Source organism: Ursus americanus, chromosome 1, assembly GCF_024610735.1.
Source record: "Ursus americanus isolate L20-20 chromosome 1, mUrsAme1.1.p, whole genome shotgun sequence".
In the NCBI taxonomy this organism is placed as follows: domain Eukaryota; kingdom Metazoa; phylum Chordata; class Mammalia; order Carnivora; family Ursidae; genus Ursus; species Ursus americanus.
In genome coordinates, this window is record NC_142127.1 from 106,394,476 (window position 1) to 106,516,371 (window position 121,896).

The 121,896-nt window shown below is 61.1% G+C and overlaps 4 protein-coding genes and 1 long non-coding RNA gene across 7 annotated transcripts in view; 1 reads left to right on the forward strand and 4 right to left on the reverse strand.

Annotated features, from left to right (window-relative positions):
- LOC123790105 (uncharacterized) overlaps positions 1 to 245 on the reverse strand; it is a 9,885-nt gene extending 9,640 nt beyond the window's left edge. For all 3 annotated transcript variants that reach the window (XR_006779009.2, XR_015725868.1, XR_015725867.1), the window contains exon 1: positions 109 to 245. This is a non-coding gene — a long non-coding RNA (uncharacterized LOC123790105). The remainder of the gene's footprint in view (positions 1 to 108) is intronic.
- A 46,625-nt stretch (positions 246 to 46,870) lies between these two features.
- On the forward strand, positions 46,871 to 75,794 carry GPC1 (glypican 1). Its single transcript, XM_045793961.2, has 9 exons — positions 46,871 to 47,294; positions 68,270 to 68,428; positions 70,007 to 70,398; positions 71,154 to 71,319; positions 72,400 to 72,530; positions 72,617 to 72,736; positions 72,830 to 72,963; positions 73,313 to 73,488; positions 73,852 to 75,794. Exons 1-9 carry the CDS (start codon positions 47,129 to 47,131, stop codon positions 74,076 to 74,078), a joined length of 1,671 nt encoding a protein of 556 aa, XP_045649917.1. The 5' UTR covers positions 46,871 to 47,128; the 3' UTR covers positions 74,079 to 75,794.
- Positions 75,795 to 76,394: 600 nt separating this feature from the next.
- Positions 76,395 to 87,090, reverse strand: LOC148110836 (uncharacterized). Its single transcript, XM_087860965.1, has 2 exons — positions 86,832 to 87,090; positions 76,395 to 76,891 (listed from the first exon to the last, which is right to left on the reverse strand). Exons 1-2 carry the CDS (start codon positions 87,088 to 87,090, stop codon positions 76,752 to 76,754), a joined length of 399 nt encoding a protein of 132 aa, XP_087717091.1. The 3' UTR covers positions 76,395 to 76,751.
- Positions 87,091 to 87,517: 427 nt separating this feature from the next.
- On the reverse strand, positions 87,518 to 101,822 carry LOC123790093 (ankyrin repeat and MYND domain-containing protein 1-like). Its single transcript, XM_087861007.1, has 10 exons — positions 101,811 to 101,822; positions 101,197 to 101,330; positions 100,902 to 101,073; positions 99,615 to 99,755; positions 99,061 to 99,201; positions 97,435 to 97,542; positions 95,616 to 95,747; positions 92,657 to 92,770; positions 92,213 to 92,378; positions 87,518 to 87,808 (listed from the first exon to the last, which is right to left on the reverse strand). The coding sequence occupies exons 1-10, from the start codon at positions 101,820 to 101,822 to the stop codon at positions 87,726 to 87,728; spliced, it is 1,203 nt and encodes a 400-aa protein (XP_087717133.1). The 3' UTR covers positions 87,518 to 87,725.
- Positions 101,823 to 102,564: 742 nt separating this feature from the next.
- On the reverse strand, positions 102,565 to 121,243 carry LOC123791248 (ankyrin repeat and MYND domain-containing protein 1). Its single transcript, XM_045795910.2, has 7 exons — positions 121,043 to 121,243; positions 118,397 to 118,580; positions 115,468 to 115,611; positions 110,334 to 110,806; positions 108,386 to 108,602; positions 108,014 to 108,178; positions 102,565 to 104,152 (listed from the first exon to the last, which is right to left on the reverse strand). The coding sequence occupies exons 1-7, from the start codon at positions 121,198 to 121,200 to the stop codon at positions 103,685 to 103,687; spliced, it is 1,809 nt and encodes a 602-aa protein (XP_045651866.2). The 5' UTR covers positions 121,201 to 121,243; the 3' UTR covers positions 102,565 to 103,684.
- Between the last annotated feature and the right edge of the window lie 653 nt (positions 121,244 to 121,896).

Genomic DNA, 121,896 nt, shown 5'->3' on the forward strand with positions numbered 1-121,896 from the left:
GCTGCTGGCACCGTTGATGGCGTGCTGGCCCGTCTTCCTGTCGGACCATCGTCCTTCTGCGCCCCAGCCAGACCCTCACTGTGCTCCAAAGGACCTCCCACTTCTTACCTTCGGTGCGTTGTTGGCCTGGCTCCTGCCGCCAAGTGCCCTGTCTTCATCATCCCCTGGCCCAGCCGAGAGGCCACGGGGGATACCTCACGGCAAGTGCAGCAGCGGCTCGCGGGCACCTCACAGCACCCCTAGAGGCGGGAACTCACCCGGAGAGACTGAGCAGCTCCGCCGGGTTTGCACAGCCGGTAGTTGGGCGGAGCTCACCCCGGCCCTGGTTTGCCTGCTCCCAGAGGCCTTGCTGGTAAGCTTGGCTGGACTTGAGTCTCCGGCCACCGCCATCCCGGGGCCGCAGCAGCCCAGCCTCAGAACCCCATGCCACCCTAGCACCCCAAGAGTACTCGTCCCCTCTCCTGTGCTCTGTGCTCACGGGGGCCTGGCCGGGGAGCCTGTTGATAGATCCAGAGAATGGGGTGACCTCACACTCCCCAGCTGGCCTGTGCCACGACTTGCAGAGCAAAGCCAGGCTCTCCAGCAAGCCGGCCCGCGGTTGGAACACAATGGTTGGGGCAGCTCTCCCGAGGCTCCGAAGCCCCTCAGCCTGTAATCAGATAGGACGCGGCTCCCCAGTGAGCCTGACGATGAGCACACTACCCCAGGCCCCGGAAGCCAGACTTGGCACACCCCGGGCACCCATTCTTCGCAGGATCAAGGAGACTCCAGGCCCCTCCTTTGCACCCCCACCACCAGAAGTCACCAAGGCCACCTGCCCTCACCGCGCTTGCCTCCATTCTCCTGGGGAACTGGGCAAAGTCTGGAAAATCAGGGAAAGGGGAGCCCAGCCCTCCCGAGAATGGTTGCTGCTCTGCCCCCACCATCTGCACGCAGGGATAAAGGACGGTGCCAGTGAGAGCACGGGTTCAGTCAGGGCCCCCAGCCAGAAGGGACCCTGGGCTCCCCGCTGCATCCCCTCCCTCCTCCACGTGGCTGCGGCTGTCAGGACACACAGCCCCCTGGGCGGCCCCTCCCGCCTCCGTGAGGCGGGCAGATGTCTGGGCTGGCGGGGGCTTTAGGGAGGCCCCAGAGCGCTGGCGTCTCTGGGCCGCGCCTGCAGCACTGGGGTGCAATCCACAACCTCACTGTATTATTTCAAGTCTGCGGATCCGGGTTGGCCCAAGCATAAAGGAGACTTTCTTGGCTGGGCTCTGGCTTCTGCCGGTTTCTCCTCTCCGCCCTGTGGCTTGGACCGGCTTGGGCCGGCACGGCTGCCGCGCAGCCCTGACGAGGCTCCCCCTTGTCACGCCAGGCCCGGGAGAGGGTCGGGGCTGGGGAAGGCCTCGGGCCGTGGCGGTGCCCGGCGTCCCCAGCACTGCAGAGAGCGGCCTTCCCGCCCAGGCCTCGCACTCCTCTGCTGGGCTTTGGGAGACCACGCTGTGCTCCAAGGCGACTTCGGCCTCTGAAAAGCTTATTCAAACGCTAAACGAGGACCAACACAGGAACTCAGGACCCGCTTGTGCAAGAGACCACCCTCCATCCATAGGACCCAGCAGCGCTGACCGCAGGCCCGAGGACGACCGTCAGCTCTGACCACAGCTGTCCTGAGAGCCAAGGCCTTGGACCACCCCACCAGGAGGCCAGAGAACTGCCCCACCCCAATCTGAGCTCATTAGCCCCTGCACTGCCCACGGCTAGCCGGGCCCGGGAACCCTGCTCCCCATGAGCTGGCCCCTCAGCCACACTCTGGACCCTTTACCAGAGAGATCCAGACAGGGGCCAGAGGACAGCCAGGGTGCCCGCAGAGTGCCCTTCCAGGCAAACAGGCCACCTCGGCTGCCGAGGTCCTGGAAGAATGATCCAGGTCCTTCTGCCTGAGCTCGGGGCCTCGTAAGCAGGCCGCAGGAAGTTCCAGCACCCTCACCTCACAGAGCCAGGAACCCTCAGCATTGGACTTCCTGCTTCCAGCCTCTACCCCAGGGCTCATGAAGAGGAACCAAACCCAGACACGACCCCCTCCTCCTCCAGCCTCGCCCTCAGATGGGAGGGAAGTCTGGTGGCCCTGGGGAGAGAGGCATCTGTACCGAGAGATTTTCTTCACGTCCCTGTGGAGGAGGGGCTGCTTCCTCCCCACGCCTCCCCAAGGCCACGGGAGCATCATTCATGGACACCGGATATTCCGTGAGAAGCCTCCACCCGCCTGGCCGCCCCAGCCTGCAGAGCAGACATCCTGGGAGTTGGACCTCTCTTGCCGGGGCTCGGGGGGCTGTGAACAAGGGTGCCCCGAAGCTCAGGCCAGCAAGCTCACACAGCCCCCAGGGGGCTGCACCAGGGGCAGGAAGGGCCTTGGCCCACAGGAAGGAGGCGCAGGAACCAGGCTGAGTGGGGACAGCCGCTTGGTGAGAGCAGACACACCACCTCAGTAGGAAGGGGTGGGGACGTGGACCCCTAGCAGGGTCACTGACGGAGGCACTGGGCAGAACAGAAGACCATCGCTGCTCATGTCCCATGCATGTCCAACTCATAGGAGCTGAGTCTTTCAGAGGGAAGGGGAGGGGCATCTCAGGGCCAGAAACTACCCCCAACACACACAGGCACATGCTCAGGCTTGTACACACACACACAGGCATGACATGCACACGCACACATGGGCATGGACACACACACACAGGCATGCACATGCACACACGGGCACACACACAAGCATGCACACGCACATACGCAGGCACGCACACGCACACAGAGGCATGCACACGCACACACGCAGGCATGCACACACACAAGCATGCACACACACAGGCACGCACACGCACACACATGCATGCACACACACAGGCACGCACACGCAGGCATGCACACGCACACACGCAGGCATGCACATGCACACACGCAGGCACGCACACACACGCAGGCACGCACACGCACACAAGCATGCACACGCACACACGCAGGCACACACACACACAGGCATGCACACGCACACACACAGGCACGCACATGCACACAAGCATGCACACACACACGCAGGCACACACACGCACACACAGGCATGCACACACACCCATGTACACAGAGAAGCATCACACGTGTACATGCATGTAATACACAGAGATGGCGGTATGCACACACATGTACACACGTGTGCATACATGTTCCAAGAAGCAGGGAAATGCCTTGCACGGTGTGGGAGGAAGGAAAACAATGAGTTAGAACTGAAAATAGCACATTAAATTATCTGAATGTTAAATCAAAAAGACCCCAAAGCTCTGCCTATACCCAGGCGGGCTTATAGGCCAGGACGAGGGGCGTTAATAGCAGGGGAGAAGGTCAGGAGGCGCTTCTGTCCCCAGCCCTGACTCAGGCTCCTTAGCGTACCCGGTGCCGATGGGGCAGAGTGGCTCTCACGCTGTGATAACATGAGCTGTGGCCCCAGATGAAGGGCCACTCCCCGGGTTCGCCCCCAGCTTCTCAACTCTGCGTGGAGCACCGTTGACCCCTAATGGGAATCTCAGCCGCAGCCATGCCCTCCTGGGCTCAGGACCGCCCCCTGAGGCGCTGGGGTGTTCATCTCAGCAGAAGATGCCCAGAAGACCACCCCCCGCCCCACCCCAGCAGCCTAGAGGCTGGCGTCTGCTCTTTCCGGAGGGTCCTGTCTGCCTGGGACCTGGGTGCTTGGCTGCCATGGCAGGAGCCCAGAGGGGGCAGGGCGGGCCCAGGAATGCCCACAGGTATGAGGCAGGTGTGCCTGGGACGGTCAGGCTTTGAGGCCTGTCCCCACTGTCTTCCCCAGGGCCATACGCCTCGGTGGGCCCAAGCCAACTGGCTCCTCATTGGCCCCTGTGTGTATAAAGCAGGGCAAAGGAGACTGGACTGGCTTTTCAGAGCAGCAGACCCTCACTGACCCTGACCACCTCCCCCAGGGACAAACAGGGAGTGGGAGAACCTCCAGAACTCCCCCTGTAGAAGGGTGTGAGCCTTGCTCTGGAACATCCTGGGGGGGTGGGCTCAGGGCTCCAGGCAGCAGCTGGCCAGGGATGTGGCCCATGATAGCCTGCCAGCCCCTCCCCTCTGGGGGGCCCAGCACAAGGCCAGCCTCCTCCATGCCAGGCAGCCCACCCCACCTGGGCCAGGACCGGCTGCTCTGGGGCTGGGACAGATGCGTGACAGGAGGGCTACCGTCCACACTCCTGAGCAGACTTCCAGGAGCTTGGGGGGCAGGAGCACCAAGGCCAGGCTCTGGGCTCCCAAAATAGCCCGGGGTGCGGCCAGCGGCCAGGGATGGGCAGCTGACTTCACTCCACAGGCATCCCTGGCAGCCCAGCTGTCTGCACCGACCACACCTGCTGGGCCTCAGAGCCGGAGTTCAGCCCTCAGGAGATGGGCAAGAACAGCCGCTGGGCCACCCACGGCAGAGCAGACCTGCCACCCAGAGCCTAGCCTCTCCCCAGGTCCCAGAAAGGGCCCTCGGTGCCTGGGGGCGGGGGGCACTGGGACCGCACCCTGCCTGCCCTTCATGGCCCTTGGGCTGGGCCTGGGCTACTCCTCTGTAAGCCAGTCTGGCCCCAAAGCCAAGGAGAGGAGGACTGTGCCCCCGAGGAGGGCCCGCCGTCAGGGAGGGAACGTGGCTGCCCCCCGAGACAGAGAGCCACCTTGTTCCCTTCTAGTCGGGGTCTTTGTGGGCTCAGGAGAGACTTACTAAAAGCCTAAATTTAAAAAGCGAAGGATGAGTTTTCATGTCATTTCCAGCTGCGGTCCGTGTTTTCCCCACAAAGTCCTCTGAGCCTCCCAGGGCTGCTCGTTCTGTGCACCGTGTGGGAACCAGCAGCGCTCCAGGACACCAGGGACCCCCGGGCCGCTGCACCCCATACACAGAGCCCTCTCAGCTCTTGGGACACAGCTGCTTCCCGGTGCTATGGCTCCCTTTGGAATGTCCCCGAGCCCACAGCACAAGGCCTGTCACCCGCAGCCCCCCAGCCCAGGCTTAGGGTAGGAGACGGCTCAGCCCTTGCATTGCTCATTGCGCTGAGCAGGGGTGAGGATCAGCTTCTGAACCAGTGTCTCCTAGGACCCACAGCGAGCACAGGGCAAACACCTGCCCTGCCTGGGGTCTACACCAGTCGGGCAACAGACAACAAAGCTCTGGGACTTTGCTAAATGTGGGTGGGGTGTGGCTGAAGGACCAACGTGAGAGCAGAGACAAGGAAGAGGCTAAATGTGTGTGTGTGTGTGTGTGTGTGTGTGTGTGTGTGTGTGTGCGCGCGCGCCAGGGACGGCCTTCCTGACAGATAAGCGGTAGTGCAAAGGCCCTGGGGCAGCACCATGCTTGGAGCATTCAAGGACCGCAAGGAGGTCAGCATGGCCACAGATGAAAAAACCAGGCCAGGAGGGGTGGATGAGAGATGGGGACATGGTAAGGGGACAGATGAGGACTTCGCTTCCTATTCTGATGGTAAAGCTGCTGGGAGGAGCTCCTGAGAAGAGCTCAAGCCCAGGACACATACTGAAGACAACACAGGATGGGGGTGGGGAGGGGCAAGGTCAACCCCAGGCAGGGCTATGTTTCCTGGAATGGGGACCGGTCCTCATGACATCTGTCTGGAGAGCTGGCCTCGGCCCCCACACTGGCCTAGGCCTCCGATCCTGGCTCGGCCTCTGCCTGTCAGCTGTTTCTGGGCTAAGGCTGTCCCCACTTCTCTGGTTCTTTAGCAGGTGGTCTCTATAGAAGCTTCTGGAAACTAGTGCAGCAGCTGCCATTGCAGGAATTAGAAGGGCCTCGCTTCTCTGCCTGTCACTCCCATGAATACGGGCCCAGAGGCAGCCTGAGGTTGTCCCGGGCAGGCCAGGCTCACAGGACCCGAGTGAGGCCAGGAGGTGGTCTGGGCGGTGTTGCTGGGGTCCCCTGGGCTGGCGACCCCGAAGGCTTCCTGTTGACTGCTGTATGCAGGGGGGCAGGAAGGGCCTGGGGCAGGGAAACAAGGAACCTCTGAGCTCAAGGCCCTGGAGGTAGATTGGGAGCCTCCTCAGGCCTTTGAAGTCCTGGGCTGACTCACCCAGAGGTTGGGGTCCAGCCCCGGGGAGGGCAGCAGGCAGGAGACCAGGGGAGCGGAAGAGGGGGCAATGGCCCAGGGAGGGCCGTGGTGGAACAGGAGAGCCGGAGAGGTCCCCACAGAGCTGTCCCCAGCTCTGAACTCCCCCCGGGAACACTGAGGCCTCCTCTGGGATGGGTCCCCCCTGTCCACTTGAACTGGGTCCTCACAGCCAGTGTCAGTCTCCTGCCCACTGAGTCCCAGGGGTCTGCACCCACTGCACCTTCCCAGCCAGGCCTCTGAGTCCACACATCACACACACGCTCTCGTGCTCTCTCACTCTCTCTCTCTCTCTCCCCGTCTCTCCAGGTTCCTCAGCCGAGCCTGCCCAGCCCAGCAGGCATGTGCCCAGGGGCTGCGGGGACCAAGTCCAGCAGACATCAGGGGGCCTGTGACCAGCGCAGGACTGGCATTCAGGGCTGCACCAGCTGGTCACTCCCGTCACAAGCCTCCCTTTGCCTTGGTGACGCCAGTGATCCCTCCCGCCACCCCACAGTCCCTCCATATCCACACTCTGCCCTGCGCTGGCAGACGTCCTGTCTCACTGTGCAGCGGGCACAGGGCACAGAGGCCTGGGGAGGGAGGGCAGAAAGGCACAGGTGGGCCTGAGGGTGTCCCCACCCAGCCCCGGAAGGAGCATCCACGTCCGGCCGGGGCATGGCGAGGTCGTGTATGTCTGGGGCCCGGGAATGCAGGCGCCTTTTTCTCCCCCTGGAAATGTCCGTCCTTGTCCCATTGTGAACCAGATCAGCTAGTCCTCATGTTAAATGTGTGATATGTACAAAAGAACTCAGCATATCTGTACATTTTAACAAAATAATAAACGCCTGTCATATGGCTTGAAAAATACAATAAAATCGATCTTTAAAGCAGGACAATTTAGCTAAAGGAGGTGTGAATAGATTTGTGGAGGTCTTTACACTTGGATGGAGGGAAAATTGCACGTGTGTTTTTGCTAACTTCTCAGGCCCTCCTGAGAAGGGCGATGGCCCAGGGCCCCCTGCCCTCACCCCCACAACGCTCAGCTGTGCACCCCTCACACACACTCACACACACTCCGCCTGGGCTCTCAGCACAGCTGGTGGCATGCCGAGTGCCGATCCCGCTGTCCTGCCGTCCAGTGAGAGCCTCTCTTGGCCTCCACTTCTGAGGCTTTGCGACAAAAGCACCCTGAACCCCAGTGCCTGCCCCAGAAAGCCTCTTGGACTGACCCCAGGCCAGGCGCCCCCACCCCAGGCCCCCTTCTTGGTTCTCACCCCCTGTGGGTCTCTGACCAGGCCAAGTCCAGGCCTCCAGGCTGCAAACACCGTAGCCCCTGGGTCAGGCTTGGTGCAGGCGCCTCCAGGCCCCTCCTCACCCCTGGACCCTGCAGGCCTCTGTGTCCCGGCCAGCCCGTCTATGCTGGCCCTGCCTGCCCTGCCCTGCCCTGGCCCTCCTCACGGTCACGGACGTGACTCTGGGCCTGAGGCTCCTGGCTGACAGCAGAGGTGACCGCAAGGCCATCGCCCCACGCTGTCCAGCAAGCATCTGGAGACAGCCCGGCCCCGAGCGATGTCACGTGGGAGCTGCTCGCCACAGTCCAATAACCCCATGCTCGGGCATCTGTGCGAGAGTGGCGCCCCAGCCCACCCCCAGGGCCAGAGGAGGAGGAGTGGGGAGACGCCTGGCCCAGAGGGTCCTGTGATGCCGGCCCAGCAGCAAGACTGGGGCCAGCACAGGCCGAAGCGCATTCCTGAGGAATGATGCAGAGGCCTGGTTATCGAAGGCTGTCATTGGGGGAGCCCACACTGGCGGCCTCCCAGCCCCGATGCGGGCCTTCATCTGGCAGATTTGCCCTCAGACGCTCACACAGCCCTGCACAGGCCCCCACAGGCTCAGGAGGGGGCCGGGGTCCCAGGACAGGAAGCACGGGGCTCCCGGTCACTGGACACCAAGGAGAGCTGGCAGTGGCCATCACATCAAGACCATCCAGCACCAGGCCTGGCTCAGTGGCCCAGGGAGGCCGCAGCCGGGTCCCTCCTCCTAGCACCCGGACCCAACAATCCCTAGGACCCCTGAGAGCCCCAGCTTTCTGGGTGTGGGCGTTGTCTCCCTGGTGACCCCCGCCCTGCCCTGAGAGAAACCCCCAGAACGGCTTTGTAAGGGAAAATACAATTCCCACTGCTCTAGAGTTGACTGAAGTCAGCTTTATTGTGATATTTACACGTATTTAAATGCACAACTGGATGTTTGCAAACTCAATGCCAGTACGCTCCTGCTCGCAGCGCCGAGGGGAGTGGCTGACGACGCTGTCCGGGAGCTGCCCCCCCCTCCCGCCCCGGCACTGGGTCTTGGAATCTGACGCACCCGTATCCTCAGCTGCCGTGGCACCTTGGCTCAGTTTCCCCAGCACGTCCTGCATCCAGGACGCACTGCTGTGTCCTCAGGGAGGGCGAGGACAGGAAAAGCCAAGGGAGGCCTGCCTTCTCGGCCACCTGGGGCGCATCAGGGCCCAGAGACCCAGACCAATCCCCGCTCCTCTGCACCCCATTCCCACGCCAAGGCACGTCTCCGTTCTCCTGCGGCTGTGTGGGCCGTTTCCAATTCCCGGCGGCGAGGAACGGGGCTGCCAGGGTCGTGTGGCCGTGTATGTCGGTGCCACACACACGGGGTCTCGCTGGGGTCGTGCCGGGAGCGGAGATGAAGATGCCGCGTCAGGGCCTTGCACCTTCCAGGCGACACCAAGAGAAGCCAGCCGCCAAAGCTCACCGGCCCGAGAAGTTCCCACTGCGTCCGCGTGTGGCCCAGCCCACGTCTTCGCCGCCCCGGGGGCGTGTCGCGGGAATTCGCTGGAGCTCAGCCCGCCCCTCCCTGAGCACCGCGGGGCTGGGCACGTGCCCACGTGGCCCAGCGTCCGGCCTCGTTTCCCATCCGGTTGCCGGCTGTCTTGGAACCGCTTCGCAGGAGCTCCTTACATGCTCTGGTTGTAAGTTTTGTCCATGATACAAGTTACAAATATCTCTTTCCAGTCCGTGGCTGGTGCTGTTTGGGCTCTGGGGTTTTCCTTACTGATTCACCGAACAAATCCTTCCCAAACGCGCAGAGCTGGATGCTAACTGGGACAGAACGGGCGCTCCAGCCTCGGATCCGCCAAGTGCAGAGAAGCCAGGGCGGGGTCGAGTCAGCTGCAGCAAAGGAGGCCCCCGGTGGGGGCTTCACCACGGAGCAAGACTTGACACGAGAGGGCGTCAGGCAGTGGGGGGGCCTGGATTTTCTCCCGAGAGCTGGTGGTGGGCAGTGTGCATGGGGAGTCTCGGGGCCGGCGCTCCCACCGGGCACTTGCTTCCAGGAACGAGAAGAGCTGCTTCTCCCCACTGCTGTGTGTCTCTCCAGGCCTCAGGCGTGGAAGGAAGGCCAACGCGGCGAAGGCCCGGAAGCACAAGGTCAGCGTGGGCAGAACCAACCGGACGCTCACCCCGTGAAGTTACCTCGGCTCGCGGCCGGCAACAAACAGTGGCCAGAGTGTCAGGTGCGGACAGCCGGCCATGGGCCTCAGAGCTCTGTGGGCCCCTCCCCAGCAGTGGGAGGAAGTTCTCTCCCCAGAGCAGGGCGAGGGTCCCTGGGCGTGCCCTTCCTCATAGGAGCGCAGTGAGGGACGTGTCTGAGGATCGCGGCCTGCTAATTAATACGCCTGGACAGGGAGTCCCAGGTCACAACGCCACCGCCCAGCAGCCTCTCCCTGCCATGGGCTCAGCTGTCTGGAGAACAAGAACACAAACTCTCCCTCTCTGGAAAGGGAAGACAGGCCGACAACAGGGGCCGAGTCGGGGAGGAGTGACCCTCTGGGGGGCAGACCAGGCGGCCAGAACCCCTGCCCAGGCCCGAGCAGACTGCTCCCGGAAGCCACAGCCTGCGCCAGCCCCACTCGCACACCTGGCCCTACCCAGCCGGGCAGCCCCTTACCGTGCCTTCAGCCCCCCCAGCTGCTCTCCTGCCTGCTGGATGGAGAGAGGACACGGAGGGGCTGCAGGGCTGCGGGCCCAGCAGAGCCTGTGAGGAGCCATCGGGGAGCACGGGCTCTCGGGAACTCAGCCTTTGCCGAGGGCACCAAGCACTTGGACCCCAGTTCCCACCCAGCCCTGGCGCCAGAATTCAGTCCCCAGAGGCCAGGACCAACGCCAGGGCCCTGGGCCCCCATCTCCCTGGTTTGAGGGAGAGAAGGCAGGAAAACAACCAGGCCGGGGCTGTGGAAACACCTCAGAACGCAGGCAGCAGCCCCAGTGACTTTGCATAAGCAGTGACGTGGGGAACTACCTCTTGTTAAAAGCAGGGTGAGGAGAGAGTGACGGGAACAGATTCGAGCGCCGATAGAAAACCGTGCTTCTGCTCCGAAGGTCCAAAAGGCCCGAAGCAGCAGATGGCAATCAGCACACAGAGAGAGCAAACACGGCCCCATCCGCGTCTCGGGGAGGCCGCCTGGCCCTCGAGGGCCCTGCAGCTGAGAGCAGGGGTGCAGCCAGCCTGGGGCAGAGGGGGCGGCTCGGCAGTGCCCGGGGAGGTGAACCCTGTCCGACAGCCCAGCGCCCTCCTCCCCGTGTGTGTCTCCAACAGCCTCGTGTGCTGGAGACGCAGCGGAGGTCTGGGTGGGGAGAGACCCTCGGCCTCGGGGCCTGAGACGAGTCGGCGCGGGGGCTGGGAGGGCTCCAAGGGGTGGCTGACAGGCATGTTTCCACCCAGCAACTACCGTGGATTTAAATAAAACGATTCCTTTGCACTTGAGTTTTGTCCAGAAAAACCCTTTGGCCACACAAAAATATTAAAGATTTCACTCATGAAATCTTTCTAATTGAAAATACTCATGCAAGCATATGAACGTCACGATGTTACGTATTTTTCACCTGCATAATATACTTCGCGCTCCACAACCAGGGACGGCACCCTCTGCTCCGGCACCAGCACGCTTTTCAAAAACGGTCGCGTAGTAGGCCGTCACAAACGTCTGGATCAATCCTATAGTCACTTTCTATAAATGAATCATACTGAACACGTTATTTTGTTTCTTGCTTCTTTTCTCCATGTTGTATTTTTAATTAATAAACTTTATTTTGTGAGCAGTGTCCGGCCACAGCAAAATTGAGGAGAATGTGCAGGGACGTCCCAGAGGCCCCGGCCCCCACGCACCCACAGCCTCCCCCCGCTGCAACCTCCCCTCCAGCGTGGGACATTCGTCACAGTCCACGGATCCACATTAACTCTCACAGCCGCCCGAAATCCATCCTTCACATCAGGGCTCACTCTTGGTGGTGGGCCCTCCGTGGGTCCGTGCAAACGTGCAGACGTGTCCCCATCAGGAGGGCGTCTCACGGAGCAGTCCCGCTGCCCGAGGAATGCACTCGCCTGTGTATCCCTCCTCCATCCCCAGCCCCGAGTAACCACAGACCATTTTACTGTCTCTGTAATTCTGCCTTTTCCAGAAGGTCAGAGCCGGAATCACACCGTGCGTAGCCGTCTCAGATTTACTTCTTTTACTGAGTAATAAGCACTGAAGCTCCCCCACCTCCCACCCCATCTTCTCATGGCTTCTTCTTAGTGCTGAGTAATCGTCCGCAGTCCCAATGAGCCACAGCTCATTTATCTGTTCACCTGCCGCTGGGCGTCCCAGTGGCTTCCCAGCGTGGCCAGCGCTCGGTGAGGCTGCCGCGGACATCTGCGCACGGGGACAACTTAGGTTTTTGTTGTTGTTGTTGTTGTTGTTTAAGATTTTATTTACTTATCTGAGAGAGAGACAGAAAGAGCACAAGCATGGGGAGGGGTGGAGGGAGAAGCAGGCTCCCCGCTGAGCAAGGAGCTCGACTCAGGGTTCGACCCCAGGACCCTGGGATCATGACCTGAGCCTAAGGCAGATGCCCAACGACTGAGTCCCCCGAGGGTCCCAGGGACAACTTAGTTTTCCGAGACTTGAAAAGGAATTCATAAAATGGTAAAGGAACACATGAGGACAACATCCGGCCTCATCAGTTGCCGTGGAAAACACAGTAAAGCCACAACGGTCGCCGGAGTGGCTGGCATGAAAAGAACTGACAAAACAAGCGCTCTCATCGGTGCAGAACAAGGCAAGTTCTCTCGTTTCAGGGGAAGCACCGCTTTAGAGAGCTGTCTGGCACCGTCTCCCTAAGCTGGAAATCGCACATCCTGTGACCCCACAAGCCCACTCCTGGAAATGCGTGCGTGTGGTTACCGAGAACCACGTGCAGGAGCGTCGGACGGGGCTCCTCACCGTGGCCGTGCGCTGGCCACAAGTGCCACTGACCACAGTACAGAGAAACACTTGCAGACCATTACAGTCACACAGCCGAACTCGGCAATAAAAACAGAATGAATTTCCACCAATAATAACCTGGACGAATCCGAGCCCAAGAAACCAGACACAAAGGAGCTGGCCCTGGATGATTTCATTTATGCAAAGTCCGAACCCAGACGGAACACGCTGGTGGTAATGGAAGTCAGGCTCCCTGTGTGCGGGTGGCTGAGAGGAGGCAAGGAGGGGCCGCGGGGCCCTGCTAACGCTCTGTGCCTTCGTCTGGACGGCGGGTTCGTGGGTGCAGTCGCTCTTTTAAACGCAGCAAGCTGTACATATATGATTTGTGAACTCTTCTGTGCAGACATGATTCTTCAGCGAAAGGCTACTGAGGAGAAAAACCCTGCCCATGGAAGGGTGCGTGCAAGCTTCGAAGCTGAGGGATCGCAGGGTCCCCGCAGGCCCCGCGGTGCCCCCATGTCACAGGCGACTTGCAGCCAGGAGGGACGGGCTCGCCCAAGCCGCCCGCGCACCCCACCAGCCTGGGCGCCACTCGGTCACTCCAGCGTTCGTGGGCTTCCCTGGGCCGTTGCTCAGAGATGAGAGTTAAAGTCCTGCAAGATTTCTCACGTGCTTCTCCGGGCTCTTAAAACGCACAGCTTCTACGCCCAGTGCGATATATCCAGTTCCACAGTGAAAGCCAACTTTGCCCTCCAGCGGGGAGCTGGTCTTCGTGCCCCGGTGCTGACCCCCCCCCCCCCCGAGGTGAAGCTGCTCCGAGGCCCGGTCTCCCTGCAGCGCCACCTGCCCCAGGCACCTGCTCACAGCCCAGCCACCAGAAGAGGCGAAGGCCGCGGGCTGAGGCCAGGGCTGGGGAGCAGCCGGGAAGCAGGTGGGCCCAGGGCAGCCAGACATCCTTCCAGGCCCGGGGGTGCCCAAGGCCGAGAAGCAGCAGGTGTCCTTACGTCCAGCCAGGAAGCCGGTGTCTGGGAGGGACTTGGTGGCCAGGAACAGGACTCGCTCAGAAAGTGTAACTCAAGGAGCCTTGAAGGCAAAGACGCCAGGAACACCCACGGTCCCCGGAGAAGGCCCTGGAAATTCGGACAAGTTCCCTCTCCCGCCCCAGCAGGTTGTACTAAACACACTTCTTGTGTGTTCTTTCTTCTCTCGTTTCTCTCTCTCCTGCTAATGATGAGTGCCTGAGGACAGAGCCTGTCTGGTCGCCACTGGAGCCGCTGGACCCCAGCCATGCTCACTGGACAGAGTGAGGGCACAAGTGAGTGGGCACACTGCACGCCCAGCCCTGGTGCTCTTCTGGGTCACACCGGGCTGTGCTGGGCCTCCTCCAGGCCACCCCAGCAGCAGGGAAGTTGGCTGGAGAGCTCCCCTGGAAGAGCCAGCCCTCGGTCTGGCACCCCTGCCCTGCCGCCCCCCCACCCCACCCCAGCAGGCCCTGTTCCAAGCGCTCCGGCCCCAGCATGGAGCCCAGGCCTCCGGGGCTGTGGGCGCCGAGTCCCAGCTGGAAGCAGGCCCAGAGGTCGGTCCCATCAGGGCGGCTACTAATCAAGGTTCCCGACGCCCACCGCACATGGCACCCGTGTGGGGCCAGGCCCCCTCCCTGGGGAGCCATCTGACCCCTTCCACACCACACGACCCACGACACTGGAGGGGTGAGGCAGGCATTGTTCTGGGGGAACACCCGATCTACCCTGATGTTTGGTAAATCAGTGAAATCAGGGGTGTGCTGGGAAATGCTCAACCATCAGTGCTCAGAAGGGCCAGGACTTCACTGTAGTGTTTGCCCGTCTGCACAGCGCTGGTCCAGACCACTATCTGCATTAGGCTACTGAACGTGGTGCTGGCTCCACGCACTGGAGAGATCGTGCTGATCTGGGTGGTTTGTGACCAGCAACATACTATTTGTTGCACATCCCACCCGTGGCCTTGACCCACCCCCTGGCTCCACGACGGGGAGGGGCTGGTCAATTACACACAACACCCAAGTCGTACCTTCCACAGCTGCATGGCCCTGCCGGTCCTCTTCCCTCTAGCCTCACCTCCAACACACGCGTCCCCAAATGTCAAAGCACACCCTGCTTTAGGAGAGGTCCAGGACTTGGACTGAGCTAGGCTGTGTCCTGGGCTGGGCTGGGCTGGACTGCGCTTGGCTGGGATGGGCTGGTCTGGGCTGGGCTGGGCTAGATTGGACCGGGCTGGGCAGGGCTGGACTGGGCTAGGCTGGGCTGGGCTGGGCTGGGCCGGGCTGGGCTGGACTGGGCTAGATTGGACTGGGCAGGGCAGGGTCAGGCTGGGCAGGGCTGGACTAGGCAGGACTGGGCTGGGCTGGGCTGGACTGGGCTAGATTGGACCGGGCTGGGCAGGGCTGGACTGGGCTGGGCTGGGCTGGACTGGGCTAGATTGGACTGGGCAGGGCCGGGCCAGGCTGGGCAGGGCTGGACTAGGCAGGACTGGGCTGGGCTGGGCTGGACTGGGCCAGGCTGTGTCCTGGGCTGAGTTTATGGGCTGTAAGTTTGAAGGACCAAACTGGCCTACAAGAGACCCCCGATTGTGGCCACTCCCTCCTTCTTCTTTCTCTGAAGGCTGGTATGGGATGGAAGGAGACAGCCTTGGGGGATGAGGAGGACGTGAGGACTGCAGGGCCTCAGGGTGCACTGCACAGGTGTGCACGCACAAGCCGCAGGCCAGCATGCCAGGTGAGGTCTGTTCACTGGGGCGCAGTGCTGAGGACAGGAGGGGGTGGCACCACGTTGCTCCCACCAGGGGCTGTGGGCGACAAGGCCACCCAGAGGCCAGGGGAGCAGGAAATAGACACCAGACCTGATGGGAGAGACAGCAGAAGAGCTCTTGGAAGACGGCGGGGGGGAGATTTTTGGAAACGATCTTCTGCGTCTTCCACATGCTCACCGAGAGAAGCCAGACCCGAGGGCCACATGTTGCATGATTGCACTTACGTGAAACGTCCAGAAAGCAGACGGGCGGCTGTGGGGGGCCGGGTGAGGGGCAGGAGTGACTGCTGTCAGCTGGGGGCTCCCTCTGGGGTCACCAAGGCGTTCTGCCGTCACCCCGTGGTGAAGATCGCACAACGCTGTGACTACGCCTGCGAGCCGCCGAGCCGTATGCGCCACGTAGTGACTTGACCTCTTAGCGAAAGCCAGCCACAACCAAGTGCGTCAGACCCTGCCCCAAAGCTGGACGTGGGCCCCTGCTGCCTGCCCTCAGCGGGAGTGCCGTGCTGAGCGCACACGCGCCCCCCAACGGCAGCCGCCGCCTTCCAGGCCCCCTCTGGCCCGCGAGCCGGGATGGACATTCACCTGAAAAGAGAAACGAATGAGTTCGTCCCGGTATTTGCAGCGCGGGACTGTAGTGATGCACCCTCCTGACTCTGACACCAAAAATCCTGGTCCCCAGTCCCCGAACTACCTCCTCTTCTGCCTTCCTCGGCAGCAGAAATAGCAACACTTGCCTGTCCGGGAAGGTTTAAGCCACAACATGTCACCTGTGACAAACCACTCTCCGCTTTCTGAGCGGTTCCGCTTTCCTTAGAATAACCACATACCGTAAGATCGCAGGTAAGTGTAACCTTAGCATTTCAAGCAGACGTTCACATTTCAGCCCTATAGGAAACACAACAGCACGACCGTAACAGAATCACACAGCCTTAATGTCCCCAGCTTGTGCACTTGGAGATCGATGAATCACAGGACCTTAGAGAGATCGAGTCAAGCTATCTCAAATGGCCAAATCGTACGTCTGACAATCCCGGAGTCACCTTCAGCTGCTGAGTCATGGCGTCCCCGATCCCAGAGCCCCAGAGTTGGAAGGGTCCCGGTCTTCTCCACTGGGAAAGCTTGTCCAGAGAAGTCTGACCTGAGGCAACCCCCCCCTTGCTGCTGGCCGTGGCCCATTCACCCAGGAGAGCCCTGAGGGACACCTCCTGACAGATGGTCCCCGGGCTCCTCTGTGTCCGCGGGGCCCCGGGGCACCGTGCCCATTTCCAACACACAAGAGGAGGCTTCACCAGGCTCAGGGGAGTATGGGGGGGGTGGCGTGAGCCCTGGCCGTCCTGTGGCCGATGGGGCGTGGGTCCCTCCCACTGCTGCTGGCTGACCTCACCTTCACGCCCTCACCTAGCCCATTAGCAGGTCCTCCCCAGGTGGGAAGCTGGGTCCAAAGGCAGCCAGACCTGCAGGCCTTCCACAGACCGAGCCCCAGGGTGGCCAGCACCGTCTGCCGGGGACAACACCTCAGGGCCCCGTCAACATACATGCAGGGAAGTGGAGGCTGACGGAGGGAGCTGTGGTGGGGACTTCAGAGCTAGGACTTGGAAGCAAGTGTCCCGCAGGCCAGCTCAGCCCTGACCGAGGCATCCAGAAGGGTGGTCCTAGTGACCTAGCCTCCAACAAGGAATGTGGGTGTTCTTCAAGCCATGGGCAGTGGAAAGGCAAGACCCTTGGGGCCTGAATGGCCCACAGAGCCCCTGACTGGGGGTGGGGGGGTTGTCAGGAGACCAGGCCACGCTGGCCCATGCTATAAAGGGTCAATGCCAGATTCTATCCTGAGAGTGACCCAGGTGCAGGACTGACCACTAGCATTTGGGGACAGCTGTTTGGCTGCAGCATGGAGAGAGCCGGGGGCAGAGACTGCCGGGGGGCTGGGCAGTGGGCAGACAGAGGTGACCAGGCCTCCATAGGTAGGAGCTGGGTCTGGAGGGGAGGAGGGCTCCACTGGGTCTGGGACCTGGAGCAGCATCTGGGGAGGGATCCCAGAAGTCACCAGACATGTGGGCAGGAGTGACACAGGGTCCTTGGCACCAGGCTGTCCTGAAGGCCATGGGGGAGGGGTGGGCCTGTCCAGGAGAGGGGCCCCAAGGGAGCACGCGTGTTGAGGGGCAGGAAGCAGCAGAGGCCTCGGCGTGGCTGGACCGGATGCTTAGGAGTGGGCAGCACCCAGTCCTGGAGGAGCAAAGGGCCCCCACCTCCCCGGTGACTGGACAAGGGAGGAAGGACCCTGCAGGCAGAGGACATCGTGCTCGGGGAGACGACTCAGGGAGGGTGGAACAAGCCTCCCTCCCAGCGTCCTGAACAGGCCCGGGCACCTGGGGGACTTTCTGGAGGCTTCTGTCTGACTGTGGCCATCCCAAGCAGTGCCACAGAGTGCCTGGTTCTTTGCTCGTGGCCTCCCCTGATCAGAGGCCACAGGACCGGGTGGTCAAGACAAACACCCCGGGGCGGAGTCCACATGTGCCACATGGCCTTACACAGCCACGCGCTCTTACACGGCAGAAGCTGACGCCCTGTGAACAGAGCATACTCGATCCTGCCGCTTGGTCTTCAGCGGCTGAACCCATTGAGCATTACACTGGAGTTTCCCGTTTAGTGTAGGGAACTCATGGAGCTCACAAGGACCCCTCATGGGCTGTGTCCTGCACCTGCCATGTCTGTGGGCCACCAGGGCCCGCACTGGATCTGGGATGGACACTGGGACTTCTAGAGTTCCCAGGGTGCCCTAGAACCCACACTGAGGAACCAAGCAGCTGCTAAGACGGAGCTGCACGTCCCCCCCCCCCCCCAACACTGGCTTCCACACCCTCGGTGACTGGGAGCTGCCCACTGAGGGACCCCCACCCGGGTGCAGGGTCTTCTGACGTCAGTACCACCATGGGGACACGTCACAGTGATGGTGCCTTCCATCCCACAAACATGTCACACGGGGTGGTCAAGAGGACCCAGCCGCACCAGCCCCCTGGGCACTTGGGCAGTGGGCATGCGGTGACAGTGGCAGAGAAATTCGTTGTCCGGGTGTCCCAGAGCAGCTGACCCCGAAGCAGCCCCCGACAGCAGGATCCAGGGAGAATCCCGGCAGGGATGCTGCGTGTGAGGCTCAGCCTCCCCTCCAGGACCTGGGGCAGCAGGGCTGTCCTGGGGGAAAGGGAACACACCCTCTGTTTCGACCCCAGGCCCAGGGCTCCCCACAGAGGGCACTGGGGGCTCGGCAGGCAGTGTCTCCCGGCAGGGTGGTCTCCCGGGGAGAAGCCCTTCCCTGGGGGAGGCCACAGCTGCTCTGCTCGCTGCCGCCCCCATCCCCAGCCCCAGCCACCCATCCCCACCCTGGAGGCCACAGAACTGTGGAGGAACCGGGATGCTCCCCACACGCCGCTCCCTCCTCCCCTTCCCTCACCCCTGTACCCTCCCCTCACCCCGGATCTCACCTGGCCCCTTCCCAGCTCTCTCCCTGAATTCCACCACCTTGACCCCATCTGCTCTGCTCTGGGTGGAGCTCACGCCCATCAAGGCGGGATTCCAGGTGAGGACCTGCACCTCGGGCGCCCCCTCGAGCACGTGGGGGCAGGGCTGATGGGCTGTCTGCAGGGAAAGGAGGATTCAAAGGCTGTAACCCAGGGACGGGAGCAGGTGAGGGCAGAGAGCCCAGACCCCAGAGACCAGGACGGGCGACTACTGGGCAGGTTGGGTGCAAAATCCTGCAGATGGCAGGGACGGGACACAAGGTGATCTGGGCCCAGGCATCTGGCGTGGGGGCTGTGAGAGGGACAGTGCCAACACCTCCCTCTGTCTTTCCCGCAGAGTCAAGGGCTCCGTGGCCTCCCTGCACAGGCCCCTTTCATCTGCCTCCCACGCCAGCCACAGTAAGCCTTCCCAGCTGCACAGCGGCTGCGCCTGCTCCCTGCTGGGCCTCTCTGCACTGGTCCTCGCCCCTTTCACCTCGGCCCCTGCCTCTCTGACAGCCTCTCCCTGCTCTAGGCCTCACACCGCGACTCCCACAACCCAGATGCTGACCTCGGGATTCTGGCCAGAGGCCTGTGACTGTCTGCCCCAGGGCAAGTCCTCGCCCAGTGAAGCAGGATTCCAGGTGAGGGTGTGGACTCTGAGCGTCCCTCTCGTGGCCCTGGTACCTTCTCACTGTCCTGGTTCTGCCCCCAACCACCCTGAGGTCACGCAGCTACCAGGGCTTGGGGAGCAGGACCAGGGTTCACCCAGGCAGGCAGTGACAGTAAATCCTCACTCTGGGAGCTGGATTTCTGTCATTCCAGCAAGATCCTTTGTCCTGACCACTACAGAAGCTAGCCCAGCATGGACCAATATGCAAACACAGGGTTGTGCAGGACAGGGCCCCCGCTCAGGCCCACACCCACAGGCAAGGTGGGGGTTCCATTGCCTTAGCAAGGCCTGAGGCCAAATGTGCTGTGATTCCGGACAGTGGGGTTGGGGTGAGTTTTCAGAAGAGAGGAGTTGGAGGAGAAGTTTGGATTTCATCTTGAAGCAACAGAGGGCATGGAGGGGTCCTCAGTGGGGCCAATCAAGCTTGGGGTACTGAAACACTGTCCGAGACAGCTCATAATCACCTTCTGCCCTGGGCGCCAGCCCTGAAGCAGCCAGCCTGGGATCCGGGGTCCTAGAACTGGCTGTCTCTGTCCCCAGGACTGAGGACCCCTGCCCCTGCCCCACCCCAGAGAAATGAGCTGAGCAAACTCCACTCAGCCAAACAGTGGGGGCCTCTCCGGGGGTCCAAAGAGGGGTGCCCCCACCCCACAGGATCAAGAGCGTGGTGGGGCCTCTGGCCTTTGGACACCACCTGCTCTGCCTTGGAGCCCAGAGCCTCACAAGATCTCAGGGGAGAGAGGGGTATGGGTCCCAGCCCCCCAGGCCACGCAGCCTCAGTCCTAGGCAGGCAGACCCCCCCCCCCAACTTCTGCAGCTCTAGAGGCAGGGGCTGCCCCAGGAAGGAGCACACCCAGGGCCCAGCAGGGAGGGAGGTGGGCCAGGGCAATAGTGACACGGCCTGGGCAGGTTCCTGCTCAGGCTGGACCGCCCCTGCCCCCCCCCCCCGCTGTCCCCCACTTCCAGAACAGGTGGCCCCACTCTGCAGGCACCCCCACCCCAATCTGTCCCCTCCAGGGAACACTGAGGAGAGGCAGCCCCCTAGAACTCCCACAGGCCAGGGTCAGGGCCACAAGCATGCGCTGGTGGGCAGATTTCACGAAGATACTGGCTTTTTCTCTTATTTCTCCTTCTGCTCTATCTCCTGTCCGCAGCGAGCAAGCAACCAAGACCTCACTCCCTCGCTAAATCACCTGTGCGCTGCCTTTTCCCATGTTCAGCGGTCAGGTAGGAGAGGGGCGGGGCGGGGAAGGGGCGGGGCCTGTAGTGGGCGGGGCCCTCTCGGGGGCGGGGCCGGGAGAAGCTAGTCAGGGCCCGGGCCAGGGCCTCCAGACCCAGCCTGGGAGAAAGGGCCCCGCCCCCTGCCCAGTGCCCCGCCCGACCCACCCTCCCCAGCGCAGCTCCACTTCCCACAGCGCTTTCCTGCCCAGTCCGTTCCCAGGCCCGGGTCCTACCCTGGAGGGTCCCCACCCTTGGTGACGCAGTCGGCGCGGGGTGCGATGGCGGGCGGAGCCCCACGCAAGGCCCGGGGGGCTGGGCTGCTGCGGGCAGCCCCCTCCCCACCTCTGCATCTGGAAAGATCAGTTACTTAATGGAGGCCTCAGCAGGTATCCCAGAGCCAGGGAACCTTGCCTATGGGCTCAGGGTGGCGCTAGGGAAGGGACAGCCGCTGGGGAGACAGTCAGAAGCCCGGGAGAGTCACCCCCCCACTCAGGCCTCAGGAGGGCACCAGAGAGCTGCCCCCCCAGCAGCCAGGGTGGGGGCTCCCAGCACACGCAGCCCTGCAGGGTGGCCGTGCCCGCTGTAGGGCCCGGGGCCATCCTGGGTGATGAGTGAGGGCTCATCCCTGGCCCTGCCCACTCAGTCCGCAGTGGCCCCACGGGCTCAGCGGCCCTCTGCCCACAGCCTGTGCATTGTTTTCACTTCTTCAAAGCGAGCCCAGGAAATGCCGCCCAGCGTCCCTCCCTAATCCTCGTCTGTGCAGCTTGCACCGCTGGGCAGGTTCCAGCGCCATGGCCTACATTCACTCCCTGAAGCCCCGGCTTCTGGCTTCTGAGGAGCAGCTAAAAATAGGGTGTGACCAGCTGCATGCGGACGGTCCTTGGCGCTGTCCGGCCAGCACTTGGGAAGGAGGCCTGGGAGCTGCAGCTCGTCATCTGTTACCCACAGAAGCAGAATAGAAGGGCCTCGTCGGGGTGAGGACCCGCAGTGGACACCCCCAAACGCCAGCCCCACTGGTGTCAGGCAGCCGGTTTCCTCTTGTCTCCAAATGCCCTGCAGGGTGTCTGAGTCACCTTTGCAGTGGACTGAAGTACAGAGACGTGCACAGAGGCTGGACGCCTGCCAGGCCACCTGCAGTGGCCCAGGGAGCAGTGGGCACGGCGGGTGGACGCCTGGCGTTGCCCGGTGCCCAGGAGAATGGGGGGCTGGGGTGGTGGGCCAGCTCTGCTGAGGGAGACGGACATCGCGGAGCAGGGGCAAGCAAACAGGCTCCAGCCACATCACGGTGCCCCCCGGGACGGCACCATTGGCACCCCGTGAGGCCTGGCACAAGCAGGCAAGGCGGGCACCACCCCTCCTTTGTGTCCAAACATCTCCTGCAGGCCCTCCTGCCCAGGATGGTCACTCTTCATCAGTCCCCGAGGGACTCAGGTGCCATTCCTCCTGCCAACCCCGCCCTGCCTCTGGACGGAGGGAACCGATTCCAGAGGGAAGGGGGTCCTGAGTAGGGTGCAGGAGAAAGACAATGCTAAGGCTGAGGTCCTGAGCACCACCCTCCTTCCCAATGCCCGCCCTGGACTGGACGGGCCGGGCAGCAGGAGGCCGGGGCCGGGGAAGCAGCCTGCCCAAGCCACCCCTCCAAGACTCCAGAGAGGTGGGAGCAGCCGCAGGCTGGGGACTCAGCTGACAGGCCTTCTCCAGAGCCGCGGTCCGCTGTGGGAAGAGGGGCAGGCAGGGGCTGTAGCCAGAGCTAGGTCTGGTGGTGGGCCAGCTGGGGTGATGCCAGCTCCTCACTTCCCAGCTGAGTCACGCAGGGCAACCGCTCAACCTCTCTGAGCCTCATCCGTGGGATGCAGCTGACGCTGCTGGCTTTCAGGACCGCGCAGGGACTAAAGGAGCCACTTTGTGCAAGCCCCACCCCCAGCAACCCCCGGGGCCTCCCCGGCACCCTTCCCAGACAGGCTGCACCCACTCCATCCCTAGGAGATCTGACGGCCTGCTATGCCCAGCGCCGTGAGGGGCGCTGCCCGAGATGACAGCACCAGTGACGGCCCGCTATGCCCAGCGCCGTGAGGGGCGCTGCCCCGGATGACAGCACCAGTGATGGCCCGCTATGCCCAGCGCCGTGAGGGGCACTGCCCCGGATGACAGCACCAGCAGGGCGTGCACTGCTCATGCGCCTCCCTCTCAGGATGGAATCTGATTGGATGGGGCAGCAGTGCGAAAACTTTCTTCCCAGCCTCCCTGCAGCTCAAGGGACCCACAGGATGAAAGCACTAGAGGGCTTCCAGGAGAGCTCCTGAGAGAAGGCCAAGTCAGCTCAGAGCATCCCCACTGCCCTGGGCCTGTCCCCTTCCCCCAACCCGGAATACAGACGTAAATGAGGGAGCCCCAACAACCATTTTTAACCACGAGGCAGACACGAGCACGGAAACTGCCGAGCGTGGTGGAGTAGGACGGCAAGAGGGGCCCAGGTCCCTGAGGAGTTCTTGGAGCTGCCATGTGGCCCCCAAACTTCTGCCAAAGAGAACCAACCCCAGATGTGTTCCAGCCCAGCAGGTCAGAGCTCCATCGGTGGCAAGCACGTGTGATTTCTAATGGATACATCCACTGAGACGCCCTGACTGAAGGCTCGGGCCGCACCGGCTCTTCCCTTGTGCATGGCACCCCATCCCACGACCACCGAGAAGGCGGATCTCACCCACTCCATCCAGTGAGCAGAGTGAAGTCGAAGAGGGTCAGCGACCCACCCGAGAGCCACAGCTGGGAGCAGCACCAGGTAGAACCGGGGTCGGTGGACTCCCGGGCGTCCTCTTGGCCCAGGACCCCCCAAGCACGGGAGAGGCGGCAAGAGCCTTAGACACACAGGCGCCCCGCACGGCGAGGCTGGGGCCAGTCTGAGGAGTGTGTGCATCGTGAATATCGGGGATAATGGTGGGGCTCGCCTCCGGAGAGCTGGCCGGGACTCTGGGGGCCTGAGCCCGCGTGAGAGGCCCAGGCTTTCAACCCCGCGTCAGCACATGTGGCACTGGGACGCAGGCGGTGCTTCCCACGCGCTCCCGGCCCTCGCGGGGCCCAGCTCCAGGCTGCCAGGGGGACAGGGGGACGGGCCTCACCGCAGGTGTGTCACACCTCCTCTATCTGATTATAAATAAAGTACAGGAAGCTCCGTCGGTTCAGCATCCAACTCCTGGTTTCAGCTCAGGTCGTGATTTCAGGGTCCTGGGATCGAGCCCCACAGCGAGCTCCACACTCAGCAGGGGGAGTCTGTTTGAGCTTCTCTCCCTCCCTCTGCCCCTGCCCTGTGCGCTCGTGCTCACGCGCTCTCTCTCTCTCTCAAATAAATAAATCTTTAAAAAAAAAAAAAGAAAATACAGAAAATTTAGAAATTGCAAAAAAATACTAATCACAGAAATCGCCGTCACTACAGTTTGGAATATCTATAATGTTTCTAATTCAAAACAAGCTAGTGGCATTTTCCACCGAGAAGGGTGGGCGTTCTTCCCGGCGTGGTCTCCGCCGTGGCCACTCCCACTGGTGAGGCCAGGGGTGCATCACCCGCTCCTCGGAGGTGAAGACCTGCTGTCATCCCGCGGGCGGCAGCGGGCTCTCCCTTCTGCTGCTGTGCTTTCGGAAATGCGCACCTGGAAGATGGGCAGGTTTTCAAATCGAACGTCTTTGTCTCCAGTCCCATTCCTCACTTTTGTGCCGTGCTTTCCAAGTCCTTCCGGAAGTTCAAAAAGTGCTGTTTTACAAGTGGCCACTAACATGTGTGAAGACGCAGAGGCACAGAGATGGCAGCGGACACAGACCCACGTCCCAAACCCCTGACGCAGGGCACGGTGGGGGCGGAGGGGGACCGGCAGGCTCTCCCCGCGTGTTAGGCTTGCCACCAGGGAAATTGGGCCCACGGGAGAACACGGCAGAGCCCCCACTCCCGCCCTCCGAGGACCCCACTCCAGCAAAGTGGTCACAGTCTCCACGGCCTCCGGCCCCCCCAGGGACCCGGCCGCCACATGGCCACCACAAGGCCACAGGGCACAAACCAACCGCAGGTTTGTAGCGTGCCCTTTCACTGGGCAGTGGCTTCAAGAGCAGTCTCGGTCCCCAGGCGCCAGTCTGGGAGGAGAGAGGTGACCAGACCAGTGGGGGCAGCAGTACTGGTGTTCTCCGGCTGCTCGGGGGCGGCTCTCACCCAGCATGTATTCAGATTGCAATCCTGGACATGAAGCTGCACCCGGGGTCTCTTCTCTCCAGAGCCAGGCACCGGGCTGGGTGGGCAGCACTTCCTGAGATGCCCCGGTCCCTGGTACACGACAGGCTGTGTGGCAACCGGGACGGCTGGCCTCCTGGACCAGGAAAGAAGAGAAGGACTAAGGGAAGGACCAGGGGCTCTGTCCCTTCAGGCGAGGCCAGGAGGGCACCAAACCAGGAGCTAGAGACCCCCGACCCCACGCCCCCTGCCTGCATTCCACACAAGACGTCCCTTCTCTGGCCCCAGTCTCTCCATCCAAGGCCTGAGGGTGGTGGGTGGAGGGGTTCAAGATCAAAGCAGAGAAGTGTGTGAACTGGAAGAGGGGGAGCCTGAGGCCAGGAGGCAGCAGGAGGCCCTGCCCGGGTCCCTTGCAGTGGCTGCACCCACGCCCCTGCCCTGGGGCCCCACAGCGCAGGTGGGGCTGTCATGCCTGCCTAGACAGGGCCCAGCTCGGCCAGGACCTAGGACGCAGACATCAAAGGAGTCGGGCTGGAGCGTGAGGCCTTGCTTCTGTGCAAATATTTGCCTGTTGCCAGACAAAGTCCCTGCCCCCAAAGAGCAGAGCAGGGTGACCCTGCCCCCAGGGCCGGCCCCCAGCACCACACCCTGGTCAAAGCCCCTGCTTGGGAGCGGAGGAAGCACACAGACCCTCTCCTGGGGGTGGGGGGATCTGCCAGCCTGGCTTCAGAATGCACCCTCTCAGGAGCACGCACGGGCCCAAAACTGCACGCTCTGGGGCATGCCCAGGGAGACCGTGCACCAGCCTCAGGGTCCCCGTGTGTGCACACGTGCTGGGGTCACACACACACACACGGACAGCCACAGGTTGTGACGTCTGTGCCCCACAGACTGCAGCTCCCGAGGAACTTTGAGACCCCCTGCCCATGGCCCCTGGCTTTGTAGACAGGACCTGACACTGGGCCGGGGTCTCTGGGTGGATGAGTCCCTTGGCCTTGGGCTGACAGCCCAGGACAGGGCCGTCCCTTGCAATCTGGACATCCTGTGTCGCACCTGGCAGGCAGGCCAGAGGCTCACCCGGGGGCTCTGGAAGAGTTGGGGGGGACACGGTGTGGGGGCACAGAGGCATGGACAGCAGCACAGTCCCAGCCCCAAGCTCCCAGGAGGCCCCAGCCAGGAAGCTGAAGGTACACCTGCCTTTGCCCCAGCCATCTCACTCCAGAGTGTCCCCGCCAGACAGCAGCACACGTGTCTCCCTGCAGGGGCGAGAATGTCCTCGGGGGTGATGCTGGCGACAACCCCTGAGGGCGACAGAATCATGCCCCCGAGACAACCACACCGAACATCCCAGAACCGGCAACACGGGCCCCCTAGTGCAGAGAGGGCCTTTGCAGGTGGGACTAAGTGGAGGATCCCTAGAGGGGCGATCGCCCCGGCTTTTCCGGGGGCCCCGGTGTCATCACATGAGTCTTTGTAAGAGGGAAGCAGAGGGTCAATGACGGAGATGCGTCAGCAGAGCAGAGCGGGCGGGCGTGATGGGGCCACGAGCCACAGGGTGTGGGCCCCTCCCACAGCTGGAAAGGCCAGGAGAGGGCTTCTCCTCCGGAGCCTCTGGAAGGAGCCGGCCCTGCTGACACCTCGACTTCGGATGTCTGACCTCCAGAGCTGGAAGAATAAACTTGTGCTGTTCTAAGCCGTTATCAGCGCGAGCACAGGAAGCTCCCGCGGCCTGAACGAGCTCCAGCAGGTGCCGGAGGAGGAAGAGACACCGAGCACGGTCGTCCACGCAGGGCCAGACATCGTCCTCAGTGAGCCCAGCCCGGACGCCGCTCGCCTCTCTGGGGCCAGCACCCGTGCCCAGAAAGGTGCCCAGTTGTGTCTGGCCTCCGATGTCCCGGCTACACTTCAGAACTCAGTAAAAATGAGAGTGAGCGGCAGGAGGCCAGAGAGGGCCCTGGGTGGGAAGCTGGGGAGAGGGCAGCGGGGTTCCTGACCACACTCTTGAAGTTGGGACACAGCCCAGCCCGCAAGGAGGTGCCGCTGATGGCGGGGCACAGGATCCCAGTCTGCGCCTCCCAGGGATGGCGGGGGTCTCCAGCTCCGCCACAGTCAGGGACCCTGAGGCACACACAAGCCTGTAGGACAGCCCGGACAGGGAGCTGGGACGGGCCCCTGCCCCCTCCCTCCCAGAGGCCATCCTGGGCGCAGGCATTTACCCAAGGCAGGGCAGGGGGCCAGGGTGGGGGTCCCTCAGGCAAGCCCCGTGGTCAGGCAGAGGCTCCACCCGCAGGGGCAGATTCGGCCCCTCCCGGCCCAGGGACCCTCCATGGGACAGGCGGACAGACCAGGGCTGGGGAGGATGGAGTCTCCGCAGATAAGCCCCTTCCCCCGCGGCGTCCCCCAAGAGCAGGCAGAGCCTCCTGGGCTGGCAGACGGTGCCCACCCGCCCCGCCAAAGCCTGCCCCAGGCCCTCTCTGCCCTGACACCAACACCCACAGACTCTGGCCCCAGGGATGGTCTGAGCTGTGTGCCCGCCCCCGCCGTGTCTGCCCAGAGATTCCTGCCTGTCCCCCTCCCCAGGCGGAGTCCAGGGGGCTGGGCTCCGAGTCCCAGTGTGGGCTCCCTTTCTCCTCTCATCAAACTCACGGCAGCCTGGGTCCCACTGTCCACTGCCTGCTATCCTCGCACCCCGGCTCAGGGTCCTGCCCTCTGGCCTCCAGCTGCTGGCAAGCCACCTGCCTCCCTGCCTCTGGTTCTCGGTGATTCCTTTTTGCTCCGTGTCCTCACTGAGCAGGCCCCCACCCCCTGCCCCCGTACTCTGGCCCAAAGGAGCTTGACTCTAGACCCAAGAGCCTTTCTGCAAAGCTGGGGACCCCCTGGCTGGGCCCAGAGCTCCAGCTGCCCACCTGGGTGACGTCTCCAGGAGCACGGACCCCAGACCCCGGACCCTTCAGAGTCCACACTCCCTCATGCCCCACCAACTGTGACCCTCCCCTCTTCTGGAACTCCCCCAGCCGAGGCCTCAGTGTGGCATCCTCACATCCCCCCGAGCCCACCAGAGCCTCTCCTTTATGACCTCTTCTCCTGTCCACCCTGTGGGCTCCTCACAGCCTCCCTGAAGGCCTCTCTACTCACACAACGGCCCCCTGGGTCCACCCACTGTCCTGGGTCCACTCAGGGTCCCAGCCTCCTTTACGGCCACTCCAGTGCCTGGTCCCCGAGGAGATGTGAGTCCTGGACTCTGGCTTGGACGCTGTGCACGTGCCCTGGGGGGAGGAGAGGCCAGGGGCAGAATCCCCCCTGGGGCAGAGCTTGGGGGAGACGGGGACATAGCGCTTGGAGGTGCGAAGCCTGGCTGGGAGTGGATCTGAGCGTTCGGGACAGAACTGTGGCAGATGAGTCCTGCTGTGATTTCCTTTGCTCTGCTGTTAAGTTCTTTCTACGGTATCGTGCCGTCACGCGTGTGGTGCATCCTGGGCCCTCGGGAGCTCTGCTTTGACCTAAAATGACTGCTCCGTGCACCATTTTTCAAGTGAAAGTTTGAAAGTTACGCCCCACACACAAAGTCAAGGAGACCCTGCATAACAGAAGTGAGATGTGGAAACAATCCAACATATTAAAGGCTTGAACCTTCAGGAGCAGATTTACAAAACGTTGCATTAGTCTCTGATGTGATCTTTTACTATGAAAATGCTCTTTTCTATCAGATCCTGTGTTTTATGTCTTCACATGGTAAGCAAGATTCACACTGGCTGTGCACAGTTATTAACGTTTGCTCTTCCAGCCACGACAGGGAGCCACGGGGTCCTGAGCTGGGGAGACAGCCCTGACGGACTGAAATCCAACAGCGTCAGGCCCCCTGGGGACCCAAGACCTGCACAGTGTCCCCTCCCGCACGTAGCAGGCCCATCACAGAAAATGACGGATGTTTTCACACAGTCCTAAGGGCTGAGTGGGGGCTGGGGTGGCAGCATGGAAGGCCAGGAGTCCAGACACAGGGGAGCTTGCTTTCAGGGGCCACGCCTGCCCCAGGCCTGGCTGAATCCTGGGGGCAATGCAGGGGGCTTGGAAGAGCCTCTGTGTGGCTCAGGGCATGCAGCAGCAGGGGTCTGCGGGGACAGGAAGACCAGGGTTAGCCACCCGTGCCCTGAGGCCGCCTGATGCCGGGCAGGTGTCCCTGCGGTGAGGACATGGACCCACCTGCATTTGGGGCACTGAGGATGAGGGCAGGGTTGCTGCCTTGGGGAGTGGGGGTGGGGGTGCCTATAAAGCCTGCACTGAGGACCATTGGCGGGGGAGCAGGAGGCCCAGCATGGCCTGTCTTGTGTCTGGGGTTTAGGGAATAGGATCTAGCCGGCCGAAGGTCAGTTTGGACAAACGCACTGTGGTATGTAACGTGCCCGCCTCGGGGGCGGTGGGGTGAAGGGTCTACGGAAGCTCTCCTGTCCGTCTACAATTACTTCAAAATAAAGAGTTTTTAAGAAACCCAAGAGGTGAGCAGCAGCTTCCACAGCTATTTGCTTCGCCCACCCTCCAGTGCGGGGAAGGGGACGGACACGGCTCTGCGAGCAGACCCCTGCCGCTCCGCCTGACCTCCACCGTAAGAACAGCAGGGACTAAGCGATAACGGCGAGAACACTCACATCTCAGCTCAGACAGACGCTCCGACTGGCACAGAGCCCCTGCGCCCAGGGAAGGCCCGGCGCTCCCACGACGGGGAACACGACAGCCCTGGAGCAGGGAGACCCCCTGCTCCGCTCCCGAGGAAAGAACTGGACGAAATCGCTCGGCAGCCGCCCTGACACGCCACCCGGAGTGACGTGACGTGTCTCCGAGGATGCGGGGAGGCAGGGAGTGTCCGTCAGTGAAAGCCTCCAGGGGATAATTTAGGCCCTAGGCCAAAAGTACCCCCGCCTTGTCAGGAAGGACCCTTAGCTGGACCTCAACGTCTGAGAAATGACTTGAGGACAAGACCGGGAACACCCGCGTGTCCATCAGCACAGGCAGGTCCCAGAGTGCGTGCGCACGTGCAGGACACGCAGGGAGATGCAGGGAAGCGAGAAAAGCACAGGACGTATTAAGTTAAAAACCCATGGGTAGAGCAGTGTGAACAGCGCACCCCCCTGGGATCCCAGAGAGGAGGAGAACAGGACACGTGTGTGCGCACGGGCAAGTGTGCACCTCAGTTACGGAGGTGGTAGCTCGGCCAACACAGGACATCCCCCCAGAGCCTTCCCTGCAAACGCTGGGGGCTGCCTGGGCAGGAAGGAGACTGCTCTGTACACGCTTAGCGTCTCCGAATCCCGACCCAGGGATTTCTTATTCACCCAGAAGCAACAGCTGGTTGGAAACGTTCTGAAATCGTCAGCAGCTGCTGGGGAGGCCAGGGCTCCAGCCCAAGAGTCCTTCAGGGTTCACAGCATGTGGCACAGAGCAGGCGTCATTAATGCGGAGTGGATGAATGAATGAATGAATGAGTGGCCTCACCCTGAAGGTGAGCACCGCAGGGGCCTCTGCAGCCTTGTCCTACCCCCATCCCCAGGGGGTAAGGATAGCTGCCTACAGGCTTTGGTGTTCAGTGCAAACTGAGCCCCAGGACGAGTCCTCTGCGCCAGGGAGAGGTTGTCTGGACACATCCTGGGACTTCCGGCACCTCCACCTGTCCCTTTCCCTCTCTGCTCAGCCCCATCACTGTGTTCTCATCAGGGTGGTTGCCCCCAGGGTCGGGTGGGGCGAGGGTCCCAGTCCGCTCCTGGGCAGAGCCCTGCACAGGCCTGGGGGCAGTGCCCACCAAACCCTCCACCCATCCTGAGGTCCAGGTGAGTAGAGATACCTACAGATGAGTCCCCAGTGCTCTGGAGCCAGGGTGTCCCCAGGGCAGAGGTCAGTGTTATGTGTCCACTCGGCTAGGCCGTAGACCCCAGGGACTCAACCAAACACTAATCTAGGAGACACTTTGTAGATGAGGTGAGCATCCGTAGTCAGCTGACCTCACTAACAGGCATGACCCCCATGGCGGGTGGGCCTCCAAGAATCTCCTAGCGTATGTGTAAATGTCCTCCTGGCTTCACCTCTCTGAGCCCTAAGGGACACAGTGGGATGGAGGGCTGGGGTGTGGGGGCCCCTTCCCTGCACCAGCCCAAGGAGCTTCAGCCTGGTCCATTTTTTAGATCAAGGTGGGGGTCTCTGTAAGTTATTCTTTTAATTAAGCATTTCCTGCTAAAAATAAAGTTTGCAAGCGACCGATGGAGCCAAGCCTCATCAACGCCCAGAAGAGGGTACTGTGGTGGAGGGAGGAGGAGGCCCAGCTGGTCAAGGGCAAAGCCAAGGGAAGCCGGGGCGCTGCTCCAGCCCCCAGCCTCCTGTGTGGCTGCGGCTCAGCCCGTCCCTGTGCTGTCGACCACGTGGGGATGGAGCTGGCCTGTGCCGCAGGCAGGGATGGGACAGAGACTTGGCAGGGAGCCCCCTGCAGCCATGCCTGGCAGCCCGGCTCCTCTCCCTGCAGCCATCCCTGGCACGCAGCCCCAGCTCTGTCATCAATCACCCAGGGTGGATGGAGCCTCACTCCTGGAAGATTCCAGAATGGTCTGCTTCCATGGTTCCCTTTCCTTCTCACAAAGTGGGGGAAGGGGCTGGGGTCAGGGAGCCGGTGGCCTCTTCTTTCTCTGACCTGCAGAGACTTGGGGTGGGGCTCCAGGTCATTTTCCCGAGGCTGAGCCCCCACACTCGGCCCCCGTCGTGCATTCGGGACCCTCAGGGGGGCGGGTTGGCTGTGGTGACCCTGAGGACCTGGGGCATGCTGTCCGCCTGCTGCAAGGTGGCAGAACCAGGCACTCCATGCGGAGCGCTGGAAGACACAGCAACCCCACACCAGAGACCCAGACACCCAGGCCCTCTGGAGCCCCAGCACACATGCCCTGAGGGGTCAGCCCTCACTTCCAGGGAAACCAGTGGAGGGAGGCCCTCAGAACTGGTTTGGGTGACCCGGGGCGAGCCAGGGAATTGCGCGGTCTGGGGGCTGCAGAGGAAGCCAGGCTGGTCTCCGACAGCTCCCCCCACGCCCTGCCAGGCATCCCGGGGCAGGCCTATGCAGTGGTGAACTTGGCCTTGCCCTGACCGAGGTCTGCCCTCAGCTTTGGGAGGTGCTCTCTGAACCCTGGGAACACCCAGCCTGGTAGGAGTGCCTTTGTTCACCTGGGGGCCTCAGGCGCGCCACACAGTGACCATGTACTTTCGGGTGGGGGTCTTTGGGTCATGCGGTGTCAGTTGATTTCAGAAGGGGCTGGAGACTGAGGTCAGCTACTTGCACGACCCGTCCATCGATCAATGATTCGTGCCTGTTCCATGGAGCACTGGGGCCCAAGGACAGACTCGGGACGGGCACCCCGTCGGCATGCTCCTTGTGCACTGACACACGTCAATGCTGGGAGGGCACGCTGTGCCGGGGCCACGCGAGGACAGGGAAGCTTCTTGCGCACAGTGTGTCCTGAGCTCTGCCCCGCGCCTCTCCCCATGGCTGTGCCTTTCCCTGAGCATGAGCTCTGGTGGGTTCTGAGCAGCTTTCTAGTCAATCATAGGACTTGCCAGTGGTCCTAGGGACCACGAACTGGTCACTGGTGTCAGAGTGAGGGCGTCTTGCGTGGACCGTTCCCTGCAACCTGTATCCGGTGAACCCTGGGCCTCGCCCCCTCCGCTGGACCCCCACCTGGGAGAGCGCCAGACGTCTGAGGGGCTGGGGTCATCCACTTGCTCCTCTGAATCCGAGTGACTGTGTTCTCGGGTGGGGGGAGTGGGAGAGGGCGTCTGGGGACATCTGACTGAGCGCTGGCCATCGCCATCCAGGACCGGGTTTCCTTCGCTGGAGAACGGCTCAGGGCAGGCGCTGGGGTGGAGCCCTACCTCGGCCAAGTCCCAGGGCCATGCTGCGGTCACAATGGGGGGCCGGCCCCCGGCTCCACCTCCTCCCCGTGGCCAGGCTCAGCTTCAGGGCCATCTGCGCAGACCTTGAATTTCAAGCAGAATCAAAGTCTTTTTAGAGTTTGGGCAAAAAATCTTGTGATTTTTTTTTTTCAAAGAGTTTGGGCTTGGCAAGTCCCAAGCTGTACTGTGCCAAGCGCTCCTTCCTCCTATAATTTAAAGGAGAAAAAAAACAAAAAACAAAACCACTGTACATTTCAAGGGAAACTCAGTCTGTGGGCCACCGATCCTGCCCCAGTCATCAAACTCTCGGTTTGGGGAAACTGCTCCATGTCGAATGGCCTCCTGGAGCCCCCTCCCAGCTTGGTGATTTCCTGTTTTATTTTATTTTCATCTGTCTCTGAGGTGCTGCCCCTGCAGGGCGTTAGGAGCCAGCCCAGGCCGCAGGTCGCCAGGTGGGGCTTGCCGAGGACCTTGCCCCAGGACCGGTGACCGAGAGCGGTCCACACCCCAACCTGCGTGGGGATCCTGGGCTCTGAGGCCTGCCCCCGCCCCCCACCCTGCCATCCACTGCAGAGCTCAGGAATGCACCAGCCACTTGCCTGAGCCCCCCGGTGTGCCGGGACAGACACAGACTAGCCGACACCACCCACACACCCGAAAGACCCAAGCAGGCTCTGCTCAGTATTTTGGGGACACTTAGGGAGGGGCTGTCTTACTGCTGTGGGGGCTGAGGAGGGAGCATGAAGAAGGCCTTGGGGTCTCGGCCAGTGCTGGACCTGAGTCCTGCCTCATGAGGAGTCCCCCGGAAAATGGGGTGAAGGACGAAGGATGGAGGATGGTCTCCTGCATGAGCAGGCGCCAGGCATCGGGGCTCTGGAGAGGCCAGGACCCCAGGCTGGGCTCTCAGGACAGGCAGGCAGGAGCCCCAAGAGACAGACATCTGGCCAGGAGCTTACGAGGCTCCTCCCTGAGGCCCCACGTCCTGCATTAGTGTGTTTTCTGTGGCCTTCACTGGAAGATGGGACCGGACCTTGCAGGCCCCATGCCGCCTGCAGATGGGCCCACATCCCTGGGTCACGACAAGCCACAAGCCCATTCACAGAGTGAGGAGACAAGCATGCACAACTTTGAGCAGTGGTTCCTGCTCGGATTAAGGGGAGAGCATCCACATACCCTCCACGTAGCCCACTCCGCAGATTACCCAGTGAGCAGAAGCCTGTCGGGCACACCAAGCCCCCAAGAGCTGTGCCCAGAGCGGCCCCCGGGGCCTCATGAGGTGTGGCTACCTCTGTCCTCCAGTCTTCAGGTAGCACTTAGCTGTGCTCCTCCAGGTACTTCCCAGTGACCAGCTGTATAAAGATGGGGGAGAAGGGGCTGCAGGCCCCGAGCAGGAGCCCTTCTCCTGAGCAGGTGGAATCCCTACTGGACACCCCCTGCCCATTTCGGGGTCACCCTGGAAAGGCCAGGACAGCATGCTCCCATGGCAGGACGGTGCTGTCAAGAGCATGCGTGATGCTGACTGAAGCTAAGAGGCCACAGGAAGCCCAGAAGGAGGATGGGAGGCAGCCGGCTCCACAGAGAACTTGCCAGACTTCGGGACATACAGGACCAGCAGCTGGCTACAGTAGGCCAGGCCGACAGGGGCCGTCAGTCACACCCTGGCCGAACAGCAGCCAGGGTGAGACAAGGGACGTTGCCACTGATGCCCACTGGGTCCCTCCCACCCATGGACACAGGGACATGGACACCTGCCCCAAGCCCGGGGGGCCCCCAAGCAGAAGTCAGCCAGACTGTCAGAACTGAAAGGCTTGGAGGCTGACTGTAGCAAACCACAGCCAGGACGCTGTTCAAGATACTTCTGCTCCAGGGCGCCTGGGGGCTCCGTCGGTGAAGCATCTGCCTTGGCTCAGGTCACGATCTCAGGGTCCTGGGATCGAGCCCCGCGTCTGCCCTGCTCAGCAAGAAATCTGCTTCTCCTTCTCCTGCTCCCCCTGCTTGTCGGGTTTAATCCTGGAATGCAGGGATGGTTCAGCATCAGAGACTCTGGAAATACAATTCACGGCAGTGAGAAGAGAGAAGAGAAATGATACGATCATCAAAACAGATGTGGAAAAACTCCATGTCTTCCCTACAAAATTTTAAATACAAACCTCTTAGCAAGGAAAGCACAGAAGGAAACTTCCCTGAGCTGATAAAGATTTCTTCTAGAAACCTTAAGCCAACATCATATGAGTGGTAAAGGTTTAAAAAGAAGTCAAGAGGGAAAAACAAGTGTCCTCATGATTGTCAGTATTTTAAAATATTTCATCATCCACCAATATTTTACTGGAGATCCCAGTCGAGATAATAATTGGTTAAAAAAGAAAGAAAAGACAGAAATATTTGGAAATTAAAAGATCAAGTTCTGGCTAATTGTGGGTGCTACCAATAACTCAGGAGACAGCCAACTGAAATCCTCCTAAAACTAGTCAGTTCATCAGGCCGCTCGGCTGGCCGAGTCCGCGGAGCGAGCACCTCCTGATTTGGGGCCATGAGTTCAAACCCCGTGGTGGGCATGGAGCCGACTTAAAGAAAAGAATTAGTTGGGTGATCCAGTCAGATTGGGAGAGCAGCGTTCAACAGTCACCACCTGTCCTGAACACGGCAATGACTCTTGGAAATACGTTGTCAAAAATACTGCTCCTAGCCGCCAAAAGCATCTAAAAATAAATCCAGAAATTTTAACGTCTAGATGAGGAAAAGCATAAAACCTTACTGAAGAGCAATAAAAAAAGTGAATAAAAAGAGAAATTTGAAGTACATAGAATTCTCAATTTTGAGGGGGAAAAATCAGTTCTCCTAAGCACTTATCTGCAAATTCAGGGCAATTCTCATCTGTTATTTATAGGATTTGATGGGTTGAACCCAAAGTTCTTGTGGAGAAGAACATTTGAATGACTAGGCAAGAAATTTTCAAAGTTAAGGAATATACGTCCCGTAAAACTACCGTGTTCAAGTCAGAGGGGCCTCAGCCCAGACAGAAACATACAGAGAAACCAAGGATGAGAGCCCAGAAATAGATCTGTGTATGTTGGAATCGAATTTACTGGCATCTCATCCGGGGAGGAGGGGAGGGTCTGCAGCACGGATTCCAGGCAAGAGCCCGATCTTTAATCCGTAAAGAGCTCCTCCAAAATCAATACGACAAAGAGCAGCCCTGAAGGTGGGAAACGGTGGCACGCTTGAGCAGACAGGCCTCTGGTGGAAGGAACACACTCCACGTCCCCGTCCTCAGAGCACGTGCGCAGAGCGCCCCCGAGACAGCACCTCTCGCCTCCGGGGGGCAAACAAGCACCTCCATGAACAGGTCCTTCCCCGACCTGGTCGCTTTGGAGGCCAGCGGGGCCATATCTGTTCAGACTATTCCGATGCACAGCCCGGAGCCCAGCAGACACGCTTCAGAGCATCCACCCTGCAGAGATGGGGCGCGTGCTCGCAGAAAGCCACCGGTGCGGCTTTACTGTCACTTTGGGTGAGGCACCAACACTCGGGATCAGAGGCGTGCTTTCACCGAGGGAAAACGCAGCCGTTCTGCAGAAGGTTGGCAACGCATTGCCAATGCCGAGGTCAGTGGGTACAGATGCGGAGAGACCCCCCGGACTTCCGGTGTAGTTAAAAACAAAAACAAAAACAAAAAAACTGCACAACAATACGCCTGATCAACCTGAACAGCTGTGGCCACGTGAGGACCCAGAGAACGTTCTAGAAGGCCATGCCTGCCGTGTTAACAACCTCAATCGCTCTGGATGGAGGGTGGGATTTGAGAGTGTGAACAGGGGCTTTCTTTTTGTTTTTATTATTCATGTACTTCTGAATTTGGAATTTTTTTTTCATAATCACATAGACATGCATTACTAGAGTTTCGGGGTTTGTTGGGTTTTCTTAGGTTTTTAGAAAACTTTAAATTCTGGTTTGTTGGTCACACAAACCACATGTGGCTGAGAGCAGCCGTCTTGGGCCACTTGGGCCTCCTCCTCCCCCAGCGCCTCCACCCTCTCCGACAGGGGCTGCGGCCAGTGCGCCCCGTCCCCAAGGCCCTGCCGGCTGACCCCCTGATGGGGCAGCCCCCCACGGGTTCAGATCAGGCGTGTTGACGTGAAAGCCCCAGGGCGCCAAGCCCTCCTGCCAATCTGCACGTGGGACGTCACTGCAGGCGCCCCGTGTCACTCTGGGTGTTCCTGAGCCCTGGAGGGGGACAGGGCCTGCAGGTGAGGTCTCTATGTGCTGTGTGACCTCAATTAAATCGCAATGCCCAATTCCGGATGGCTCGAGGGTGCAGCTGTAGACTTGGGCATTTTTCGAGAATAGCTCCTTCTGGAAAATCTGCGGGCAGGGTGGGAAGGAGCCCGAGGCCAGAGGAAGTGGGCCCGGGGCTGGGGGTCTTCCTGAGGCAGTGAGAGGGCAGAAAGCTTGCTGGCTGGTGATCCACTTCTCTGTTAGAAGCTGGACACTTCTGTGCTTCCCACTCAAGCCTCATTCTGAACCCGGCCCTGAGGGGTGTGTCTCACCCGCAGAGGAGAGGCTCTGGGGGCCGTAAGCAGTGTTCGTGGTAGGCACAAATCCTGGGGCCGGCTGTCGGCGGGGACCAGGGCACGGGGCAGATATCCAGTACTCCGCTCACGTGCTGAGGTGAAGCTGAGTCCAGCCTGCGCAAAGGTGACTGCCCCCACCGCCCCAGCCCCCACTGGGGTTCCTGAGCTCAGGAGCCAGAGGTGGGGACAGGGAAGGGGCTCAGCAGGGTGCAGCCATACTCCCCGGGGGCCCTGCCTGGGCTGGGCAGCTGGCTTGCAGGGGAGATGAACAGAGTGACCGACGCCTAGGCCAGCTCCTCTCCAGCACTCCTGGCTGTGTGTGGCCGGCGACCTCTCTGTGCTGGTGAGCAACACGGGGAGCCAGCATGGGGAAGCCTCTCTGGCAATTTGACATTGCGAGGGCGTGGCGTACGAGTGTTGCAAAGGTGGCAACTCACGGGTTGCGGATGGGAAACGACAAGCACGACCCTAGAACCCCGGGCCCTCGCCTCCGAGTTCGAGAAGTTCAGCTCTTCCCAGGAACTTCCTCTCCCCCTACCCCAGCCCCTCCCGAGGGACCCTGCAGAGGCACCTGCCATCCCGGCAACCCCAGGCTTCCTGGGACACACTCCGGCGTCGCGGTGACAAGTGCAGTCCCACCGGGACCTGAAGCTACAGTGAGGACCCCCGACAGGCTGCTCTTTCTCCCGTAACTCCGCGTCCCAGGCTGTCTGTGTTCTGGAAGGCACTCCTCAGGACCTCGGCAAGAATATCAGTGCCCCACCGGGCTTTAAGAATTAATCCAGTTTAGGGGCACCTGGGTGGCGCAGTCGTGAAGCGTCTGCCTTCGGCTCAGGCGTGATCCCAGCGTTCTGGGATCGAGCCCCACATCAGGCTCCTCCACTAGGAGCCTGCTTCTTCCTCTCCCACTCCCCCTGCTATGTTCCCTCTCTCGCTAGCTGTCTCTATCTCTGTCAAATAAATAAATAAAATCTTAAAAAAAAAAAAAGAATTAATCCAGTTTGCACCCAAGACAACCCAGTTTTGTTTTGCTTTGTTTTGTTATTAAGGTAAAATCCACATAACATGAAACTAACCATTTTAAAATGTACGAGCCCGCGCATTGAGTGCCTTCTCAGCGCTGTGCAGTCAGCACCCCTGTCCGGTAGTAAAACATTTTCATCCCCGGGGGCGCCAGGGGGCTCCGTCGGTGCAGCAGACGTCTGCCTTCGGCTCAGGTCATGATCTCGGGGTCCTGGGATCCAGCCCCACATGGGGCACCCTGCTCACCTCCCTCTCCTCCCCGCTCGTGCTCTCTCTCTCTCTCTGAAATAAATAAAAAATAAATAAATAATTAAAAAAAACATTTCGCCCCCCAAAAAAGAAAGCCTTTACCCATTCGCGGTTGCTCCTTGCTTCACTGTTGCCCAATCCCAGGCCTCACTCAGCTGCCTCCCTCGTCTGCGGATTGCCCTGCTCCGACCTTTCCCGTAAGCGGCATGACACCACGTGGCTTTTGTGTCTGTCTTCTTCCCTGAGCCTAGCACTTTCAAGGTTCACTCATGCTGCGGCGTGTGTCAGAACTTGGCTCCTTTTTGGGGCTGAATACTACTCCGTTGTGTGGCTGGACCACACTTGGCTCATCTTTTCACTAGTCGAGGGGCGTGCGGTTGTTTCCGGTGTCTGGCGACCATGAGTCATGCCGCCGTGAACATTCGTGCACCAGTTTTTGTCTGAACCTGTGTCCATTTCTGCGGGTATATACGCAGGAGAGGACTAGTTAGATCAAACGATAACTCTATGTTTCACGTCTCAAGGAACCACCAAACTGTCTCCCACCGTGGCTGCCCCATTCCCCGTTCCCACCAGCAGTGCGCGAGGAGGCCAGACCCCCCACATCCCGGCCAGCACGGCTTCCCACCTGATCCTCGCCGTCCTAGCAGGGATCACGTGGCATCTCAACGTGGACTCGAGTTATCCTGGCAGAGCCTCTTTTCATGTGCTGTTGACCAATTACATCTTTTCTTTGGCAAAACATCTGCTCCAGTGCTCTGCGGGTTCTCCGGAGGAACGTTTGCCCTCATGTGGCTGAGCCGTGCGGGCCGCTCCAGGTCCTGAGTACGAGGTCTCAATCGGGGATGTGATCCGCACGCGTTCTCTCCGCGCGGGCTGTCTTTTCACTCTCTCCATGCCCAGCAGGTTTCAATGTTGACAGTCCGATTTCTCTGGTTTTTTCTTGGCTGCCTGTGCTTTGGTGTCGTAGCTGAGAAACTGTGGCCAAGTCCAAGGCCGCGAAGATTCCCCCCAGTGTTTTCTTCTGAGAGTTTTTATAATTTTGGCTCTTCCGTGCAGGTTTCTGATCCATTTCGAGTTCATTTTTGTGTGTGGTGTGAGGTAGGGGCCCAGCATCATCTGTGGAAAGGACTATTCCTTTTCTCGTAGGATGGTCTTGGCACCCTTGTCGAGAATCCGCTGGCCGTAGATATAGCAGGGCTTGTTTCTGACCTGCCGCTCTAGTCCATTGGTCTATAGGTTTAGCTTTAGGCCAGAATCATGCTGTTTTGACTTACTCTGTAGTGACGCAGTAAGTTTTACATTGGGGAGTATAAGCCTCTTGGTTTTACTGGGTTTTTTAATAAGATTATTTGGCTACTCAGGGAACAACCTTGCTTTGTACCCATTTTTCCTATAAGAACATGGAGGCAGAGGCGGCAGGAGACTGCGCGTCGTGCCAGGGTGGCTCAGCCAGGCCCCAGCGGTGCTAGAGGGAATGACAGGCATGGGCCCCAGGGAGGGTAAGAGCACCGCGTCCGTAGGGTCAGGAGCAGCTGGACGCACTGCCCGACCCTGGCTTCACCCTCCCCTGGCTGACACCCGCAGTGTGCCTCCTCAGGAAGCCCTCTACCTGCCAGAGAGCCACCCAGGCTCCCTGCAAGGCCAGCGCCCAAGGCTGAGGGCGCGGGGGGCGGGGGGGCAGCACCCCAGCTCCCTCCTCCAGTTCTGGCCCCTCCCTGGCCAGACCAGGCTCGGCCCTGGGGAGCACTTCGGTCAGGGGCCCCCAAGAAGGGTGAGCTGCCCTGTCTGTCCCCTTCTCTGGAACACCTTTGCCAGGCCCTCACTGAAGGGTGGGCTCTGAGCATCGACACCACTGACTGCTGCTAGGAGGGGCTGCTTGCCTCCACTGCCTACTCCTCCCCAGCGAGGGTGGGCCATGGCCGTATCCTGCTCCCCTAGAGCTGACTGGGGCTGGAGACTTGGGCCGAGCTGACCCAACAGGCCACCTTCCGGCCACAGGCTGTGCTCACAGCCCTTCCCTCAGCATCTCGGCTGTGCCTGTTTCCAGCTCTGTGCCTCCTTCATCCGTGGATATGTCCTGCTGTACTTTGGGGACCCACAGCTCCTGTGAGCAGTGCCAGGGGCCCGAACCTTCCTGAACCTTTGGTTGCACCAACCCGGCCAGACCATCCCCACCCTCTCCCCTGCCTCTGAGACCAGCAGCCTGCTCCTGTCTTGAAAAGACCCTCACATCCTGCAGGCCTCAGGGGTCCCACTTGTCTGCTTCAGTCCTATGTCCCTGGGGTGGGGTTGTTGGGTCAGCATCAGGTGTCCCCTCCCACCAGCAGGATTTTACTGCTGCACAGAGAAACACACAGGCAGACCTGGCATTTTCCATCAACTGGCCATGGGGGCTGGAACCTTCTCTCAGCCCCACCTGCCAAGGGAGCAAGACCCTGCTCCTTGGGCTCTGGCAGGGCCCCTCTTCGAAGAAGGATCTTCCTGGGGAGTCCCCAGATCTCCTCCCCACACCGAGGCCCTGCCCTGCGCCAGCCAGCTTCTTCACATGGTGCAGGCTGTTCTGAGCGTGGTGTGGCCCGAGATAGGCCTGTGTCCTCCTAAGCCAGGTGGGCAGACCCCTGTCCCCGCTCAGGAGCCTCAGGCAAGGCCACGGGAGCCATCTCCTCACCCCCACCCGCCCCTGGGGCTCCCGGCCCCAGATGGGGGGATGGATGTGGGCCTTACTGCTCTCAGCTCCTCTGGGGCTGGTGGACCAGGGCTCCCCACCGTGACTTCCTCGCACTCTCCGGCAGCCTCCCTGGGGAAGACCCTGGGAATGACAGCCCCGCATCCCGGGGCACCTCCATCAGGAGGAGCAAAGATCGGGAAGGGGGGTCTGTTCCTTAAGCACAGTTCGGTGGCCATGTGGCCTTATGGAGTCACCACATCTCTTGTGTTTTGGCACCTTGGCCCGCAAGGTGAGCCCAGGTCCCACACCTGCAGGATCTCAGAAAGCACTTGGGGGTGAGGCATGAGGTCACGTCTGTGGACACCGTGGGGAGCGTGGGGAGCGTGGAGAGACGCTCTCCAGATGCCAAGGCAGAGGATTTCCCAGCAGACCCAGGTGCTGCTGGGAGCCCTGCCAGGCCAGCAGGCAGGGGGTGCGTGGCTGCCTCAGAGACCTGTCCCATGCCCGGCACCTGGGGCAGCATCTAGCCAGACCCAGCTGACCCAGTTTTAAGCAATGGCACGGCTTCGGAAGAGCAAGGTGGTAGCTTGTTTTAGATGCTGATTTGTTCCTTTTTAAAAATGGCAAGCGGAAACCAGGCTCTCTTCCGGCCTCATGGTGGACTTCTGGTTGTCATGGTGTGGGCAGAACGGTGCCCAGAGCCTGGGCCGCCCCTGTCCTCAGTCACCTCACCCAGAGAGCCGTCCTCCACTGGGCTCCCAGAGGGCAACCTGACCTCATCTGTGCCCTGGAAACCGCTCTTTGTCTTGGGGACTGAGCATGCCCTGAGGACAGGCCTGCCCACACCCTGGTAAGGGTGATAAAGGGACAGTGGGTGGCCTCACACAGCAAAGAGTGACTCCCCTCCCCCCTCCACCGAAGTCTCAGGAGCCACATCTGCGGGACACAGAGCCCCTCAGCTCCAAACCTCCAGCCTGGCCCGAGATCAGGAGAAGGTTCAGGGGTAATCCCGAGATGTCTGGGGAATGCTGAAGAGTTTGGTTTGGTTTAATGGACCCGTCAGGTCAGCCGTGAGGCCGGGAGAGGGCCAGGCCCCGACGCAGAGCAGTGAAGAGCTGTCTGGCTTTACTCGGGGCTTTTGATGGAAGCCGGCCTGACCGTGCAGACGGAGAAGCTGCAGAGGCCCGGGACCAGAGGCACAGGGAAGGGAGAGCTCAGCCCAGCAGGAAAGCAGCAAGCTTCCGGAGCTCTGGCGCCCAAGGGGCCGTGCACACGTTTCTGTGCACCAGGCACATGGGTGCTGTGTCCCAACATGTCAGCCTGTGCCTGGGCGCCCCAGGTCCGGGCTTCCCCCTGCCTCCAGGAGACAGGGAGAGGAAGGCAGCCCAGGGAAGACCACACCGGGACCCAGGCCAGAGCTGAGTGTGTGGGCCATGTCCTGCAGCTGGCTGTGTGCTCAGACCTGAGAAACCACCCCCAGCTGCTCCTCCCTGAGGCGCGGTCCCACTGCCGCCGCCCCGTGTGGGTGACCAAGCCTGCACTGCCATGGGCTTCCCCTCCCCTGGCCATGGTGAGAGAGGCATGCCCAGACTTCTGGCGGATCAAAGCGCCTGCTGAGCCCAGCGGGCTGCCAAGGAGCTTCGCCTTGAAATCCACTGCCCCCAGCAGGGATTTGGGGAGAGGCAGGGTTGGGTACAGATAGGACCACCTTTGCAGAATAATGGCACCCAGATTTTCTGTGTCCTGCAAACTCCCCCCGGCCCCTGCCGCAAGGGGCAGCCTGCCAGGCTTGGGGAGCAAGGGTGCTGTGCAGCTAAAACTTAGAGCCTAGCTTCTCTGGAGTGGGCATTGGGCCTAGGCTTGGGGGGCAGGGGGGAGGAGAGGTAGATGGAATGGAACTTCCAGAGTCCCACTGCGCGTCCAGCAGAGCCAGCCCAAGGCTGCCTTTCAGAGACTTCACACTGGAGCAGTCGCTGGGAGTGGTCTTGGGCCCAGGTCCTTCCTAAGGACAAGAGAACAGTTCAATGAACGGATGTGAGACACTCACAGCATTTTCCCCAAGTGTCACCATCCAGAGGCAGGGCAGTGAAGGCCAGAGGGCAGCTCCCCTCCTGTCTCTAAGGTTCTGCAGAGCCTCAGAGAGCTGTTGTCCATTAGAGACTCTGAGAGCCATTGCAGAAAGCCCTGCCTGGCCAGCCTCGCCCAGGCCCAGCGTCACACCCTGTCCATTAGCCATGCCCTGCACTGCCCACTTCCTCCACCAGGCTGCCCCTCTGGGGTCCCCAGTGTCCTGCAGAGCTGCAGGGACCGTGTGTCCTCCACTCTGGCCCAGAGCATCACAGCACCTCCCGGGACCCCCGTGGCTCACCGTGTTACGGCCCAGGCACCCCCGCCCTGTGCCCCCTGACCCCACGCATCTTATTGGCAGCAGGACTCAGCCCTTGTCAGGGACACAGCTGGCAGTGACATTCTGAGCAGGCACACACGGCTGGAAGGGACCTTAACTGTTCGATCTATTTGGAAACTTGCTTTCAGGGTTACCAAAAGTCACCGCGAGGCCCAACAGAAAAAGAACCCTGTCGCCTCCCAGCAGCAGCGTTTCTGTGGGAGAGGTGGGGGCCACCAGGCCCAGCGTCTTAGATCGGCCCTCCTCTGAGCAGTCGGGCCCGCATGCCCGGGCTCCTCCTGGCCAGAGGCAGGAAGCAGAAGTCAGAAGGACCCTGAGCCGTGGCACGTGCCCTGCAGGACTCAAGTCCTGAAGAGGAAATGTGGGGGAGCCCACACGCCCCCCTCTGCGACGACTCTAAATGGCTCCTTTCTTCCCAGCTCCTCACTTGGTGTCAGCAAAAGGGCACAGCCAGTGTCTGTCACACGCCGCTGGCTCAAGGACAGGGCATTTTCCGGTTTTACGAGCATGGCTCACTCGCACCTCCCATCTGTGCGGCCGTGTGTGCGCCCTCACGGCGGAATGGCCAGCACCCAAAGCAGGAAGGGGTGGTCCCATCCCCGTGGCTGGGGCAAGGGGCACACACAGGGAGGGCTCTGTCAGCCCCGCACCCCCACCCCCAGAGTTTCCCCTGCCGAACCCCCCAACTCGCCCTGCGGCTCCTGTCCAGCCGATGGAGGCCGCGGGTGACGGCCTAGGGAGCTGGCGAACAGGGTGAAACAGACCTGGCAGGCTCAGATGGGCCCTCCCCAGTGTGACCCAGCCCTGCTCCCGACGCCCCCAGCTGCTTGTGACAAGCCGTGCCCTGGCCCGGCTGACGTGTCCTGTAGTGTCCTAGACTGGCACGAAATCTGAACGTCCGGGGCCACAGTGGCAGGCAAGGCAGCCGACCAAGGCAGCCTGGGTCTCGGGAACAGCACTTGGGGCTGCTGCCCCGGGGCGTGGGATGGCGCTCTCGCCTTCACAGCACCAGAGCTCATGTCTGTAAAACTGAAGTACGCCCCTTGGGTGGAGGAGCGAGGAATGCGCTGTGGGCCAGACAACCGGAGAGAAAAGATGGCCAGGCATCCTCCTCCCCGTCTGCCCCTGCCACACCCGCCCCCACATCTGGCAGCCTTCAGCGGAGCCAGCAGTGACCACCTAGCCGCCACGCGTCTGCTGCAGCCTTGCGGTGGCCCCCTGCGCGTGGCCTCCCTGCTCCTTGTCATCAAGGCTCTCTGGCAGGTGCAGCCGCATCAGAGCCAGGAGGACCACCCCACCTGCTGCCCACCCTGGCCACGTGTCAACCCCACAGAGAGGCTCTCATCACAGTTCTTCTCCTTGCCCCCCAGGACTACCGCAGTGAATCAGTGACCTCGCAGGGAGAGGGAAGGATTTCTCTGGGGGATGGAGCCATGGTACACCTAGCAGGTGCCCTAGCAGGGCCATCCTGGAAATCTGCCACGTAAGCGTGGCCCATGGACATTCCGGCCACACTGCTGTCTGAAGACCCGGAAATGTACTGGACATCAACCCCTCTCTGAGGAATTTCCCAGTCTGGCTGGATTAAGAGGTGGCAATAGTGATCACCGTAACAACAAGACCCTCAGGCAGGTTTAAGCCCCAGTCCAGGCTCCCGCCTGACCTGGAAGCACGCGGCTGTGGCCGGAGGTGAGCTCCTACAGAGAGGGCCTGGGCCAGTGCTCCTAACCCTCCCAGGGGTGGCCCGAAACAGGCAGGCATGCGGTGGGTGTGGCGGGGGGAGGTGTCCAGACAGCTGTGCCAGGCGGAGGCAAGAAGGAGTAGGCCTGTGTGTGTGTGTGCATGCTGTATGGGGGAAGAGGGGCGGGGGGGTCTGTGAGTCCCCAGCATGATGAGGCAGCAGGTGCGTGGGGAGGGCAGGAGGTCTGTACGCTTGGGTTGGGTCCCCACAGCCTCCCTCCATACAATGACTCAGTGTCTCTGGGTGAAGGGAGCAGCCTTCTCTGGGCAGCAGGGCAGGAGACCCCAGCCCCCTTCTGGGGCTGCTGAGTCAATTGCTCAGGGAGGCAGGGGAGGGATGGAGCTCCCCCCTCCCTTCCCCGGCCACAGGGCTGATGTGCCTGCAGGCAGGGGTTGGGAGGTGTGGGCTGCAGGGGGGGTGCTGCTCCCTGCAGGGAGGTCCCGGCACTCATTGCCACTCGGTGGTCATCTCAGGGGGGCACCACCAAGAAGGCTGACTTACTTGCTTTCCTCCCATTTCTGCCAGTTAGGCATCTGGGTTCATGGCCTCATGGCCTGCTGGTCTTTAAGGCCTTTGCCCACATGGCAGTAGGGAGAGCAAGAGGCTAGGGGAGGGGTGCAGCAGCTGGGGAAGAAAGAAAAGGAGAAGCACTCCAGACACCAGCGCCCTCAGCTTCTTACCTCCCTTGCCACAGACCACTACCCTGCACCCTCTGCTCATCTGGCCTGCACCCTCTGCTCATCCCCGGGGATACCGGACCTGTCATTGGCCCCAGGAGGGTACCTGCCACCGCCCAGCGACCCAAGCCAGTAGAGATGTCCTGCCTCGGTCACATTTGTTTCTCCAGGACCCACGCGGAGGGACCAAAAACAATCTCCAATAACTAAGTCCTCGGATACCTCTCTACATGGCTGAGAAAGGGTGGGGTCTAGTCTCCCAGCTAGTTTCCAGTGCACAGCCCCCCATCCGCCCTCACAAAAATCTCAGGTGTGAGCTGGAGCCGCGGGAGAGGCGACTGAAGTGGACGTAGGGGGCGAGGGGCTGGTAAAGGGGTGCAGGCGAGAAGGGGGACCGGCGCGCAGAGGGGAAGGAGGCGCTGCGGGAGCTGCCGCGCGGGGCGCGCTGCCAGGGTGCAGGGAGGCAGGGCGGGAGCGAGGGAGGTGGAGATGGGAGGGATGCCGATTTCGGCTGGGGGCGGGGAAGCCCCTGATAGGCGCGCGGAAGGCCTGATGTCACGTCCGGCGGGGGAAGCCCTGCCTCAGCACCCCCGCCCCCGCCCCCACAGGTGGTGCCGCCACCCCGGGCGCTGGGCGTGGGGGACCCGCCCTCAGGGACCCCGACACGGCTCGCGCGCTCCCCGGCAGCCCCGCCTCCCTCGGGCTGTCCGCAGCTCTGCGCGAGCCAGTGGGCCCATTCCCGGGGGGAGCCGGAGGAGCGCCCCGCGCCGCGCCCCGGGCCGCGCAGCTCCCCGCCCCTCCCGCTCCGCGCGCCCCGCCCCTGCTCGCCCCGCCCCGCCCCCTCCCCGGCAGCCTAGGGGCCGGGCCGGCGGCAGGGGAGGCGCCGAGCCGGGACTGCGCGCTTGCCAGCCGCGCTCTGTGCCGCCCGACCGAGCGGCAGGACCTCGCGCCCCGCGCGCCCCGCGCCGCCGGCTTTTGTTGTCGCCGCCGCCTGCGGACCGCGAGCCGCACGCGCCGGGACCTCGGCTCTGCCATTAGCGGGCGGGGGCTGCGCGGCCCCGGGCGGGATCCGAGAGAGGCGCGGGCGGGCGGCCGGGGCGCCCCGGCCCCGCCATGGAGCTGCGGGCCCGAGGCTGGTGGCTGCTTTGCGCGGCCGCCGCGCTGGCCGCCTGCGCCCGTGGGGACCCTGCCAGCAAGAGCCGGAGCTGCAGCGAAGTCCGCCAGATCTACGGGGCCAAGGGCTTCAGCCTGAGCGACGTGCCCCAGGCGGAGATCTCGGGTAAGTGAGGGCGCGGCACCGGGGGCCCCGGACCCCGGCGTGCCCGGGTCTCTCCGGCGTTCTCCTGCTCTCCCCTGGTCTGCCCTGCGCCCGTATCGAGCCGCCTGTACCGCCCCCCCTCGTCTGCACCCCCTCGGGCCCTCGCCTCCGAGTGCCGCCCAGGTCTTCTGCGCTCTGTTCGGCCGCCCCCCAGCCCCCGGCACGCACACCGGCCCCTTCCCCGCGGAGCTCTCCCCTTGGGGCTGTGGGCTGGGCCGACCCGGGCGGGGAGCGTCCTCCAGGGCCACAGCTAGAGCTGGGCGTCTTCGGCCATTGGCTCGGCCCAGCGCAGTGGCTGGGCGGGAGTCCGAGCCCCGGGGCGCGCTGCGCTGACTGCGGGGCTGGCTGTCCGGGCGCAGCTGAGGGCGGCGCGGGCTGGGGACTCGCAGCTGGCTGTCCGGGCCTCTCCGGGAGCCGCCCCGTGTCGGGCCTGAGGATTCCTATGGGATCCCCAGCAGCGGCAGCCTAGGTGGGTTCAATTAGAGGCCCCCCGTTCCCGGCGGGAGTGGGGCCCCTGCGAGGTAGGGTTCAAGCTGTGCGACCCCGGGGTGGGGGCGAGGCGCGACCTCTGCCACCTCGAGCGGGAATACCAGTAAGCAAGAATTCCTGCCCAGGGAACTTGTACTCGCTGGCCCGCCGGCCTGGCACTCTGGGCTGCCTCTGGCGGGGAGTCGGAGCTGCAGGTGGTCGGCGCCTTGGATTCCGCCCAGGGGCCGTGTCTTTTCTTTGTAAGAGCATGGACCCTCCCAGGCATCCTCAGGCCTGCAGCTGCCCGCAGTCCTGCCCACCCCCTCCCTGCAAGCCTCTGAGGAGCTTTGGAGCCAGTAAATGTGAGGGTGGGGGGTGGAGTACAGTGTCCTAAGGACCACCCAGACCCCCAGGCTCCTCAGACTGCAAATGTGTGGGGAAGTCTGTGCGAGGTGCCTGGGACGGACGCAGCGGACAGCAGCAGAGCAGACCAGATTCCTCTAGGGAGGGGATTTCTCCCAAACTAGGGGGAGGTGTGTGCGAGTAAGAGCTCTGCTCCAATGGTGACATGGGGGACAGGGAATGACCACGGCCACAGGAATTCTGAATGACAGAGGTGTGGATCAGTATGAGGCCCATGGCCCGGCCTTGCTGGGAGTAGGAGGAAGGCAGCCAGGTTCTGGCCCCCTGGCCCCTGGAAGGTCAGGCACACAGAGGGCTGCCTTGAGAAATCCTTTGACGATACCTGCCCCCCCGCCCCCCCAAGGACCTCAAAGCAGGCCTTCTTGTGTCTCCCTCTGCTCAGAGTTCCTGTCACTGTCAGGACTGCCTGTCCGGTCAGGCTTGATGGGCGTGCCTAGGTGCCTGGGGCCACCTCAGGGCCCTCTGCCCCCCACTGCCCCTCCTCCACACAAACAGAGCAACCTTTGCCTGGGTATCCCTGGCCTTCCCACTGGATCCTGCCCCAGGCCTGGATCTCAGGGTCCACTGAACAGCTGCCTCCACCCAGCCCCAGATCTTGGATAGAAGCCTTCGCCTGTGCCTCTCCTGGTATCCACTCCCACTTGGCCATTGTGTCCTTAGGGACCATCCTAAACTTACTCAAATCCACAGGCCTCTGCTCTGGTTAGGCCAGAGAGACAAAGTGGCAGAGTTTGGGCAGCTGGCAAGGGCCGTGAGAGGGTGGGGCAACGGGATGTGGAGCTGGGGCTGAGCCGGGGGCCGAGTCTTGTTCCCCCTTCAGTTGGGATGCGGTGGATTAGGGACCCAGGACGATCAGAGTGCATCTCAGTCTGTGAGTGTGATGGGTGTCGATGGGGTGCTGTCTGTCTGTCCCGCTGGTGGAGGGTGGCTATCCGGCAGCTGTCCCAGCATCCCGCTGCCCGGGGCTTTAGGTGCCGCCCTCCTCCGGCCTGGATTGCCAGTACTGCGCTCTGGGCAGTCACCACCCTCCCAGCCAGGGCCCCTTGCTCCCGTGCCCCAAGGCTTCTCCAGCCTAGGGCCAAGGGCTTCTTCAGAGGAGCTCCTCCCCCTGACCCCCTGTGGCTAAAGCCCCCATGAGTACTGGAACTCCCGAGGGCCCTACAGGGCCCAGGCACTGAGACGAGTGCCCTCGCCACGTGGAGCAAAGGATACAGAGCGACCTCCCAGGGCAGCAGCAAGCCCAGTGTCCCCTCCTGTTGCGACTGGGCCTGGCGTCTGTGGGCCAGGCGCCCTCTGGTGGCCCTGTGCCGCACGCACCTCTCAGGGATCCCTGGCTTGGGTCTCCTCTCCTAGGGGCTTGGCTGCCAGACTTCTCCGGTGCAGGGCCTTGGGGTCACCGCCTGGTGTGAACGCACCCTGACTCAGCTGGCCCAGGCCACGGCGGGGGGGGGGGGGTTGGGGAGCGGCTGGGAGGCGAGGAGATGGCCCTGGGTCTGCGGGCGGTGTTTACAGCCTCTGTGGGGGGACCAGAAATGACAGCAGGCTTGTGAGAGCGAGGAAAGTTAGGGCCCATAGGGCTCCCATTCCGGCCTTCCTGTGATGTTTTTAGACGGCCGTGCCTGGCACTGGGTGACGGTAGCTGTCGTCATTTTACAGGTGAGGAAGCAGGCCTAGGGGATTTGCAGCCCGGTAAGGCCGCTGGCGAGCCCTCCCTCAGGCCAGAGTGCTTCGGAGAAAGTGGGGGCCACGAGTCCAAGCTCGCCCAGGGTCCCGCTGCTGGGTGCTGGGCAAAGGCAGAGCCCTGTGCTGAATCACACACGCTGCCTGGGGCTGGCGGGGTTCCGCCCCCGCCTGCCAGCTTGCTTCTGGTTCCCGATGTTTCTCAGCACCGCCCCGGTCTCCCAACACTCCAGTGATTTCCCTCGTACACCTCTGACCCTTCCTGGGGTGCTGGGGCCAGGGACCGCCTCTGTGCGTTCCTCTGCTATAGCCGCAGAAGCTGGCCCGGCTCCCGTCGCCAAGGCGGTTCTCAGTCAGCACTGCTGGGGACCCACACGTGTCCTGCGCTCTGCTGAGCCACGCAGGGTGGGCAGGGGGACAAAGGGCTTGGGCAGAGGAGGAGGGGTCTAGAGGTCCAGCACTGGGGCTTGGAGGTCAGAGGGGGCTGTCTGTGCAATGAGAACCGGTTGGCTGAGGCCCAGCTGCCAGCAAGGGTGGGTACCAGCCTGCCATGGAAGTCCCAGCAGGGACGCCCCCAGGCCCATCAGCAGAAACTGTTGCTTCTGTGTGCCGGCTCTGACTGTGTGGGTGGTGAGAGATTCTGGGGCAGGGCCCTCGGAAGCCCTGGCCCTGCCCCCCACACCCCGGAAATGGCCATCCTGGCTGGGCCCAAAAGCACCCACCCAGCATCTGTCCCTGAGCTGTGGTCTGTGGGGCTCTCACAAGCCGCCTGGCTCATGGCCTGTGTACCCTGTGTACCCCGTTCGGAAGACAGAAGCACCTGTGTGTCTGGCCTGGGTCCCCAGGCGGTCCTCAGTCCCCAGTTGTGCCGCCGCTCTGTCCCTCCACCGTTCGAGGACCTATGGTTTCATCATCCCCAGCTTTGAGACGGGGGGAGGCAAATGGAGGGGAGGCCCAAGGGAGCCAGGATTCGGCAGGGCCACCTGCATGATGCAACGGTCTGAGCACCTTGCTGGACACGTTGCCACGCTCCTGTGAGAGGAGGGACGTCCTCCCTGAGCCTTGGTTCAGATGACAGTCCTGCTGCACCAGCTTCCCTCCCCGCGTGGCCTCTCTGTGCCTCTGCTTCTTCACATGCGACGGAGGAATAATCACAAGCCCCCTGAAGGTTCCCAGGAGGGGCGCCAGCACCAGGAACTGCCTGGTGGCCCCAGGGCATGTTCTCCCCCCCTTGCCCGACCCCGAGGTCTCTGCGGGGCCGTGGAGACCCCCTGGGTCAGCGGCATCCAGTGCTTCAGAGCCCTTATGAGGACCCAGATTCGGTGCCCATCTCTTCCCGTTACTGTCTGCTTGACACATCAGATGACGAAGGGTGTTTGTAGACCTGACTTGCAGATGAGTAAACCGAGGCCCAGGGAAGCTATGTAACTTTGCTCAGCGCACATAGGCCACGTGGAGCTCTAGGGACTGCAGCGCAGTCTGTTGGCCCCAAAACGTGTGGCATTCACTGCTGCCCAGTCCTGGGCTCTGAGTTTTCTGGAGGCCTCGAGCCCTTCTAGTCCAGAGGCCTGGATCAGGAATACGAGGTCAGGCCGTGCTGGACACCAGCTGCCTTGTCTGGTTGCCTCCCCAGGCCCTGGCTCCATTTCTCAGGCCAGCTTAGAACTTTTGTTAACCAGAACCCCTCCTGAGCCTTTGATCTGGCCTCCCTGCCTCCGTCGGGACAGGGCGTAGCTGGGCCTTGTCCTCTGCCCGCTCCTCCAGGCCTGTCTGGTGAGGGCCAGCTCTTCAGTGGGCCTTGGGGCCTGCTGCTCCTGCCTTGCTAAACGGGCCGTTCCCAGGCACCAGGGCGTGAATTAGGTGACCCTGGGTGTACGCAGGTTGGCTCGGCGGTGTGATGTTGGCCAGTGCAAGGAGCAGCCAGCGTGTCCCCAGCCCCATGCTGGCCCAGGTCCCCCAGGAGTCACAGACAAATGCCTGATCCAAGGGCGAGTGAGCCTAGGAGACAGGAGATGTCGGTCTAGTTCCATGCCGGCCCTCGTGAGGAACAGTGTAAGCCTGAGCTTGGCGGGCCTTCGGGGCCACAGAGGCCTCCTGGGAGGGGGACTGGGGACACACTGGCCTGACCACAGGCCAGGCTTCAGAGCCAGGAGGAGAGCACAGTTGGCTGGTGTGAGTGTGTCCACGCTCATGCTGGGATATCCACGCCCACAGGCACGGGTGTCCACCTGGCCAGCCCTGGATAGGAGACAGGCCAGGAGAGGGGCTCACCCCAGGCCACCGGGCGTCAGTTCGGGCATGGGACCGGCATCCACCACTCCCGGGCCTGGACATGCCTGGGCAGCGGGAGGCTGGGCACCTCTCTCGTAACCCAGACTGTTCTTCCCAGGACCTGGCTTGGTTCAGTGTGGTTTCACACCAAGACTCCCAACTCGCATCAGGGGCCTGGAGGAACTGGACCCCGCTGCTGAGTTCAGCCCTTGCCCGGCCACTGTCTCCTTGCTGGCGCCATCCCTGATCACGTGTGGCTGTCGGCACAGCCCTGTGGGGTCAGCTCACTGCCCACATCTGGGAGAAGAAACGGGCCCAGGAACGGGGGGGCTCCAGCCCGAGGCCACCCACCCTGGAGCCCGGCTCCTCGATGCCATGGCGGCTGGCTGCCTTTCCTGCCGGTGTTGTCTAGATGCAGGCCCGGGCAGGTGCCCCGAGCTGCCGGAAGTCTCCTGGGGGTGGGGTGGCACAGATAGGGGGATGTTTCCTCCCACCCCAGACCTTACCCCCCCCTTCCCAGGTGGGAACACACAGCAGTCAGGGGAAAGGTGAGGGCGGGCATGGCCTCCCAGCTGTGTCTTATGCACTGTGGGCAGGGCCCAGGCCGCCGGCCTCTTCGACTGTCTTCAGACAGGCTATGGATGCCGGGGAAGCTCTGGGTGGGAGGGGTGTGCATGTGCTCTCCCAGCAGGAATCCTAGAATCCTGGGTGGGTCTAGGAGCCCCCGAGGGGGCTCATCCCATCCCCTCATCTGCCCGTGGCCTTGGGGTCACTTCCCACGAGCTCCTGGCTGGCTTACCTTCCTGGCACACACCCCTCCCCCACCAAGTGTGTCCTCCCCCTGCCCACCCACAGCACATGGCTGGCTCCATCCTCCCTGCAGGGCTTCCCGCTGCCCTGCTTCCCTGGGCATCCCCCAGCCACCCACACTCTGGGGCTCTCCCTGCTCCCCGGGGTGCTCCTCAAGTCTGGGCAGGCCTCCGCAGTAAATGACGGCAGGCACCTCCCGTGGCCAGGCCTGGGCTAGGGGCCGGGGGTCGGGAGTACACCGGCTTCCCAGGGCTGCGGGAAGACGCCACGTACCGGGCTGCTTACACAACGAAAGGCTCTCGTCTGGCAGTTCGGAGGCTGGAAGCTCGGGATCAGGGTGTGGGCAGGCTGGCTCGCCCTGCGACCGAGAGGCAGAGTCTGCGCCAGGCTCTCCCGGCCTCTCTGGCTGCCGGCTGTCCTTGGCGTTCCTCGGCCTGCGGGCCTCTGGTTTCATCTTTGCACGGGTTCTCCTTGCGCGGCCTCCAGATGAGGACAACCGTCCTGTCGGATTAGGGGCCCGCCAACTCCCGTGTGGCTTCATCTCAACCAGTGACCTCACATACGGGCACCTTCCGATAGCCTGCTTAGGACTGCAGCACGTGAATCAGGGGCCATGGTGTGGCCCGTGGCCGCTGGGGACCCGGCACGTCCTCTCCCTGCTCTCAGGTACTTTCTATCTGGCCACCGCGATCCCGGGCCTTGGGTGTTTCATGACCAGGGCCCCTCAGGAGAAGGCCTCGCCCTCCCGTGTCTGCCACGGGCTCAGGGGCCCCGGTGACCGTGGGGAGGAGTCAGGCTTTCTCCCGGCCCACTCCTTACCCCACCCGCCCAAAGCTTCTCGGGGCACATCGCTGGTGTGGGGGGCGCTTAGAGACTGCAGGTCCGGGCCCTGACCACCGCTGGGTCCTTGGCTCGTCTCCAGCCCCTGTGAATCTCAACGTCTCTGTCCCTGTCAGGATGGGAGGGCGGGGCCACGCACTCCGACAACCTTCAGTGCCTGGAACTGCTGAGTCGCCAGCGCATCTCCTTTGTGTCATGACCCAGAACCAGGGTGGGCAAGGAGGGGGGCCAGCCTTACGACCCTCGTGGGCGTGGGGGGCACCTGGCTGACGTCGCTGTTACCCAGTGACACCAGTGTTCCTGGGACAGACTTCCGGGTCCCCACCTGCAAGCAGGAGGGCCCCCAAGCAGGGGACACAGCATTCAGGGCAGGTGCGGAGCCCCCAGGTGGAATTCCGGGGGGAGGGAGTGGGGCTGAGGGGCCAGGAGGTGGTGCAGGGTTCAGAGCCGCAGGGAGGGGACTGACGGCAGCAAGCCCCCCCCCCCGCCCCCCGCCTCCCAGCACACAGCTGGCTCCTGGTGTGGCGGCCCCGCCGAGGAGGCTTGCTGCTCATTTGTGCTAAGTGCTCCCTGGGTTCTGGAGGCTTGGCTGGGTGACAGGGCAGCCCCGAGGGGCTCCATCAATCCTGCTCCCTTGCCATCTGCCCTGACCTCAGCCCCCCAGAGGCCTAGAGCCCTGCCCGCCACCCCTGTTGTGTCTCACAGGGGAGACCAGGCTGTCTGCGGACCCACCAGGTAGGGGCTGAGGGTGGGAGGACAGAAAACCAGATACTAGTGATGTGTGGCGGTGCTGGGTGAGGGCCAGTTAACAGCCACGAGGCGAGCCTCCCTCAGCACACGGCAGGGGGCGGGGGGCTGCGCTGTGAGCCCCCCCCCCAGGGCCCTGCCGGGGGCAGGGGGGGAGGACCCTCAGCACAGGGTGGGGGGCTGCACTGTGAGCTCCCCCTGGGGCCCTGCATTTGACCCTCAGCATGGGGCAGGAGGGGCTGTGCTGTGAGCCCCCCCAGGACCCCGCAGTGGACACTCAGCATGGGGTGGGGGTGGGCTGTGAGCCCCCCTGGGGCCCTGCAGTGGACCTCAGCATGGGGTGGGGGTGGGGGCTACACTGTGAGCTCCCCCGGGGCCCTGTCATGGACCCTCAGCACGGGGGAGGAGGGGCGGGGAGGGGGCTGGCCTGTGAGCTCCCCCCGGGGCCCTGCCGTGGACCTGAGGACCAGAACAGAGGAAGTGGACTGGAGCTGGCCGGTAAGGGGGGCCCTACAGGAGCCTCCGCTCTGGGCTTCTCCTTCCCACCTGCTGAGGTGCCGAGGCCTTGCTTCCTTCAGCCTCGCCCTGGCCTCCTCTGGTCCATTGCTTGACGGTCCTTCCAGGGGTGTCTGCAGGGTGGGCTGGGTACCATCTGATCCAGCCACTTAGTGTGTGGATGAGGAAACCAGGTCCCAGAAAGGAGTCCCCAGTGCTCAGAGTCCTGTCCCTTGAGCGGCGTCTGGTGTGGGTACTGGGTAATGGGTGGGTATCGGAGAGGGGTCCCCTGGAGAGGAACGGCGGGGGGCGGGGTGCAGACCACGCACACCTGCCTCAGTGGGGCACTAGGGGGACACTGTGCAGCCCTGTCCCATAGGCGCTGGGTAGGAGGTCCAGAGTGCAAGGGTGAGGTCAGCCAGAGGACAGAGTGCTGGGGTTCGCTGCCCCAGAGCACCCCCACAGGTGCAAGGAGAGATGGGCCCTGGCAGGTCCCACACAGCTGAGGGCTTTCATGCTAGGGGCAGCTGGGGAAGGCCCAGGAGAGAAAGGGGCCAGGAAACCGCAGGCCCACGTGAGACCCAGTTAAGACTCTCATGACTGCTGGGATTACAGGAGGGCCTCCTAAGGTCAGAGCTGATCGTGCTGGCGGCCACCAAACGCCTGAGCCCCACTGCCCTGCCTCCCTGTGAGGGGTGAGGAAGGCTGCCAGGTGGGGGGCAAGGACCTCCACCCTTCCAGCCATTCATCCAGTGTGTGCTGCCGCTCTGCTGCTTTCTGGAACACAGAGGTGAAGAGCCATGGGCTCTGCTTCCAGAAGATCAAAGTCTAGTGAGACACTCAGTTGGGGCCCTCAGACCATCCCAGACTCAGCAGGCGGGAGCCCGCAGACGCTCTCTCTAAGCCTCGTCTGCACCCCAGCTAGTGCAGGGCTGCCACACCTGGAGGGACAGGCCAGCACGACTCCCTCCCCGGTGGGCAGCCGGGCCCCGGATCGGGTCAGCACCAGAATCTTGGGTCGGTGGCCTGTGCATACCTTCAGGCAACGTCCCTGACACTGAGGACCCACTGCCTGAGCCTGCGCGTCGCCATCCAGGCCCATCCCTGTGTCTGGGCGTGTCCTCCATGCCTGACGTCCCGTGGAGCCACGTGGGCCCCTGTGGTGAGCTATGTGTGACATCTGAGTGTGTCCTCAAGCATCGGGGCCCTGAGTGCCCATCCCTGGCTCTGGGGGCCGAGGGAATACATCCCGCCCACCTGTGACCCCGTTCAGGCCCTGGGGAGAAAGACGACGCCACCCACCGCCGGGGTTGGCTCAGATGAACATTTGTACCCCGGTTGTCATGGTGCGTGGGACACACTGGACCAACAGAGTTCTTTGAAAAAGATGAGGCTCTTCATTCAGGTCCCCCCTCCCTGACCTCCTCCTCTGGCTTGCTGCGGGCGCCCCACGCCACACTCCTGGTGCTCCAGGTGTCTTGGCACCCTCCCTCCGAGGGACCCAGGACTGGCACCTCCCTATCGCTGTGCGGCTGGGGGCTGGGGGACATGGGGCCGCTGCAGGTCAGACACACACCTCTCAAGCCCCAAGCCTAGGGTAACGTGGTGTTTCCAACCAGGAGCAGTTATGGGGGAGGGGGCACTTTTGGTTGTCTCAGAGACTCGGGCGGGGTTGGGGTGGCCAGGGACCCCGAGAAGTGCCGGCCACTCTTGAACAGCTGGGAGAGGTGGCTTTCAGAAATGCCAGCAGCGGCTCACGGGAAACCCTTGAAGCTGAAGCTCTAAGCGAGGCAGAAGGATGGCCCGCGGAGCGCAGGGGCGGGGGCGGCGGTCTTCCCCGGGCCAGGACAGCCCTGGGGCAGGGGGTCGCCTCTAGAAGGAGAGCGAGCTCTGATGGACGGACACAGGTGTAAAGGCAGGTCGTTCGAGGTAAGGGTTCATAATTGGGGTGCACTGAGAGGCCCAGGGAACGAACGCAGGAAGTTTGTGAACTTGGCCACGAAAGAAATCACAGCTCTGTTTGTGCAAACCTCCAACCAAAACACAGCGTCGTCTGTTGCTGTGAACGAGCCGACGATGGTTCTCATTGCTGGGACGTGGTTGCCCGTTGAAGCTGCCCGTGCATTCCCCTCCCTTCTCATTAGCCGCAGGCAGCTTGAAGTACCTTTCCCGTCATCGCGCCCCTTGGAGATTCCAGCTGGTATTAGACGTGCTCTGGGAAAGCCCGCGAGGCGCCCGTCTCACCTTTGTTCCGCATCTTCTGATGGCTGTTGCACTTCGCCTGGCTTCCTTTGTGACCCTCCGCATGATTCTTCACTTCCTAAACCCCCGCGGAGGGGTCCAGGGCGCTGCCGCACACAGGCGCTCGGGCTCAGCGCAGAGAAGACACTGCTCAGGCGGCGTCCGCACCCAGGAGAGCCTGTGGGGGCTGGGGGTGGGGGTGGTGAGGGGCACCTGGGGCAATGGGCACACTCAAACATAGTCTCTCCGCATCCCTCAGCAAGTGCTCCCTGAGCTCCTACTCCTCCCTGCTGAAACGCAGCCACGAACGGCCACAGGCGCGGAGCCCGGACGGGGGTTGGAGGCCTCACGTGAGCTGTGGCCCCGCTGGCCACAATGACACGTGTTATCTTGTAAGTCAGAGGTCAAGAGAAGCAACGAGTGAATTCAGACAGACGTGGGAGGGTTGCAGTCACCCCCGGCCCCGGGCTGTAGAGCAAAGACCCCTCCCCGCCTGGGGCGCCCAAGGCCCCAGCCTCCTGGGCTGCCCTTCCAGGCCCCCTGCCTTGGCTTCTTCCCTGGTCCCACTTTCTCTGATAGTGAGAGTTTGCAGTCAGAGGTCCTGGAGCATTCTGCCCACAGCTAGAGGCGGAGGAGAGGAGCCGGCTCGATGCAGAGAGTCAGCAAGGCCACACGAGAGGGAGGGGCACCGTGACCTGTGGCTCTGGGGGAGACGACGGCCTAACAGGCACGGTCCCAGAGCCGCTGTCCTTGAGTCCAGTGGTCATTCCCAGCGGTGTGTTAGGAAAGAAGCAGGTCTCCTGAGGAAGCCGAAACCTGGTCTGCTGGGGTTCACGTACTGGCTCCAGGTTCACTTACTGTGTGACCTCGAGCCCCTGAACCTCTCTGAGCCTCACAGGGCTCTTCTGTAAAAGGGGAGGTAGCAGTGCCTGCCGCACGGGGCAGTTGGGAGAATCAGTGTTCCCTTGTGCCCAGCCAGAGCCTGTGCTGCGGGAGCCCTGGGGGGACAAGCCTTCTGTCCCCAAGTCCCGCCTTCCAGTGGTGGCAGTGGGGGAGGTGCCCCCAAGTGGGAGGCGGGGGACCCCTGGCTGAGGTCCGAGGATCTAGGCTGGAGGGGAGGATTCTGCCTTTCCTCAGTCACCCACGGCTGCTTCCTTCCTCCACACCCTGTGTGGTGTCTGTGCTCCTGCCCGGCCTGCCCTACTCTCTGGAGTTGAGCACGCAGGAGGGACAGCCGAGCCCGTCCTGCGGGGCGGCCCATGACGAGGGAGCACCCCCCAGCACTGCAGGGAGGGACAGCTGAGCCCATCCTGGGGGGCGACCCGTGACGAGGGACTCTGGGTGGCCTTGGAGGGTGGCAGCTGGTTTTCGGAAGAGAGCCATGGGTGGAGGCGCCAGCCATCAGCACAGGCCCTGTATAGAGGCTGGCGACGGGTAGGAGATGGTGCCGGCACATGGGCCAGTGGCATTAGGCAGCAGGTCTGAAACACTGAGCAAGTCATATAACCTCTCCCAGCCTCAGTCTTCCCATCTCTAACATGGGGATAATCGTATTTTCTTGTTCATTGAGATAGGTCCAGTGTTCTCTGAGGAGGCTAGGGTTGTGGGTCGGAGGACCCCAGCCGGGACATGTGACCGAGCACTGCAGGGTGGGATCCTGTGTGACTTCAGTCAGGCATCTCCCCATAGCCCACGAAGGGCTGCCAGATCTCGCAGATAAAACTGCAGGCTGTCCAGTTAAACGGGGCTCCCGATAGGGAGTAACCTTAGAGTTTAGCTATGTCCTCAATATTTTAATTTGAAGTAAACAAAAAATATTTTTTAGTGAAAGTGTGCCCCACATATTTAGTGTAAGTATGTTGCAGATATGGGGGTGCTTGCTTTTTTGGTGATAAAATAAGCATAAAAAGATTTATCATTTTAGCTGCTTTCGTGTGCAGTTGAGGGTCACTGAGTGCATTCACGCTGTCGTGCAGCCATCACCGGCCTCCATCTCCAGAAATTTCTCATCTTCCCCAACTGGAACTCTGTCCCCATGAAACACTGACGCCCTCCCCCGCCCCTCCCCGCCCCTGGCACCCACCCTTCTGCTCTCTGTCACCGTGAATCTGACCACTGCAGGGACCTCGTGTCCATGGAGTCATACAGGATTCGTTGTTTCGAGTCTGGTGTTTTTCACTCGGCATAACGTTTTCAAGGTCAGGGCTCATCCACATTGTAGCAGGTGTCCCCCTTCGCTCCTTGTCACGGCTCAAGACTGTCCCGTCGTGTGGATGGGACACACGTTCTTACCCATTCCTCCCTCCGTGGACCCTCGGCTTGTTTCCGCCTTTTGGCTGTTAGAAGTAATGCAGCTCTGAACAGGAGTGTGCAAGATTCCGTTCGGGTCCCTGCTTTCAATTCTTTGGGGCCAGATTCTTTTATACTAAAAAGTAATGCAGTTTATCTAAAATTGCCATGGACCTGTGTTCTGCCCTTTATCACCAGCCTCGTTGCTGAGGTGGCAAGGGCAGGGGTGGGCGGTGCCTCCTGGCCGGTAGGCAGCCACCAAGTCAGCCGGGGGAGGAGACTGTGGTCCCCAGGCGGCGGGCTGGCCGCACAGCAGAGCGCGCCTGCTCCTGCCTCCGCCCTCCTGCTGGGGAACCCCCCTGGGACTGGCGTCTGGGGGGGCCTGCAGTGGAAGAGGTGGGGGAGGCCAGCATTGCTCGGCGGCCCCTCCAAGCTGAGTGACCTTGGGCACTTCGGCTCCTGCATCGCCTCTTCCGCAGTAGAGTGAGAAAGAGGGGGCCGACTCTAACGCCCTGCACAGCTGCCCCAAGTCCTCCGCCTCCCGCCGAGGTGGCCGGGGCTCCGTCAGAACAAAGGAGCCCTTGTGGGGGGCAAACTCACCTCGAAAACCCCCTCATGGCACCAGCATGCCGCTGGCTGTCCTGCTGCGTCGGGGGGGGGGGAGTCAGGTCAGGGGGGCCTGAGACCGCTGCGCTGGGGCTGTGTTGGTGGTAAGCCTTGAATGCCAGCACTGGACACAGAGTCTCTGTACGGCTTCTTCATACGTAGTTGTTTATTGACCCAGGTCTGGCCTGGGTGCTGGGCAGGGAGGCAAGAGAAGGGGAGTGGAGGCTCCTGCTGCCAGGGAGGGTGGCCAGCTGGGACTTGGGGAAGGCCCCAGGGTGGGCTGCCTGCTCTGAGCAGGTGCTGTGGCCCCAAGGGACCCGGGAAGGCTTCCCGGAGGAAAAGCTGAGTGGGCATTGAAAGAGGGCCGAGCAAGGGGGAAGGGCGCTGATTTCCAGAGTTAGTGGAAGTGGCAGGTCACAAGCTGGATGGGGTGACAGGCTGGGTGGGGTGACAGGCTGGGATGCCAGGCCGAGGTTGGCCGTGACTTTGGATGTGGCTACCAGGCTTCGTGGGAAGAGGGTGGGTCAGAGGGGATCAGCCAAGCCTTCTGCCCCTTCTTGGTCATCTTTTCAGGCCCCAGTTTTATGGGCCCTGAGCTGAGAGTGCCCCAGGTCACAGTGTGCCCCCATGGGCTCTTTCAGTTGGAGGGTCTGTTTGGGGTTCTGGCCCAGCTGAGGGTCTGTGCCCTCTCCACCTGCTGGGCACTCAGGGGGTGGATGGGTGGGCCTGCGTTGGGTCTTTGCAGGGAACACAGCTGAGCTGCAATGTCCCCTCCTGCTGTTCCAGGTTGTTCCCTGTGGACTTGTCATAGGGCCCCCTCGGCTGCGTCAGGCCCCAGGGGAGGGTAGGCAGAGCCCCACCACTGCCCAGCCCCCGGCAGGAACTGGGATATGCATGTGCCCGTGGGCGTGCTCTCTGCAGCCCGGCTTAGGCCGAGGATGAGAAAGCAGGGCTAACTTTGGCCTGATGGGTGAGGTTCCGGGGAGCACTCAGTCCTGGGCCACAAAGGAGTGTTCCCTGCCCTGCAGCCAAGACCTGGGGTCAAAGGTGGCACAGACCCAGGGTCCCCTTCATCCTGATTTGTTCTGAGGCCATGGCATGAGCTGGGAACCTTGAAGCAATCCTAGGGAGGCTAGTTGGAGGGGGCCCGGCCTCTTGGCCAGAGCTGTGACCACATGGATGAGGCCCAGTGCCTCACCAAGCCTGGTGCCCACTGGCAGGGTGGCCTGCCCAGGAGGTCCCCGAGCAGGAAGCAGGAAGCAGGCAGCAGGCAGCACAGAGAGCAGCCTTGGAAGTTACCTGTGAACACTGCTGCCGGCGTCTGAGGTGCCGAGACCTTGGTGAGGGCACCCGGATTGAGAGCTGCCTGTCAGGCAAGTGTCTCCACCTGCCGGCTGGCCAAGAGGAGCACAGACCCGCTACCCAGAGGAGGGTGGCCTGAGTGGGTGAGAGGGTGCTGTTCTCCAGGGGGGTGGCGGCCAGGGAAAGGCGAGACCTGGGCCAGGGCTCCAGGGAGAGCTAGTCTGGTGTCCTAGGAGGAAGGGAGAGACGCAAGTGTGGGATGGTGCCCAGGGAGGAGGTGGGGGCTGGGTCCGTGGACTGTGTGCCCAGGTCGGGTTTGCTGTTTCCTAGGGGAAGGAGATGAGCAGAGGGGTTGGAGGCCCAGGTCACTGAGGTGAGAGACTGGAAGGCTGGAGGGGGTTAGGTAGGGGATGTGGGGTAACTGTTGGTGGCTTCGAGTACCCAGGCAGCGGTGGGGATCTGGTCGTCCTCAGCAGGAGAGGGGGGCTCCCAGGTCTTCAGCTGCCATGCTCCATCCCCAGGAGAAACCTGACCCTCCCACCCCCTGGGGTGGGCCCTGGCTCCTGAGCAGCGAGCCCCAGGCCCGCACCGGCTGTGCTGCAGGGGCCCTCCCGCCCGGAATTGGGAGCAGCACCCGGGAGGAGCCGGGCCGCAGGGAGCTAGGGGGCCGCCGGCCGCAGGGGGCGCGGGCAGGCGGCCGGCGGGTTCCTGGGAGACGGGGCGGTGCCGAGCGCGGCGGGGCGGGGGCTGCGGGAGGAGGCGCGTCCCCGCGCCAGGAGCCGCCGCCCTCGCCGTGCGCGCCAGTGCGGTGGCGGGGCTGCCGGGGCAGCGGTGGCCGCAGCTCCTCCCCGGCTCCTGTCCGCCGGCGCCGCCTCCGAGCCCTCCGGCCCGGTCCTGCTCCTCCGCCTTCCCCCGGCCGGGTCCCCAGGCCCCCACGCGCCCGCACCGGGAGTCGCGCGCCGCCCGGAGCGTCACCGCCACCGCAGCCTGGAACGCCGCCGCTGGAGCCGCCGCCGCCGCCCCCGCCGCCGCCGCGCAGGGCTCTCGGGCCGCAGAGCGGGTGGCGTCTGCGGGGCTGGGATCCAGGCTGGGTGACCCCGCCTGGGCTCCACCAGCCGTCTGCCCGAAGCCATCTCCATCTCCCCGGCCCCTCACCTGCATCCCCATCCCCAGGCTTGCCACCCCTACCTTCACTCCCTCCACCTGGACATCCTCACCCCCATCCCTGTCCCCCATCACCACGGCCTCGGCCCCATCTTCTGTCCATGCTGCCCCTACCCTCATCCCCACCACAAACCAGCCCATCGTCGCCCTCATCCACGTCCCCATCCGCTTCTCCACATCTTCCCATCAGGATCCCCATCGCCAGTCTCCATGCCCACCCCATCCTCGCCGCACCCCAGCACCACCCCACCTCTCTCCCCTACAGATCCCCACCTGCCCTTCCCCAGGTCCCTCGCTGCCCGCATCCCGGCAGCATCCTAACACCCCTCCCCACCCCCATCCCTTCCTGTGCTTCCCAGTGCCTGCCGCAGCCCCCTTCCTGCAGCAAGCCCCCCTTCCTCTTCCATCAAACCCATCCCCCTCCCCTTCGCTTGCGGCAGCCCCCACGAGTCCCCTTTGCTGCCACCCCTCCCCATGCCTGCCGCGCCCACTGCGGCAAGCCCCTTCCCCGCCAATCGTGTTGTCCTCCTCCCCGCCCCCCCCCCGCCTGCCGCAGCACCCCCCCCCCCGCGTGGCCCCCCTGCTCTCTGCCTCCCCGCCTGCCAGCCGCAGCCCCCGCACCCCCCGGGCGCCCGCCGCGCCCACTGCACCAGCGCCCCGTCCCGCCGGGCCAGGAGCCGCGCCGCACCTCCAGACGGCGCGCTAGCTGTGTCTGGCTCCCGCCTTAGGGCGCGCGGTGCTCCATCCTGGCCCACAGCGACTGGCGAGGGCACCGGCGCCCAGCCTTTGTTCCGAGCCTGCAACTCGGCCCCTCACAGGCCTGGGGGGCGGACCCCTCCCACCCACCGAGGGAGGAGGTGCCCGCAGCGGTGCCACTCGGCTTTGGGTCCCAGTGCACGGTGGAGGCTCTGCGGCGGGCAGTGGCAGAGGGCTCCTTGGTGACGCTGTCATTTGCCTGAAATGGTGGTGGGATCTTTGGGTGGTCGGTGAGGTGTAGGGAAGCAGGTTGGGTCAGAGGCAGGAGGGGTTATGGGTGCTGTGATGTGTTAGTAAGAGAGGGTAGGAGATCGTGGTTGAAATGTTCTCTGTGAGGTGGTTCCGAGGCCGCCCTTCTGGATGATCGAGTGTGACCCTCAGGCAGGGACCAGTCAGGGGCAGACGCTTCCAGAGAAAGGGGTGAGAGAGAAAGGTCTGGAGCTCTGGTGTGGACAGTGCCTGGGGAACCTTCCTCTGTTTGCTCAGTGCCTCCCACCCCCAGCAGGCTGGTGGACATGCCAGGGGGCTCCTGTGGCCACTGGAGCTGGACAGGGAGCAGGAGGGGGCAGGGGGCAGTTGTCCAGAGAAGAGTGTTGCGGGGGGAGAGCCTTCTACACCTGCCCACCCCCGGTCTGCCAGCAAGGCCTGATGGAGGGTCCCGAACTGAATAAAGGGATGAGGTGGGAAAGCGGCCCCCTTTCCTGTTCTTCCAGACCCGGGCCTCTCACTTGGTGCATGTTGGTGCCTGGAGCTGTACGTACGACCGAGTTCCAGCCCCGTGCGAGGGGCCAGCGCAGGCTAAACATCTACAGCGAGTTAGTGTTCTGGGCGTGGCTGGGTCAGTCGGTGCAGAGGCTCCGGGATGTGGCTTTAAAGGCAGGTTGAGCAGACTCTTGTGTGAGCAGCAGAAGCTTCTGGAGAGATGTGCTTGGCGTGGCGCCATCTTCCCTCTGCAGTCTCCTTGGGAGGGCTCTAGCGCCACCAGTCACAGGTGGCTGCCGGTCTGGGCCTGGACACATGAGGTCTGTGTCCAGCTTTGGAAATGGTGACCACTGTTGGGGTGGGGGTCTTGGGCTAAAGCATAGGGGTGACAGTGCTGGCGAGGGTGGCTGCTGGGTGGGGACGCTATTGGGAGGCTGCTAAGACAGGACAGCTGGGAGCAGCGACTCAGCAGGTGGCAGGAGGGTGTGAGCCTTAAAGGTGTCTGAGCCACAGAATGGTAGGGGCTTAGTGAAGAGAAGTCGGGGATCTGGGGTGATCCCAGGAGGTCTGAATCTGGAGGGAAGAAGATGGCCATGTGGTCTGCCACCCAGGAAGAGAAGCAGCTGCTGATGGGGTTAGGGAAGTGGGTGCAGGACTTTAACCTGAGGAGCAGAATTGGGGCATCTGGGAATTTGGGGGCGGGGCCTGGAGGAGCCCTGCCACAGGGACTGGGGTGAGGAATGAACCATCCTCCCCTTCCCCCCAAAAAAACCTAGGGTCATCCGTGGGAGGAAGTGTCCCACAGGTTAAGGGAAGGGAGAGTTCTGGAAGGATGTGGCCAGCTTTTGCAAAAACAGCAAAGCGACAGAGGGGGAAAGGAGAGATGGTCACTGGCCAGGTGGGGGAGGGGTCAGTGGGAAGAGGGGACCCGCCAATACCTCCCAGTGCCAGGGGTGCATTCCCTCCCTCCTGGGCTAGTCTTCATTCCTCCGTGGGTACTGAGCTGAGAGGAGAGGTGGGGCCTTGGGGGCGGAGAGTCTGAAATGACAGAGTACAGAATTCCATCAGCCTGATTTGCACACTGCCAGGGGCAGGGAGCTCATTTTCGCTCCTGGCAGACCCCCACCCTGGCACGAGTTGGCTCTGACCAGGAGACCAGGAGGCGCAAGCTTGCTTTTGGAGGGGGTGCAGGGGATGCCCTGCAGAACCCACCTCCAGCTGGCTGATGTCCAGGGCCATCCGATGATGTGCGGACCCAGGCCAAGCTGGGCCAGGGTGGGCAGGAAGGAAGCACAAAGCCTCTGGGTCCTGACTGCTGCTCTTGGACCGGCCACTGTGTCTGCCCTGCCGCTGGCTCAGGGCCGCCTCGGCCCAGCCCGCCCGGGGCTTCAGGCTGGCGCCCGGGCTCTGGCTCCGTGTCTTCACTCCCGTGTGTCCAAGGAGGGAGGGAGGGACGGGGGCTGTGCTGGGGCAGCCGGAACAGCGCCGGCCACCGGGCGGCTGGACGAGGTGGCCAGGCAGGGCTGGGGAGGCTCTGGGGAGGCTGCTGGGGCAGGAGTGGTAGCCGTGCTGACAGTGCCCAGGGGCCCACTGAGAGCCCGCCACGGGGGAGTTCCCTGTGTCTCCCCAAGTTCCGTCCGCAGCCCCGCCACCCGGCCTCTCTGCTGTCCGCATGAACTGGCAGGTTCGGGGAGGGGGTCTGTTGTACCAGGGGACCGGAGGGTCCGGGAGGGAGGGCTGACACTTTGGCAGCCTGTGCCCTCCCGCTGCTGACTCAGCCAGCCTGGCCTGAGTGCCCGTCACTGCAGAGCCCCGGGTGTCCCCCAGAAGCCCCAGGCTGGCATGCCCCCAGTTCGCCTCCCCACCCCCACCCCCCAGCGCCCTGGGAGCCTGCCCCCTGTTGAGGTGGGAACTCAGCTTTCTCCTGGTTGGGTGCACAGGGACCCCATGGAGAGGACCCTCATCCTGCCCGGGGTCCTGCCTCCTGCTGGCAAGGGTCCAGGGCCACATGTCAGAGTCCGTAAAGGCCCTGAGAGAGAGGGATGGTAGGTGTTCTCAGGCCCAGCCCTTCCTGCCTGGAGGCCCCTGCCCACCCCACCCCCTTACGAGAAGAGGCGCAGGAATGTTGGTGGGTACCTCCTCTCTGTGAGGTCCTGGGGAGCCAGCTCCAACCCTTGACCCCAGCCGGCTCCCGCAAGGCCCTGAAAGTCCTGATTCATCCAGGGAGTGAACCCACAGACCTGAGGCCATTCCAGAGATGGGCCCCAGTGGTCTTGAGCGCCAATCTGTCTACCCTGAGGTCGGCCCTGTCCCAAGGTGGGGGCTACAGCCCCCCTCAGACAGGCATGCTAGCATCGCTTCCAGGCCCTGGGAGAAGGGTGGTGGTCCCCCAGACAAGCATCCCCTGCATGGTGCAGGCTTCTGAGAGCTAAGGGCATCGGAGGCCCTGGGGAGGAGGACGGCTTAGGGCCCATGTGGGAAGGGGAAGAAGGGGCTGGCCTTCTTGCCTCTGCCCCCCTCCCCCCACCTGAGACCTCCCAAACCTTCCCTTACCCGCCGTGTCGGAGTGGGCTCCCCCAGGCACCTCTGACACCCTTCCTCCAGCCCCACCCCAGTGTGCAGTGGCCTGTGGCCTCTCCCACTGCAGCCGCAGCCCCTCGCTGTCACCCGGACGGGCACAGAGCCCACACACAGCTTCTCTGTCCCATTACCTAGCCCGGGGTTGTGCATGTCGGCCCAGGAGATAAAGATGCTCCATCCCAGTCTGACCTGGTGGTTCCGACAGGCTCTTTAGGGCTAATTCAGCCTCAGGCTAACGACGTCTTTGTCACTCCCCACCCCGGGCTTGTACTGGAGGCTGCCTGTGCCCTCCAGGCCTTCTGCTGGGGCTGCTGACCGTCCTCTGCAGGTCAGCTTGGAGGCCCCAGCCCTCGGGACAGCCTCGGGACCCCCAGAGCTCTGCCCAGGCTGCTCCACTCCGCCCCACAACTGTGCACAGGGGGACCCTTTCGTACAGCCCCTGTCCGGGTTAGACCCCTGCCTCCACTCGGGGCGCGGCCTCCTCCACGGCTCGGTGGCAGCAAATATGGCTGGTGCAGTGGGGTAGGGGTGGGGAGGGGAGGGCCGTGAGGTGGCGTTTTGGGTATGGGGGCCTGAAAGCAGGCAGCCTGACTGAGCGGCTTGGCTCCTCCCGGCGTAGCGTAGACTGGACAGGAAACCGAGTCTCCACAAGCCTCAGTTTCCCCATCTGTAAGATGGGGTCACAGCACCCACCTCAAAACCGCAGTTGTAAAACTGGCACGGGCACATTTTTAAAGGCGCTTCCTCTCCGGCCCTCAGCCATCCCTGTGTGGCTCCGCGGTGTGTCTTCAGGGCTGTGTTGACTGAGCACCTCTCGCAGGCCCCAAGATGGAAGCGTGGCTAGTGTGGTGCTGTGCGCCTGAGGGGTGAGGAGGGCTGCATGCAGAGGAAGGGACACAGGCGTGTCCAGGCCCCCCACATGCAGGGCACTCCTCACCAGGCCCCCCCTGGTCCGGAGCCACACCCAAGCCTGCGGTCCTCACTGGGAGCTTGCCTCTCTGGCCTGGTTGGTGGGGAGGAGGCTCTGGTTGTCCTGCCCTGCCCTTTGTGGGGGGGGGGGTCCCTTCCTCTCTCCCCATTCTCAGCCTGGGCCCAGGCAGGGGGCACCCTGCAGGCCTCAAGCTTACCCCGGTGAACCCTGAGTCTGGCAGCCCACCCCTCTGAACAGACACGGGGCCCTGAGGCAGTTCTGTGCTGGGGCACAGATGTCCTGAGCTGCGCGAGGACCCCTGGGATGGCCCTCCTCACCTGCATGGTGGTGGTGGGGGGGGGGGATGGGGCCGAGGAGTTGGGAGGAGCTAGGTGGGGATGCTATCAGACAGCCCTGCCCTGGGACTCAGCCTTCTGCACCCCTGCTTTATGCCCACCCCCGCTGGCTTTGCCCCAGAGTGCCTGGAGGCTGGCCTGCAGAGGCAGCCCTACTCCTGTGTCCTGTGCTGGGGCCTGCACCACCTACCCAGGCTCTCGCCGGAGCCGTGCCCCCTCCCAGGGTCTGCCCAGGGCCCAGGCCCCCCCAAACCTCTGGGCACCTCCTCTCCCTCACGCCAGCCCCTCCCCCACAGGAGAGCACCTGCGGATCTGCCCCCAGGGCTACACCTGCTGTACCAGCGAGATGGAGGAGAAGCTGGCCAACCGCAGCCGGGCCGAGCTGGAGACCGCCCTCCTGGACAGCAGCCGTGCCCTGCAGACCACGCTCGCCGCCCAGCTGCAGAGCTTCGATGGTGAGCGGGCCCCCAGGCTTGGGGCCCCCAGGACACTGACACCAGGGGAGCTGGGCGCGAGGGCACCTCTCCTGGCAAGGCGGGAGCAGAAGGCTGCCTGCACACAGGGCCCAAGCTGGCGGCCGGGAGCCCGGGAGCTGTCTGCAGGCGCCCTTGTCTGCCCTGCGGTGTGCACAGCAGTCCATGCGCACGTTTGGGGAGATCGGGCCCATCCCTCTGTCAGCCTCTCAGAGGGGACCCTCTTGCTCTCAAGGTGCCTCCTTGTCACCGGCAGACAGGGACAGGCCTTGCCCTGGCCAGGGCAGGGGACTGAGGCTGGGGCTGTCCTGCTGTGGGGGCAGGAGGCCTCTGGGGCCCCGGGTGTGGCCTTCGTGTCTTCAGGGCAGCTGCTGGGCATGCCTCTCATTCCCTGACTCTCGCCAGGTCTCACACCAGGGCTGGGCAGAGAGCGAGTGCCCTGGACATCATAGAGCTGGCTGGCACGCTGATGCCCACGGTGGTCACCTTGGGAATGGTGTGGGCGCTGGGGTGGGGCCCCAGGAAGTGACCTGAAGTCTAACTGGAGGGAGAAGGTGCTCTGTCAGAGCTTGAGCTGAGAGAAGAGGGCGAGTGTGTGTCCGCAGCCGACAGGCAGCTCCAAAGGGCCTTGAGGCCCATGATCTCAGCCCCTGGACTGCTGCTCACCATTCCACAGCCTGACCAGGAGTCACCCAGCTTGGGAGCCAGCCTGACAGCCTAAGGCCTTGGCAGAGGGCCAGGGGGCAGGGAGGAGATGTAAGGGAGCCTGAAAACCCCTGGCTGCCCAGGGTCCTGGGGCCTGTGCAGGGAGGGTGGCCATCGCTCTGGGGGACGAGCCTGAGAGGAGGGGCTGTGTAGTTACAGACTGCAATCTCCCTGCCAGAGGGGGTGGGTGCTCTTTGGGGACCCTGTTCTTGGCACATAGGGTGCAGGGGCATTTCCCCAAAACCACGGAGGTCTGCCACACGTGTTCAGGCCCTGCCCCCCTGGAGGGCTTCAACAGGCCTGTCTGGGTCCCTGGGCACATCCCAGAGCCTATAGGAGATCCTCCCCTGGCCCTCAAGCAGGCAGCTTCCGGGGGGCATGATAAGAGCTAAGGCTTCTGGAACCGGAGGGAGGGCATCTAAGAGAAAGAGGAGGACCAGACACGTGGGGGGTAGGGGGCGATGCAGGGAGGAACGGGCAGCAAGGAGGAGGGTCCCAACCCTGCACCCCCGGCTCAGAGGATCTCCCTGCCCACCTTACAGGGGATCCCAGGAGGTCACTGAAGCACCCTGCGTCTGTCCCCAGCCCAGAAATGTCAACTGGAGTCCCAGTTGGAGGCCCTGAGACCCAGGAGGGGTCCCCCACCCAGGCTTTCACACCTAGAGCCATGGCGGGGGGTGGTCTTGAGAGTCCTGGGGACCCAGGGCCCCTCCAGGCTCTGCAGCCTGGCCTCTGATTCTCCCAGAGCCTCAGGGGTCCCGGGCAGAGCCCCATCCTGCTCGGCTGCCACAGTGTGGGGGGTGGGCAGGAGGACCAGAGGCCCCGGGAGGCCTCACACCTACCTCCCCGGCCCAGATCACTTCCAGCACCTGCTGAATGAGTCGGAGCGGGCGCTGCAGGACGCCTTCCCCAGCGCCGTCGGCGAGCTGTACGCGCAGAGCGCCAGCGCCTTCCGGGACCTGTACGCGGAGCTGCGCCTGTACTACCGGGGCGCCAACCTGCACCTGGAGGAGACGCTGGCTGAGTTCTGGGCCCGCCTGCTGGAGCGGCTCTTCAGGCAGCTGCACCCACAGCTGCTGCTCCCCGACGACTACCTGGACTGCCTGGGCAAGCAGGCCGACGCGCTGCGGCCCTTCGGCGAGGCCCCGCGGGAGCTGCGTCTGCGTGCCACCCGCGCCTTCGTGGCGGCGCGCGCCTTTGTGCAGGGCCTGGGCGTGGCTGGTGACGTGGTCCGGAAGGTGGCTCAGGTGCGCACCGTGGCTCGGGCTCGCAGGAACCCCCCCCCCACCTCCCAGCCCTGCCCTCTATGCCCTGGGGCCTTCTGGCCGTCTCCATGACCCTGGGCTGCTGCCCACCCCCAGCCCCGTCGTGCAGACGGCATGTCCCAGGACTGAGCTCTCATGTGGGCAGCCGTCCAGTCCCATCCTCGTCAGGCTGAGTCCCAAGCAGGACAGGAAGGGAAAAGGTCGTGGGGCTAGATGCTGAGCCAGCTGCAGGGGTCGGGTGGACGCAAGCCAAGGGGGTAACATTGCTCCGAGGCCAGAGCAGGCTGGGGCCTGAGGCCTTGGGGGCCAGCAGGGTACCTCCCCCAAGAGGCAGCCGGAGTCAGACCCACACAGCCCCGGGCGTGAGCCACCTCCCCCTCCAGCTGGGGTTCTTAGCAAGTCCTCCTCCCAGCGGAGCCCCGGTCGCGTCATCTGCGTGCAGGGCAGGCGTACTCCCACTTCCCCGTGAGGCTCAGTCACAGCGCTGTTCCAGGGAGTCAGTGCTGTTCCAGGGAGTCGCGTGCTGGGACGGCAGCACCGAGGATGAGTATCTTCCCACTGGGAGCCTGCTTGACCATCTGAGATGAGACAGGGTCCCCAAGAAGGTCTGGGGTCAGGCAAAGTGGGGCAGAACTGCAGCCTCCTAACTTCTGTCCAGAGCCCTCCAGCCCAGGGCTCCTTGGGGGGCTGGGCACACCCAGCTGCAAGGCGGGGCTCAGGCTGCCTTGCCTCCCCAGGTGCCCCTGGGCCCGGAGTGCACGAGGGCCGTCATGAAGCTGGCATACTGCGCACACTGCCTGGGGGTCCCCGGCGCCCGGCCCTGCCCTGACTACTGCCGCAACGTGCTCAAGGGTTGCCTGGCCAATCAGGCCGACCTCGACGCCGAGTGGAGGAACCTTCTGGGTGAGCCGTCACTGCCACTGCACGCCAGAGCAGCCAGGGGCCTGTGGGAGCGGGGACAAAGCCGGGCCCGTCCTCTGGAGGGCCTGGTTGTAGCCCTGGAAGGGGGGTTGTCCCGGGGTCAAGGGCCAGGGAGGGCATTCTGAGCAGAGTGTGACTCAGACTGTTGCCTGGCATGCAGCCCTGTGGGTCATGGCTCCTCCTCCTTACCCCAAAGCAAGTGCCCCACCCGCCCCACAGGCACGTGCCTGTGCCCTAGGGTGGGCCAGCGCGTGCGTGAGCAAACGTGGATGTGGGCCAGCGCACATGCATTGCTAACTTGCTGCGGGCTGGCCAGCGTGTGTGTGTGCTGCGCATAGCAGGCCCACACACATAGGTGCTGACATGTGCTCACGTGTGCGTGTTATGATGTGATCCAAACCCACATGTGTCAACTGGCGTATGCACGTGGTGGGCCAGGTTAGTTCGTGCCAGCACACGTGTACGCTTCCGTGCACGTTTGACATGAACATGCCAGCACATGCGTAAGCTTCCATACATGTGTTTGACACATGCACATGCCAGCCAGCACATGTGTAAGCTTCTGTGCACTTGTTTGATGTGCACATGCCAGCACACGTGTAAGCTTCTATGCACGTGTTCGACACATGCACATGCCAGCACACACGTAAGCTTCCATGCACGTGTTCGACACATGCACATGACAGCACATCTGTAAGCTTCCATGCACGTGTTCGACACATGCACATGACAGCACACTTGTAAGCTTCCGTGCACGTGTTTGACACATGCACATGCCAGCACATGTGTAAGCTTCCGTACACGTGTGACACATGCACATGCCAGCACATGTGTAAGCTTCCGTGCACGTGTGACACATGCACATGCCAGCACATGTGTAAGCTTCCGTGCACGTGTTTGACATGCACATGCCAGCATACGTAAGCGCTAACATGTTCCCAAGCGGACACCTGGGGCCGGCATGCACGTGTGTGAGCACGCGCGTGAGCTAGCATGTTGTTGTCAGGTGGCTAGCATGCGTATTTACAAAACGCCCTGTGTGTGTGTTCACACTTGTGCCAGACTCCATGGTGCTTATCACCGACAAGTTCCGGGGCCCTTCGGGAGCAGAAAGCGTCATCGGCAATGTGCACTTGTGGCTGGCAGAAGCCATCAACGCCCTCCAGGACAACAAGGACATGCTCACGGCCAAGGTACGGGCGAGCAGGTGCATCAGGCATGGAGGGGCATCCCAGATATGGCCTTGTGCCCCTCCAGGACCCCTGTGGTCTTCCCCCAGGTCATCCAGGGCTGTGGAAACCCCAAGGTGAACCCCCAGGGCTCTGGGCCCGAGGAGAAGCGGCACCAGGGCAAGCTGGTGTTACAGGAGAAGCCTTCCACGGGCACGCTGGAGAAGCTGGTGAGCGGCCCTCAGCCCGCCAGGGCCTGGGTGGACGGGGGAGGGGAGGGCAGACCGAGCAGGGCGCCCTGTGGCCTGACTGCTGCCCTGCAGGTCTCAGAGGCCAAGACGCAGCTCCGAGACGCCCAGGACTTCTGGATCAGCCTCCCCAGCATGCTGTGCAGCGAGAGGTTGGCCATGAGCAGCGCCAGTGATGACCGCTGCTGGAACGGCATGGCCAAAGGCAGGTGGGTGCTGCCGGCTGACCACAGACCAGCCGACCTTTGCGGCCTCACCCGGGTCCCTCATCTGGCCTGTGTCACCAAGTGCCATGTGCGCAGGGCCATGCCCAACGCCGGACCCACAGTAGGACACGGGAAGCCCAGACAAGGGTCTGGGCCAGCTTCCAGAGGCACATACCATGCTCAGTGCCTCCACACCCCACCACTGTGGGCTCCTGGTGGTCCCCAACAGGCCACAAGGGGGTCTCAGGCCTGCCAGCACCTGGACCGGAGGAGAGGGGATGGGAGGGCATGCCAGGGAAGCGCCCCTTTCCAGGGAGTAGGCGGTGACTCAGGGCCTGTCCTCGGCCCCCAGGTACCTCCCGGAGGTGATGGGCGATGGCCTGGCCAATCAGATCAACAACCCCGAGGTGGAGGTAGACATCACCAAGCCCGACATGACCGTCCGCCAACAGATCATGCAGCTGAAGGTCATGACCAACCGGCTTCGTGGCGCCTACAGCGGCAATGATGTGGACTTCCAGGATGCCAGTGCGGGCAGGGCCCCAGGGACTGGGAGCCGGCGGGGGGCGGGGGGGGGGTGCAGGGGAAGGTTGCAGAGGAGGGACCCTCCCAGCCCCTGGGTCCACACAGTGGCTCTGGCTGCTGCTGCTGCCCGGTCACGGACACCAAGCGCCCCCCACAGACACACACCCACATCCCCAAACACGGCCGAGCCTGGCCAGGATGTCCATCAGGCCTTGGCAGGCCCGGGCGGGCCGGGAGCTATGCTCAGGGTGGAGCTGGCATTGCCCAGCATGGGAGGTCCCCATGGTGGAGTGCTGGGCTCAGGGTCTCCCTGGTGCTTGGGGTCCACAGTGGGGCGGGCCTGCTGGAGCCTCCTCTTCTCCCCAGGTGACGACAGCAGTGGCTCGGGCAGTGGTGACAGCTGCCCGGACGACCTCTGCGACCGGAGGGTCAGCAAGAAGAGCTCCAGCTCCCGGACGACCCTGACCCACGCCCTCCCCGGCCTGTCAGAGCGGGAGGGCCAGAAGACCTCGGCTGCAAGCTGCCCCCAGCCCTGCGCGTCCCTGCTGCTCCTCCCCCTACTTCTCTCAGCTGCCAGGCCCACATGGCGGTAACTGCCCCAGGCCCCAGGGACCGAGGCCAAGAACTGACTTTGCCAAAACGCAAAACAGATGATATTTAATTCTCCTCAGCCCAGATGCCCCAGCGCAGGACAGGGAGGGACAGTGAGGGACCCCGGCTCTGTGACTGCACTGGGGTGGGGCAAGGGACGCTGGCCCTCCTGGCCTGGCTCCGCCGGCCACCCTGGCTTTTAATTTTGTATGAGGCCCTCAGGTCAGCCAGGAACAATGTCCCCAAAAGCCATGTATTTCAGGAACCTGGGGGATGCCGGTGGCCACCTCCTGCCTGCCCGCCTGCACCTCCCCCCCAGTTCCCTGAGCAGTGTCCCGCTGGAGAGCGCGAGCCCGTGCCTTCCTCTCCCGCCTCCTCCCACGGAGCACTTCCGGGCTCCAGGTGTCAGAAACCAGGCCCACACCTGGGCGCACCCCTGGGAGGGCATCGGGTTTCTGTCATCCAGGGTCTAGCAGGGCCTTCGAGATTATGCATGAACACTTCAGTCTCAGCCAGGCCCCTGTGATGCCGTGGCCTCCCCAGAGACCCTCCGTGTCAGGCTGCATTCTAACTGGGAAGGCACCCTTGCTGACCAGTCTTTCTGGATCTCATTCTCTCCAAGGGCCGGCTGCAAGGGTCCGGGGTGCACAGAAGGGCTGCCGTGGGCACAGCCTCACCTCTGGGTGCTGCTCTTGGCTGACCTTCGTGTGAGGCTGGGGGTGTCGATCCTGGGCGTCCCAGGAGAGCAGGCTGGGCCCTCCGCAGACGTGGGCACGCCCTTCGAACTCGGGCCCGGCGCCTGCACAGGGCCTGTGGCTGTGCGGACGTGCTGCCCACCCACGCATCTGCCTGTCATCCCCGCCAGACCCAGGGCCCCCCACTCGGGGTGACACAGGCGGGGCTGGAGGCGACACCGGGCCACAGGATGGGGGTGGCCAGTGAAACCAGCCCAGCCAGGAGGCCTGGCCCTGCAAGCCAGAGGGCCACCTGGGTCCCTCCTGGCCCCGCCAGCTGCAGGGGGCCTGGAGGGCTTTGATAGTTAAGGGCTTTTCCAAACGTACATACATTCACAGACACTTTCCATCTGTTCACCCAGAGCTGCTTTTCAGCTCCTCCTCCCAGAGCTTGGAAGGGCTGGGACTTCCCGGACCTGGGGGCACCCCTGCTCCCTCGGGCTGTCCAGGCCCTCCCCCAGGCCCGGGACCCTCTCTCCCTCCTTCCCTCCTGGGCCCTAGCTGCTGTGGGCCCTGCCAGAGAGGGGCTCAGGCAAGGGGACCCTTGAGGGTCCATGGGATGCTGAGCCACTGTGGCCAGGGACAGCAGTCCTAACCAGCACCGGGGCCCGACAAGGCCACTTAGCGCTGCTTTGCCTCGCCTCTCACGCTGGTCAGGGCCCCCAGCCCGTGCCCCACTAGGCAGCGCAGTCCCACGGGCACTCCCACCCCATAATAACCCTGCTCGTGCCGGACCGGGGGGCTGGGCCCGGGGCCTCCTTCCCTGTAGGTGAATGCCGGCTGGACTCTCAGGGGCTCTGGGGTAGCGGCTGCCCACGTGCCCGGATGGCAACATTTGGCTGCACGTGGACGTCTCCGCGGGAGCCCGCACCGTAGGTCTCTCTGGAGGGGGCAGCCCCGCACAGCAGGCTGCGTCCTGCTGCAGGTACCAACTGGTGTCACATGCTCTTGAGTCCTTGTATGAATAAAAGGTTGGAGAGCTTGTGTGGCCGCCGTGACCGCATTCTGCACAGCTTGGGTGAGTGCGCACCCCTGGCCCGGCACAGCAGGACGTGACTTGGGGCGCACTGGTGGGGGGGGGAGGGACTTGCGCACGGACTGCGCCCATGGTCTGCATCTCCATGTCCCACCTTGGGCCCATGTAGTGCCTGGGAGAAGGAGGAGGCCACGGCCCACCTGCTGTCCACTCCTTCCCTGCTCCAGACACACATTCTGACATGTGTCTCAGGAAGGTTCCAGTTCCTGCCAAGTAGCCTCAGAGATGCCCAGGAGGCCAGAGCGTGGGGACCAGCGTGGTTCTGAGGCCAGGCCTGTCTGGACATCCCGATGGTCCAAGTCTGTCCCCAGTGCCAAGGAGCCCTGCTACCTCACCAGAGCAGAGGCTCCTGCCCCCGCTGGCCTGCGCTGCTGAGCAGAGTCCCACACAATGCCTGGGGCAAAGCTGCCAGCCCCCACCCTCACCCCCCAGGCGCCCTTCAGCCCCGCCAGCTCCCGGCCTTGTGGGTAGCACACCCACTGCAGGGCCCGGTGACCAGCTCCCCAGCAGAGCCCGGAGGCCAGCCCGGAAGCAAGAGCTGATGCAGGGTCACTTTATTTGGGAATTTCGGCCACACTAGTCTGCCTGGTGAACGTTCAACAAAGCTGCTCTGTCCTCTCAGGCCTGAGTGCTGAGGAGACAGCGGCCAGTTCCCTGCTGCCCCAGCGCAGGGGGGCCGGGCTGCGTGCCCTGGGAGGGAAAATGCGGCTCCTCCAGGGGTCACAGCTTCTTGGGGGCCCCTGGCCCTAGCAACAGCAGAGCAGCGACTGGGGGCTCACCGGCCCGCCCTGGGATGGCGCGGCGGTTGAGCTCCTCCCTGGAGAGGGGCTGGGGGGAAGGCCTCCCTCCGTGGGGGGCTGGCAGGCAGCCTCGGGAGTTCACGGAACAGGTGCGTCGCTAGACACTCATTCCTGGTTGTACGTGGAAGAGGACCTTTTCGGCCGGCCTGGCAGCTCTGGGGTGTCAGGCTTCTGGCTCGCCTTCTTGCCCAGATGCTTTGAGGACTTTCGGAAGTTCTGTGTGAACAGAACTGAATCCATTTTCCCTGTGGGGGAAAGAAGTACACAAGCGAGGTGGGCTTCCGGCACGGGCCGGGGGCAGGCGGGGAGGGGCCACCTTGCCCACAGACCACGCGCTGGTCAGGGAGAGGCCCCTCCCTGGCTCTCAGTCCCAATTCATTCCTCCTGAGATAACCAGGAAGCCGCCGCAGTGCGGACCAGCCCCCACTGGCAGACAGAGAGCAGCCTGCTCCTCAGGGCCTCCTGCGGGCAGGCCAGTGTGGGGCTCTGCTGTGCGCACGCGCAGGAATGCACACTCTCCTCCCCCTCCAGGGGACACCAGCGGTCCTTTACCTGGAGACAAGCCCTCTGTCCAGAAATCACACGTATAATCAAAGTGCTGGCTCTAGTGCGGGGTGGAGAGTGGATTCCCTAGTGAACGTAGAAGGATTGGAACGGGGGCCTGTGCTCCTGCTGGAAACAAGATTGGTGGCAAATCCCGTGTTCGAGCCGTCAAAGGTGGGGGTGAGGCCAGGGCAGGTGGTGGGGCACAGAGGGACCCAATGAAGGGCACCCTTGGTGAAGGGAAACCTCTCCCTCCTTCCTCCACGTGGCCTAAAGATGCGAACAGGAAGGCAGAGAAGCGAGCCAGCCAGGAACCGCTCAGGAATCTCAGACTACACAGCAACGGCCGCGGGCACCAGACAGGCCGCCCGAGCGAGAGCGAACCGTGGGAGAGAACACCGGGAAATGCCTGGTGTTGAAGCTCACGGCAGAGCCCGCCCCTGCGGACGGCTCCGCGCCGGACAAGGCAAGGGACGTCACAGTCAGCAGCCATCTGTGGGCACCGGAGCGGGGGAGCCTGCGGGCCACGGCGGGGCGGGGGGGGGAGGGGGGTGCTGGAGCTGCCCCCACTCCCAGTGCAGCCAGGACACACGGAAAGCTCTCCCTGCTGGCCAAGAAAGCTGCTGCCCGGGCTCTGCCCAGAAACCATCTCCCCAGAGCAGGGGCCCCCCTGGTCCTCAGCAGGTGACAGGGAGGGCTCCCCCACCCAGGTGGAGCGAGATGCCCTCGGGAGAGGGAGTCACATATCCCCAGTGATGGGAATTCAAATTAAAAATTACAACACACCAAAAAACACCCACCACCCAGAGCCAGAGCCTGAGAACGTCAGGTCGTGGGGCAAATGGTCTACAGAGTGTTGTGTTGGAGAGACGGAAGCATCAGGTTAGAACAAGCCCGTTCTTCAAAAGAAAACAGGAGACTGGGAAAAGCACCAACTGGAGCTGAGATGAGGATCCCCCATAGGACATGGGGACCCCCAGAGGAGGTGGGGACCACACAAGTGGTAGAGACCCCCCCACAGAAAGCAAGGGGCCCCGCCACAGGATGTGAGGACCCCACAGGAGATGGGGACACCCCACGGGAAGCAGGGACCCCCAATAGGAGGCAGGGACCCGACACCACAGGAGGCAGGGACCCCCCACAGGAGGCAGGGACTTCCCCACAGGAAATGAGGGGGGAGAACCCTCCAGAGGAGGCAGAGGCCCCCCCTTAGGAGGTAGGAGACTCCCACAGGAGGTAGGGGGACCTCCTCAAAGCGGCAAGGACACCCACAGGAGGTGGGGACTTCCCCACAGGAAGTGAGGACCCCACAGGAGTTGGGGTCCCCCAGAGGAGGTGGGGACCCCACAGGAGAGAGACCACCCACAGGGGACAGGGACCCCACACAGGAGACCACCACACAGGAGGCAGGTTGGCAGGAGCTCCATGCCTTGGGGCCAGGTGAGGGAGGGGGAAGCAAGTCGGGCCCAGTGAGTTGGGAAGTGGAATTGAGACCCCCCCATAGAAACAGAAGCCCCCCTGTACCTCATCCACAGGTTGGCCGCCTGAACGCAGCCCCCAGGCTACAGGAGACCCTGCCAGTTTGAGTGCGTCCGGAGGAAATTCTGGAAAGGGCAAGTCTATGGGGAAGGGAGCAGATGAGGAGCGAGAGGCCAGGGGATGGGCAAGAAGAGCGCATAAAATCCGCGGCTCCCGGCCCTCGACAGCCATGCGGCCAGGACCAAACAGGCCCCTACCTCACACCATCAACAAGTATACGGGCAATGGGCTAAGAAGCAAACTGGAAAGCGACGCTTCCGAGCACGGAGAAGACAACAGAACGTTATGACGGGGCACAGCAAGTGCTCCCAGAGACACAGAGCCACGAGCCACAAGGACGGGGCGGGGGGGGGGGGGGCAACCGTGGCCGCACCGATATTCCGTCCTGCACGAGACAGACCAGACACGGAAACGCAGGCCATGGCACACATCAGAGGCTCCTGCTATCCAGGACACAGAGCCATCCCAGAGCAAACATGGGCAGCCATCACACACACACGGAGGCGAATCCCAGACCCGGGACCCCAGATGCCCCATAAGTCAGGGGCACAGGCGGTTAAGCATCTGACTCTCGACTTCGGCTCCGGTCGTGGTCTCAGGGTCATGAGATCAAGGTCAAGATCGAGCCCCACCTCAGGCTCCACACTCAGCTGGGAGTCTGCTTGGATTCTCTCCCTCTGCCCCTCCCCCACTCATGTGTGCGCATGGCTCCCGCTCTCTCTCTCAAATAAATAAATCTTTAAATAATAAATAGGATAAATAATAATTAGTTACACATGAAAAAGTGCTCAGTTTTCCTTGCCATCAGGGAGTGCAGAGAGAGACTTTCCAGAGCACTGCGCGGTGTAAAGTCAAAGGGAAAGCAGTCCCATGTGGCTTTCAGGGACCCAGGAATGAAAAGCGAAACCATCTAACGGGGTAGGAGTGGAGGACTCGCTGCACCTTGTTCCAGTTCTTCAATACCGAGGCATGAGGTGAGCACAGCTCAGTGCGGACATCTGTGCAGACTGGTGTCCCACCTGTGTGGTGGGGGGCCAGGGGCTTCTTTTATTATTTCATTGATTTTTTTAAATGTTCGAGGTTGAACCAGGTTAGATGCAGGTTTTGCAGGGCTGTGAAGCTTTTAAAGTGGGGGGGGAGGGGGGTTCTTTAAAATATATGAACCCAAACCGCAAACAAAACTAAACCGGTCACCCTGGCCTGTGGTCAGTCTGCAGCCATGGCCCAAGGAAGGAGACAGGGGCAGTGCCCACTCCCCAGGCTCCAAGGACAGGTGGGAGGGGTGCCTCCACTCTGTGGCTGGGAAGGAACCCACAGCTCCTGGCCCTGTGTTTTCTGTGTCCTTCCTGGAACCCAACTGGCCACCCCACTGCCTGTCTCTCCAGAGGTCACAGAACGCTGGATTCCGGGTGGAACCCTGACAACCACGGGTTCCGGGCCCTCTGGGTCCATCACCAACATTCCAGACTGACCGCCCCTCTCCATCCTGAGCTCATCTCGGGCTGTTCCCCTCTCAGGCACCCCCAAATCGCCTCTGTTCCGAGCTTCCTGGGCATCTCCTCCCAAGCCTCCCTTGACCATTCCTGGCCACCACTCAGGGCACTGCCCACTCTCCCAAGAGCCCGGGTGGAGGGCTTGGGGAGGGGTCGTAGCAACCAGCCTGGTCCCTCCATCTCCCCAGCCCGGGCCCTCCCCTCCCCTCCCCTCCCCTCTCTCCCTGAGGACGGGGCTTCCCCTCAAAAGCATCACCCTTGCCCGGCCCTGTTGGCTCCCCTGATCGACCCCTCTGCACACCGCCCCTCGCTCCCCCTCCGCGACCTTACCCCCTCCAGGCTGCATTCCCCACAGACGCCACTTGCCCACTGCCCTGCGGGCTCATCCTCAGCCTGAGCCCCCCACGCCTGCCCGGTGCTTGGCCCTTTCTCCCCAGAGCCCTCCCGACCCACAGCCCCTCCACCCGAGCTGGACTCCGCTGCAGGCCAGCTCCCGCTAGAGCCACGCGCACATCCAGGCTCGCCAGAAGCCGCACATCTGGCCACGCTGGGGCACCCCACGGTCCGGCCGTCCTGCCCTCCACCTGCCCCGCCTTGCCCGCTCCCAGTGGTGGCCGCCTGGAAGCAGGGCACCTCTTTCCCGGCCTGAGAGGACCCCGAGAATCCAGGCAGGTTGCCGAGTGGAGCCCAGATACGCAGGAAGATGGCGGTGAGCCTCAGGGTTTGGGTGAGCAAGGTGACTGGGCACACGTTCAAGCCAGGGGAAGGGTGGGAGTAGAAGGGAGAGAGAAGGTGGGTGGGTTAGTCTCGGACCACCCTCAGCAAATCTACCCCTCAAGAGCTGCCTGGGTAAGTCACCTGTTAAACCCAGCCCTCCACCCTCTCAGCACTACCCCTCTACACACAGACACACGCACACACATGCACACATGCACATGCATACAGAGACACACGCATACACACACGCGCACGCACACATGCACACAGACACACGCACACACATGCACACAGACGCACACGCATATACAGACACTCACATAATGCACATGCACACGCACACACATGCACACAGACACGCATGCACGCATGCGCACAGACACGCATACAGACACGCACACAATGCACACAATGCACACACACATGCACACACACACATGCACACACACATGCACACACACGCACACACAGACACACACGCATACACACACGCACACATGCACACACATGCACATGCACACACATACGCACACATGCACACACGCACACACATGCACACACATGCACACAGACGCGCACACATGCATAGACACACACATACACAGACATGCACACGCACACACATGCATAAACACACAGAGACACAGACACGCACACAATGCACACACACAGACACACATACACACACACACAGACACACATACACCCTTCACAGTCCGGCGGAGCAGGAGAAAGTCCCACACTCCCGGCTCCGCCTTTGCAGTTCTGTGGGCCATCCCCTCTTCCTGCAACCACTTCCCACAGGAGGACCAGCCGTGAGACCACTCCCCACCCCCAGTGCAATCTCCATCACTGACGACGTCCGCCCTGAGGGCTCTCCCACATCTCCCTTGAGCCACCGTGCGCATTCTCTGCAGCCCGTCTCCTGCAGGTGCCCACCACATGCTGACCTCTGCCCCCGCCCCAGTAGGCTCTCCCCTGAGCACCCATCCTTCCCACACCCACTGCCCGGCTGGCCTCCACTCCTGCCCTCACGGCCCTGTTGCTCAGGGGAGCGCCCAGATGGACCTCTGTGCCGGGCCCGCCAAGGCCTCCCCTTCCAAGGTGTCTAGGCCCTCACAAGTCACCAGGCCCTGTACTCTGTCCCCTCTGAGCACACCCCCCCACCACTGTCCTCCCACACCCTCCCAGTCCGAGGGAGGCCAGATCCCCATGACAGTGGAGCCCACAGAGCAGGGGTGGGAAGACAGGTGGTGGCTCAGCGTGGGGCCTGGCCTGGACATGGGCCTCGTTGTCCTACTGGGACACCCCTGCAACAGGGCCTAAGTGACCAGAACTCCGATGCTCACAGGGAGCCAGCAGGCTGTGCACACTATGGTCAGAGGAGAAGGGAGGCAGGTCCCCCCGGAGCAGCTGGGACACCTCATGCTCAGAGACCAGAAGCAGGTAGAGGGGCTCAGCACCACAGAACCTTCCGAAGAGGGAGCTGTACTCTGCAGCATTCCCCAGGACAGGTGACCAGGCAGGCGCCCCCTTGGTCCACACACTGGCCGTGCCGGGCCTCCTCTCCAAGTAGAGTAAAAACAACCTGGTTCCTGAGACTCTGAAGGCCAGACCAGCTGCCCATGGCTCCCAGGACCTGAGAGGTGGCTGGCTGCTGGGTGGGCTGCACCCTGCTCTGGCTGGAGTCTCCGTGGACCATGGTGGGAGGGGAATGGAGGGCACGCAGGACGCACTGTGTGTCTGCACACAACTTGGTATGGCACAGGGGGATGAGGCATGCACCCCCCCCCCCCCGACGTCCCAGCACCCAGTAAGGGCCAGTGAGAGGCCCCTGGGTCAGTATATTCTGAAGATAGAAGCAGCTGAATTCCTGATGAGCAGAAGGGGGGGGTGGTGCGCGTCACGCAGAAGGGAAAACTCACGAAGGCACCACGCCCACTGAGTAGACAGACTAATGAGTTAAACGAAGTCTAGAGGAAAAGATTCAAGCTGGAATGATTCACTTTGGGGTACCAATCCGTAAAATGTAACGCATGTATCCTTTCAAGAAATCGGCTGGAAGCATCCTGTGTGGACACAAGGCTGCCGCGTTGCCACTGCCAACTAACCATGAGCCCTGGATAGAGACAGAGCCACAGACGCGGAACAGAGTCCAGATCCTGGGTGCACATCCACAGAGCCTGCCACCAACCCAGAGAGACGCGGCCAGGGAGGCGCTGCGGAGACCAGGGAAGCCCCAGGGGCGCGGGGAGATGGGGCTGTGCCCCACCAGGATGCTGGGAGGTGGGGCCTGTGCCCCTCCCAAGGATGCGGGGGAGATGGGGCTGTGCCCTCCTGGTGAGGCCACCCCTCCGTGTGCTGAGGGGCCCTGCACTAGCTGGCGTCCTCACAGCAGGGGAGGCTCTGCCGGGGACACCATTCCTGTCCTGCTGGAGTCTGGCAAAGGGGGCATTTCTCCCACGGGACAGCTCTCCCTCCTGGAAGGCAGGCACCCACAGGGTAGGGATCCAGTTATCTTGTCCTCTATGATATTCAGGTGCCCAAAGCGTGACAGTCAGAAGGTGACTGCTCAATGCACCTGACCCAGAAGCCGGACTCCACAGCAAACCAGACCCCGAAGGACAGGACAGATGGGTGTGACAACAGAGTGAGACACTCCATGTAGCGACATTCAGACAGAAGGTGCTCCCCACAAGAGGCGGCAGGGAGGGCGGCAGGGTCTGCAGAGAGCTCTCCCGAGGCGAGGCCGGAAAGGCGGGCCTCTCAAGTAACAGACCAGAGGAAAAGCCTCAAGGCCGCTTTCCCACATCTGCATGTGGAGAGGACCGTCAGCTCGTGCGTGAATCCCCGGAACGTGGGAAGTGGAACTTTCTGGCAATGCTCGCTGCTGACCACGTGCCCCACGCACAGACACGCTCACTAGCTAAGAAGACAAGACTGACGATGGGAACGCTCCACAAATCTGAAAATGCAACCTCTGTGAATTCTGCCCAGAGGAAAACTAGGAGGAAGGTGTGTGCAGCCCCCTCCCGGAGTGAGCCCTGAAACAGTAGGCGCCCAGCGGCCGGGGGCTGGGTGGTGCCTCTGTCCCTTCCGGAAAACGGTAGGACGTGCACAGTGCACCGGAAAGGCAGGTTAAAGTCACACAACGAACCATTTAATTAAAAACAAATGGAAGGACACACAAAAACACGCATGTGCACGTGCGTGGGGCGCATGAAGACTCACTCTGTGCGCACCTGGGCCCAGGTTAAAATCCAGTACGTTCAGGTTATCTGTTCCTGAGCTCTGAGACTAGGAGGATTTTCACAGTTTTCGTTTTCTTGATTGTGCTCTTTTTTAACAATGAACGTAGATTGCATGCATAATCAGAATAAAAATAATACTATTTTCACTCGGGGAAAATTACGTGGAAGAAAAATATAGCGTAGAAAGATTGGTGGTTAAGTTTAGAATATAGAGATCGCGCTCCCACGTCACGACCGTGGTGTGCGCTGCGCGTCTGCAGTGTGGCAGGTGGTGTGGGAGGGCGTGCTGTCAGCGGGTGTGACGTACGTGGTATGTGTATGCAGACACAGATGGGATTGGAAGCACACACGCCAGTGTTGGCCGTGGTAATTTCCGGATTTGGGGATAATTGTCGTTTAATCTTCTCCTACTTTCACGTGTATACGCACACAGCTCTAAGTGTCATAGAATTAACACGTGTAAGTCCAAAACTAAGAGGGGCTCTTTGGAGCACTTCCCTTCCTGGCAGCCCAGGTGGGAGCCGCCCACACCCTCCGCAGGCTGCCCGCGCCCCTGGCCTGCGCCCCCGGAAGGCCCTCCACAGCCACAGCCTGGGGCAGGACTGGCTGACCCACAGCGACACACAGGCTCATTTCTCCTTGTGCCCAGGCGCCCTCCTCACCCCTTTCCCTGAGAGCCTCCCCAGCGAGCTTCCCACATAAGAAGCCCCATCTTGACAAGGGACCCGGAAATCAGGCAAAACCATGACTGCAGGAAGGGCTGCCTTGACCATCAAAAAGCCGGCCAGCTGGGGTCCCTGCACAGGCTCAGCACCCCCTTTCCCAACCTCCTCTCCCACTGCCCCACCTCACCCCTTCTCCTCCCTGGCCACGCCCACCACCTTCTCGCTCAGGAAGACTGGCGCCCCAGTCCTCGGTCCTCCCTGCCCGCTTCCCCCCACCCTCTCCATGAAAGCAGACCCACCACCCATGGCCCACCATCACCACTGAGCGGCGCTCCTGACTCACAGTCACCCCTAATCCACCCCCCCACCCCCCGTCTCAATCACGGGTGATTTTCATGTCCGCCCCGACCCAGAGCCTGCCTGACACACACAGACACTCTGTAAATGCACGTGGAAGAAATGGACACCAGCCCCCGCTCCGGCTTCCAGCAGGAATGCAGAGGCAGAGCCAGGTCTGGAGCAGCCGGGAAGCCCCCAAATGTTCCCCAGGGCTGCAAGAGTGACCTTCTGGCAATAATCTCTAGAGTGAGCTCCAGTCCTGACCCTCGTCCACCCAGCCTTCCTGCCAACTGACAGATGCCAGGCACCGAGTGGCCAGGGGGCCCTCGGAAGCTCTGAGCTTCTCTGGGTAGGGGCGGGCAGAGCGAGGCAGAGAGGGTTAAAAGCACATCCAGTGGGGCCACTTTATTGCGAAGTCAGGAGGGAGACCTTGCCATGCACAGCGCTGCAGGTGCAGATGTCCTGCATGAGGCCGGAAGCTTCCGGGGCCAGCCGCCTGCAGATGGCCCCGAGGTGTGGGTGCCCGCGGGTGAGAATAACGGCCGCCCAGCCTGCCGCCGGGCCCTCCCCAGGCCTCGGGCATCCAGGGCTGCCCCGTTACTGAGACTCCTCCCCCCTCCAGTGCAGGTCTTCCAGGTGGGGCCCTGGAGAAGGAACTGGCAGGGAGGAGGAAGGTGAGGGGCCCAAGGTGTCCCCGAGGAGGCCAAGGCACAGTGCCCCCCCCCGCAGGACTGCAGAGGAGCCCCACGCCCTCTGTGGGCCCTGCCAACTTGCTGTTTTGAGGTGTCACCTGGAACACAGCACTCAGCTCTCCACGCCCCAGGCTCCCCGCTGCGTGCAGTGACAAGAGCCCCGCCCACACCCTGCTTGGCGTCATGCTTGCACACGTGCGGCATGCATGGCAATGACTCAGTCTCTACAAAGGTGGGGACTCCCAACCTGAGGTCTGCAAGTGCACCCCACAGCAGCCCCACTTTATGGGGGGGCATGGAGAGGACAGCATCGGAGCTCAGAGAAGATGGGCTCCAGGAGCACGGGCCCAAGGGCAGCGGTCAGCCCGGCCTTTCTGGCCATCCACACTAAGGACAGGCTCTGAGAAAGAGTTAAGCAACACCCGCCCTCCCCCCACCTGGTCAAGTCCCAGGGGACAGCTGTGCACATAGCTTTGCTCACCATTAGCTACCCTCAGAGCAGTGGAGCCCTGGTCCAGAGTCACCACCCACACACCCGCAGCTCCTCCCCAGGTCATCCCAAAGGAGGGGACGTGGGGAGGGTGGGCTAGGAGGAAGCTTCCAGAAGAAGTGCCAAGGCCAAGTACCCCAGGGTCAAGGGAAACTAGTGCCCACCAGAGCTCCCACGTATGCAGGGGAGCCCCAGGGATGGTGTCCCGGTTCTGTGGGGCCCAGGCCATGCCCACCTCCCTCCAGGAAGCCATGGGCCCATGACGCTTAGAGAAGGAGCAGGTGGGCTCAGCGCCCTCCCTGTCTGCACAACAGGCCCATCTGGGAATTCTGGAAAGTCGCTGGAATCTGAGAGGTTTCGAGGAATAATGGAGACCTCGTGCAACCCCCCACAGGCAGGTGCCTACGCCCTCAGACCCGGCAGGCCCCACAGCAGCCGGCCGGGCAGCACACTCACCAGTGACCGACAGGGTGCCGCAGTCCCGCTTGTGGAAGTCGCCCCAGGCCCTGGTCTTGCAGTACTTGCTGCAGGTGAGGACCCCGTAGCAGCGGGTGCAGGGCACCAGGCGCACACCGACCGAGCGGCCGCACTGGGAGCAGAACTTGAAGAAGGGAATCCTGCACGGGAGCCACGTGGGCAGTCGGGCAGAGCCCGCCCTCTGCGCCCCACCGTCCCCACCAGAGGAGGTGCTGGTGCCAGGCCCACCATCCACCATGCAGGGTGGCTGCTCACATGTGGACAGAGACCTGAAGTCCTGTCCAGGGATGTCCAGCACAGGGCTATTTCAAACAGGAAGCACACACTGTGGCCGGAAGCCACTAGGGCCGGGTAGGGGACAACGCCGTGGCATTGGGGACCCTTCTCGCCACAGCACAGGAAGAACGGAACCCAGCAGGAACACCCACGTGCTCTGTCTCAGGAGGAAGGTGAGCCCCAGTGTGGACGCCACCCCCAGCCTGTCCCCGCTCAGCACCCCCACCTCACCCACCAGGGTTTCCTGGGCCGGCACCTTCCAGGATGCCCACGGGGACGGTAAGGTTCACGTTTATGTAGAGAGACTGTTCTGGAAGAGCAGGGTGGGTGCAGAGCCATGATCCCAGGGAGGGCCCGGTGATGGAGGGGCCGGGAGGGATGCAGGGGCCCAGGGCAGTACACCCACTGTGACAGCAGAGGTCTTCAAGAAGCAGAGCCCGGGCTCAAAGCCCACTGGGCCACTGCAAGAGCGCACCTGTGACCCCCTCTGTCACGCACTTTTGGCCCACGCCCACAAGGCTCGGACACAGCAAGGCCGTCGTGGGCAGGGGTGGCCCGGCCAGGCCACATGGCCCGGCCCACGGCCACGGCAGCCACTTACAGCTCTTGCTCCCCCACGTGTAGCGCTTTGGACGGGCTGGTACTTCTCCGCTTCAGCCTTTGGTAGGGGGTCAGCTCCACTGCAGCAACAGAGAACCACGTTAGGCTCCGCGGGTCCTGCTAGCTGCACCGTGACGCCGCCGGCATCGGGAGCCGAAGCCGCCCACCTCAACCACTCTCCTGCGCTGAGCCCGTTTCCGGCACTGCGGGGAATCAGCAGGGACCCCAAGCCTTTTACAGACCGAGGCAACTCTGAGGAGACCGAGAAGGGGCTGGGGCCGCTGGGGAGTCCACAGACTCTGGGGAGGGGGCTTCACCCCTTGGCTTCCCTCTGCTCCTGCATCCCTGGCCGGGCCTCTGCAGCCTCCTGGCCACCCTGCGTCTTTGCCATTGGCTGGCTCAGTGTACCCCTCTCTCCACAGCATTAAGAGGCCACCAGGCTTCTTTGGCCTTGACCAGAACACGCTCTCCCGAGTGAAGGTTCCTGGCTCTGCTCTCTGGCAGCTGGCAGCAGAACACACACGGGCTGGGGACCAAAGGCCAGTGAGGCCCCCCCAAAGATGGTCACGGGTTCCACTGCCCCCCTCCACAGCATGTCAGTCCCCCCAAGGAAGGCCACCTAACCTCTAATTTGGCAGGAACCGCCCGGACACCTGCTGGCCCCAAGAACAGAGAAGGCGGGAGCTGCTCCTTCCTCCCCATCCTCCCGGTGCCCACTAGCACCCAGGGCTGCACCGCAGCTGCTCCCGGCGGCTCGAGAGTGGGCCCAGGAGCCAGCTCGTGATACTGTGCCCCAAGTCAAAGCCACTGTTGTGAGGACCACGTGGCCCCAGGGCAAAGCTTCTGGGAGAGGGGACGAGAAGATCAAGCAGAACCGGAAGTGGGTCTGGCACAGCCCCAGCATCGTGGTCACTTCTTCCGAAGGCCACAGGCAGAGTGAAGGAGAGCATCTCTGTGTGTTAGGGCGGGGGCTCTGACAGCTCCGCTGACCTACCATTCGATTCCATCCGGTTCACACATGTGAAGCGCACGGCGGGTAGTACGTTCACGGAAGTGCAGCCATCGCCATCAGCACCTTTACAACATGCCCATCAGCCCGAATCCGAGCCCGGCCCCTGACAACCGCTATGCCTCCTGTCCTAGGCAACCGCTGACCCACTTTCTGTCTCTATGGATTTCCTATGAATGGAATCATACGGTGTGAGTGTGACCTTAGATGACTAGATTCTTTTGCCTAAAGCAACACTGGGCTTCATCCATGCCGTAGTGCACGGGTGGTCCATTGTTTCTGATCGATGTGGACACACCACAGTGTGCTTCTCCAGTCATCAGTTGATAGGTATTTGGTTTGTTTCTGTTCTTGGCTTTTATAAATAATGCTGCTATAAACATTTGAGCACAAGGTTTGTGTGGACACGTGTTCCCATTTCTCTCGAGGACATACCAAGGAATGGAATCGCTGGGTCGTACAGTAACTCTATGATGAACATTTAAGGAACAGCCAGACCGCTTTCCAAAGAACCTGTGCCATTGTGCTCCCAGCAGCGGTGCGGGAGGCTCCGCTTGCTCCACATCTTCACCAACGCGTGCTGGCTTCCGGATTCTAGCCGTCCTGGAGGGTGCGGAGCGACAGCCCAGTGCAGTTGGTGTGTATGTCCCCGGGAACTAATGACAGCAAGCATCTTTCCACGTGCTTGTTCACCGTCCGTAGATATTCATTCAGAGAAATTTCTATTCATACGCTTTGTCCATTTTTAAATTCAGTTATTGTCTTTATTATGCAGTTAAAATAAGAGTTTTTAATTTATTCTACATTCAAGTCTCTTACAAATTATATGATTTTTGATTTATCTCCATACTGTGGTTTGTCTTTTCATTTTCTTGATAGTGTCCTTTGAAGCACAAACGTTTTTAATTCTGATGAAATCCGATTTATCCATTTTTTTCTTTCATTATTCTTTTGGTGTCATATCTAGGAATTCATTGCCAACTCTGAGGATATGAAGATTTGTTTCTATATTTCTTTGAAGAGATTTATAGTTTAAGCTCTTGCATTTAGGTCTTCAGTCCAAGTTGAATTCACTTTTGTGTGTGGAGTGAGGTAGGGTCAAACCTCATTCTATTGTGTCTGGATAACCCCTTGTCCCAGTACCATCTGTTGAAAACTCTGTTCATACCCTCATTACAAAGTGTTAGCATCCTTACTGAAAATCAGCTGACATACACATGTATATATTTCTGGGATCTGCATTCTATGCCGTTGGTCCGTATGTCTGTCTTCGTGCCAGCGCCTCACTCTTTATTGTCGTTTTGCAGTAAGTCTCAATTTAGGAAGTATGAGTCTTTCCACTTCACTCTTTTCTTTCAAGTTTGCTGTAGCTTTTCTGGGACCTTTGTAACTCCATGTGAATGCTAAAATCAGCTTCTCAATTTGTACAAAGGCGGCAGTGGGATTCTGATAAGGAGATGTCTTCCCATTTACTGAGGGCTCCTTTAACTTCAGCAATGTATTGTAGTTTTCAGAGTGTAAGTTTTGCACGGCTTTTGTTAAATATGCTCACAAGTATTCTATTTTTATTGACGCTGTTGTAAATGGAATTTTTTAAATCTCATTTTTGGTTTGCTTGCTGCGATTGTATAGACATGCTATTGATTTTTGCATATCGATCTTATATCCCCACCCTTACCAAATGCATTCGTTACTTTCAATAGTGTCACCAGTTTTGTCTTTATATTTTGTATTTTAATACTTATATGTTTAGTTTAATATTAGTTTCAGTTTAAAAAGTGGATTACCAGGATTTTCAATCCACAAGATAATTTCTGCAAAGAGAGATAGTTTAAGTTTTTCCTTTCCAATCTGAATGACTTTCTTTTTCTTGCCTAGTTACACTGGCTAACAACTCCAGCACATCATCAAACAGAAATGGTGAGAGAACGCATTCCTGTGTTCTTCCTGATATCAGGGAGAAAGCATCCCGTTCTCCACCTTAGAGTCTAACGTACACTGTGGGCCTTTTTGTAGGTGTCCCTAATCAGGTTAAGCAAGTGCCCCTCTATTCCTTGCTTGTTGTATGTTTTTTTTATCATGAAAGGGTATTGGATTTTGTCAAATGATTTTCTACATCAATTAAAATGATCATGTGACAGCCAGGGTGCAGAGGTCGGGCAGCTGGTGTGCAGAGGTCAGGGAGCCGGGGTGCAGAAGTCAAGCTGTGTTGGGGTGCAGAGGCCTGGCAGCCAAGGCAGAGCTCAGAAGGAGCAGCAAGCACCACGCAGAGGGAGAGCCTCTCCTATGCAACCACAGCCAGAGCAGTGACCGTGTTACTCCTGGCGGTCGCAACCCCAGCCCCCTTGGTGACGTGGGTGCAAAGGCCACCATCCTGGGTATGTGACTTTACTTTCTGGGGATGCCCTGTCATGCAGAGGAGACACAGATGGCTGACCAGTGCGCTAAGGGGCTGGTCCTACACAGCGTCCTGCTCTCCAGGGAAGCGTGCTTGGCTCTCAGCTGATGGCTGGTCACCAGGAGTCCAATTCTTGTTAGAAGCTAAATCGTCATTACTACATCTAAGAAGAGAACTCCCTGCATGCACTTAGGTGTTTTCCAGATCCTTCTCGGGATCCATAAGCCTGTCCCCCAAGTCAAATGACCCTGCAGCCCTTCCCTCTAGGCTTTCGCCCGAAACTCAGCTCCCTTGGCTGGCTCTGCTGCGTGTTGCCCCTCGACCAGCCTGCGTAGGACCCAGGGCTGCACCCCCAAACCAGGCAACACCAGGCAGCGGCACAGTCACCATTTCAGGCCCCAGGATGCGGCTCTCCAAGCAGAGACAGAGCAGGTCCCTCTTCCTGCTGCTCCAGAGCTGACCAGTCCGCCTCGGGAACCTGTGGCCCCAGCCAAGAGTGTCTCGCAGGCACACTTCCCTGCTGGCCTTCTGCGGAGCGGCAGGCCTGCCCCCATGAACCCTGCCCACAAGAGAGCGAAGCAGAGTCCTGGGGCCGCCGGGCTGTCAGGGAGCAAAGGCCCTGCGGCTTCCCACAGGAGGGCCGCGTAGCAGCCTGAAACAGCTCAGCCGGACCTGGCCCTGCCTCGGGCGTCATGCCCTCCACCAGTGACAGCAGGACAGGCAGCACGTGGTGCCCCCTGGCACTGGGCACCGTGCTCCTGGACGCAGTCCCACAGTGGGGCCTGAAGACTTCTCTAGGTTTCCTCTCTCCCCAGGCTCATCTCCCCATCTCTCTCGAGGTCTCTGCATGACCTCCGTGGAGGGCGGGACACAAGGGCGAGCCTGGGCAGCGCAGGAAAGCTCCCTCCCATCCCGTCCCATCTGGCTCCTCCCCCCACGGCCTCAGGAAACCCAGCCCCAGACACCTGGGGCTCCCCCAGGAGGCGGGAATCCCACTGCACGCAAGGGGGCGGAGCAGCAGCCTCCCCCACCGATGGCGGATGGCGCCGGCCGCCCCGCCGAGCCACTGGCACCCACCTCTCTTGCTCAGGGTCAGCAGCTTCGGATCCCACTGGCTCTCCTTGGCGAAGACGGCACGGCGCAGCTGAAAGCCCATGTACTCCAGGAGCCTCTTGCGGGCCAGAAACACCTCCCGCTCAGCGGGCGTCAGCGTGTGGAAGGGGCAGTGGGCGATCTTCCGGTCCTGCGGCATGCACCTGTCAGCACCAGAGACCGCGGGGCCCCGGCCCCCAGCCCCCAGCGGGGACACGGGCGGGGAGCCCACCTCCTCGTCGTGAGGACGGTGCAGAGCCACACTCAGAAAGTTGGCGACCGCAGCCCCGCCAGCGGGGTGCGCTAAGGGTGCCAACCCGAGCCGGCTTCCGTCAGAGGCGGGAAGGTCCCGGGCCCAGCCTTGCCTGAGACACTCCAAGGGCCCCGGCTCCTCTACCCCCATCACCAATGGGACTCTCAGGGCCGTACCTGGTAGAATTTGAAATACCCGTAGTCGACAGCGGTGCCCACAGCCACCTTGTCCCCCTGCGTGAGCGTCACAGGGTTCAGGATGTCAGCCCCATAATTAATTAGCCGGTCGATCTGTGGAGATCAGAGCCTGGGTCACACGTGTGTGGACGCCCAGCCACCAGAAGGCAGGGTTCGGAACCGGGTGCCCAGCACTGTGGCCCCCGGCACCCGCAGCTTCCACGCCGTCACTGGGCGGCAGGGGGCGGCCCGAGGACAGAGCCCCCGGCGGGAGAGCAGGTGCTGCCCGCAAGGGCCGTCGTCACCCTCGTTACCCAGGGAGGCCACCCTCTCAGCTGTGCGGAGTCAGCAGACAGACAGGACAGACGTGTCGACCCCACGGAGGAGAAGTTAGGGCGGAGCACAAGGTAGGTCGGGGCTGGGCCAGTGCTAAGGGACCCCCCACCCCCCACCACACCAGGAAGTTGCCACGCATCTGTAACTTGCAGCTGGTTACTGTCCCAGTCCCCAGACCAAAAGCAACAGGAGGGCAACCACCGAGCACGTCCTAACCCCCTCCCACCCATGCAGGGCGCTCGGTGACTGTGGATGTCTGTGCGAGCACGTGCGGACAAAGGCGTGTTCGTCAGCGTGCCTGAGCGACTTCTGGCAAGTCTCTAGCTCCTTACCACCCATCGCATTCACAGCAAATGGCACCCAACAGAGGTGCTCACCTGCACTCCGAGGAGGGAGGGGGCGGGTTCCACAAAGAGGCTCCAGGTCTTGGAGTTTTAGCTAGGACTTCTAACCCAACAGCAAAACCACGGGGCTCCATGCGGCCCCGTCCAAGCAGGTGAAAAACAGGCTGCCATCCGCCGACGCCGCCCACACTGCATATGGCCTACTTCCCGGCCAAGTGCAAGCAGGCCATCGCTCAGGGGGCGCACAGCGGTCCCGAACAGCCAGCATTGCACAGTTCCAGCGGACAGGAGGCCCCGAGCCTGTCCCCAACTGCGCTGACCCCGTCTGCGGCCAGAACCCAAGGTGCTGAAGGCCTCTCCTGTTCAGGAGCGCTGACCGCCCACATCCCAAGAGGGTGATGCATTTAGCGGTAGATGCAGGGACGGGGGTGGGGTGCCTTCTACTGGGGAAGCACCGAGAGGACGAGGACGTTGGCCCTTCCATGGTCATCTGGGCCATTTACACCTCAGAGACACACCCTCGGAGAAGCCGGCTGCAACTGCTGCAACGACTGGCTCAGGCTCACGTCAGAGCAGGGGGTTGAAGGATGCAGTTGGAGGGTGGGGAGGGCCTGCAGATGTCAGGAGGGCAGGGGTCGGGGGAGGGCCGGGTGTGGCGGGCCCCTATCAAACACCCCATGCATGTGCACTGGCTCGGTGGGGTAGCATGATGGACACCCAGCTGGGGCCGACTCGGTGCAGGGCGGAGGGAAGCCAGAGGATGGGGAGGGGGGAGCGGAGCTGTTAATAACCAGTGCGTCTAGGAGAGGGGATGTGGCGTCACTGTGCCGGCCTCCTAACTTTAACGCGTTCGTTGTAATAAAAATCAGTAAATGAGTAAGTTGTAAGTCAATCTTTGAAAAACCAGCTGGTTGGCTGATTTGGAGTCAGGGCAAGAACCCGCAGGTGTGCGAGGGTCCCCGCTGATGTGCCAGAAAGCACGGCAAACATCAGGGGCTGAGGGGACCAGGGGAAGGCTCCCAAGGTCAAAGACAAGACGATTTAAGGGTCAAGAAAGCGAGAGTCCTTCCACTTGCCAAACAATTACGGAGGCAGATGGCATGGTTGGAGCAAAGCAGACCTGCCCCCCCTCCCCAGATCCGGAACGCAGCACTGAGAGGCCCCGGAAGCGCGAATGCAGGCACTTCCAGGCGCTTAGAGGACAGATCGGGATCAAGGCAGGATCCTTAAAATGGGATCCGGAAACAGCAGCTCAAGAAAAGGGGTCTTACTTCTTTTTCCTTAAAGTTGAACTTTTGTGAAGTGTGACAGCCTCCAGAAAGCCAGGCTCTCATTGCCCCTCCCCCCTCTGGTGCTTCCAGCTCTCAGGGAGCCACACTGCGGCCCCCGATGGAGCCAGGGCAGCGAGGAGCCCACAGGGAGCCGCCCCACGTAGGTGTAGGCAGGGGCGAGATCATAGCACAGGTAGGGCCTGCCCACGCCGCGCTGCCGTGGCAGACCCAGGGCCCTGGCATAGGAGTGAGGAGGGGGCAGACGCACAAGGGGACGTGTCTGGGCAGCTGGCAGGGCCAGAGCAGCTGGGAAGACGATGGGGACTCTGAGGGAACAGCACAGAATCCAGGACCTGCAAAGCACAGAGTGCCTCCTGGTCACAACTGAGCCCACCCGAAAGAAGCAGTGCTACCAGCAAACCATGTCCATAGCTAGGACACGGCACCCCGGACCCCCGCCCAGGGTACAGCACCCCCCAGACTCCCACCTGGGGGGCAAGGTACCGCCCCCAGGCCCCCACTGGGGGGCAAGGCACCCCCCGGACCCCTGCCCAGGGCATGGCACCCCAGACCCCCGCCTGGGGCATGGCAGCCCCCGGACCCTCCACCCAGGGCATGGTAGCCCCCCGGATCCCCACGCAGGGTAGCCCCAATGCCATTCCAGCAGGTCCCTGACCAGGCTCCCTGGCCAATGTCTGCTCTACTTAGAAAATCTACAGTCCTGCAGCCCAACCAAAGGGATGGCCCATGTCTTTCTCGAGACAAACCAGAGGACTTTTGTCCGGCCTGTTGAGTGGGCTTACATTTCACGTGTTTAGGCCGATACAATAGAAAAGGCGAGAATTTTCTGTTCTTTCTCAAGTATTTGAACATCGCAGAGCAAGATCACTTGAAACCCTACCTGCCAGGAATGAAGGCTAGACCAAGGGTTCCAGCACACGCCCCCCAGACCCCACATGCCGGGGCCCGCTGCCCCACACACCCGCCCCGCCCAGCCTCAGCCCTCACCAGGGCCAGCTTGCTGTCCGTGCTCCTCTGGTGTTCATAGGTGAGGTCGCAGGCAACACACAGGGCGCTGCCCAAACCCTTGGTCAGCAGCAGGTTGGGGTCAGCTCCGTGGGACAGAAGCTCCTTCACAATCTGGACAAGGAGAAGCTTGTCAGCGCCCACCAGCCCCTCTCCTCGCATGCGGAGGAAGTGTCCAGAGTAAGGCTTCTGCACGGTGGCAGCCACACCTGGCCACTTGCCACACATCCCACTCGCAGGTACGACTGCCACCCCGGCTCAGGGGACGAGGTTGGGGCAGGGAGAGGGCACTCGCAGGTGCGACACCCACCCCGGCAGCCCAGGTCTGGCACTTTTTCTGCATGTTGTCCAATTGCTCCAAAGTGCTCCCAGCTCATGTCTTACTTTCCAGCCCAGGGGCCAGCACAGGGCCTGGTGTGTGTCACATCAGCCCCTCATCCCTGGGACCAGTCTGCCTTTGCCCCCTAGGCACCTGAGTCACCAGGATCACCTGACCAGATGCAGAATGGGGCAAGCCTCACCTACTCCCTGCCGTATCCCCAGCCACTGGCCCACGTACCACCAGGAAGCCAGGAGTGACAGCAGCTTGGCTGGACGTGAGACACACTGGTGTGTGGCCCTCTCAAGAGCTTCCTTCCCCCAGAAAGCAGCTCCCTACTCTGCCTCGCCCCACCTACACAACTAGGTAGAGAGCAGGTGCCCCCCACAACTTGCTCAGTGAATGACTCAATGCACTCGAAGGGAGGGGAGAGAAGGACCACAGAAGCCCCCACAGCCCTCATTGATAATGCCTTCCTCTTCTTCAGGCCCTGCTGATATGTCACCTCGCCCGCTGGTCACCCGCTGGTCACCCACTACAACAGCCCGCCCTCCATCATTCTGTACCCTTATCCAGCTGTTACTCTCTCCACAGCACTTATCACCATCTGAAATTTTGTGACACACTGGATTATGGTCTGTCTCCCACACCAGGATCCTTGAAGGCAGGGACCTTATTTTATTCAACACCTAATGCCTAGAAGGGTGCCTGCCTGGAACGTAGTGGGTGCTCAAAAAACAACAGTTAAATGAAAGGATGAATGGGTGTATATATTATAGATCAATGGCAGGAGGAAGGGAAGAAGGAAAGATGATGGATGATGGATAAATGGGTGGAAGGATGGATAGATGGAAGGAAGGAAGGAAGGAAGGAAGGAAGGAAGGAAGGAAGGAAGGAAGGAAGAATGGATGGATGCATGGGTGGTTAGAAGGATGGAAAAATGGATGTGTGGCTGGCTGGCTGGCTGGATGTGGACGAGTGGATGTGTGTGTGGTTGGTTGGTTGGCTGGCTGGCTGGGTGGAAGAATGGAGGAAGGATTGCTGGGTGGGTGGGTGGGTGGGTGGGTAGACAGATGGATAGATGTGTGGATACATGGGGTGGGCAAGTGAATGAATGAATGGATAGACAGGTGGATGGATGGGTGGTGGACACATACATCCTTGGCGGCAGCAGGAGATGGGAAGTGGCCAAGGTTCCTTTCCCAGTGTGCCGAGGGGTCAATGACTGGGATAAGCAGGGGTTGTGATCCACCCGCCCTGAGGAGGCATCCACCCAGCTAAACCCTCCTCATAGCTCACCTTCCTTTCTATACCCTTCTCTCCCTGAGGAGCTCCATGCCCTTGGGAGGGGTCCACCGTGCCCCTTACATCATGCTGTCTTCATGCTACCGCCAACAACAGCAAATCCGAAAGACGAGGGAGGGGGTCACGTTGAGGCAGAAACACTGCAGGTGCACGTCAGTGGGTGTAAAACATGCTCACCAGGTCATTCCCGCTGGCGATGGACAAGGAGAGTGGGGAGTGGCCACTCCACAGCACGTTGGGGTTTGCTTTGTGGGACAGGAGGAGCCGGACTATGTCCCTGGCACACTGCGTGGGGAGAAAGGCAGGACCGCTGGTTAAAGACGTGCCCAGGAGCACCTGACATTGATCATTAACTCAAATGCCATAAGATCAAGTTTGTCACTTAGTTGCTATTTCCTCCACACCTGCACCTTTGCCTGGCACACAGAGACTGTTCGAAACTGTGGACGGATGCATGGATAGGTGGGTGGATGGCTGGGGGGATCCTCAAACTGGGAAGATGTTTTCTAAACATACATCATTTCCAACACAAAACAGAGCGGACACATGGTGCCCAGAGTGCTCTACAGCTTGTTTCCGAAGGGAAGGGGAGAGTCACGACCACGTGACTATGACAGCCAGGCTGGCACGTGGTAGGTATGGCCAGAGGAACACGCCCTGCCCCAGGGCTCAGGGATCGTGCAGGACACCAGAGCGCAGGAGCAGCCCAGCCTCAGCAAAAGACATTCCATGCAGGGAGGGCCCGTCCTTGCCCTCCCTGCCCTTCTCGCCGGGGACCCCTCAGCTTCCCCTGCTCTCCTTCCCCTTCTCCAGCAGTGCTGGAAGCCCTTGTTGCTTTGATTCCCCCACCCCAAGGATTCTTCCAGGCTCCAGCTCCCCCTGCAGGTGCGCAGACCCAGTGGGCTGGCTGGGCCGCCTCCAAGCGCACTCCCCTTCCACCCCCGCCCCGCCCCCCCCCCCCCCCGCCCCGGCCAGGCCAAGGAGATACCAGCGCCAGTCTGCTGACGGGCTTCTGGGAAAGCCTCCCCTTCTCTCCTCCCTGCTGGCACACACACGTGATGGCTCAGAATGGTGGCCTGAGCCCAAGGAGGCTTCGACAAGGGATGCTGTGAAGTAGGGAGGTGTGTGGGTACCTCCCACCTGCCCCACCCAGCATCGCCCTGCACCCCCCCTCATGCAGGCCCTCACACCCTCACAACAGGGCAGCATGCCCGATCACCACCCCGTGCCACAGCCATGCCACGGACCCGAGAGACCGGCTATGATTTTCATTTTTGGGTGGGTAAACTGAGGCCCAGTTTACTATATGCTCTGAGGCTTACTGACCCAGGCTGCGTGGGCCACTATAGCACAAAGCCAAGGTTTGCTTCTCAGTTACCCCCACATCCTCCCCGGCCGCTCGGCCTCCTCTGACAGGTTCCTGCACCCGCCTTGCTGACAATTAATCCCCAAGGCCGACAGGAGGCATTGGCCACAGGGCCAGAGAGTCACAGCCCAGGGCTCTACAAGACAGGACCACCTGGGGTCCCGAGTCCGAGATGGTGACTGACAGGTGTGTTGGCTCCCTGCCCTGCCCCCAACGCGCACACACAGATACATATGCGTGTACACAGACGTACACACGGACACGGACATACTGACCTACAAGTACAAGCTCACACATAGACACGCTTGCATGCACACAGGTACGTGCACACAGAACACACATGTATGCACTCACATGCACGCACTTGCGTGTGCACACCCAAGGCACCCACACACGTGTAGAGATGTGCGTGTACACGCATGCCTCGCCCAGCTCACCTTGTAGTTGTCCTCGCGCTCACAGGCCACGTGCAGAGCCGTCCGGCCCCCCTCAGCCGGCACAGACGCGTGCTTGCTGCAGTAGTTGCTGGGAGGGCCCGGCTCGCCGTTGAGCTTCAGGCTTGAAGGCAACAGGTCCAGCTGTGTGCAGACAGAGCGGGCAAGTGCCGGCCCCCAGCGCCAGGCTGGGCCCGGAGCCCCCTGCAGCAGCGCCCCCCCACAGGCACGTTCCCACGGGGGGCTGGAGCACGTGGCCTCCCTCCCCAGGTGGCGGGGCTGAGCGCCCTCCTGCAAAACCCTCTCGCAGGCCCAAGTGCACCCGCCACATGCCCCAGCGAGGGTCAGAGCTGGGCCCCGTCCCACCTCGGCCCTGCACGCAAGGAGCCACACACGTGCGGACAGACGCAGGCTGGCTTGGGGCCCACGGAACAGTAATCAAGCTCGTGAGGGGCCGTGAAATGAAAGTGACATTCTGAACTGAGCAGACAGCACGGTGCGCAGAGAGGCCCCCCGGGGCCCACAGCAGCCCGCCCCCACGGGGCAGGTCGGCGCACCTTGCCCGGCTTGTACACGTCGTCCTGGTCGGCGGCCGTGGCGTCCACGTCTGTGACGGCGTGGAGCAGCAGCTCCGTTATCCTGACGCCCTCCTCCCCGGGAAGGGCGGCTGCGATGTGCAGGGGTGTAAGGGCCCCCAGCTGCAGAGGCAACACAGGTAGGGGTGAGGGCCCGCTCCCAGCGAGCGGCACCCCCGAGGCCCCACCTCTCTCAGAAAGCCCACAATGCCGCATTCTCCCCAGCCCTGTCGTGACATCTGGGACCACGAGGCCTGCCCACATTGGACCACGGAGACATGCACTTCAGTTCCTAAGGCGTTTCCATCCGCCAGGCCTACGGACAGCGAGCGGCCCTGTCTTCATTTTAGACCAACTGTCCCTACATTCCTCGGAGAAAAGCCACTGCCCTTCCTGCCGGGCCCTCGTTCGGATGCCACAGCATGGATGGCCACGCGGCTCCCGACTCCGGTCCCTGCCCGGGCCGGTCCCTTCTCCACCCACAGCAGCCCCTGGCCATCTGTTGAGAGACTGGCAGGAGGACCATCTCCGTCTCCGGGAGCTGCTCAGTCTGTGCTGGCCCCACGGAGATGTGAGAGCCCGGCAAGGAGCGCGCAGCAGACCGGGGGCGAAGCGGAGGGCTGTGTGCTCCCCACAACCAGAACCCCCAAAGCAGCATCTCAGGGTAACAGCAGGTGCCCATGGAGAAAGGTCGGGAGGACGTCAGCCCACCGCGCACAGGCATTCTCTGGGCCTGCTCGTGTTATCCGCCCCAACATTCAAATAGAGCCAAACCGCGCCTGGAGAGAGGACCACGTGAGTGCCCGATGCCTGATCGGGAAGGAGAGAAGGGACAAATACGCGAATGGTAATCTGTGCCGAGTTTACGGGCTGCCACCTTAGCTTCGACCGTGGAGTCCCGTCAGTAAACCTAGAAGGTTATGAAACTATCCTGGTCTCCCACGGACATTCTACTCTCCTGTACTCAGGTTACCTCCATGCAGAGAAGGGGTGCATGGCCTGGCCAAGGGGCTGGCAAAGAGAGACCCACCTGTCGCTGAGCGAGGACAGCGAGCCGCAGCTGAAGCCAGAGGAACCTGCCCGTCCCGGCCACCCCCAGGGCACATGCACGCCTCCTGGCACAGCAAAGAGCCTGCGTTCTCACCGCCAGAGAAGAAACAACACTGCGAGGACATTTCAAACCAAGCGCTCTGACTTCTCGCCACTAATAAGCCCCCGTCAGCGCATCCCTCCCACCTCGCCGGACCCGCCCCCAGCCGCGTGTCCCACCTCAGCGGGGAGCTGGATGTCCGTCCTGGCTCGGTGCTCCAGCAGCAGCTTCACCCCGGCCACGTCCCCGGCCTTCACGGCGAAGAACAGGGCGTGCATGGGCACACGGCACAGGTTGGGGTCCGCGCCTCGGCGCAGCAGCAGCCCGATGGTCAGCCACCTGGTTCTGTGTCTGCAAGGGTCAGTGTGACACAGTCACGGGCCGGAGGACAGGCACAGGACTGCACCCGGGTCAGCAGCGGCGCTCCCCGGGAAAGAGGGAGCCTTCACAGCCCCTCAGCATCCGTTCCGAGACCTCCGGCCCCTGCCCCGCACCAGGGCAGCTCCCATCGCCACACCACCCTGAGCTGCCAGCCCAGCCCAGCTCGAGTCCAGCTGCAGCCCTGCCTGCTCCAGCCTTGCGTGGTTGCTCAGCCTTTCTGATGTCATCTGTGAGACGGGGCATGAGGTGGGGACCAGCCCTCCCTCCCAGCATGGCCACGAGGTGACAACGTAGAGCACCTAGTACACACAGGGCACGACACTGTACCCAGACATACACGCGCACACGACACACACATGCACACACATGTACACACTGCACGGACACACACATGATACACGCATACACACATGCACACACATACACACGCACATTCAACACATAGACACATACACAAGCACACACATACATGCACTGTGTACGCACATGCACACATGTAAGACAATGCATACCACACACATACACACCATACACATGCACATTCAGCACACATACACACGTGCACACCCATATGCACGCACACACAACACACATAAACACACACACAGACATGCATACCATACACCGGCACATACATACATGCACCACATACACCCCAAACACATACACATACACATGGAACACACGTACACCTACGATACACTCACATGCACACCCATGGACGCCACATACCTGCATATATACACATAGCACACACATACACACGCCCCACACATGTACATATACACGGAACACATGCACACATAATACACATGTGTGCCATGCGCATACACATATGCACACAAGTACACATGCACATCCATGTGTGTGCACAATACGACACGTGCATATACAGCACACACGCGCCATGAGTATCACGCACATGCATGTACCACACATACACGCACTACAAACACACCACACACACGTCCATGTGTGCACATGCGCACTGACACACACACGGCTTTTATGAGAAGCACAAAGCTGGCATCAGTGGGGAAGCTTTGCCAAGACCTGACCGGCCGGGACAGCAGCCCCACTGGGCGGGGAGGTCGAGGTGATGACAAGCCAAGCAGGCTGAAGAACGGCTAAGAGAGCAGTTAGACAGGGGGTCTGGCCCCTCCCATTGACCCCACCACCCACGCAGTGCCAGGTGGGGCGGGCAAGAAGGCCGTGGAGAGGCAGGGTCAGTCTAGAGCAGCGGTTCTCAAACGTCCTGCTATTGGGACCCCTCTCTACTCCTAACATCTTTCCAGGACCCCCAAGAGCTTTGTTTATGCAGGTTCCATCCATCCATGTCTACTACGTCACAATTAAAATGAGGAAAAAAAATTTAAATACTAATACATGTAAAAAGTAACAATAAACCCATTCCATATTAACAAAAACAATGTTTTTATGAAAAATGTATACTTGGCTACATCGGAATCCAGCACTGTGAGGGCTCCCAACCCTGCGTGAGTCTGAGACATCAGGACCTGGTCACGTGGGAAGACCCGAGCTCGCCCCGACGCTGACACACACCATTAGACACTATGGGGGGGGTGCACGGGCTCCAAAATTCCAGTTTCCACTTGAGAGCTGAGATGCCATCGCTGGCAGCACACCCTGCCGGCTGTCCCGCTACAGCGTGAGGCTCGGTGTGTGCGCAAGGATGAGGGACCCCAGTGTGCCGGCTGGCCGCTCTGGCAAGTAAGAGTGCTGTCCCCCGGGGGCCACGCAGGCGCCCTTCGCAGCACACGCCGTCAGAGAAGCGCCTTCCCCGAGATCTCCGTCTTACTGGTTTGGAGCAGACGTGCTTCGGCAACCCTCCCCCTCGTCACCCAGAGTGGTGGAGAGGCACGGACTCGGGGTCAAGGTTTAACGGCCAAGTAGCCGCGACTGCGTCACCGAGCGCATTCTCCGGTGCGCGCGGCCCAGGGAAGACGCGGTGTGGGGGTCACACAGAAACGGCGGATGACGTCTGAGGGTTGTTATGAGAATCGTCTCCACCCAGACTCCCCGACAGGGTCCGGGACACCTGGGGGCACGCTTTGAGGGGGCAGGGGCGTCTCTGGGGGAGTGGGGGCAAGAGTATGTGAGCATGTGTGTAGGACAACCAGGCAGGGTGCGTGGGGAGTGAGGGGCAAGTGTGTGCGGATGAGTTGTGTGAGTGCATGTGGGAATATGTCGGACAGGCTGGGGGGGGTGAGTGTGTGCAGGCAAGTGCGTGTGTGTGAGCATGTCCGTGGGTGTGTGCAGGTGTGTGTGTGTGTATGCGTGTGTGTGAGCACCTGCATGGTGCCCCCCACCCTGTAGCAGCCATGGCCCGCTCCCTGGATTCTCACTGCCACTCTCCCCCTGATGTCATAGCCGGGTCCCCAGCCTGGAGCCACACAGACACCCCTGGAGGCCGTGCACAGGACAGGCCCCGCGGCATCCCTGCAGGGTGGGGGCTATGGGACACACAGCTCCAGAAACACTCCCTGCGGGTGGCCAGGAAGTGAAGCTGGCCCACTGAGCATGAAGTGGCCCTCGGCCCCGACGCCCGCACCCCAGCAACCTACTCGATCATGGCCAGCGCCATCCTCCTCATGGTGCCCTTTCCCGAGCCAGGGGCGCTGAAGGAGGCCCGCAGCACACTGTGCGCCTGGGCACTCTTCTCCAGGAGCTCCCGGGACAGCGCGATGTCGTAGTTGTGCACACAGATGCCGGACTCGAAGTTCGTCTCTTGGCTGCCCAGTGTGTGCCCGTCCAGACTGCCTACCACGCCATCTAACCCCTTCTCCAGGTCGCTGACGCTGCCCCGCAGTGACTGAGTGTCCCACTTCTGAGGGGTGCTCCCCAGGTCGGGCGACTCCCGAGACAGCTGGGTGCCCACAGTGAGGCCGTCCTCCTCGCTGCCCGACACAATGGACTTCAGCTCCTGGCTGCCTGGGGTGGGCACCAATTCCTCTAAATAGGCAGACTCCTTGGCCACTTCAGGGAATGAGAAGGCGTGGTTGGGATTTACTGGCGTATTTGAAGCTTCCTTTGGAAAGTACCAAAAAAAAAAAGAAAGATCATTAGAAGAAAGAAGTCAGAGCGACAACCCCATTAAGCCAACTTCTTTAGCAAGGACCAGCACTCGCGGCGGACGGCGTTCTTCCAGACACCTAGGCTGATGACTATAAACCACTTCGCAAAAACCCAGGGAGGGAAGCAAACATCTCCAGGCATCGCATGGAAACCTGAGCCACCAGCCACGTGTGGCAACTGAGCTCTCGACATGAGGCCCGTCCAGATCCGGGCGCGTGAGAGCAAAGAAAGCAGAACATCTCCCTGTCCTTATACTGATTTTACACACAGAGATAATCAATTGTGGATACACATGGTTTAATAAAATATATCATCAAAATTAATTCCACCTGTTTTATCTCTTTTTAATGTCACTCCTAGAGACATTTTTTTTTAAGATTTTATTTATTTACTTGAGAGATCACACAAGCAAGAGGAGAGGCAGATGGAGAAGCAGACTCCCTGCTGAGCAGGGAGCCACTGGGACTCGATCCCAGGACCCTGAGATCATGACCTGAGCTGAAGGCGGATGCATCACCGACTGAGCCCCCAGGCGCCCCAGCCCTAGACACATTTAAATGACAGGACTGGCAATGTGGCCCTGGGACCAGCAGCATCAGCATGGCCAAGAACGCAGATTCTTTTTTTTTTTTTTTAATTTTGAATTTTTATTATGTTATGTTACTCACCATACAGTACATCCTTAGTTTTTGATGTAATGTTCCATAATTCATTGTTTGCGTATAACACCCAGTGCACCATGCAATACGTGCCCTCCTTAATACCCATCACCAGTCTATCCCATTCCCCCACCCCCCTCCCCTCTGAAGCCCTCAGTTTGTTTCCCAGAGTCCATAGTCTCTCATGGTTCATTCCCCCTTCTGTTTACCCCCCCTTCCTTCTTCCCTTTCTTCTCCTACCGATCTTCCTAGTTCTTATGTTCCATAAATGAGTGAAACCATATGATAATTGTCTTTCTCTGCTTGACTTATTTCACTTAGCATTATCTCCTCCAGTGCCGTCCATGTTGCAGCAAATGTTGAGAACTCGTTCTTTCTGATAGCTGAGTAATATTCCATTGTATATATGGACCACAGCTTCTTAATCCAGTCATCTGTTGGAGGGCATCTCGACTCCTTCCACAATTTAGCTATTGTGGACAATGCTGCTATGAACATTGGGGTGCATATGGCCCTTCTCTTCACTACGTCTGTATCTTTGGGGTAAACACCCAGTAGTGCAATGGCTGGATCATAGGGTAGCTCAATTTTTAACTTTTTAAGGGACCTCCACACTGTTTTCCAGAGTGGCTGTACCAGCTTGCATTCCCACCAACAATGTAGGAGGGATCCCCTTTCTCCACATCCTCTCCAGCATTTGTTGTTTCCTGCCTTGTCCATTTTTGCCAGAGTGCAGATTCTTGGGCCCCACCCCGACTCCTGAGGCAGAAACGCTGGGGGTGGGGGATACCTGGGTGGCTCAGTTAAGTGTCTGCCTTTGGCTCAGGTCATGATCTCAGGGTCCTGGGATCAAGTCCCACATTGGGCTCCCTGCTCAGCAGGGAGCCTGCTTCTCCCTCTGCCCCTCCCCGCTCATGCGTGCGCGCACACGTGCAGGCTCGCCCTCTCTCTCTCTCTGACAAATAAGTAAATCTTAAAAAAAAAAAAAAAAGGAAAGGCTGGGGGAGGGGCCCAACTCTCTGTGACCCCCACATAAGGGCTCAGATGGTAGACAGAGGAGGCGAGGTGGGCCCAGGGCCTTCTGTCGAGTGGCTGTGTTCACACTGTGTTTGGGCCCCCCCTACCGGTCCCCTCCCCCCTCATACCACTCTGCGGAGGTGCAGGCAGCGGTGGCGGGGGGGGGGGGGGGGGGGGGCTGCCCACACGGAGGCCCCTGGCAGCCCAGCTCCTCCTTCAACTCAGGAAAGAGCGGGGCACCGGTCACAGGCTGAAGGAGGGAAACCGGAATCTCGTGCGGCGTGTGAACTCTGGGTCGGATTCATTTGACTCCATTCTAAAGAGAGGTTGACGCGGGAACATGAGGAAACCGCCCCTGACGGGATCCCAGAGGACTCACTGACTTGCTGTTTAACTTTCCAGGTGAGATGCTGGCGTCTGTGGTGTGCTGAGGAGAGGGAAGGGTGTGTCTTTAGGGGTCGGCTCTGGGCCTGAAGCCCGCTGATGCAGAATTCGCCCTAACCCGAGCGCTGCGGAGGGCCCCGCGGGCGTGGGGACTTGCTGGGAGCGCCACCTGCTGGCAGCTGCTTGGAGGGGCTCCGCCCTGCGCCGCAGCCTTCCCCTATGTTGTGCACCTGCCGTGTGTTCCAGAATAAGAAATCCAAAAGAAAGGTAGAGGAGTGATTTTTACCAGTATTTGAAGTGTACAGATAACGCTTTCTGGGGCTCTCTCTGCCTTTACCAATAACGGATGAGGCTTCTTCCCCTACAGCCAGGGTCCCCCCAGAAGACTCTGTGGGCCTGGAGAGGCTGTGGGGACAAGGCTCCCAAAGAAGGAGTGACAGCACAGGGGCCAAAAGGATCACCTTTGTACTTGAAAGTTGTGGCTACTGTACGTTAACAACTTCTGGCCAAGGAGGAGAGTACTCGCAAACCAGACACGAATGAATGGTGCTAAAAGCAAATGGACCTTACAGCTGGCTCTCAAACCCCCCACCTTCCACTTCCTGCAGGCTCCTCAGCTCCCGCCTCCCTGGGAGACCTCTCCCTGCAGCCTGAACACAGGACCCACCCAGGGCAGCAGGACCTGGCGGGCTCTGGCCTCCCCCCTGCATGCACCTGCTCCCCTACCCCCCACCCCTGCCCTGAAATCTTCAGGAGCTGGTGTGGTCCCACCTCAGAGAACTGAAGGCAGGAGCCGAGGCCTGCCCCAGAGAAGCAGGGGTGGGGGACGCGTCTTGGTAACTGGGCAACTCTGCCCACCTCTTCTCAAGGAAGAAATTCAGGAGACAGGGATGAGGTGAGAGTAGAGTCCCACCAAGGGGACCTTTTCCAGCGCCATCCCCTCACCTGCCCAGGAGGGGCCCTGACCACGATGAAGGCCGCAGCCCCCATGGGAGGCTTGCTGGGTGGAGGTCAGTCCCAAGCCAGGCCGGCCCCACAGGGCTGACAGTTAGGGTCCAGGGTTGCCCAAGGGGTAGGAACACCCCCCCCCCACAGATGCAGCCCCTGCGGCTGGAGCTCAGGAGACAGGCCACTGAGGTTGCCCTGCACTGCAGGGAGCAGGGCCTCAGGCTCTGCCCGCCCGGCTGTGAGGCCCCGAGACTGCCTAGAACGTAGGCATCCCGGGGTGCCCCTGTGGCGGCGGCGTGGCTCAGAGGCTCCCGGATGGAGGAGATGCAGGACCACCATGTGACCCCGCAATCCCACAGCTGGGTGTGCACCCCAAACAACCCGAAGCAGGAGTTCACGCCAACGCTTGACCAGGGACTTCCGGGAAACAGTATTCACAGCAGGCAAAGGTGGCCTCACTCCTGAATCGCCAGCCTTCCCTCCCTCCCTCCGCGTCTCCTTCCCGTGGGCCCACAGGAGGGGTCTCAGCCCAACTGCTGCTCATGTGGCTCGGACGGGACACACATCCCTTGGCGTTGCGGCGAGCGCTCAGGACGCTAAGCGGGCATGCCAGCTCCGCCCTGCCTCCTGCTGCCCGCCCGCGGGCCTTAGTGTCCCTTCGCCCCAGCCGAAGCCGATCTGCACGACGATGGAGAGGCCGGTGGACCACTGCCAGGGCAGATGGCAGGTGGATGGGGCGTGGGGGACAGGGGAGGGGGACCGGGTGCTGCAGACACCAGGCTAGGCCACGGGGCCGAGGGGCTGACCTGGGGCTTGGGCACCGTCCTCTCGGCGATGTTGGGCTGGAAGCACCCGGACGGGTAGTAGAGAAGCAAGCACATGCTGAGCGCCGTGAGGCCCTCGTCTGTGAGCTTGTTCACGTCGGCCCCGCTGTCCAGCAGAAGGTTGACAATGTTGTTGCGACAGTGAACCTGGAGGGAGGAAGACAGCCTTGTGAGGACAACGGGTGTGTGAGCGAGGCCCGCGCTAGCATCAACACGGAGACGGCGGCGTGGGAAGATCAACGCACCCCAGCTTCTCCACAATCTGACCCTGTGCATTGCACCGATGGGCTGGGAGGACAGAGGCCCTGCACAGGGGAGAGTCCACAGTCCCGGGTACCCTGCGTGGGGACTCACGGCGGCCGCAGCGAGTGCAGTGTAGCCCTTGGCATCGGCCACATCGGCACTGGCGAGGTCATCCCTGAGGATCCCGTGTATCCAGTCGTAGTTCCCTTCCCCGGCCCTCAGGATCATGCCCTTGGCCAGCCGCTCCTTGGGCCCACAACGGGCAAAGCCGCTCCGGTCACCCTCCAGGATGGCACCCATGTTCCAGTTGCTGTGGGCCTTCTTGTTCCTGGCAACACGGCGGGCTTCAGTGGGGTTAGGCCAGCTCTGGGCCCCCACGCTGGGCCCTCCCTCCCACACCCCTTCTCTTCATTCCTCACCCTGCCCTGCCCCAGGCGCTCTTCCTCCCCTTACAGTGCCCTGCTCAGGCACCCTGAGCCTCGGGGGCTGCAGCACTGACCAATCACAGTTAGCGTGGACACAGCCCCGTGGTGTGACCCACAGCCCCGGATGCAGACACTCGAGCTTATCCTGCGCCCTGCACACCCCTGACTCATCGTCCTTTCATGTGTGCTGGGAGAGGGGCTCTCAGGAGGGGCCCCAGGCGGGAAGGAGGCCAGGCACACCTGCGGGTCTGGCACTCAGCACCAAGCACTCCCATCCCACCTCTGCTCCTTCGCTTTTCTATTTGAGAAGATAACACGCAAGTCCCATGGCCCGTTGACCAGCACACACTTAAGCCTCCCGTGTACACATAAGCTCCTCCACAGTCAAGAATCTATGGATTTAAGGCAGCTTCTGTACCCAACAGTTATCAACAGTTACTGGCTCAGATGATGTCTGCACCGCGGATGGACAGATGGACGGGCAGGTGGGTGGGTGGAGGGGTGGGTGGCTGATGGGTGGGCGGATGGGAGGATGGATAAATGGGTGGCTGATGGGTGGGTGGAGGTGTGGGTGGGTAATGCGTGAGTAAAGGGGTGGGTGGCTGATGGGTGGGCGGATGGAAGGGTGGAGGGGTGGAGGGGTGGGCCGGTGGGTGGCTGGGTGGATGTGTGGGTGGGTGATGGGTGGGTGGACAGGTGGACGGGTGGATGGATGGATGGACGGACGGGTGGATGGATGGAGGGATGCACGAATGTATAAGCAGCCAGCCACTTGTGCTTACAAAACATGAATTCTAAAACAGTTTAGTGATATCAGAGGACAAAGTTTAGTAAACAAATGAAAATATTCTTGAAAACTTTAACTTAAAAAAAGTCAGTTTTCATCAGGTAGCAGCCAACATTTCCAGGGCTGGGGTGGGGAGGAAGGGGGGTCTTTGGGGACCAGCGGAGCAGCTCCATCTTTCCCAGGCAGTTGGAGAAGCCAGAGGCTCCACCAGCCCCCAGCCCACGCCTACCCTGCTCTGCCACCCTTGGCTTTCGGGGCCGATCCGTACTCAGACATCAGGGTAACAGCAGTCCCTTCTCCTTGTGTGGACCTCGCGTAGATACCCAACCTACAGGACACCTGGTCACAGACATGACCCGCAGAGGCTGGGCTGCGAGCACCAGCCGGCGTAGAGGAAACACACACAGGGTCCCAGAAGCAGGATTTGAACTCAGCCCCATCCACTCAGGAGCTGATCCTATTCCACATCCCCTCGCGAGGCTCTGCACTCTTCTAGGGACTAGCCCGGCTCCCTGCTCGTTCCCCCAAGAGCCGGTGAGCGGGATCCCACGTCCCGGTACTCTGTGCAAACGTGGATGGCCCCAGCACCTGCCTGCCCCCACCCCTGCAACTCGGGGAGCGTGTCCCAGCTCACAGGCCCGGCACGGCTTTCCCTCCCTCTCCACCGCCGGGCTGCCTCAGTCAAACAGGAGAAGCACATTCGCTTTAACCTGACAAATAACCCTGCAAGCTACTTAGGGTGGCCCCTCCTGGGGCCCAGCACTGAGCCAGGCCCGTCAGGGGTCGGGGGGGGGGGGGCGCAGGCCTTCCAGGCGCTGAGGTGAGGAAGAACGATGTGACAACTTACCTGTACTTGTAAGTTTGCTTCTGGATTTTGACCATCAAAGGGGTCTCGTTTTTTATAAACCAGGGTTCTCCGTCCTCAACAAACGGAGGGATATCGTTAAGGAAGATCCGGGCATCTAACTCTTTGCGGAAAGAGCAGGTCATGGGCAGGTGGCTGTTGTCGGTCGAGTAAATGTACATTTGCGGAGGCAGGGTTAGGTCATCATCCAGAAGAAACCGCTTGTAGTCATAGAAAAAAGGGTCCTGCTCCTTGTTCAGGTCCCACTCCATCTTCTCGTCGCCTGAGAGGCTGATTCTGACAGGAGAGCGCGTGAGGAAGCCCGAGTACTCGGGGTAGTTGTGTATGGAGAAGCCGCTGGGGACCTCTGTGCACAGCTTGATCAGATGCTCCCGAAACCACAGCCCGACGTCCTGGCTGCCGTCGGGGTAGGTCTCAATGCCTGGCCCAAACCGCTGGTCTGCTTTGTACAGCCCCTGCAAAACAGAACTCACTGCAGCAAAAGAGAATTCAGCAGGGCCATATACTCTGCAACTGGTTTCTCAAAATCAGAAAATTAAACCTTCCTAAGAAATGTATTCATTCATTCAACAAACACTTGTGGAGGCTTAGTGTGCCCAACACGTTGGTGGAGAAAGGTGCTACGGGCCCGGGGTGGTCAGGGGTGGTCTTACTGGGAAAGTCAGGACACACTTGGGGGTCTCAAGGTAGAAGAGTGTCGGGGATACTGAGTGTGGGCTCATTTCAGGGAACCCCTTGCAGCACTAGGGGGCCCAGCCCAGGCACCCCAGCAGCATGTGGGGTGGAGAAGTTGGGCACTGGGTCAGAGAGACCCCAGCAGGCATGAACTGAGAAGGCGGGAGGAGGAGGGGGAGGGGGAGGGGGAGGAGGAGGGGCGGGAACCCAGCAGAGTGCAGAGATTCCTGGGCCTCTCTCGGTGCTCCCACTGGGTGGACTGGGTGCTGGGTGGACGATGTGTGGGGAGGGAAGGGCCAGGAGGGCCTTGAATGAAAGGCAATGCCAACCCCCAACAAGGAAACTTGGAGAAGGGCTCCTGCACAGGGCGCTCAGAGAGAGGCCCCGCTTCCCAGGAGGGCCGCATGCTCCCTGCGCGGGCACTGGAGGACATCTGGAGGTCACTGGGAGGACCAAGGAAACAGCCTGGGCAAAGCTGCAGAGGCCTGACACAGCGGGAGCATCCAGGTCACATCCAGGTCACTCCCAGGAGCTGTGCCCTTGCCTGCGCACTGGGCTGGGGCTGCTGTGTCAGAGCTCTCTGGCTGCAAGCCCGGGGGCCGGGCACTTGGGATGGAAGGCTCCGAGACTCACGACCCCACCCACAAGAAGCTGCAGTCTAGAACAGGCCGCAGAAACTAAAAGAATGAGCAAAACACGCTGAGGATGATGTCATTGTGCAGTGGGGGGGGCAGAGGTACTCCTGCAAGAATCTGCGCCCCAGCCACAGGGTACCACGTGCCACCGTGGTCTGTGAAAGTGGCTCGGTGGGGCAGTGTGCGTTCGACCTGGAAGCTCCCCAGTGGCACTGAGGTGGCATGAGCCACGAGAGCCACGGGCCACAGGGCAGGAAAAGGGGGTGCAGGGAGGCGGGCAGTCGGGAAAGCAGCTGCCGCAGGTCTATGAGGAGTCCAAAGGCACTCGTACCCCAAGGGCTGACCCAAGAGCTCCCCTTCCAGGAACCTATCATAAGGAAATAATCCCAGCATCATCGGAGGTGTGGTCACGTGTACATTCACAACAGTACCTATGGCAGCAAACTCTAATAACACTAATAACTACGGAACTAATAAAATATAATCCTAATAATGGTTATGTCTAGGATGTAACACACCACAGGCTTAAACATTTGTCTCTGATACACATTTACTTTGTGACCAAGCAATGCCCTCGTAGGAATGAATGCTTCCCAAAGATCACCAAGAAAAGCACGGAATGATTAATGAGTGAGACCGTTACCGCCGTGCCCTTTGGCACAATAAAGACCGGAGAAAAGCTCCCGTGTGGTCAGTCCTTCCCAACCAGCTTTAAGGACACGAGATGTCCAGGTGCTGGGAGACTGCAGGCAACCGACGAAAGCGCACAGAGACACGCCCGCCGCCTAAGCGGGGAGGGACGGGCAGGTGCACGGCTCCCGGTTGCACGTGCAAAGAAGATAAAGCTGTAGAAACAATCACCAATGACAGGAGAGGACGCCAGCGAGAAGAGAAGGGATGGATGCTGGACTCCTCTGGATGGACCCTGTTTGTTAGATTTGCCTTCAGAAAAATAACAGTTTCTTACATAATTATAAAACAAGGTTAAAGCAAGATTTTAAAAAATGAAATCCTAAAAAACGAAAGCAAAACAAGTAAGTGCAGCTCTAGACCCAGGTGGTGGATTAACTGCACAGAAAGGAACTATGTCCTGTGACTGGATTCGACATTCCCATGGGTAAGTCCCGGGGACAAAAGGAAGGCACAGGAGCCCTGAGTTGTTTTCAGGAGTCTTAGTGGGGGTCATGATGCTATGTTATTATTCTGAAACTGTCATACATATTTAATGAGGTAAAACAAGAAATGTGAACGGCTAGAAGCAAAGATTTTTAAGACTAAGAGGAAAGATATGCAAATACAATACCATGGCTGTTGAGTAAAAGCCCCGTTCTCCTAACCTGGATTTGGAGACGTCGGTATGAACCGGTGGTGTCTTTTCTCATTTAGAAAAAATACATATATTTTTTCTAGATCTGCAACTGAAAACACTAAATATGAAAACCAAACCAACACAGTAGTAATAAGCACCCAAACTGTGGTTTCCGAACACCATGTCCCACCGTGGAACCAGGCCTGCCAGACAAGGTCAGTTCTGGGTCCAGCGCAGGACGCGTATGGATGAGCTGGGGACGACACCTCACAGCAAAGGCAAGAAAACCCCCAGAGCGTGCTGGAGTCGTGGCAGTTACAAGAGCCAGACCAAAGAGGCCCCCCTGACCAGAGAGCACCCAGTGGGCATCAGAAAGCTTCCTGACTGCAATGTACACAGATAAACCAAATATATCAAAATCCATGAGTTTATAAAGATAAGAAAAAAACCACGAAGCTCCATGGATCACCGCTGAAGAACGTTAAACAGCAATCACGTCACGACTCTGACCATGGGCGAAGAAAGGAACACGATCCGGTGTCATTCTGCTTTTCCCTTTAAACTACCTCCAGGTAACCAAACAGCTGATGGGATGTTGTAGATAAAAGAATTCTGGTTAATAAATGGAGGAGGAATCATAGATTTACAATGTCACTGTCCTGCACCCTCTCATGAAATAACGGTCATCGATATTCTCCAAAGTCATGAGAAGTGAGGCGAGACCGCCATCATAACAGACGGGATGGGACTGCAGACCCCGGTCCCACTGACCAACCCTGACATCGCATGAAGAAAGACAACCAGACATGCGTCTCTGCATGTGGTTTTTGACAAAGATGCAAAGGCCAGCAGTGGAGAAATGACAGTCTTCTCAACTGATGGCACGGGAACAACTGGACACCCACAGGTGGGGGTGGGGGAGGGAAGGAGGACAAACCCTCGTTTCGTGAAATGCAAAAGTTACCTCAAAATGGATCACAGACCTAAATGTCAGCACTAAAACTGTAACACGTTGAAGAGAACACGGACGAAAATCTTGGTCACCTTGGGTTAAGCTAAGATTTTGTAACTGGGATATTAAAAAAAAAAAACAAGAATTAGGAAAGAAAAATTGATAAGCCTAAGAGTGGCTAAAATGAAAACAACAGACAACACCAAGTGCAGACAGAGATACGGAGCAAGGACAGCGTTCATATTTGAGGGGCTGAAAGGGAAGGTGGCTCAGCCACTTTGGAAAACCACTTGGCGGTGTCCTATAACGTTTACCATACACCGAACATACGACCAGCAGTCCCCTCCCAGGTATTTATCCAGAAGCAAAAATAGACATTCATGCATGTGAGGACTGGTAATCAAATGTTCCTAGCAGTTTCATTCATAACAACCAAAACCTGGAAAGAACTCAAACGTGCAGCGCTCAGCGAATCAATAAAAACTGTGTCTCATGTCCGCTCGATGGAATACTGCTTCATAGTAAAAGAAACGAATTGCTGACATATGCAAATATGTCTGACTCTCCAAAGAATGAGGCCCTACACCAGAGGAATCAAACATGAAGGGCCACCTACGGCAGGGTCCCCCTGACCCGAAATGACAGGAAAGGGATAGCCGTGCTAACAAGCAGAGCAGGGTCATCGAGGGCTGGAGGGTGAGGCTGGAGATTGACTCGAATGAGCCTCGGGGGCTGCAGGGGACCGTGGGTGCTCACGAACGCACGTGTGCACAGGACACCATATATAAGCGTTTACAGCAGCTTGATTCATAACCAAGGCTGGAAACTAGCCAAGCATCTGTCCGCTGGCAGGGGCGGCCGTGGCGGAGCCAGGGGCCGCCCAAGGGCTCAGCTCTGAGGAAGGAACACGGGCTCACTGCAACGCAGAGGGACCTCCAATGCATTTTGCTAAGTGAAAGGTCTACATGCTGTATTTGTTAACAGGACATTCTTGCAGAGGCAAGTTACAGGCCAAAGGACGGGCCAAGGGCTGGGGTGGGAGGGGAGACCCAAGGGGCGTGGGCGCTGGGGGGGTGGAACAGTCCTGTGGCAGCACCGGCCACACAGCTGTGCACTTGAGAAACCGCATATACACTAAGGGGGTGGGTTTTCCTGTGAGGAAATAAAAGGAGAAAAGGTATCTGATCTGCAAGTGTCAAGACACTACATGTGGAATAAGCCAGCTTATGTACAAAAAACGAAACATTATGGTGCATTGACAGTTGACTCTACAGGACACGCAGGCCTACTCTGGAAAATGGGATCCGGAAGACGCCTGTCTTCTCGCTTGTGTCGTCCTCTTCTCGTGAGCCTTATTATTGTGTCTTATTACTGGTACTGTCTTAATCTTCAAAAATAAGAAAGCTACCATTGGTTACACAAATAAAATTCCCCAGAACCTAAATATCCTTTTATCCAGTGGCATGGACACACAGGACCCCACCCCTCCCCTGCACAAAGGGCACTTCCGCCCCTCCCCTGCACGCCGGGCGGCCCCGCCCTCACCTGGAAGAGCCTGGCCTTCTGGTACAGGGTGCCGTAGCCTTCTCGGTAGCTCAGATAAAACATGCCTGTGAAACTGGAGCCATCGGGCCACAGGTAGGTGCCCAGCCCGTGGCGGTGGTCGCGGTAAAACTGCCCGCGGTAAGACTGTGGAGAGAGCCCAGGGAGGGGCGTGCCTGAGCAGCTGCTCCTCACGGCCCCCCAGAGCCTTCCAGGAAACCCGCCCCCCAAGTGGAGCCAGCACGCCAGGCTGGCAGTAGAGTGGACCGGGGCCGTGCTAGCCCCCACAGGATGTCTGGCCACAGGCCCCCTTCAAGTTGGGGTGCAAAGCGTGTCTGTTAGAGACGGTCACCTACGTGACACCGAGCAGGTGCCAGGCGCTCAGCACCCCAGGGGCCACCATCGCTCTGGCCTGCCCTCGCTCAGGTGGGGGAGTCTGGACAGGTGTTTGTATGGCCATGACTGGGTTTGGGTGGGAGCCGTCTCCACTCAGGGGCTCTGTCGGACCCGGGCTCAGCTCCATCCTGCCTGGGTTCACAAGCAGCAAGCTGGCCCAGGCACTGGGGGGGCCATCAGCCTCCTGCTCCCCTGTGTGACCCCAGGGGCGGGCTGTTGTCCCTGGCTGGACATGCTGGTGTGGCTTTGATTTAGAACGCCTCCATACGGAGCCACAGGTGCAGGCCTCTGTCTGCTCTTGTCCCAAGCCCCACAGATGTTAGGGGCAGGTCTGTCCCAGCCTGCCCCTCTACTGGGGCCTCAAGAGGGAAAAAAGAATAGGATGCCCATTCTGAGCACTTTCCAACCACCAGACTGGACTCCGGTATGGCTGGCAGCCTCTTTCCGCACCAGGAGCACCAGCAATGCTCACAGACCACTCTGGAGGAATGGGATGGCGACTGTTGCCTGCTTAGGGTCCCTTTTCTTTCCTCTCGTAAGGGAGAGGACTCCCCATGTGGTTGGTGGTGGACTGACCCCAGCCCCCAGGCACACAGTACCAAGCCTGGCCAACCCAGGACTCCTGACCCCCCAACCCCAGCCTTGACTTGGGTTTGGCCACAGGACATATGTGCAAGCCAGACCAGTGCCCCGCTTGGGCCTTTCCTCTCTTCCAGGAGTCTGTGACGCAGCTCCCATGGGCTTGCCAGATGGTGGAGGGTCAGTCTGGACCCCACATGGAGATGGGGAGAGAGTGGGCCCAACAGGGTCATTGGAATCCCTGGATCCAGCCCAGCCTAGGGCCACATGACCCCAGTCTCACCTGGGCTGAAGGTGGGCCCAGTAGTGGTTCCTGAGGAGCTGGTCCAGCGCAAGGACACTCAATGAGCAGAGAGTCACTGGGCTGGGACTGCCCATCTTCCGCCAGCACCCATCTCATTTGCATGGTTTGGTGGGACAAATCAGAGTTCACCCAACTTTAAAAAAATCTTAACTTGCAAACTGTGTAGAACTGCAGGGGGGACATTTACCTCTCTGGTTACTCAGGTGTGTTTGCATGGGGGGGATTTCTGTCCACTCCCTGGGAGAGAGCACCAGAGGGACCTTGTCCATCGTTGGCTCCATCCCTCCCCAGCCCTCCGCACAGACCGGGAGCCTCATCTCACCAGCCGGAGCGGACATGCTGGGTCCGGTTCTCTGGACACAGTTAACGTGTTTAAGGTCACTGCTCGTGAGTGGCATGCCCTCTCGTCCCCCTGGCCTGCAAGCTGTCCTGGCTGGACCAGCGTCTGCTCAGTGGACCCGAGGTCCCTGCCCAGCAGTAATGAAGCTGGGGCTCCACCACGACAGCCCCCCAGCTGCGGTCTCCCTTCACGGGGAGAACCTGGGCTCTGCAGGACAGCACACCAGAACCTCCCAGAGCCATGAACGAGGCTGCGGGACACCACAGCGATGCGGAAGGAGAGAAACTGGCTGAGGACTAAAACAACGAATGCCCCACAGGACTCGGGGCTTAGTCCCTGATGTCATGTGACTCACATTCGTCAGCGCACACGCTTCAGCCCCAGCCATCCCGGCCTCCCTCCTGGTCACAGGAGGTCTGGAGGGTCCTCTGAGCTTGGTGTGCATTCCAGGCGAAGGACCCGGCCTGAGCCAGGGCCCCACCAGTCCACTGCCCCTAGAGCTACTGAATCAAAATCCCCTAAAGGGACATCTTCCCACCTCACACTAGTACCCATGCTCTGACAGTCGCCCACTGGAAGAGCAGGCAGCCACACCCGGGGTGTCTGTCACGGTCCTGCCCCAGGCCTCGGCTGCTCCACCCTCCCACAGGCCCCGGCGGGGAGCAGCTTCCGCAGCCGGTCCGCCGGGTCTCCTCTGGGGTCCGGGACGCGGCCTGCTGTGCGGACTCTAGAGCGTGCTTTCAACTGATTGTTAATAAGCTCCTTTCCTTCTGTTTACCCTTAACTACAAGGCCATTTCACCAACATAAATACAGCTTGATACAGTCATTTGTGATCTTAAAACAGTTGCCCAGAGTAAGAACGTATCTCTACTCACGCTTCCCAACCTTGGACCTGGGACGCCCAGGCCAACTGCGGACGCGACCCTGGAAGTCTGCGAGAATGTTTCTCTCCAGACATTTCTCAAGTAGGAGGGACATTAGCCTAGCGCCTTCCTGCTGGGGATCTGCACGTTCAGCTCACATCCCTCTTAGAAGACGAGAGACCAGGGCTGCCTGGGAGGCTCAGTGGGTTGAGCGTCCAACTCGACCTCAGCTCAGGTCGTGATCTCGGGGTTGTGAGATGCAGCCCCATGTCAGGCTCTGCGCTGGGCATGGAGCCTGCTTAAGACTCTCTCTCTCCCTCCCTCTGCCCCTCCACTCCCCTCCCTCTCTCCATCCAGAAAGAAAGAAAGAAAGAAAGAGAGGGAGAGGAGAGACAGCGGTGGCTGGCTGAGCCTGGCCAGGAGGGAAGGAGCAGTGGGAGCCGGTTACCTCGCCCGTGGGCCAAGAGAATTCACCATGCCCCAGTTTCATGTCCAGCCCGAAGTCCCCTCGGTACACACAGCCGTCCTGCCACTCCTGCACACCCTGGACCAGCTGGATGTAGGCCTCCTTCAGGTCCTGCTCCCGGTAGGGACCCTCGGACTCCTCCTCCTCCGGGGCCTCTGGGATGTTCCTAAGGAGGTGAAGAGCAGGGGAGGGAGGACCCACACTCGCACCGGCCTGAGGGGTGACGGTGCAGAGAACCACATGCCATCTCAGTTCTTCCTCCCAACAACCCCCCCAGGGCAGATGCTGCTGCTACCCCCTTTCTGCAGAGAGGGAAACTGAGGCACAGTGGTGCAGTGATGGCCCAAGTCACACAGGAAGTGTGTAACCCTGTGTCTGTCTCCTGTGGCTAAACGGCTGCCAGTGCCCTGGAGTCAAGACCAGCTCTACTACCTGGAAGCTGATGGTTGCCCCCCCTGCAGCTGTGTGCGGGGCAAGCCGTGTGTCCTCCACCGGCCCAGAGTGCCCCTGGCAGGGGCTTCTCTTGGGAGCCGGCAGCCTGGCCCACAGCTGGGCAGGAGGTGGACACTCAGCAGACACGCATGGACCAATGAATGGTCTAAAGGAGGAGAGGGAGCTTTGGTTCAAGAAGAGCAGCAAGCTGACCAGTAAGACAGACCGATGGAAGGCCACATGGATGGCTGGGTGCACAGCAAGGGGCAGAGAATGGGCACCAAGGTGAGTTTGCTTCTTTTCGGCTCTATCTGAAAGTACAAATCCTGACTTAAAAGGGGACCTACTCCTACCCCCACCCCCATCACACACACACGGTCCCTCTCTCTGCCTCCCTCTCAAGTCAAAAGGGTTCTCTGGGGATGCTGCATCTTGGTGTCTCTGGTCTACTGACCTGTGCCACTGTCAGGTGGACAGTCTAGCTGGGCTCCTCAAAGCACAGAAACCTCCAGACTTTGAGCCCCTCCCAGCCAGGCCTCCCATGCCAGCCGTGAGCCACAGAGGCTTAACAAAGCATTGCCCAGAGAAGAAGGGACGCAAAATCTCCTGTGAACACAAGAGTCTCCATTTGCCATGTCATGCGTCTGCAGGAAGAAGCCAGGAAAAGTGGACACCCACATGCAACAGTGATAAAATCTGGGGGCTGATTCAGTTTGTTTTTTCTTTGCTTACCTGTGATTACGGGCTGAGTGTGTCCCCACCCTCCCCCCCAAACACAACCCTATACCGGAGCCCAAATCCCAGCACCCCACCATGTGACTGTACATGGAGACAGGGTCTTCACAGAGGTGACCAAGTTACAGCCTCATCCGATGGGACTACTGTCCTTGGCCAAGGGGAAGTGTGGACACAAAGAAACCCACAAAGAGAAGATGTGTAGACACAAGGAGAAGACAGTCATTTACAAGCCAAGGAGAGTGGCCTAGGGCAGAGTCCCCCTCACACCCCCAGAAGAAACCACGCAGCCCACACCTTGAGCCTGGACTTGCCGCCTGCCCACTGAAAGACAACACCTTCCTCTTGTTCAGGCCACTCAAGCCTGTGGCCGCCTGTCGCAGCCCTAGTACATTCATACAGCATTTATCTTCCCACTTGGCTGCATGGCACAAATCCTACTTAATTAAACCAAAAGGAACAAACGGAAATTTCCCTGCAGGCGCCGTTCCCAGTAAAGGCCAGCTTCCTACTTCACAGATGGACCTTCTCACTGTGCCTTCGTGTTACGGACAGAGAAAGCTGTAGCTTCTTCCTCTTCTTATAAGGGCACTAATCTTATCAGGGGCCCCACAACCTCATCTAAATCTACTCCCCAAAAGCCCCATCTCCAGGGCTGGGTGTGCAGGTGTGTGGAGGACAGTCGATGCATGGAGGGGTGTGCTGGCCAGGGGAGAGCAGGGCGGCCTGACAACCGGGGTGTCAGGCTGGAGCCTGGGGACTGGCAGGGGCCAGCGGGAGCGGGAGCAGCTGCAGGCAGAGCGGAGCTTCTAGGACCCCAGCCCCTTCCTCCACCCGGAATGCACCCCCAGCTCAGAGGATCCTCCAGACCTCCTGTGACCAGGACAGAGGCCAGGATGGCTGGGGCTGAAGCGTGTGCTGAGCTGCTATTGATGAATGCGAGTCACCAGGACATTGGGGGTGAGGGCTTTAACATGCATCCTGGGAGTGGGGAAGAGGGGGAGACACAGTCCAGTCCATAACAGGGACAAATACAATAGGGTTACAGGGTGGATTTCACAACATGCCAAGGTAAGGTTCTAAGGGCAGCCCCCGCCCAAAGTAGACCTGAGATGTGTCACCTCTCAAGGTTATCACTCTGAAGGAGCTGTACCAACTTGGGGACGCCACAGTGTAAAGCAGATGTTCCTAAGGCCATGAGGAGGCCACACGGAATGGCGGAGTGGGCGAGCTAGGAGTGTGCGGACACCAGGCAGGGGGCTCCAGTTACCCAGTTTGTAATTTTCCTCAGTGGTTGCTGATACAACCTTGAGGTTTTCCTTTCTCTCCAGAGACACGTTTTTGAGGGGCAAAATAACTTTGAGTGCTTTTTTAACACCTGTCCCAATGCTGGATCCCAGCTAAGTGGCCCCCAGGGTCAGGCTGGGACGCCCCTGTGGGAACCCCCATCCGACCCCGCACCTTTTACTAAAGAGCATCTTCATTGCCCTGGAGCTCTCTGGGGTCCCCAGGTCCTGGGCGGCAGCAGCAGGCTCGCCGCCCCTCCCCACCAGCTGATTTTCATAGACGTCGGCATCTGGGAGTTCATAATAGAAGGCTGAGTTATAACTGTTTTCCATGCCTCTCGTCTCCGAACCTGGAAGCAAAGCCAGGGACCCGCATTCACCCTCAGAGCTCCTGGCGGGCGCCCAGGAACAGGCCCACAGCCCCATCCACCTCAGAGAAACAAAGCCCCCCCCCCCGCGTCGACGCCCCTATTCTATTGGAAACTGCCAGAGAAACCTTTGCCAGGGCCCCGAGGGGGTCCCCGTCCCTCCCGTGGGGCGGAAACCACGTAAAGGGCGGTTGGAGCCACCCTCCCACGACCCCTTAGGGCCCTGTGTTGGGGTCAGTATTAAGCCTGCTAATGGCCCAAGAGGGGCCACGAACAGCAGGTGTCCCCTCCCACACGGGCCTCTCTGAAGCCAGCCCGCGAGGGTGGACGGACAAGTGCGGGGACACGGCCCTCACCCGACCTCACACTCACAGCCTCTCAAACCCGCCGGGTCCCAGATTTCCGGCCCGCCCCGGCTCGGGAGGACAGAGGGCCAGGCCCAGGGGGCGTCGGGTCCCACGGCACAGGCCGCCCTCGCCGCCCTGCAGAGCTCCGGGACACGCCCCTTCCCAGCTGCCCGCTCTCCCGCCGGGATTCCGACCGCACCCCGGCCGCACCAAGTCTCGGAGAGCTCGCACCCACCGCTCCCGGCCCGCCCAGAGCGGCGGCCAACAGAGCAGCCCGGCTCAGCGCCAGGAGCCCAGAGCGTCGGGTTTCCCTG

Excerpts from the sequence above, each read along its gene's own strand:
- GPC1 (XM_045793961.2), top strand. The coding sequence starts at position 47,129 with ATGGAGCTGCGGGCCCGAGGCTGGTGGCTGCTTTGCGCGGCCGCCGCG. Across the intron at positions 68,429-70,006 it reads CCAGCTGCAGAGCTTCGATG|ATCACTTCCAGCACCTGCTG; the intron begins GTGAGCGGGCCC and ends TCCCCGGCCCAG. Across the intron at positions 72,964-73,312 it reads AACGGCATGGCCAAAGGCAG|GTACCTCCCGGAGGTGATGG; the intron begins GTGGGTGCTGCC and ends CTCGGCCCCCAG.
- LOC148110836 (XM_087860965.1), bottom strand. The coding sequence starts at position 87,090 with ATGGTGGATGGTGGGCCTGGCACCAGCACCTCCTCTGGTGGGGACGGT. Across the intron at positions 76,892-86,831 it reads CGGCACCCTGTCGGTCACTG|GGAAAATGGATTCAGTTCTG; the intron begins GTGAGTGTGCTG and ends TTTCCCCCACAG.
- LOC123790093 (XM_087861007.1), bottom strand. Across the intron at positions 92,379-92,656 it reads GGTATTTCAAATTCTACCAG|GACCGGAAGATCGCCCACTG; the intron begins GTACGGCCCTGA and ends TGCATGCCGCAG. Across the intron at positions 87,809-92,212 it reads GCTGACCCTGAGCAAGAGAG|TGGAGCTGACCCCCTACCAA; the intron begins GTGGGTGCCAGT and ends CTGTTGCTGCAG.
- LOC123791248 (XM_045795910.2), bottom strand. The coding sequence starts at position 121,200 with ATGGAAAACAGTTATAACTCAGCCTTCTATTATGAACTCCCAGATGCC. Across the intron at positions 108,603-110,333 it reads AAGCAAACTTACAAGTACAG|GAACAAGAAGGCCCACAGCA; the intron begins GTAAGTTGTCAC and ends CCGTGTTGCCAG. Across the intron at positions 104,153-108,013 it reads GGACGGTGCCCAAGCCCCAG|GAAGCTTCAAATACGCCAGT; the intron begins GTCAGCCCCTCG and ends TACTTTCCAAAG.